This window comes from Aptenodytes patagonicus, chromosome 18, assembly GCF_965638725.1.
Source record: "Aptenodytes patagonicus chromosome 18, bAptPat1.pri.cur, whole genome shotgun sequence".
NCBI lineage: Eukaryota > Metazoa > Chordata > Aves > Sphenisciformes > Spheniscidae > Aptenodytes > Aptenodytes patagonicus.
Window position 1 is genome coordinate 5,128,186 of NC_134966.1, and position 144,179 is coordinate 5,272,364.

The 144,179-nt window shown below is 43.8% G+C and overlaps 1 protein-coding gene across 1 annotated transcript; it reads right to left on the reverse strand.

Moving 5' to 3' along the window:
- Positions 1–23,160: 23,160 nt before the first annotated feature.
- BRINP1 (BMP/retinoic acid inducible neural specific 1) lies at positions 23,161–112,589 on the reverse strand. Its single transcript, XM_076355370.1, has 8 exons — positions 112,177–112,589; positions 84,225–84,492; positions 50,620–50,810; positions 45,245–45,414; positions 43,835–43,940; positions 36,925–37,161; positions 31,270–31,492; positions 23,161–24,838 (listed from the first exon to the last, which is right to left on the reverse strand). Exons 2-8 carry the CDS (start codon positions 84,440–84,442, stop codon positions 23,698–23,700), a joined length of 2,286 nt encoding a protein of 761 aa, XP_076211485.1. The 5' UTR covers positions 84,443–84,492; positions 112,177–112,589; the 3' UTR covers positions 23,161–23,697.
- Positions 112,590–144,179: the final 31,590 nt, after the last annotated feature.

Here is a 144,179-nt window from a genome sequence, read left to right on the forward strand (position 1 = left end):
TCTGAAGTCAGAATTTTCAAAGCCTGTTAGGGGCAGGTGTGCTCCCATGTCCTTGTTAAATGGCCACACTCCTGGGAGATCCTAAAGAGCACAACCGAGCAGCATCACTGCATGTCCAGGGCTCAAACTCCTGGTGTTAGCTGCTGCACACCTCTTCCTTGGAGCTCAGGAGTGGGACAGCCTTGAAGCCAGGCAGAGAAAACCTGTGAGAGGCAGAGAGGAGGGGGAAGGACTGGAACAGACTCAAGAAGAAGGAATGAAAATAAGAGAATAACAGGAGAATGTGATTTGCCATGACAGATCAGGATGGAAAAAAGTAAGACAGAACAGGAGGATAAGATGGTGTTAACATAAAAAGGGCAGCGGAGGGAGATGGAGGTGGAAAAGCAAAGGTTTGTGGGAAGAAAGGAGAAAAGAGAGAAGACAAAAAGAAAGAAAATAATTGAAAAATGAGTCTGAGGAAGACAAAGAAAGAAGGAAAAGTATAGGAAAAAGAGTTTGTACTTATTCCTTCTGGAGCTGCTGGGTCCAGTTTGTTGATAAGCATTCTGGGACTGTGTTTTAGAGGCTTTTCTCATTCCATACGTGAGTGTCAACCTTTTGGGCTGTCCCTATTGATGGTGGCCTGGTAAGAGGACACTACAACAAAAACGGAGTGGTCCCCACCAAAAAGGTGCATTTCTTCCAAGGATGGGCTCTTCTTTTCCAGGGAAAGCCATGAGATTGCTCTGAGTGTGCATGAGACTCACCCCGGTCCTTTCTACACTGTCAATAACACTCCTGCCTCAGGGCAAATGCCCTGCGTCCAGCTTTGGGTCTTACCAGCCACAGCCATGTGATTCATCTTCATAAGGCTCAGCCCTGCAAACTGGTGATCCACTTGCCCTTGCTCAAGGCAAAGTGCTTCACAGTATATTCAGAGCTAAACAGATACTTAAGTACTGCACAGAATTGGGGCCAGCATGCCCAGTACCTCACAGGATCAATCCCTACCAAAGCAACGGCTTAATTTTTCATGTACTACTTGCGGTAGCTATTTTTAAGTTACAGATGTTGTGGATATCACAAATAAAACAAGAATGTAGTTGATGAAGCAGCAGGGATGGAGGGAGAATCTTTACAAATTTTTAGCTAAATTCTGCCATTATTACCCTATTACTGAGTCAAAACTCTCTTAGGAAGCAGAACTGGGTCCGTGAATACACCCATTGCTGGGCCTTGAGAGCTCAAAGCCAACTAGGGCTGGGCAGAGACTACAACCTTCTCCTGCTTCTTCACTTGAAATCGCTACCTGCCACCCTCAGAACATGAAATATGCTCTCCACACCTTCTTTAAGCTCCCCACTGTCAGAAGCCTCTTTGGATTTCCAATTTAACTCCTCCAGGGACAGCGTGAATCTCTTAATCACTGTCATTTTAGTCCTAAAAACCCCAGCCAAAACAATGGTATATTATTTGCAGACAAATGGAAGTCCAGAAGTTAATTCCCCCTTCATCTGATCACATCCCTCATGAGAAATCTTGCTTGTTGAGCTGATTATACTTTTTTTGTTTTATAAAGTATGTTTCCTTTGGTATTTTTCACATTCAGCAAGGTGAAAATGCTAGTCAAAAATGTTTTATTTCTGTGCAGAGAGAAAAATAATGTTCATACCAGGCTTTGAAGACTTTTTGAGTAAACATACCCATAGCATGCTCAGGAGGATCCAAGCCAAGGACATGTCTTGATAGCCCAGGCTGTAACCTGCTATCAGGTTATCTTTGGGCTAAGACTGAGAGGGCTTTTGCCTGTGACCAGTGGTGGGTGCAGACTAAGACTGAAGAGCAGTACCGACTCACGTTTCCAGTTCATGACTGATGCAGCCATACTCATGATGGCATTAGTGTTGCCCCTAGCTCCCAGTTGGTCAAAATTATGGTGCACACAATATGGAGTATCATAGTTAGATGAACCTGAATGGATAAAGTCTAGCCCACTCTCCGTGTTAAACTATCATAATACATTCAGCGTCCAGGGGGCAGAAGTAACCCATCTTTCTACTCACTGTGAAGCTCACAGGATTTAATGATGTTCATGTTTGGCCTGGTGATCCTACGCAGCTCTTCTGAGTGAACTGCCTGTAGATTTATTGTGGTTCACCTGGGATCGTGGACAAACAACTGGTATAGATATTTTCTCCTTGCTATTAATTGTCCTGGGGTAAGTCTCACCATGAGGACATAGCTCTGCCTAGGAGAAAGTGATCTTTGAAGAAAAGACTGAAATGAAATAACAGAAACTCAGTAACTGCAGTGACATTACCTGCATGCCACGCATAAGAAGGAAAGGTATGGATTGAATGCTGATCCCTACCTTTCATCCATGCAGTGTGCTTCCTACATCTGGGGAAGGTTATCCCCCATTTGTGAAACAAAAGAAATGCAAAGAAATCCCACCATCCTCTGCTTCCTCCCCCAGCTGGATTAAAATTGTGCATTCAGAATGCAAGCCAAAATGGATTCCGTTAATAAATTCTGTTTGAAAGCTGGAAGGAGGTTTGCAGCCAGCAGAGGAGGGAAGCTCTGGAACAGCCTTCAGCAGGAGTGGGTGGCAAGCAACAGCTTGACTAGTTTTATGATGAAGCTTGATCAGTTTACAAGTGGGATTATGTGGTGCGGTTGCCTGAGATAGCAGGGGACTGGATTCAACGACCTTTCAGATTTCTTTCCATCACATGTTCTTCAACTGCAATGAAATCACGGGATATAATAGACATAGTTCAGTTTTTTTCATGGAAGCTACTTTAGTTTGCACCAGCTGAGAATCTGCCCTAGTGTGGCCAAAGTCAAGGCTGGCAACCTTTAATCCTTGTAATGTGTGATAACACTTCAGTCCTCTCTGCCCACACCTGGCTTCCTGATAATACCAATGATGTCTTTATTCTGCAATGTCCTTTTCTATTGTAGAGATGTTAGCAATGGCCTACCTGGTGGCCACATTCAAATATATATTTTCCCCTTTGTCTGGCAATAAAAGATACCTTGAAAGAGCAAGGATGGTGGTGAGAGTGTCAGGTGGGGTCACGAGGCACAGGCGTTCCACAAAAGGGAACAAAATAACAATGAGAAAATACCTCGAAACACTTTCTAGAAATAACAGCCTAATTAACGCAGCTTTTGTTTGCTCTATGGCTGAACCTCCTTTTCCTATGCTTGGGAATGACTACTGGGGAATATTAGAGGGAACTCGACTTTGTTTCTAAGCTTTACCCCTAATAACCTGCTTTGATAGAGAAATGTGTATGAAATCAGGGGGACAGATACACAGCATGTGAACTCTGGGTTGTGTCAGAACTAACCAGCGCAACATGAATATGGGATACAGAGTACTAACAATGTACTACCTTTTTTTTATATATATATATTTATATATCTATCTCACAGAGGGACAGTGTGCCCCCAATCAAAGTGCTAGATGGACTACAAACACAGAACAAAAAAGACAACCTGCAGAAGCTTACAATTCAAGTAAGTTGTGACACAGAAAAATAATTCCAGGAAAAAATATTTGGCAAATAAATCCAAAGAATTAATGATCTCAGTTGTAGGAGGATAACTCACAGAAAGGCAAAATGAGTCTAATAAATTAGAAAGAAGCAAAATTAGCCTAATAAACCTTTGGCTAGAAGTTAATCATTGCAGTACACAGGTACAGTGTAACTTCCCGCTGGGTGACCTTGAGCATGGAGAGTGACTCAGTACGGATGTACCAGTCTGGACATGTCAGACTTGGGGAGGAAAGTGGGAACCAAGGGTTTGTTTCACTCCTTTATGAAACTCTCACAACCCATTGCTTATCAGATAACAGATGTCTCAGTGTGTACCCAGTCCATTCCTGATAGACACCATGTTTGTAGTTCTAGCTGTTAAGCTTTGTAAGACTTCCAGCTTTGTAGGGCTTTTTTCCCAGTTTCTGTGGTCAGCCAAAATGGCATCTGTTGTGCTGTTGTTTCTCTAGAGGTTTTCAGAGATCTGCTGTGCATGCACTGTTAGTATAAAGTGGCAGTGCTGGATTCATCCCTATATGTTTGAGGATACCAAAAGAAGGATCTAGTTTTATAACCCCATAAAATAAATTTGTCCAAGCTGCACAGAAAAGCAAACCCAGTTGCACATTTTTGGGATGAATTGATCCTATGGGCAACAGCTGAAGAGTACAAAAGTTCATGGTTTCTCTTACTGCCCCATATTACCGAGAAGCACCTCTACATTTGACATGGGAACGGCATCGAGATGTCCCTCCACCTGCTCCTCTGAAGGGGCAGGTTAGAATAGGGAACATGCCAGGTCAGGACTCTGCGGCCCCAAACTATAGCCATGGAGTAGGGAATGATGTCTCCAGACAGACGTCTTGCTCTTGCCAGCACGCACAATAGCATGTTTTCTGTGCATCCCCACTGCTAGTGAGGAAAGACTTGAAGTGCTGTCTAAAACTCCACTTTTAAGAAACCTCAGCAGCTGCCCAAGGACACTAGTTCGCTTAATTGCTGTATCAGTACATTCAAAGATACTCACTATCTCACTATCGGCCCTAGCGAAACATGTATTATCCATTTGTCCTTGAAACCAGCCATCCCCTTGCAAAGTGATTAAAGCAGTCTTGTGCCGGACGAACCATGCACATCTTTTTTTCTCCTGCTCCCTCCAAAAGATATCATCCCCCCTGCCTTGCTACTAGTCACGACAGAGCTTCTTCCTTGCAATTTATTATGTTTGCACTCATTTGTTTTCCTTCAGACAGGCTTTGAGACACTGCATCCAGTGACTTCTGGCAAAGGAATGGGAATAGCACACGCTTTTATCCTGGCACTAGGCAGCAGCAGTGACAAATTGGTTCACTTTTCTGCCTGACACTGGGGGTTGTGAGTAGGGAAAGGGGGGTTTTATTAGCCTGGACATACATATGCATCTGAAGTATGCTTTGTAATCTCTCCTCTCTGATGTTATTTAAAATATATATTTGGGCTTGTCTATTACTGTCTGGGAATGCAGAAAGTATTGCCCGAATGGATGGAACCTTCTGGTGGGAAATAAACTTGTTATCACGATATGCCAGAATTTTATTTATTTTTTTTTTTTTTAACAGCTAAGTATACATGTTCAGTTGTGTATGGATGTATTCAGCTATGCTAGGAAAAGGAACAACAGACACATCCACAACCACACTTCCCAGCACGAAAATATCCAGCCATTTACCAATGAAAAGAGATTAGGAGGTGTGCACAGCCACAAACACTTCTCAAAACCTATGGGAACAGTTTGGAAAGAAAGTACTTTTCCCACTTCACTCCTCCTAAACTGAGCAGAAATAGCCCAGCAGATGGGGGACTCTGGGTGATTCTTGAAAGTGCAAAATGATAATAGCGATGATTTTGGTTCCACTATTTCGTGTTTTGTTAGCACCCCTCCTGCCCCCCAGCTCACATACCCCCATGGGCACATCCACCTTTGGGAGTGCCCAGCAGAATGGCACAGGAACTAAAGCAATGGAGATAACTTGTGTGGAATTCAAAATACTGACCCCTTTTGCAAAGCCTAAAAGATCTACTGATGAAAAGCACTCTCTAACAGGTAGGAATTGTTGCCTTTATTATAATCCTCATTGATTTAAAAATGAAGGAAAGGTTATAACACTTGAGGACTTTTCCATAAGAGTCTGCATAACCATTTCTAAAAGGACACTTGTATATTCGACTATTCATCTCCCATTCTGGCTGTGCTAGCTGCTGTTGTTCTGAGGATGATTCATGCAACATACTGTTCATCTCAGTTTGGTGCACTATCAGAATAGCATTTTCACTGTTCCCATGTTGCTGCTATGTCCTGACCTCAAAGGGACAATCTCAATACGGCCTCCTCAGAAAACTGCATTTGTCTTCCCTCCTCCGCTTTCTTTTTTGTGGCTGATGTTATCTTGTGTTATCTTAATTACATGCTTTAAGGATGCCTGCTGCACAGATCATTGATGGAGTTTGATGTTTGTTAATATCACATTGCATTATGAAAATCTGGTACATTAAGACCTTGGTGTCTTTCCAAATTATTCTGAAGATATAAAAAACTTAATAAGCAACCCACTTTAACTAATACAGACTAATAGGTTGAGAAGGGAGGGGGCGAGTTTGGGAACATGTTTGTTTGAGGGGTTGTAAGTAAAATGATTTAAAGAGCCCTTGATCAGGACTTGCTATTCAAGGTCAGGATTTAGTGTCAAAATTAGGGTTAGTACTGGTGGGGATAGTGGATATCAATTTGTGGTCAAATCAAGTCAACCTTCATGCTTGTATTTAATTTTCCCTCAACCAGCAATTTGTCTTTAAATGCAAACACTTAGCGAAATCAGGTGCAGATGGTTGTTTTTATCAAATGAATGCTGTTTTATCACTTTAAAAGCTTTTGTTTTTAGTCAAGTGAAGGAAGTGGGCAGCACTCCCTTGTTTTTGAAAGAAGAAGAGCATATGCTTTTTAATTTGAAATGTAGCACTAATAGCATTATCCACAGGGGGATAGGCTGTGCTGTTGTGGATTGAGGATAATGCATTTATGCTCAAATATCCTTTATTCCCTCCTGAGTGAAAGAATTTAACAGCATATTGTATTACCTTAGTTTACTCTAAGAGTGAATTTTTTGACAGTATCAACTCTGGTTTTGTTTTTGTTTTGTTAATTTTTAGGGAAATTCTTGATGAATTTGCAATGTTCTTATAACATTCTGTTGAAAAAAAAAACCCTCAACCTACCATGAACAACAAAAAAATACTGTTGAGAGGAGATCTGGAGATAATGCAGACAAGAGCCAGAGACAGTTTCAAAAATAGCTTTACTGACACATCCTTTTTTTGCATTTCTCAGTCTCTGCTCTCTTCTCACCAGAAGCTGGTGCCCATGCTACAATGGTGCCAAGCTGGGGATGCGGCGAAATGGAGAGAAGCAAGCTTGAGGCAAGCAAACTCAGTCCATTTGTGACTTTCTGTAGCAAACTTCTTTTCCCCAGGGCTGTAAGACAAATGGTTTAATAACCCAGAATGCTGTGCTCTTTGCCTCAGCAAAGCTGACTCTCTGCATTCAGCCTTACTCACAGGTGTCTCCAACAACCTCCTGGGAAAATGCTGAACAAACAGAGATCGCGGCTTGGAGGCCCAGGACTGGCCTTGCATTGTTTGCTTTTTATTGTAAGGCTTATCTTGCTGTGTCATATGGTTAAAAACTGGAGCCTTGCCTCCAAGATAGCAGTGGGAAGGCAAGAAAAGCTTGTGTGCATTTGTCTTCGGGTCAGTTTTATAAATGAATGTACTGATGCAGCCCTCAACAAAAATGCAAGGGAGAAACTATGAGCAAGAGAGAGCAAGACAAGTCCTAACTTCTTTCCCATCATGTGGTTTTTCTGGAAGTGAAAAATGTGAACACTGCTCTCATGCTATATCACCAGAGAACTGGCTGCACTCCAATAATTGTGTGAAGTAGTGGACTGGGTACTGCCACTCTGAGACAACGAGCATGGCCATGGCTAGCCTAGCTGGAGGTACATTTGGAAAATGAAACCAGGTCTTGTATTCAGTTCCCATCTGCCTCAGGATCTTGGGATGGCCTAGTAGCATCAGGGTCTGTAAGCCAAGCCTGTTAGAGATATCAAAATAGAATCAGGTGACTAAGGATGAGAAGCTCAGTGGAAAGAAGGCACCACGGCACATGGGGTGCAATGTCCAAGTGGGGTGGCAAAGGAGAGGGAAGAGGTTTTTGAAATCAAGCTGGACTCTGAGTGCTCACTCACTACTTAGTAGCAGGAAACACAGAAAGAATTTCTGCTGTCTCCCAGGAGAATTCAGCTGAGGCCACAGCTTGAACCTGAGCTGACTCACTGATAGGCAGCAATTCAGACCTGTTTAGGACAAGACAGGAGGTCCATTCTGCAGCTCCGCTTGCAGGATCACAGAGCAACAGTGGTTTGGTGTTCATCACAATGCTTTATTGTGAAGCATGGTAATATCTGTGTCTTCTTCAGCAAAGTGAGGATTACTTTTACCCAGTTTTAGCCATGTAAAAGTTTAGATGTCTAAGACAGTGATCTAGTCCTCCTCTACAGGCTGTGAAGAGAAAGGGAGGCATCTCCAGAGAATGAGTCATCTCTTCCTATGTACAGTGTCTAAAGTGGGTGGGATGACTCATCCTCCAAAAGTAACAGTCTCTCTTTCTATGGCTTAAATGACTAGTTTCAACTGAAAGCCTAACCTTCTGGTGGCAGAAATTAGCCATCTTCACTGTTACCCTCATTTTTCTCAAGTTATTTTCAAAATTCAGAGCGAGGTAAGAAGGTTTACTTCTCAGTAGATGGACCCTTCAAAGGACCATTTTGTGCTTTCTCTGGGGATCTGCACATCTTTGTCCTTCAAAAATGGTGCTGAAATGGTTTGCTCAAGTTTCATGGAGTCAGAGAAACTAAACCCTGTTAGAAACATAAAGAGAAGTCACTTGACCCATCCCCAATCCACAGGCAGAAAGCTGCAGTTTTGTTATCCTTAATGTTTCCTCCTTACAACAATATCTTCCAACAGTCAGTAAGAAAATTTCAGTTGTCTTCAATGGGCTTTCATCCAAGCCTGCAGAGAGAGCAACAGAGAAAATTCAGTTGTAGAGGCAAATCAACAGAGGGGAAAGGTAATGACACGAGAGAGCTAAAAGACGTAATCGTGAGAGGGCGGAGAGAAGGAAACAAAGAGAGCTGCTTTAAAGATTGAGCAGTGGAGGAACACAAAGGCAATGCTCAGTGGAGAGGAGATCTAGGCAGGGGGAGAGAGACAAACTTATACCCTTGAAATACGCATCTCTCCAACGCTGCAACATCACTTCCATTTGAAAATGCCTAACTGCTCTTCAGTTTAATCATTGCTGTACTTTTGGGTATAAGATGAATAATTAAGCCTGGGAGTAGAATACAGCAAGTGTTAATAGGGCAGAAGGTACTGCAAAGTCCTTATAAAAAGCTGTGCTTGCAGCACAAAGTGGCTGCTGTTCTTTGCATCCCCAATCACGAAGTGAGGAGCATGAAAGTACTAAATTTAATGAAGTGCATCTGTAGCCATTCTGCTGGATTTTTTTTTTTCCTCCGCATTCGATACTGTTGCTTGCTAAATAATACCCCATCTCTAGCAAAGGATGAACAATGTAATTCTAAATCGTCCTTCCAAATCAAACCAGGACAGACATCCTGCACAGCCCTTCCTTCCATGCCTACATCTGCAGACTCCTGCAAGCACAGTCTTCTCCCTTGTGTAAGTTAATGTTTAAAGAAAATATCTGATGCCTTAAAGAGACAATTCAGTCTGAAATGGCAGTGTTATGGAGTTCATCCTCTTTGATGAGTTCAAGATTGCTTCCTGTCACTGTCAGAAGACCAAAAATGAAGAAACAAATGCCCAGTTCAAACCATGAGAGGCAACAATTAAACAATGTCCAAGAAGACACTGGGCCAGCTACACTGCCCAGGCACCTTGCAGTGCTGGCTCATGCATATAGCAAGAGAAGGCATAGCAAGGAAAAGCTGTAACTGGAATAAGATGCAGCCGTTAATCCACGTACAATGCAAGTTATTGCGGCTTGCTGCTCTGTCTACTGTTTTCCCCTTGATCTGAAGTGTCTCTCTTTCCCTGAGCACACTTCTTCCTCAGACTGTGGACCACCAGGACAACAAAGCGGTAGCTCAAAAGAGAGCAGTTCATATATGAATCACCCAAAACGTATTTAGGGACAGTGTGCGAGGAGTGTTGTTCATTCCTGTGAGAGATCAGACTGAGTGTCACACTAAACAGCAAATGCAAATCTCTTTTAGGTCTTCGTTTTCCGCATGCACCCAATTAGAGAGAGCTATATAAACTAATCAGATTAGGCTGGGAAGGAAGAAAGACAGATTGTTATTTTTAAATACTTGGGAGATGTTTGGGAATGGGAGGTCATAAAGGTAAAGAGGGAGGTCAATAAATAGAAAGGAGGAAATTATTTTTAACCATTGCAGATAAGGTATTTTTAGAGCAATTACCTGAAAGCTCCCTGAACTACACAGAACGATAAGCACTGCTCAACACAGCAGCAGTGATGGGAGCTGAGCTGCAGCCTGGCTCAGACCCATGTTCCCTTGCTTCTTTAAGTGAGTTTTCAGTGTAATGATATATTTTTTTTTTCTTTTCCTTTTTCTCCCACCTCCTGTCCTTACTGCTGTCACTGAGGGTATCTCAGAGAGTCTGGCTCTTGTATGGACATTTGAGGAGGATTTCAGTTATTGCTAAGTGGGTATTTTTCCCCCTCTTTGGTTTGCTTTTCATCCTTTTCTTTTTGACCGGTCTCCTCTCACCTCCACACTAAGTGGAAGAGATGAAGAGCTGAGCCTCCACAGGCAAGCATGTGTGAAAAGAAACCAGAGGTTGACTTCCAAAAGGGCTGGAGGACCTTGGGGCCAGGGGGATACACCTCTTGCTGAAACATCATCGAGGGATGCTACACAGGGGGCAGGGGTGCTGCCGGAGGAGCATTGCCCCCATCCATGAGTCTCCTGTGCAACAAATCTCCACGCTGGAGGTGGCAGACACAGGCAGAGTTGCCTGAGGAGTCGGTGTGTGTTTGTCTGTGGTGGGAGAGAGGGACATCACTGGATTTTTAATTTCACTTTTGGCCCTTTTTGCACACTATCTCACACAGTTTCACCAATTATCTATATCACACTTTTTCAGCAAGGGGACAGGATCAACACCTTCATTTTTCATAGTCTGGACAATGGTCCAGGCAAATTTAGGTGAAGGAAAACACCTTTGGATCAGGATAAACTTAGAACAGGCCTCCCACAGACATTCCGCACTAATGCTGCAGACAAAGCCATGGGACACACTGACCATACTGTGTAGAAAACACTTTTTTTTGTTTTTTGATCTCTAGTTTTCTTAGAAAGGGCCAGATCTTCAAGATGATTCAGCATAAATCAGGCTGTGCCATAATGTGTAAGCAAGCTGTGAATTTAAAACAGATGTTTTCAAAGGTAAAGGAAGATGTCTGAGTGTCTTCCTCAACCTGAATTAGTATTTTTCCCTCCTGGATGCCAAGCTTTTGAATGTGTCAGTATGTTGACATGTTGTCACAATTTGGGGAAAACAACTGTTTTGGAGCCATCTTCCTATTTGCTATCTTAAGTTGATTGTCTCACTGTAGTTTCCTGGCCACTCCATTGAAAATGATGGTGCCTCTGCCTTCATGGTTTTCCAGAGCGAGGACAATGAGAAGGGATTTTTCTTTCTTCCAAGGATCAAAGCAAAACATAGAAGATGCCCAATGATAAATATTTGACTTTGAAACATGAAAAAGAAGAGGAAGATCAGCATCAAGGGAATAAATCTCTCGGGATGTCCTGCAGTCTGAATGTACATTTTGTATTGCTAAGATAGGAGTTGTGGATGCAGTGTGCAAAGATGTGGGTTTTAAAAGAAAATAAAATCAGGCAGAAGACCTCTGGGAAATCACAGAATATGTGTACACTTTATGGTTTGTATAAAATTAAATGATCTTTTTTTCTTAGAGATATTGATCCTTGTTCTATTATTATTATTATTATTATTATTATTATTATTATTTAATTTTTCCAGTCTTATTTCATTGTCTATATCCCTGTCTTTCAGGTCCCTTGTTTGAATTGGTCCTATTTATATGAAACAGGTTGATAACTCTCATCTCTTCTCTCTTTTGCTCTCAATAATTATAGGTCTCCTAAGAAAGCTGGCCTTCAGTGGAAATTTTGTAAAGGTTTTGAAAGATTTTATTAGAAAAGATTTGGATCCTGCACAATTATCAGTTCTGAAAGGTGCTTTGCCCACCTCCTCCAGTGGCAGTGCTATTGATCATCTCACAAAAGGAAGGCATGTACTTACAGAGAGAAAAGTTGAGGTCTGGTTGCCTTTTCAACATCAATGATAAAATTGCATCTAATGTTCACTTCATTCACCTTAACTCCACTGGTCTGCACTAATTAAGGTGGAGCAAGCCGTGCCAGTTAATAAAGAACACTGTAATTCAACTTGTGCTGGCCAGTGATTGCAACAAGAGGAAAAACCCAATAACTGATTCAAAAGATGGGCTTTGATTAACAGAAATATCTGGGGCTTTTGTTCACTGATTGTACAGCACACACTGTAAAACCCTGCCACTATCAATGGCTCAGATGTAAGACTCAAAATACCTTCTATCCCTTTTAAGTTGGGCTCTAACTTGTAAAGTCCTGCTTTAAAATATTGCAGATAATCATCGTAATTCTGCCTTCTATTTTGCAAAAACACTGTTCTACTTGGCCATATGTGCCACGATCTTGCTCCAAGGTCTTATACCCAGGGCAGTCATGTCCCACATGATAGCTGACTCTTTTTGGAGTAATCACCTTGTTCCCTCTAAGTTAAACACTAGTGTATTTTACAGAATATTTTGCTCCTGGGTCTATTTTAGATATCCATATGTATACCAAGTTTGGTTCTCTCTATCCAGGACAGTTCTTCACCATCAGAACGGACTTTACTCCTTCACATCACTACCAGCCATCCTCAAGACGTGTCCTGCAGTAAGAAGCATGTCTTCTGTGCCATGCTAGCAGGGTTGCAACACAACTCCTTTGCTACCTCCACCAGTTTGAGGTGAAAAAATATACACACAAAATAATTTTCTGGGGTAGTAGGAAGTCACACAAGGGCAAGAGCCAATTTGGGTGCTGTGTGATGTCTTGCCATCATGACTAATTCCCTCTACAGAGCATTAGCCATGGAAAGTGTGACGGACACCAACTTTTGGCCTGAAGATCAGGGTGGGGGGTGTAAGCACATGGAGCAAACCCACGGGCTTCTCACACCCCAGCCCTGTCTGGGTCAGCACGTTACAGCTGTGTAGACAAGAGACAGTAATCAGGGATCACTCCTTCCTCTGAGGCCTCTCAGGAGCAGTAAGAAAGGTCCACATGTACTCAGCAAGGCCAACTTTTCACACGCCATTAGCCCAGATGTGATGAACTTCATTTCTCATAACCAGCTCTGCCAACAGAGCTGACCAATTTTTTTTTCCCCAGCTGAACAGTTTTCTCTTACAGAAATGCAAATTCAGCAAAATATAATTTTTGTTGACATTTTTAATGTGAAATTATTGAAACACTTCATTTCCATTTTAGCATTTGGCCAGTTCTGTCTCATCTGGCATGAAGTAATCAAAAGCCAGCAGAGAAGCCATTGCCTCTTTCAATCATTTACCAGAGTTTCCCTTCAAGAAGGCTGTCCTGAGATTCCTGAGCTGAAATATGATGGGATGTTGCCTTTCACCCTAAACTTTGAGAATGGCACTTTTCATTTAACTTTAGAACTTTCCACCTCAGAATGAAAACATTGTTCCAGAAAGCTGCATTTCTAGGGAGGAAAGATGTCTTGCACCAGCTGAATCATAGAAAGAATGGTTTGACTCAAGGCTTTTAAAGACTTAACAGTTGCCACAACAGGACTCCCTCTTATGCAGCCAAGGCGGTACAGGGAGGAGTTGGTACAGGGAGCCCTGCGTGGTTTAGGCTTTTTATGGTGACAGATTTCTTTGCATAATGCATTTTGGGTGAAGCTTCAGGTTTATTTTGTACTTATCTGATGTCAGAAAAGTATATATTAAGTCTTCAGAAAAAAAAGGAAGTTTTTTTAATCAGCTTATTACAGCCTTCCATGTATAATAAGGCAGTTATATGGCAGTAAACCTGGAATCCTACAGAAGTTTGTTGTAAAGTGACAGATTCAGGTCAGAGCTGTTAATGAACAGCCAGATTGATGTGTGATGCATAAAGATGGGAGAAATGGCATTACTGTTTTACAGAAGAGGGCAGAAAGGTAGGATATGCCAGGTCCGTTAGAACAGCTGGGTACCCTGGAGAGTTTAATACCTTGCCTCTGGCCAATACCTGATATTTCAGAGAAATTAGAGCTATTCCACAACTGGCGAATAAAGTAGTCACGCAGTAGAGATGTGGTTTTAGCTCCTCAGCTCCCTTCACCCTGGCAACAAACCCTAAATTTCCCAGTTGACTCTTGCTTCTGTAGGTACAGACTTTGAAGACCACTGACATGGGCTGGGTATGACCAGAGCAGTGCTGCAAGAGACCCATTTTTTTTTTTTCTTCCTTTGCTTCTGCCACTGACTAACTATGTGACCATAGGCAACTATTTCAACATCTACTTCTGCCTTCTTTCTTGTTTTAAACAAATATTTCTTGGAGCACGAGTTTCTCATGTCCATGTCATCCAGTTGGCTTTTATTCTATTTCCTGTTCTAAATTTGCTGGTCTTTATTTTCATTAATTGGATCCTATAATGAATGCACAAGTAATGCTGACCTGAAGGAAATGCTGCTCACCCTATAAAGAATATTAGAGAGGTAAAAAACCACTTTGCAAACGGGAATATATGCAGAGTGGCAAGAGCAACGGCTCCTGTTCAACATTTCCTGGGAAGAGAGGGCAGAAAAAAACCCACCCTAAAATACAGATGGAGGACTGGTCCACCTTTACGGGACTGACCCTTGAAAACACACTGGAAACTTCAGCTGGTGTCACATGCATCTTCCTCTTAATTAGTGCTCTTCTGAGAAGTTTCTTGAAACCAGATCTTCTTTTTCTTATATCTCAGTAAAATGCCAGCTACTCTGGGGTCTTGGTGCATGACTGAGGTCTCCTAGTGCTACATCAGAGATATTAATTCTCATTAAGAAGTGATGCAATGGCGTTCATTTGGACACTCGTGCATTTCACTGGCTGCTCCAGGGTGCAATGCAAGTGTTCATCTTGGTCTAAAAGGCTCTGTGTATGCTCCATCACAGCTGCCTAGGCTTACTGAACCCAACCCAGCCACTGAGACTAAAAAAGTAATTCAGGCTAGCAAGTTGTTTTTTGATCTTGAGACTCCCAGGCCTTTACAGCCCTGAGATCTGGGATTCCCCCAGAGCTCAACACACATTATCAGTTATTGAGAACTCCGAATTCGAGCCAGAAAAATATATGGGCATGACGTTAACTCATATGGTTTTGAACAGCCCTTTTGACTTTCATGTATCTGCCCGCACACATGCAGACACTCAGTATTGCAATCCATCGTGCTCAGCACCTTGCAGGACTGAGCCCTTCACTAATCCTTCTAAACCCAAGTCTATTGACTTTCAAAGCAACCCGCGAGGGTTTCTTATCTACATTTCCTGAACAAGCTGCTTGCTTAGGCTGAGCCTTTTTGCATTAGTCTTCAACCAGAGTTGATTTTGAGCAATGAACATAATTAGATTTTCATATCAAGAGAGACTGAAAGTATGGAGATAGTTCCCAAGTATCCTGGAGTAAGTCAGGAGTGAACTCCCTTCATTGAGTAGCTTGTAAAAACACAAAAAGATCAGAATTAGTGCCTAAATCCAACCCAGCCAATATCCAGGTTTTGCTTTCTCATCCTGGAATGAATCTTAATAGAACCCTGAGTCTAAATGTCTTAGGGAAGTTTGAAAACCAGATCTCAGCAATTAGATGCATGACATTTGTATAATATAATCCTGTCATCACATTGCAGAACAAGATTCAGTCCTAAACTACACCACAGCCCAACTCAGAGGGAGATGCTGCACGCTGTCAAGAAGCCTGCCCCAGAAAACAGACTGGAATAAGGATTGCTTCATCTCTAGAAAATTTCTGTTATTACAGGCTTCTCTTTGCACCAAAATCAGGCAAAGGCAGTTCTTTCAGGCTTGACCTAAGCATTTGGGATGTCACAAGTCTGAAACAAAATCCACATTGTGGTAGCACATTATTATACGTCTTTCTCAAGGTCACTATCAATGCATGAGAGGGTGAGACACTCAGACACCAGGAACTATCAGTGGGAATAAAAGCATACCTGGAATAACCATTCCTGCCCTGTCATCTCTCCTCCTTTTCATACAATGGTCAGTCTTAAGACTGAGACTCGAGACAGACTCTGGTCCCAGTTCTGTGCAGGTTTTGCCATAGCAAGCCAGCCTCTGTCAGTCTTGGGCTTCCCTTTCCCACCTGTAAAAATCAGGCTAGCCCTAAACTGATCATGTTTATTTAAGTTACAAGCTTGTATTAATTCTGTGTATATCCAGGACCAAACACAATGAGACTTGGATTGTAATCGAGACCTCAAAATATAGATTAATAGATAAATTAATAGAAATCTATTAATAAGTTAAAAGATATCTAATATAAATATATCAAAACTTAACTAAATATATACCTGTATATAGAAATACAAAAGGTGTAAGTTGTGTTTCTATCTTCGTGATGTCACATTAAGTTTCTTGGCTTCCTCACTTGAATTTAGTGGCACCGTAATCCAGGTTCTCTTTCCTCTGTTCCTGGCAGCATCTTTGAGAACTCTTGCCCTTCAGCTCCCCTTGGCATACCCTGTTCAAGATCTGTGAGCACCTTGGAAAATCATCCCAGTTGAACTTCTTTTTCCTATTTGGACAAATCTATGTTCTAGACAACATAAATGACAGTATTAATAAACAGGGATAGCTCAGATACTCAAAAAGTAGTATCCATCCCATGTCTTTCAATCAGAAAACTTTGATTTTAAATTTCTCTTTTTTAGACCTCCTTTAAAATTTCAGTCAGAATAATTCAGTTGGACATTTTTTACTGGAAGCTGTTGTGTTGTTAAAAACTAAGGCATCTCACAGCAATTTATCACTGGCAAAAGCATCCCTAATAAACAGAATGAGTCTGTGTGCTTTTCCCATTTCATTTTGTTTCTTTGTTCAGTTCAGTTTTGTTGACTTTTTGGTAACATTAAAATATTATTTTAAGATGCACTTACATGATGTGTGTCATATATAATATGTAACGGGCTGGTTTTGTTCATTGCTGAGCCAAAACTGAAAAGAGGAGATGATGAGAGACAGGATGGGTTTGGGGAGTGAAAGGAGTCCTCCCTGAACAGTGAGGTCAGTAATCCATTTTTTTTTGTGCCTGCCTATATCTGTTCAGGGTCACCTAACCAGATCTCGCTCCTCCACAGGTTCTACTGCTGTGATTATTTTTTCTAGCAATACCTTTTGTAGTTCTCCTGGGGAGGGACGCATGGCCTGTTTTTTCTAAGCCTCTACACAAGGTCAGATTTCCTCCTTGACTGAAAAGCAAGTACTGGAGGCCAACAGGAACCACCCAGTGATTGCACTGCTGTACAGATAAACACTAAAGATGGGGACACAAAATGGTGTACCTCGGGCTGTTCCTGCAGATGTCTTTAATAGCACTAAAATCCATCAAGATGTTTATCTAGCTACATCCCATCTCATGTGTCCTGCTAAACTTAATCCAGCTCAGACTGGAAAGACACTCCTATTGTGAGACCCACTCTCACCACAGTGCCTGGCAGTATATTTGTCCGTATTTATCTGAGAAGCCACAAAGTTGGTAGGCTGGGGAGTACCACTGCTCGTCTGTTTCTTGTGGTCAGGATTCATATGGACAGTCTGGTATGTGAGGAGGTTTGTCTTGCATATCCAAGGGGCATAGACTGGTACCATTTGGGTTTTTTTTTTTCTTGTTACACAAAAGGAAAGTCATTTTTGGTTGAACAATGTGTTTGTACAAAACACCCATCTTTTGTCAGTTGAAAATTCAGGAGGAAGGACTGAAATTTCCAACAAGGTTTTTATATAGCTTTTTAGTCATAGAATCATAGAATCATTAAGGTTGGAAAGGACCTCTAAGGTCATCGAGTCCAACCATCAACCCAACACCACCATGCCCACTAAACCATGTCCCTAAGTGCCTCATCTACATGTCTTTTAAATACCTCCAGGGATGGTGACTCAACCACTTCCCTGGGCAGCCTGTTCCAATGTTTAACCACTCTTTCAGTAAAGACATTTTTCATCATGTCCAATGAGTCCTCACTGTTTTCCATATTTATTTAATTTACAGAAGAATAATAATCCTGATGACATTAAGAGAAGGCAGTTTTAGATTATGGAAAGAAAGATTACTGGAAGAAGTCACAAAGAAAATGTGAGGGGGTGTTAATTGATGTGTGGATTAGAAAAAGTATCTTGGACAAGAAGGCCTATAATCTGACTGGGTCCAGCAGGTCTAATTTCAAACTTTCCAGGGTAGAAAGAACATGGGAATGTCTCCCTCATGACCTCCGTATGCCTTGTCTCATCTGTCTTCCTTCTGCCTTTCCCCTAATACACACCACTAACCATCCTCCTCTCTCTCTGCTTTCAGACAAGAAACTGCAGCACCTAATCCTTGTGCCCTTTTTGCCTTTCAATGAGCACCAGGGTAGATTCATCAAGGAAAGCGCTTTAGCTGGAGACAGGGGCACACAGTTTGGATTGCCACTCAGCATTTCTCCTTCAGCACTGGGAGCTGAGCAGCCAGGCTGGGAATCTTGCTACACTGTGGTGCAGGAGATGCCATCTGCCAAATGTCCTCCTGAGTGGTGTTTTAGCAAGTGGGCTAAAAAGAACAACCTGTACATGGCAGCTGAAGTCCATCACAGCTGTCACAGGAACATACACACAGCCTGGGCTGGAGGTGGATTCTGGCTCTGGAGGGAGGCTGGGCAAGTGGCCAATAAGCCTCTTTTACTTGCCCATGTTTCCCTTTGGGAAAAGGGATTCCTAGATTAGAACGGCCAGAGATGGCTCTAGGGATCAGGACGGCACCAGGGAGCATTGGCATTCGCTCATCCCAGGTGCAGCCCACCCAAGAAGATGCTAACTCCATTCATTGAGTTCACCAGGGCCTTGTGGCCAGTCTTGATTTCTTTGAGGTCACTGGTATAAGTCCCATCGGCTCAAAAAGCAGCAGATCTCTTTTATGCAAGAGCAAACAGGCTTCCTGGGAAGGGGGAAATAAAAGGGGAAATTTTCTCCATCCTTTATTAACTTCCCTGCCTTCTGCCCTTGTCACCCCTCCTCCTTACTTGTCCACCCACTTCTCATGCCTCCAAGAGGACATTTCTGCTCCAGGACATGGCTGTTCTTGGAGCTGTGGAGGGGGTCAGTGGGTCTGTGTCCTTTGCCTCTGAGGAGGGCAAAGCTGCTGAGGTCCAGATTCTTCCTGATGATTTCATGTGATAGCTAATTAATAGTCTCCCCACGTTTCCATGGCAACTCCATGCTGTGCTCTTAGCCCTGATCCAAATGGGCATTCTGTACACTTCTGAAGCAGTAGCATCAGCATGTTAATAAGACTTGCTGACGTCCTTTGCTTTCTGCCACGTAGGCTGGTAAGTCTAAATTTGAATAACTTAAAAACACCACATTTCTTAGTAAGCTCCCAGTACGTTCTCTCATGTGAGTTGAAGCAACTGATCCCAGAAGTCTTCTGCGTTTGAAGGGAAGAAGCAGGTAGATTCTGCTCTACCTGCTGCTTTTTGCCATGCTTTGCCTTTGGGACACCTGGCATCTGGCTTTTCTTTTTTTCTCTGGGTTATTTGGAAACTCCAGCTTTCACGCAGTCCCTAATTTAATTGCAGCAAGGGACAAGTATCTGCCATGATTTGGTAGGACCATCTCTGTATTAGCTGAGCTGGACAATCTTATGGATTGCTCCCTAACTCCTTCTTCTACAGAGGAAGGAAGCTGTTTCATTCTCATACAGTCAGAGAATGGTTACTCATATTTCTAAGTATGAATGTCCCTTTTATCATTAAACTTTATAACAATACCTACTGATCATGCAGTTTAGTGAATCTAGTTTTATGGGTGAAGGATTCTCTGGGCCCCACCTAATTCTCCTCTATTAATTACCCTCCATTCTAGTCATTGCCTTGTAAAACATCTTTTTCTGACCAAGTAGAGGACTTGGACATAATCTCCTCAGAAGCCCATTAGCACCATTGTAGCACCCGTGTGGCCTCTCTAGGGGGTTCTGAACTACTTTCTCTTATCAAGACAGAAGTATGCCAGATGCCTCCACATCTTGTATTGCCTGCAGAACAAATACCTTAAAACAAACCTGTGGGATCGGGTTCTGGATCTGGCTGTCACAGGCTGTCCCCTTACCTGGGGAAGGGCTTATGGGACTGAGCAGTGGAAGCAGAGCATGTGCTCTGTTTGTGGCAGACATTTTTTTTCTAGCATCAAAAGCAGAGTGCAGCATGGTTCAGGCCACATTTGATTGGGTTGTTTGGTTTTGTTTTCCGTTTTCTCTCTGACATAAACTTTGAGCCCACAACAATGGCTAAGCTGCCATATAGCTTCATTTTCCCCTACCCTGAATCATAGAAGGACTTGGAAGGCTCTTGCCTTCACCTCTTCCTTCACCTAGAAGGACAAGGGACAATTATTCTTGACATTTTGGCTTCATTCCATCATGAAATTTCATCTAGCCATGTTGCAACACGGCTCCAGATTGTTGTGCTGATGTATCATCATACCCTGGTGATACGTTGCACCATCAGGTACTCCCAAGGTAAGTTCCATATGCTGACAGCATATATATGCCAAACTTCCTTCCATCTCCCTATGCCGGTTTTCTACGCTCCAGCTTCACCACTCCCGGCCATAGTGGAAATGTTAGCTCATGGTAGACAATGCCTCTCTAACTCCACAGCTGTCTACCATTGCTTGGGTCTGAACTGGACAGCAGTGATTTAATGTTCTGTTGGCATCCGATGTCTTGCTTAAGATTCACGGTGTTGCCTCCCTTGCTGAAGCCCAGTAATGCTGGGGGCTGATCATCCCAAGGCATCATTAAAGATACATGAGAGCAATCGATTTCATCCCTAACAGTCCTACAAATATGGGGCAAGATTTAGCTAATGTATTGTTAGTTACCCATGACATCTGAGATTTATTTGCAAATTCTTTGGCTTCTAGTCACTACAACTGGATACTTATCTCATAGGAAAGCAATTTATCAAATTAATTTCACTTTGTGTTAGCACGTTCACTATTCCCAGCCATGAACAAATCCCATCATTGAATGCAGACAGCATTTCAGGCTATAGGTTGCTCATAAGCAGTATTCAGTATTTTTAGAGCAATAACTATAGTTCTTTTCAGTGTCAGCTCTTTGGGTCATACATGTAAATTAAACAGTACATTTCTATTCCCTGCTTGAATAGATGTAACTGTCAGGAACATTATTTCCACTGATAATTACAAATTTGACATTCATTTCCCATGAATACTCTCTCCTATTTGCTTAAAACTAACTTTCATGCGTACTATTGCTGGTGAATTTTCTCTTATCAGAAAGCTGACGCAGGAATGTCACAACTATAAAGAAACGTCTTTGAATGGTGGGGTCCATAAGCATGAACCTCTACTACACAGAGCAAAGACCGATCAAATGAAAAACAAACAAATGAACAAACTGGGAAAAGTAGACAATCTTGCAACCTCTTGCATGGACTGACCAGTAGAGACAGAAAGAGATCTCAATGCAAGTTAGGGAAAACACAAAGTTACTACCAACGGAAATCGATGGATGTCCCTAGAAACATCTTTGTTGTTTAATTCACCCAGCTCTTCTTCAGATGCATGCACTTCCCCGCCTTCTGGTAGACAGACAGGGACTGATGTGTGCTTTTGTTACTAGGACTGCTTTTTGTTTTCTTACTAACTACCCAGATAGTTTCTCTTATGCCCTCAATTGCTAGTTCAGCAGGAGAGTTCAGTGAATGTATATTTTCCTTAAGGTATCTAATTTCTTCTCAGTTTGGATGAGCATCAACCAAAACCACACAAATTGAACTAAACCTGAAGCCAAACTTAATTGCCTAAGTCCCTGGTGTCACATGAATAACATCACAATGCATTTAGCTCTTCCCAGAAGAACTGATGTTATTCTCGGAATCTGAGCCAAAGACTCCAAACAAGAAGGTCAAAATTCCTACAAGACTATTTTGAACTCACTTGAATCAACACGTTAAATCTCAAGCCAGATCTGAATCTTTTGGACTTTGGATCAGGACTGTCCCTCCTGCTCAGGCCTGTTTTTCCCCAGGATACTCCTCCAGCTCTAGAAGCGGGCAGGATCAGAGATTTATTTCTCTCTTCTAGGAGGGCAGAAATTCTAGTCTCTCACTAGTACTTCTCACAATCAACTTTAACTAAAAAACAGTGAGATTAAGAGAAACACCGCACTACTCACCTCCCATTGTGTTCAGGCTTCATCACCCAACTCAGTTGGTCCTACATTCATACACTCCATTCAATATATTATTTTTTTTAAAATCCAAACACACGTGAACACACACGCCACAAAATTTTACCCACCTTTTAGTTATTTTAATTATTTTTTTGATAACTCAACCCTTTTTAATTTGGCTTTATCTTTGCAAATTCAGGGTAGATTTAGTTATTGTGCTCTTCCCTCCCACCCCTCCCTTTTACTACTTTTGCAGATATTTTAATAAAATTTTCTCATCTGTTTTCTGTAGGGTTTTTTTGTGGACTAAGAAAGTGTAAGTGAAACAAAGATATTATTCACAGCCACAGAAACATAAGAAAGTAAAAGGGATTTTTCCTTCCCCAAAGAAAAAAAATGACATGTGTACCCTTCAGTGTCTCCAGGTTTCCTTGGAAATGTATTTTCTTGCATTGTGCTTTGGTTTTTGTGATGATGAGGGTTTCCCAGTGTTATTGGAAAACCCAGAACCTGAGGCAAAAAAAACAAACTCAGGTTTGCCTTTAAGTCTAGGTTTATCAAAGTGGCATATGATTTTGGCTTTCTGTTTTAGGGACTCTGTTGAAGTACCTTAAAGATGAGTGACTCTGAAGATCTACAGGTGCTGATCCTCAAGGGGTTAAGCTCTGACATCACTGAAGGCAACGGCAGTCTGATGCACAGTACGAACTCCAGTTCAGCAAAGTAGCCAAAGGGACCTGACATGTCCCATTCTTCAGCAAGTACTGAGACTCTACCTCTGATGAAAAGTCTTCCAAGATGGAAATCCCAAAGTGAAGACACCTGAGACCTGCACCCACCCTCAACCTCTTATGTGTCTTCTCACCAATGAGGCATTAGTTTTACTCTCAAAGGACTGCCATCACCTTCTGTCCTCCAGCAAAGCTCAGCACAGGCTGCGTGAATAACTCAACATAAAGCTGGCATAAATCTCAACAGAAGAAGTATCTTTTATCTTTAACCATTTACTCCCACTATAGGAATAATGGCAGTTCTTTTACATTTACATATAACTCTTGTTTGTTTGTTTGCTTTGATTTTTTTTTGTTTGTCTCTTTGTCTTGGCACCTGCATAGCAGAAAGCTTTACAGTTCGTTACAGAAGTTTGCCCCTCTCTCCGCTCCTCCCTTTATTTACTCTGCTGCCCCTGAGGACTAGCAAGCAACACCCCCAAGGTCAAGAGAGAGTAAGGTGTTACCCTTTTATGACGGATTATAGAAATAACAAACATGCCTGACAGTTTTATACAGCTGCTAGAACGGGTTTAGTTTTCAACAAATGAAGAATTTCCTCTTTTTTTTCCTCTTTCGTATATTAATTACATTTTACAAATCTTGCTTTTCCCCCCCTTTCTTTACTTTCCCCCCACTTTTCTTTCTTTTTACTTTTTTCTCTTTTTTTTTCTCTTTTATTTTTTTACAGCAAAAGGATCAATCACCAACATGTCCACTGAAAAGTCCAGGTTAGCAGAGTTTGGCTGTCATCTGGTCCGACTGTTTGAGGATCTCAGTGTTGTACAGGTCTAGAGCATGGTTCACACGGATGATCTCGCTGTTGGTGAGTTTCAGGCGGTGCTTGAGCATACAAGAGAACAGATCCAGCTGGGGCTTCCCTGGGGCCACGGGAGGCGCCAGTCTATTGATTCGGTCCCGAATATCCAGCAGCAAGAGCATGACAGAGGAGGAAGAATAGAACTGCCCGCCTTGCGTGTATGACTGGTTGACCTGCTGCACAGCACTGCGCAGTAGGTCAGCATTAAAACGCAGGCTGTAGCCATACACCTGCACATCTGAGATCTTGATGTAGAACTGACGCTTGGTGGGGTCAGAAAGGTCCACAGGCCCTTGGCCAGTCTCATTACGCAGCAGGGAGGGCAGCCGAGTCCGGCTGCGTAGGTAGATGTGGACGGTCTCGAAAAAGGTTTTCCACCGGTTGCCCAGTAGCAGGGTCCAGTTGTAGCACTGGCTGTTTTGGAGGCGGATTTTCTCCCAGCGTGGGTAGCCGTACTCCCCAAAGGGCATGTTCCAGCCCTCAGAGTGACTCCCGCTGAACGGGTTGACGTAGACAAAGAACATAGGGTCCAGGCTGCTGTTGCGCATCTGGCAGATTCGCATGGAGATCCCGATCACCATGTGGATGAAGTCCATCCGGTTCTTGTTGCTCTTCAAGGTGAGGGACATGCGTTTGCGCCACCTGGGGTCGAAGAAGGTGTCCAGGCGGATCTCATTGCTGATGAATGTGGTGTGCACATACAGGCGGGAGTCCATTTTCTGCAGCAGGTACTTCAGCTCTAGGTCCTGGAAGTCCAAGTCCGTCTCAAAGCTGATGAACTGCTCGCTCCGCTCCGAGTCTACGTTCTGAGGCTCGCAGCGACCCCGGTAAAGCTTATAGCCCTTGTTGCATGAGCCACAGAGAGAGATGTTGGCAAGGCTGCACATGGCACAGCTGTTGTTGCCCCCGATGATGCAGGGGATGGGGCGCTGGCACAGGCTGGTGCCACCATGGCAAACGCAGCTTCGTTGGCTTTCCAGAAAGGTCCCCCAGAAACCATTCTCATTGCAGTAGAGCAGGGACTGGACCCGAGTAAGCCATTCCTGTATTGTCCTGCAGGTACAAAGAAGAAAGCATTAGCATCGTTAGAGCCTCACAGTCTTTGGTGTTGGCATCTTACTGGAGCCACAGTGTTTTCAGGGATATATCTGAGGCAGAGCTCTCAGAACACTGATGTCCTGCCTTGGCATCTGGGAGCTATTCCAGCCTATTTCAAGACTGAATCTTTCATCTGCTATTTACTCTTTTGGTGGAGAACAAAAGCCCTCTAAGAAATAGCTAGAAGTTAGGATTGATCATTTGAAGCCTCTCTCTTCACACTGTTCTAGGAGCTGAGACTGGCAGAGTCTCCTGCCAAGGGTCCTATCAGTGCCACAGTGACAATGTTCAACCATGGGAATGGAGCTGATAAAGCCACACCAGAGACCAAGGAGCTATCGAACGTTGCAGGTCAGCATAACTTCTAGGCTAGCGGGAGAAAACTCCTCTCCACGTCATTGGTAATTCCCCCCACTCTCCAAAAACAGACCTGTAATGGGATGAGGCAAAGCCAGTAGTAACCTCTGCTTATGGTGCAGAGCTCAATAACAGCAGAAAAGAGGGTGGAAGTCAGGGTGCATAGGGATAAAGCTGCTAGAACAGCTTCTTCTTTAAAAAATCTGCTGCTAATTAACCTCTTCTTACAGCCTCTCCCCTTAACAAGCAGCTACACTTGCCCATTCCCAAGGCCCACCACTCCCATAATTGCTATATCAGCACCCTCACCTCCACGTCCTGCAGCCCTGGAACGACTCCTAATGAATGACACGGTAACCCACGTTTGGTTTTTGTATAACCCACTTGCAATGTTGCCTTGCTGCCCCCTCTCCCCCCCTCTCCACCACCTCAGGAAATCTCAGTACAGCGACTCCTTTCTCAGCAGCCTTCAGCAGAATGCCTTGTTCAGCCGCCTGCTCCCTCCCCTCCGCCTTCCCCCCATCTAATGAATACTTCATTGTCTCCTCTGGGCAAAAAGTTCTTGGTAGCACTGCAGTGAGAGGACTGGCTAATGACAAATTAGGATTCAGTCCCTGTAGAACGGGAGGAGTGATTATGGACAGAGGCTCTCAGAGCTGGATTAGTGAAATTCATGGCACCTGCATCGCCTGACCTCCGAATAATCATTAAGCTGTAGGCTGTATCAAAGAAGGCATTAAATGATACAGCAGCAAAGAACAGCAAGATGATTAGGGGGAGGGAGCAAGTGGAGGGATGAGAGTATAAAACAGAGGAAAGCGCTGGAAGGAAAGAAATAATCAAGGAGCAGAAGCAGAAAGAGTAGGGGAAGAAAGAGGGGGAAAACGTGCAGGTAAAAGGAAAAATGAGAGAGAAATGCAGTGGGAAGGAGGAATAGGGATGGAGAAAGGTGAAAACCAAAGCAACAGCAACAACTGAAAGACAGAGGACAGGCAGGAATGAAAAGAAACAGGAAGAAACTGAGTGAAAGGAAAAAAAATGAGATAGTGAGGAAAAAGGAAGTGTATTAGCAGGAAAATTCTGAAGCCTTGGATGTGGGAAGACACAATTTTCACATTCCTCCTGTAGTACAGGGCTGACAGGGTCTCTTTCCCTTATTCACAGCTAACAGGAGCTCTCCTGCTAGTGGAAAAGACAAGGTTGGCTGGGGAGCTTGGGAGCAAGGCAGTGACCTCTATAAATATCTGCCATAGAGGGAGACAGTGGCAGCCCTGGTCCCTAGAAAAAGTGCACAAGGCTCCTCCTGGTTTCTAGGACAGCTCTGCTTCGAAGGGGAGGGGACAGCACAGCACAGCACAGTGACTGCAAAACACGTTGCTGACAGCAACAAGCACTCTCAAAACCATCCCCTGGGGACTGAGTCTGCCTTCTGCTCAGAGGTGAATTTTTGCTCACTTTTTCAGCAATACAAATATTTTTTCACCCCGTCTGAAGCCTTGCAGTTCCTGTTTGGAAAGCCAGCCAAATGTACTTGAATTTAGCAAGGCACCCAGGCTCCAAGTTTCAGTCTCCCTAAGGTGCTGTGAGCCCACCTTGATTCCTCCATGCACCTCCTTGAAAGCTTCTTTCTTTGCTTCTAACCACTAATCTAAGCATGAAGCTGAGGGATGATGAGCAAGTGGAGGATGAACTAAAACCAAAGCAACCCTCCAATATACGCACACTGGCTGCCTGGGTTCACTGGGTTGGGGGAATTGCTTAAGCGAAGCACAAGGTTCCTGCATGCTGCCTCTTCCCGTGATTGGGCTTAATGACAACGATGAAAATCGGAGGTTGCTTTGAAGGGAGTATCTCCTGCAGCCCCAACCTTTGTCTCTAGCTCCCGCTGTAATTTCACCAAGACAAGGACAGCGAGAAACCCAGTAGCACAAAGAAAATAAGACCTGAGTCAGCAGGCTGCTTGGCAGATAGATGGTAAATGTCCAGCTCCATCAGGTACCCTCTCAGCATCCCTACCCCTGTCCATGAGGTGAGGACAGTATTTCCCTGATTGCCACAGCTCTCTCCATGGTTACATTTGTTGCTTTTTGTGGTACTGGGCTTCCAGATGAGGTAGTAATGGTTGCTCATAGGACTAAAGGTGGTTTCTTAGGTGGGTTTGATGGGGTATTCAGCACTGTCAGAGGTGTGCCTGTGTGCACATACTGCCACCGCTTTCATACAGCTGCCAATAGCCTTGTACAGCTGCATATGCAAATGACAGCCAAAGACACACTGAGCAACTACCATGCATAGATCTCAATTCCAGCTCTGTGCAAGTGAACGTGACTCTCCTGATTTCCTCATGCACTCGCTCATGCACAGGATTCCCAGTGTATTTGTGCAGTGCTGGCTCGATGCTTTACACAGGTTTTACATGTTGATAATGCCATTGAGTTCATGGGACAAGGACTGCCAAGCTATACAGCAGGGGACACGATAAAAATCAGTCAGATGACCACATTCTGTCTGTCTTAGGTGTGCTCTGTCTTAGAGGAAAAAAAAAATGTTATCCTTCCGTCTTCCTTTTACACTAACAGTCGGCAGAGCAAAACGAGAAAGGAGTCTCATCTGATATCTTGCAATCGAAACTAGTAATTTTCCTGTTCCCCAGACCAACTTTGTAGAGGAAGGATGGGAGGAGATCAGGAGAAAGAGGGTTGTTTGTTTTTTTTTTTTTTGGGGGGGGGCATGTATATGTCTTAGCATTCAGCAAAGACACAAGTAGGACAAAAAAAAAAAAAAAAAAAGGCGGCTACCCACCATCTGCTGATGGCAGCAATAAAGGATGTAATTAAATGAAAATGCAGAATCCAGGGCAGAGCTGGGCATTGGCTACAAACATGACAATGGGAAGTGTGATAGAGCGAGCAAGAGGAAAAGTGGTGTAAATTACCCCATTTTGTCTTGCAACTGGGACAGGATAAGAATATATGCAGGACCAGTCACAGCCCTTCAGCTGACTTCTTAAAACATACACTCGTGATAGCTCAGACTCATGTGAATATAACCAGGAGATGTCAGGGCACAAGGAAGCTGAAAAGAGCCACTGTTTAAAAGCTGAAAGCCAGTAGCAGAGTAGCCGTTGCTTTTCATCTTAATTATTTTCTCTTCCATTAAGGAGTCATCAGTTTATCTTTCTCTCTCTTAATATCATTGCAAAAGTTATTTTGCTTAATGTTTGCTACCTCTGCCAGTTCAAAGTATAAAGTACTAAAGTATGTGAAATTAAAAAAAGGAGAACTATGTCTTCAAAGGTCACTGTCAAGCAATTTTACATTCAACTTTAATATCTTACATTACAAACTAAAATGAAAAAAAAAAAAAAAAAGACATCCAGGCAAAGCTGTGAGTGAGAGTTATTTTGCAGTGTTTTCTTGCTGTTGCTCACTGGAGACATGCAGTCCCCTGGCAATGCTGGGAACTGGGAGCCAGGTAATCATGCAGAGATGTTTCACCATTTAAAACCTATCTCTTGTGACAAAAAAAAATGTTTTGCAGGACAGTGTTTGGCTTTCAGGTCAGAAGTGGAGGTCAGGTTATACAGAAAGGTGATGAATAATTTTCTTTCTCTTGACTTGTCATCTTTCAGGATTAATCAGGTCTGGGGAGGGGAAGAGGCTGATGGGTGTCCCTTGAGACAAAGATGCAACTTTGTTGTAGATGGTGTCTGAGCTGATTAAAAAAACAAACCATACCAAAACAAAAAAACAAAACCAAACAAACTCAACAAAAAACCACAAAAAAACCCAATCAAAAACCCGATCCAGCAAGACAAATTTTTTTTTTTTTTAATTGCAAGAAAAAAGGTAGGGATTTAACAAGTTTTCCTTTGCAAATTCACCTTTCACTTTCCAACCAGCACTAGCTGCTGTGGAGGTACTTTGGGGCTTTCTATACGGAACAGTGAAGTAGAAAATGCTATTTTTATTCTCAGCAGCTGTGAGATGTATTCTTAACTAATGACAATTTGGCTGGAGCCCAGAACATGTATCAACCCCCCCCTCCTTTGGATGTTATTTATATTTTACATCCAGAGTTTTAAAATGCAACTATAGGTATTCATTCAGTAGTGAACCTTTAACGACTGAGGAGTGGTTTCTTTTTTTAAACCAACAAACTTGCCTGCAAAGAAGTGTTTTTTAGCTATTGCAAAAGGTCATGAAGAATCAGCCTAATTGCCAAAATCCCTACTCTTTCTTTCTTTCGGAAACACCACCTCTTCCTTTCCCTGAGGACAATCAACAGCAATCCTATTTCTTTTTTACATTGCTTTTGATATATAAAGTAGGCTTACTATTATGTGTATTAAAGAGAGAGAAAGGCTTGCTCTTAATAGAACCTTTCCATCCTTTCAAAGCCACTGGCATGCTTGATAAGCATCTGTCGTTCTGTACAGTAACAATTAGAAAATTAGAGTATTTCCAAGCCCTGTGAAAAGAACGATGAAATGCGTACCTTTTCTGTTACACATCTGTCTACCGAACCCCTCCCCTGCCTAGCTACAAATGCAGAATGACAAATAGAAAAGAAATGATAATATGCTTGGTGGTGTTGACTTAAACAAATCAAGCACATCAGTCAGTTAAAAACTCAGCTGCCATCATCCATTTTGTCCTCCTTCCCCCAGATTTTATAGTATTAGTTGGAGGCTCCCTTTCTGTATGGCTGACTTTTTAAAATAGAAGAGAAATGCTAAAGACATATTTATCTGAATGCTTTGCAGCAAGATGGTTGGCTGGATGTTTGCTCACTGCTGCTTCACTTTGCTGTTGTTGTGGCACAACTCATAATAATGCCTGGACGTGCCTGTGACTCCTCCACCAGTTGGCTTGTTGATAGCAACTCAGCCAATTGGCAGGAATGGGCCAATTTTAGGAAGTTCTCCAGATTTTTTTTCATAATTTCTTAAACTTAACAGATATTTCTCCTTATCCCTAGTAAGTCCATCAAGTCTTTGTCCAGAAACATGAGATTTCTTGGTAATTAAAGAGTTGTTAAGCTCTGGAAGAGTTTCCTGACCTGCACAGTGATGAAATGAAAACTCAGTGTGCTTAGTGGCCAGGGGGCTGGGTGATAACAGGAGACAGCAGTCAATCAGTTTGTTTTCTCTTGAGATTTAATATTTAGGTAATGAAGGAGGTAAAAAAACCAGTTTCTCTGCAAATATTAACTTGGCCTGACCCTTCCAAGAGAAGCATGGAAGAAAAGGCACTTGGACTCATTTTTTTCCTAGCTTTTCAGCGTTACTTCACTCCAGACAACATAGAAAGAAACAGCAAGAAATGTTTATTAAAATCCATGGATGCAAGTCTCTAAAAATGATTGTAAGCTAACTTAAACTCAGCTATAGGTCAGGGCTGAAAGGAGCCAGCAGGAGGTGACTATTGGATATCAATAGTTGCTGTAGCTGTAATGGAAAATCTACTCTCTCCATCTGTAATAACATTGCTAGGCTTCTGGTCAGTGCAGGTTTGCAGGTTCACTCTGCATTTTGTAGAAGAAATGTGATCTATTCCAAGTGAGACTAAAGCTTCTCTTTCACTCTGGCTACATTTATTGAAGAGCACAGCTCAAAAATGGGCTGAAGCATCTTGTGCTCCATATGTCTACTTTAACAGCAAATGGAGGCCTAAAGCTTGGCTGTGGTACATGATGCAAGACTGCTTAAAAAGCAGCTTAGTCTGTTTGGTTGTCTGATGTCAGCCCTGTAATAGTCTTGCAGAACGCTACAGAATAAGTGGGTGCCCTTCACCTGGGTAGGTAAGACCACAGAGAAGGGATGTGAATATGCTTAGGTATGTGATAAAGGCTACTTACACCTCCAGAAATTTCAACCCACTCCCAGACTTTACCGTTTTCCCCCAAGCCTCCATGTTAGCATACCCTATATCCAAACACTTAGGCTGTTTGGTTTAGGTCCAAGCCCAGGTTCAGCTCCATCAGTCACCCATCACATCACACCCATCCCCAATGAAGGATGAAGGTACCTTTCTCTAGGCAGCTGGTGGTTAGGATTGTGCCGACACCGGACACTGAGGCCAAAGAGTTTGCGGGCAGTGCGCTGGATCTTCTGGCGCTGGGCTTCCAGGGAGCTCTGCAGCAGCTTGTAGCGGTTCTGCAGATCCCAGTCATTCCCCCAGTGCTGGTGGATGCTCCCAATGGTCAGGAAGTGGTTGCTAGGTAGCCTTTTCATGAAGGATTTAAACTCATCTGGAACACACAAAAATGTGGAGAAGTACAGAGGTTTCTGAACTACAACAAAGTTACAAAGCTTTTCATTAGCAGGATGGAGAAACAGCAATGATGTATGAGGCCCTCAGTGCTCTGCTAAAAGAAGGTGAAGTCCATTAACTCACTGGTCTGTCATTCTGCCCCAGGAAGCTCACTAATTCCATGGCTGTTGCTGCTCCCATATGGGAAATGAAACCCGGAGAGTATTAGGGTGAAACAATAAGGTTAATATGTACAGGGTGGAGGAAAAAAGAGAGCAAATTCCCTGGAGCATGGGATTATAGTCTAGGGGTTATGAACAAAAAGCAGGGAGTTGTAATCATTGTCAGTTAAAGAGTTCTCATTTAAATTGTTTCTCAGCTGCTCCTAAAATTCCGTTTGTTGTTGAAGTCAAATCACTTTGGCTGTGTTAAAAAAAAAAAAAAAAAAAGAGAAACAAAAGCTTTAAAAAATCCCCAGAGGAAGGGTTTGGATTGTGTTAAAATGTCCTGTTTTCTAATTTTTTAAAAAGAGCATCCTGATTCTTTTTTCTCATTTAACTTCATTTGAAGTTAAATGAGTTGCTTTATGTAACAATGAAAATAAAATAAAATAGTTTGCAGCGCTAAAGTCAGAACAAAATGTGTCAATTTTAGCCAAAGGAAAAAAAAATCTAATTGATCCAAAAATATGTTGTTAAATGTTGTTTTGTGATCACTTTATTTGCATTTGATTTTGTTTGATAACGAAAAAAACATTATGTAGGGTTTGAAGTTTTTTCATCACAAAACAGAAAATCTGGTCCTGTTCCTATTTACCACCCCTTTCTTCCTAACTGAGAGTTTGCTTAGACTCTGATTACCAGGCTGGGACATCCTCGAATGGAAAAAACAGATGGTTCCCACTTTCTCAGTAGAAAATAACCCAATTTTTGATACCAGAAAACTGTGTTTGACACACTGAGACCTTGAGAAACACAAGGCGTGAGCCAACAAAAACACCATAAAGTGCAATAAAGAACAAAGCTCTGCACCAGGGCAGAGCAACCCCACACATCAGCACATACTTGGAAACAACCAGTTGAGTAGCAGCTGCTAGAAAGGTCCTGGGGGTTATGGCTGGCACCATGCTGAAGGTGGGTCAACACTATGTTCTCACTGGAAGTAACACAAACTGCATACTGGGCTAAATCCAGTAGGTTGGGAAAGTTAATTCTTCTTGGCACTACTGAGGCTGCACCTGCATTTCTCTGCCCAGCTTTAGGGACACCCAATTAAAGATGAGTGTTGAGAAACTGGGGAGGGCACAGCTGAGGGCTACCAAGATGGTCAAGGGCCTGGAGCACAAGTCCTACAAGGTCAGGTGGAGGGAGCTGCACTTGTTTAATCTGGTGAAGAGGCGGCCAAGGGGCAATCTAATTACAGCCTACAACTGCTTAAAAGGTACTTACAAATATGAAGGAGAGAAACTCTTATTAGAGACAGATGATATAACAAGGAGTAATAGACAGTTTGCAGCTTGAGAAGTTCAAGTGATTTATTGAAAAACTTCTTCACTTGCAGGTAATGCAGCACTGAAACGTGCTGCCCAAAGATGTAGAAGAATCTCTCATTTTAGACTCTGCTAGACAAAAACATGGCTGACCTGATCTAGTGCTGGCGGTAGTCCTGCTTCTAGAGGGAGGTGGACTAGAGCCCTGCCATAAACCCCAGAAAGTATCCAACAAGAAATGCAGCCATCTTTTTCTGTAAGTTATCTACATATTTTTTCCTTTCCTAATTCTTTTTTTTTAAATTCCTTCATCCCATTTTCATAAGGAAAAGAGGACAATAACAAAAAAAAAGGCAAAAAATGAAAGCCTGTAAAGGCTGATATCTTTTCAGAAAAAGAAATAATCCATAGAATTATTGGAGAAAATCAGACCAGATAATTTACAACCTATTCTACACAGCTTATATATATTTGCATAACAGATTTCCTATTATTCAGGAACTTGCAGTTCATGCTTAACTGCCTAACAAAGAGTATCTATGCATTAGTCAGTACCATCATTATATAGATGGTAAATGGATGTTCATGTCCTACTCGTCACATGGTGAAACTGAGCACCTAATAAAAATAATTATCATCATTTCACTATCAAGATCCACGGGACATCTGCTTGTCTCCTTTCTTCCCCAAAGATAACTGAGAGATTTTTTTTTTTTTAATCATCTCTTAGGTTTTCACTCTATTTGTAATGCTGCTTTCAGTGCCCTTCTCCTCCCCAAAAATGATTCTCTCCTGTTCAGTGGTCCTCTGAAACTATCATCATGTATAATTGCTTCTGTTGACCATGCTGATTACTCCTGGTACCTTTCAGCAGTAAAAGCCTTGCATTTGCTTCCCGCCCCTTATAAATCAATTTCCTCAAAAGCCTGTTTGTGCAAAAGACCAAGCTCTTTTCCCTCTGATGATGAATGTGCTACATTTTTCATAGAGACGGGTAAGGGAGAAATTTCAGTGCAGTGTGCACATTTTGATACTGCAGTGCAACGTTGGGGGGAAAACAAATGAGCAAAATAAAAGCTGGATGGAGTTGTTTTTTTTTAAAAAGGGGGGGTGCAAAAAGAAAATACTTTCAAAAAATAATAGTTGCTTCATTACTTATTTATATTTATTTATAACTATCCCTGGAGGCCCCAGCCGAGACTATGGCTGCATTGTACTAAGCCTTGTACCTTTCTGGGAATAGTTCATTCTTCACCCTGAGAATTTCCAATTAACTAATAAGGCCGTTTGCATTTGGTTTTATTTTATTTATCTGCACAGAAAATGTTGATGATGGCTAGGACTACATCTCCCATAATGCAACATGGCCCCTCTTTTTGCAGAGTCACCCAGTCCCTGCAGGCAGTCCCATGGCAATGACTCATCATCACAGGTGGTACGGGGCAGAGGGTCCAGCCTCTGAAGAAGAATGGTGGCATCGTAGCAAAATGGTCATGTCAAACATCTCTTTCAAAGATGAAACTCTCATTTTTCCAGTGCTTGTCTTTTCAGTTAAAAAAAAAAAAAAAAAAAATCACATTTTCATCAGAAAGCAATAGTACTGAAAAAAAAAAAACAAACCACCATGACTTTTAATCAAAAGGCTGTTTTAAAATCCAGAATCGAAGTCCTGACGCAGAATTTTTTGGCCAGCCATACTAAAATGCCAAGAATAAGGCAGTATTATTTTTCTCAATTTACACATGAGCAATGAAGCACAGGACTAAGAGAGAGCTCCTGAGCTGATTTAAAGCAGCATCAGTTCACTGCAGCCTCCTTGACTTTGAAGATGCTATCCCAAATCACACCAACTCTTGATTTGCCCTGCACGATTTTTTCAGATTGACATAGGAATCTAACACAAATCAGAAACAGAATATAGATCTTTTAGGCTATCAGCAGCTTCCTGTGCAAATGGTATTTGCTTTCCAAACACTTATGTGGCTTTCAGCCCACTTTATTGGAAAAGTCTTCAGATGTCATTAAGAGATTTCTTTTCTGCTATTCATTATGAAGAAAATCCTCTAATTATTGGGGATATTTATTAAAACAAAGAAGCAAAATGCTAATTTTTTTTGTGATAGCAACTTTCATCTCAAACGATAAGTTCACACATGATGCAACAAAGTGATGAATGAGATGCAGCAGCTTTAAACATACAGATAATCACTCCACCTAGCCCTGAAAAGCCTCCAGTCCTGGGTGGAATATGGCTATAGCACAGTGGAGAATTGCACTGCAATGTGTCACTTTAACATGGCAAATGAAAAACACCTTCCCCTGTTGAAATCACAAGGGAAGGGAGACTGAATATAATTATCTACCACAGTCTTTGCTTAGATTAAGTGCAACAAGTACAGAATGTAACAGTAAAAGAGTCACTGTGGTATTGTAATTCTTCTCTCTCCACAGGGCTCTCACCTTCTAAGTGTCTGGGTGAGATCCCCTGGGAATGTAAAGGGGTTTGAGGAGTGGTGGCCAACACGTGGCTCTTGAGCATCTTGTGTGAAGATCTTGTGCCAGAACTAGCAACTAGTAACACTTAACTAGCGGCAGAGCTGTGCTGGCAGGCACTGCCAGTAATCCTAATTTGTGTGGTACTGAGCTAGCAGAAGCTTCTGAAATCCACATTTCAGGTTTGCCCTGGTGTACCCACCCCATCTATGAATCTATAGAAACTCCCAGAAAGCCACTGACCTCTTCAGCTAGCGACCTACTTCTGGAACTGCCCCAGCTTTGTGGCTCCCCACAGTATATGGGGTGCTCTTGTCAAGATGGTCATCAGCCTTGGGCCGTTAACTACTACTTTGATTCTGCTCAGCTGAGCACCAAGTTGACAGCGTGAGCTGGACATAAGAATCTGTGCAACAGCAGACACACCAGCAGGGTCCACATATTGAAGCATGAAGCAGTCCTCAACAGCCTGTTGAGGAAACATCATAGGCCGCTTCATTTCAACCATTAAAGGGATTAAGGTGACCTTCAACATGAAGAAAGAAATTGCTGCTGGGAAAACTTCTGAAGAAGAATTCTTCAATGCCTTGAATGGAGCTAGATGGTCCCTTCCTCACAGTCGTCTTTTCTAACATGGAGACCTGGACAGTTATGACAATAATCATTAAAGAAAACGTGTCGGAAAGTAACTGGCTAACACTAAGAGATGAGAGGCAACAGAGGGATAAGAAGTTCTTGATTAAGTTCTGCTTAGTGCCCGTGTGGCTGCAGGGTAGGCAGACCACTTGCTAAAGGAAAGGATGTCATTGCACTGATAACATTGCTCTCTTTCGTACCTCAAGCCCTTGAGACTGATGTTGCACACCTACTATGGGTGCTACCAGCATCAACATGGAATAAACTCCTCTGACACCCACAGTGTCACACTGAGAGAAAGTGAAGGGAGAAGAGAAATGTTCACACCAGCAGGCATCGTCACTGTAGGAGAGAGAAGTCATTTTCCCTTCTCCTCTCTATCTCAAATGAGGTGTCATCTGGCCTGTGCTCTCTCTCTGTGAATTGCCTTTCAGCAAAGCAGAATAAATCATTCATGCAAACCTGAAAAGCAATTTCTGCATCATTCATATTGTGGAAGTTTCTCTGTAGAACTATTAAAGAGAGATTCTGAGCTGGTTTAGTATGAAAAACCAGATTTTTAATCAAACAAACTCTTCCATGGAAAATAACCCATTCTATATAGAATTATGTGGTGTGTGTTTTTGTCTGTACGTGTAAAGAGAAAAAAAGACACTTCCTCTAAGACTAAGATCACATTTTTGGGTTCAATATCCTCTATTTTTTATCCAAACTGGAACATTATATTAAGGGAAGAAAGGATTCTTAACCGGTATAAACTGACAAGTTTTATTTGAAATAAATCAATCGGAAAATGTGTTTTGCTTTGTTACCTGAATTCTCCAGATCTTTATAGGCTTCTGTCCAGGTCTTGGCCATGTTTGCTAGTGTGTACTCCATGATCTGGATATCGGTGATGGGGCAGTTGCATTGCGGGAACTCCTCCGCACACTGGCAGCCGCACTGGCTGTTCCGGCAGATGTACTCCCCCTCGCCATTGCACATGATGTAACTCAAGGCAGACTGGACAAACTTCTCTTGTAAATACTGAGGGAAGATGATCTGGAGACCTGGCATAGAAACAAGAGGCAAGGATTGGGGGGGGGGGGGGAGTCATTTCAGGTATCTGTTCTTTTCAAAACCTGTTTCATTAACAGCTTGGGAAAGTGATGCTGAGGAATTAAAAGCTGCTGGGATATTTCTCTCGGAGCTGTCATGAGTAAGGAAGGTGGGGTACAAATTGCATGCCTCCAGTGCAAGCAATGAGTTAGCTGAGAGCAGAGCCCATCTGCTCTATGAGAGAAGGGTGACAAATATCTTCCCCCTTCTCAACACCCAGTGTACCCCCTTCATCCCAGTCCTGGATCCCAGTACAGCACAAAGCACCTGAAAGCAAAACCTGTGCGTTTTATACTTTGCAACAAAGCGCTAGTTCAGAAGCGATGATCATTATGCTGTTCTGACCTGTTTTGAGAGAGACTAAATAGGTTTGGTACCACAGAAACAAGGAAACTACACACTGAAAGAGAAAAGAAGAAAGAAAGAAAAACAGAAGAAAGGAAAATAATACAAGCAGGGATTTATAAAAGACCCTTGCAGAGTTAAGTGCCCAGCTCCCACAGTATAAATACAGGAGTTGGGTACCTGATTCTTTTCAGCTCGCTCCCTGCTAGGAAGGCTACTTGCCAAATCCTATAAAAGTGCAAATGGATTTAGTGCCAATGATTTCAATGGTGCTCTGAAGATTTACATTAGCCGAGAGATCTATCCCCATGTCTCTTTCTCCATAGCAAGTGTTTGTGTATCTATCCATCTGTGCAGGCATTAGTGTAGGTGTACGCTTGCTCAGGTACTAGAGGACATAACAGTTTAAATGTTTGCTCTGTGTACAGTGTACACATTTTTCCATCCTGTCCTTCTCCAGCCCCCATCTCCGGGCTCCCTACAGATGTCCCTGAGGATTCACATCTGTTTCCTTCTACCTGGCGAGTCCTGCTTGTCAGACTCGGTCAGCATCTGCGGTGCACGAGGCAGAGACAACAATAACTCTGAGAGCTCCCTTTTGCAGGAAGACTGGCCCGCTTTGCCTTCCTTGTAAAAGGCCCAGGGATTTCAGAGTGGCAGATAAAGGAGTTTATGGCTTGAACAGCAGTGCTGAACTCCAGTGTAATGAAGGCACGCGGGTCAATTACCCATCTGTTTGTGTTTCTATTGCACTGAATTACTTTATCTGTGGCTGACAGCTCATTGGAGTGGAATGAAAATAAGACAATAATTCAGAGGATGAGAGTGTGCAGGAAGGGCAGGAGGGGCTGTGACTCCTTTCAGGAGTTCAGGCCCATCTCTGTGATGGGTCATGTTCACCTCAGGCAAGAGAAAAGCAGCAGGCGGTGCCCCAAGGACCCCCATTACCCTTTTGCTTTTGGTTCCACAGAGACACCTCAGCCTTGACAAGGTCCCTCCGGAAGACCAAGTGTGGGGGGATCAGGAGAGTGTTGAAGGCACAGGGACCTCTGTTTCCTCTCCCCTCCTGCTACTGCCAGGGCACAGTCTCTGAGAGCACCATGCCCGGTGGCGGCAAGCTGCCCCATTGTCTGACCTAATTCGCAGTCGAGTGTGGAGCAATTGCAGCCGCCAAGCAGGATGAACGCAGAGCAACGTTCAGCTGGAGAAGATGTTTGTGACACTTGCACAAGGAAGGATTTCAATCCCAGCATTTGGAAGCACCGTGTCTGTGTAGATCCTGCTGCCTTTTCTGAGGTGCTGTTGCGGGGAAGGGAGGGAACATGCAAGGGGCTGACCACAGTCTACAGCATCCCTGCGAACACCTCAAAAGTAGTCTAAGGAGGATCAGCAATTTGAGGTCCTTTCGGTCTTTCCTGAGATGTTTCTTGACATCCTTCAGGAAGAACACTGAAGTCCAGTCTCTTTTAGGGATTTATCTGAAGCAACCACGACAGAGGAACGGTCCCTTTTCAAACCTTCACATTGACATTAGGGATGGTCCCACCTGCCAGACTCCAAAACTTTCGTTCAGGATGGAAAGAAAGTGCAGCACTATTGAAGAACTGAGATCTACAAAAGGGGCTTGGAGAGCCTGAAGGCTGCTGTACTCACTGAGCTTGCAAGCTCACAGGAGAGGCGGGCTGGACTTCTTGATGTGCATTGACCCTGTTTATTCATGGTCCAAGTCCCATGAATAAATCTTTCCACTCTCTGCTTCATGGAGGAGCAACCTGCCCTGGTTGCTCCTCCAACCTTTGAACATGAGGCCCAAATGCCTGCAGGCTCTTCAGCTCACCATATTTTCTCTTTGAATTTTAACTTGAGTAACAGCACTGACATGCTGTCTGGTCCCAGCTACAAATGATACTGGCTTTGGAGACTTTTTTCTGGAGGGGAGAGGGATAAAAAAAGCAACTAAAGTTTCAGGGAAAGCACATCCCATAGCAAGGAACATCTGTTGGTATCTCAGCACGTGCAGAAATATGAATACCTTGTAATCTCCAAATCATAACACGGTCCCATCCTACACTACAGAGTGCCTGATGTGGATGCTTTTATGAGTCCATAAAACTCATGGTTTCTAAAAAACATTTCCAGGATTACCTTCTCTTGTAAGAAATAATCTCATGTTTAAGACGTAATCAGACCCCTGTACACTTAACACCAATTTGACAAAACACTTGTATAAATACTTAACTTTAATCAGGTAAGCAGTTCTGCTGGAATCCATGCAGTTAATTGTAGCATTTAACAAGCAGCACATATTCAAATATGTGCTTAGACCAGGAACAAGTGACACACAAACCCAGCTACTCATCAAAACACGAGTGTGCATACACCAAATGCAAAGCCCTAACTTTAAAACTGCAAACATTTTGTAGGGATTACATGTGACTCAGATCTTCCAGCCAGGAATTTCCTTGTGGAAGAAATCAGCATTAGGGTTACTGAAATACAACCATGCCTGCTTTCACATTTGTACTTTGACATATATGCATAAACACCTACACATTTATCATCATACTCAGACACGGGCAGATTCATATCAATATTTTTGGTTTTGTATTGAGCTTCCTTGTGACCAGATTCTAGCAAGATGTTTTACAAGTACTGGGCCAGTAGCATCTCACCCAGTCCTGGTACTCTCCATCATTCGTATGTAGTTCTGTACCATGCCCTGTGACTAAATATTGCTGAAATTGAATTGATTACAGCTTTCAGTAAAGCACAGGTGTGATTAATCATTTTTAAGGTAAGCTTTATAAACATGAGATTGTAAGAAGGCCATACTGGTTGAGACCACTGTTCTGGGTGCTTCATTTGCCACCTTTAAAGCTGTAGTCCCAAGGACTGTAACAGCACACAAGCCCCACAGAGCAGCTTGCAGCCAGCCATGCTAGCAGGGAAAGCCCTGCTGCCAACCACGACCTTAATAAAACATCCCAAGATGCTGTTTTGTTCTCCAAGAATTTTCCTTGAATATTGCAAACAACAACAAAAAAATTAATCTTTCAGTGTTGTCTACTGATAAAGCGACCTCATCTCAGCAGCCGAGCAGGAGGGCAACCTGATCTCAAAGACTGAGATACTGGGCCAGTTTCACGGGGTGAACACCTCAATCCAAGCCAGGGTGCACAAAGAATGGGCTCGTCCTCCACAGCAGCCTCAGGAGCAGAAGGTAAGTTTGCTGGTGACAAATGTTAGGGAGAATAACTTAGTTTTGAAGGTAACTTAGTGATCAGAAGGAGGAATTCTGCCACTCTGTAAAGTTCCTCTTTGAAAATTAAGATGAGCACAGATTTGGTATGGGTTTGGCTTAGATAACTACAGGCAGAATATGAAACATCTGACAAGGGAACATGTCCTTAATTCACCTAGAAAAACTATTAGAGGGAGATGTTTGGCTTTGGACTGTATATAAAAGGCTTCCTGCATTAAAAAAAGGTAAATTTTCCCAGCTCTAAATTAGAGCTATTTGAAACATTTTCCACAGAAGAGTTCTCTGTTGAAAACACAGTTTCATTGAAGCATTTTGTGAGAGCATGTTGACTCCAAAAGCACTTTTGACAGGGAAAGGTCTAAATGTATTTTTCATACTTCCTCATTTTGTTTCGCTGAAAAGCTGAAATCTTTTGTGTTGTCACTACTGCTCTGCCCATCTTGGCAAAGACTTTAATATTAATTGTAATGTAAATTTTAATATTCTATTACCATATTTGACGTAACACTATGGTAACTACCTAATACGCAATATTTCCTGCTTAATGTCACAATGTTTAGAATAGCACAGAAGGATTTTATCTTATTGAAATAGTGCCATGTTGTAATATTGACATATACTGACACTGTCCAAGAGGATATGTCTCTGGAATTTTAATTTCCCAAAACTTTCAAAATGCTGCTTTTTTCCACTTAAATTTTCAAATTTCAGCCTAGGACACTTTTCCAGGGAACACAAATTCCCATTTCCCATCAGACTGCTGTAGAGCTGTTAAAATCTTCCCCTCCCATGCTCTGGTTTACTCCTTTTCCAGGCAGCGCAGGCAGCTCGTGCATCAGCCACACTATAGGTGGAGGCAGGTGAAGGGACAGTTTCGTGCCGGTGGCAGGGACAGGAGGATACGAAGTGCAAATAAGTGCAGTCACCTGTGAGATCCTGGCCCACAACAGGATCCCCCCAGTCCCATGAGGGGAGGCTGCATCACCACACAGCCCTCCCCATGCACAGGACGGGGAACCTGCCCCCAGATAGTGCTAGGAAAAAGGGAAACTTTCTGAGCTACTGTGATAAATGTACCTGTATATATACCCCAGTGCAGGCATCTGACACAGATGTACATGCATGCTGGGTCCACATGGATACCGGTTTATAAATTAGTGATGCTTTTCTGTCCATGTAACCACAGATGCAGAACCAGACACCCTGCACTCTGCATGCATCCAGGTCCTCCCCTAAATCTCCAGGCTGGCTGACCCTCCCGAACCCTACGTGCAGGCATGAAGGTAGCTTAGCTCTGGGCCTGGCCATTGCATCTCCTAAAGGGCACGTCTTTAAAGTGACGACTCTCAGGGCTGGGCAGCAGCAAGCAAGTTCAGAAACAGAAATTCTCCCTGTCACAAAGATGCTGCTCTTTTATTGAGTTGGCCTCGGAGGCAGAGTGACACGAAGGTAGTAACATGGATTTCTGTCAGCAGCTCATGCTCGGCTGCTAATCAGATCAGAGGAGACTCGGTCACAATCCATTACTTGCAGCCCTGTGACTAATTCCTAATGAGGCCTCTCAGAGCAGAATAAGGATCCTGGGTAATTATCCCAAGAACCGCACTCCAGATTAGGCAGAAAACACTCAGGTGTAGCATTAAAGGTCACTTTGTTCTATTAGGAAGAGCTCTCACCTTCATCCCTTCCCTCGTTGTCTCCTTTGGCTTGGGTCTGCCCTCTGTCTGCACTGGGTTATGCCATAAAGCTCCATGAAACCCATGTGTGGTTGACCCCTGAGGTCCTCTGTCTGCTCCCATCAGAAATCACAGCCTTATCCACCTTACATCCCCTCTTTCTCCTAAATTTTCCCTCTTTCTCTACCTCCTTCCCCCTCCCTAGCATCTTGCTTTTTCTCTTCTCTTGTAGGATCAGATAGCCAATAGTAAATCTGTTGATTTACCTACTTACCCATTTGTCTGCCTATAAACTGAGCTGTCTGCTTATTTAGCTGTTTACCTACTTATCTGATCTGTCATCCTTGAGTTTTCATTACCAGCAGCCATCATCACAGTATATAAAAAGCCTCAAATTGTTTATTGTTAATTAGGTACGGACCAGAACTCAGTGATTTAGATAATCAACGGAATAGTGAAAACAACCTGCCTATTATTTTTAAAGGCAAATAATAACAAAAATAATAATATATCCACAACACGACTCAGTAAATGAAACCCAGTTTCTGTGAAACCAAGATTAAAACAGCACTTGCCAAATTATACTCAAAGCAGAAGATGTAATGTAGCCCATTCATCTGAAAAATTAAAATTTGTGCAAGTACAAGGATTCCAGAAATAAAACCATCTGGGCAAATGAGCAATTAAATCCCACATTTCCTTATTTTGTCAAAAACCTGGGAATAACCTTAGTAAATTACACACCCAGTGAATTTCCTCCTTCTACTGAAGTTGACTTCTTGCTAACCAGCATGTATTTATTTATTAATTCAGTCACGACCTCTATCTGTTGACTTCTGGACTAGCTCCCCAACTGGGACTGAAGCCATGGCTTCTAGCATCCAAATAAAACCTCTGTGACTTTTCCCAAAGATTACAGTCATTAGAGAGTCCCAAAAGCTGATCTGCAAACCTCTTACGCAAATCAGCAATTTGGGAGGGACAAAGAGAGACGTGGACAGAATGCCCCTTAAATATTAATGGAAAAGGTCACATTTATTTATATTGGTGTATGTATAATACAAAGAAGTCCATCAAAATTCAATGGCAGGGGGCACCCAGAAACTTCACTGGGGTCCAGTCTGCAGTTCCTTGCACCTTTAGCTCAGTCCCTGTCAAGCCCTGCTCTGCTGTGTTGAGCATCATATGAAGCCACCGGTCCTGCTTCTGGGAACGTACAGTGAAGAAGGTGATCACGGCAAACAGAGGAGGGGAAAGGTCTAGAAAAAAGGCCACCCATCTCTCATTTCATCCCCCCACTCCATGCCCTGTATTACCATCTCCCTCATTCCTGTGTCCTACCTTGCAGGTGGAGTTTGCTCTCAGTGCTTTGCAGAAGGACAGAACTCACAGAGTCCAGATTGTCATAGCTGTTACAGCCCAGGGGGCCAGTCCGAGTTTCTGTTACCTATGGAGGATGTAGAAAAGAGAGAGTGTTCCCTTTGACTGCAGCAACACATCTTCCCCAGGCAGGTTCAGACCTTGTAATATAATGACCCCTTGTCACCAGCTGATGCAATCCAAAATGCATCTTCCCTAACTGGGAAAAAATATCCCACACTGAACAGACATGGCTAATGTTTGGCACACTCACAAGCTGAAAAAATAGAGTGAATTGTATCTGCTTTCTTTATGGTACTACATATTATCCTGGGCTTGGCAATGAGGTCCTGCAGACTGACGTTTCTCATAGAGGATCTCCACTGGAGAACATCAGAAGGCAGTAGAGGAATTATTCCCTGGCTTCTCTTACTGGAAAGCAAGATACAGAGATGGATTGCCAGCCCACAATGGTGCCTAGTGCTCCCACAACATATGTGCACACCATCCTTGTGCTGAGGATAGATGGAGGCACAGGTGACCTGCAGTGCTGTTGCTGTGGTTGTTGCTGTTGGTTTCCAGCCATAGAGGAGAGCTGCCCTTCCTGAATTCACAGAGGGTGATTATCTGCTGTCACTGTTTCAATATCTCAACTCAATTTCCCATCCAGAAGGGAACAGACTCAGCCATGAGACACCACAGAACAATAACAAGAGCTGAAACCTTTCAGAAATGGCTAACAATGATGACTCCATCCACATCGCCTTCCCTGGAGTGAACTCTGCAACAATAAAATCCCTCCCCAGTATAGGTTGATTGCTTGCAGAGAAGGCAGCCTTTGTCTGCAGAGCCATTTTCCCTATTTTGTATGCTCTGAGCAGCTCCTCTTCCTTCCTGCTGCACCCCTAAGCCGTCTCTCAGTCCGTTTCATTCCACATGCCTCAGTAATGCCACACTGAGTTTTTCACCTTTTCTTGTAGTAAATTAGAGAGAGATGTTTAGCAGTCTTACACCCACAAGAGGAAAATACTTCTGGGTTGCACAAGGTTGCCCATTTCACAGACCTGCCTTTCCCTTCCAACCTCCATCACTGATCTGGATTATCTGTTCCCTCTCTCCCTTCCACAGGTCACTGCCACTCATAGTGGAAGTCTCCTATCCTACATAACCATCACACTGAATGCTCGCCTCTTTCCAGATATTACTAGCCCTGGGGAAATTCTTCAGTAAGGTCCATAAGAGAACAATTTATCCTGGGAAGTCAGCGTGGGAACAAAACAACTTGTGATCAAAAAAGACATCACACTGGACTGGCAAAGTCTTGCCCCAAATACCTACAGTATTGGTATGGACACACAATCTTCTTTCTCTTCCCAATGCAAGATACAGTACCTTGATTGCTCCGGTAGAGATCTGGATCTCATGGAGTCTCCTCATGGTGCCATCACGGTCTACAAAGTAGGAGGAAGCAAGCTGGTGTAATGCTTCAACGCTCTGGGTAGCGTTTCCTGACTTTCTGTCGAGGTGGCTCTTGTCCATGTACATGGTCAAAGCCTCCTCTCCTGCAGCAGAAGGAAAAGGAGATTTCAGTAAGGCCCAGGAGGCTGCCAAGTAGGGTCATCTTAACAGGAACGCATGATGTCACATGTTGCACCTAAAGAAAGAAAAGTCCAACACCTAAAGTGCTCTTAAATGAACCCACCCTTCCTCACCAGTACCAGAATCTCAGTGTAGTATATGTGAGCCTCCTTCTCTATTCAGCCAGAAAGGCCAGGTCCACCATACTTATAGATCAGCTCCAGTGAATTGAGTAGATAACGTTTTGGACGTTTATTAGCCAGCATAGCTTTACCACAATGGTTGGAAAGGATTCAGACCATTTGTCCCATTTGAGGAACGCTTTTGTCTATGGGCAGTGCCTATGGAACGATGCACACCTGACTGGAGAAGATGCCACTTTTATGCAATTCTCTCTGACCTGATTTCTAGAAGGAATAAATGATGATTTAAGTTGCAAATAGGACATAGATACGTAGGTGGGTTCAGAGGACAAACAAATGCTAGTTGTACCTCTTTAGCTTCCAGTGACCATGCAAAAGGGTAAGGACAGGGGGCTGAGCGAAGGACAACAGTCAGAGGAAAGAATAAATGAGTAAGTTAAACCAACCACCCTTTCTGCTTTTTTTTTTCCTCTCCTAGAGTTTCATTCAGTGAATTGAAGTGGAGAGCGAAAAATATTGTGCAAGATAAGGGACAACAGGTGATTTTGAGCCAGTAATCACAGAGAATCTGGGAGTGAAGCAGTTAAGACCTGATAGCACCAAACATCCTAAGCATTAGCAAAAACCTGAATCTAACAAAAGATATATGAAAAGGACACGAAGCTGAGAAGTAATATTTACCTAAAAGTTCAATTTGTGCTGTATGAGCCAGATTAAAAACCAGTTCATTCTTAACGTAAGGCTGGCATTATAGAAGGAGTAAAAAGGTAGAATACCATCCTGCATTCTTAACATCTGAAGTTCTGATTTTAATAAATGAAGAGAATAGATACCTAGGGTAGGAATGTGCCATTTCTACATAGCTCTCTTAATGAGAAGAATGGTACTTGTTCTGATTTGATGGATGAACCACTGATGAATACATTGCCTCTGGCAATGATAGCATGGTCAAAAAAATGCACCACCACTTTTTAGGCCAAGAAATATTTTGCTCTTCAGCATTTTTGCCCCCCCCCCCTTTTTTTTTTTTAACGAGAACAAGCACTTACTTTTCTTAAAAATCATATTAGCTGAAATAGTTTGATTTGTCCAAATAATTTCTTTTATTGCATGTATAAAAAAAACCAAACAAACAGTAAGCCCTCCTCCTTGCTTTCCCTGGAACTTTTCCAGCTTTTATCTAGAAGCCAAATGCCTGAAAACAGACCAAAAATATTCTGGCTGAAAATCAAAATATTTTTTATTGGATTTCAGTTTTTCAAGCAATTGATATGTTGAGGATTGAGCCTTTGGCTTTGAGATGAAAGATGGAAATTTTTGGTAGAAAGAAGACACTTTTCATCAAAAGATTTGATCGGTTTAAATCTTTTAATTGGCTTCACGGGAACTAAGTGGAAAAGTTTGGCATGTAAAACTTTCTCTCTTTAATATTTTGTTAAAAATAACATACTATCCTTTGACCACGATCAAAGTTGTAGTAGTAACAGTATTATCAATGTTACTTCTCACAAAAACACTTTCCCTGGAAAATGACCAGCTTTGATCTCATTTATCACTGTTAACATTATTATGTGTTGAACGGTGCGAGCAGACCTTGGCAGGGATCAAGGCTCTGTCACATCAGGCTCTATCCACACAACAGCAGAAAGGTGGTTCCTGTCCCAGAAGATTTAAAACCCACATATCTGATGAAACACAACAGGTGTATACCACAAACAGCCGGCAAAGCACAAGGTAGTAAGATGACTGTGATTAGCGTGAGAAACAGCGGTCACCGCACACCAGATGCCTGGCCGCTGTCAATGCATTTTCAGGTTTCATCTTTGAGGTGACTTTTACAGGGGGATTTGAAGGAAGGTCAGACTTCGTGAATTTTCATGAGATAACTCGTTTGCCAGCAAAAAAAATGTCTGCATGGGAGTTAGTCAAGAGGCTTGGGAGAAGATAGCCTGGATTGGTGTGAAAGTGTTGTATTTTGAGCCAAAAGTTTTGTATCTCTCATGTAACAGAAGTATTTATCTGCATGGAGACACAGCAGACATAAATGATGCTTTGCCTCCATTTCATGAGGCTGTGAAAGGAGAGGGAAAACCTGGTATAATTCTCCCATTAGCTGCAATTCTCAGAGGAACCTATGGGATTCCAGGTATCAACTCTTCTTTAATTCCAGCAGTAACTGGAAAAAACAGCTTTTTGCGGAAAATATCATGCCTTCTTTTAATAGCCAAGGTGCAAAAATCAGGACCTTTTCAATCCAGACTAGTTCATTTTAGCAGAGAAATGCAGAGATTGGAGATCCCTTGGAGAAAGAGCAACCAGGAAGCGTGGGTTGAGTGGCATCAGGCAGTAACACTGGTTTCAGATCACCAGGAGATCCACTGTTAGCTTTCAGTCCCCAGACAACACGAAGCAGGCAATGAGCAGCTGATACAGCTCGTAGACATCAGAAGGGAGAAACCTGTGCTCTAGGGCAGTAGAGATCAGTGATTTCCCCACAAAAGCTGTCATTTTTCCTCCCTGAGGTGTTTGGACCCCTCCACTGAGAGGAAGAGGAAGAAAACAGGAAAGTAAAGCCCAAGATATTTGATGCTTCCCCTGAGGGAGAAATACTGTCCCTAAGAGTGAAGGGTGCTGAGCAGAAATAATGTTGCTGGAAACCTATTCTGTGTACATCTGTGCAGACCTGGAAAAGCACAGCATCCCCACGGAGAGTGCGCATGAGAAAGCAACCCTTAGTTCAAGAGAGGTTAATAGACTTTTGCTGCATTATTAAGTCTTAATTTCTCGTTTATTAAGCGGATGCTATGTTCAAAGTTGTCTTTCCTTCAGGGCTTTCCCTGCAAATTGGTTCTCAGCTCTGTGTTCTCTGTCCCAGAGCATGGATGCCCTCAAAATGACCCTTCACCAATCCCTTTGTCAGAACTAAACTGGGGCAGAGCTGTTTTTTTATTAGGCTCCAGGGGGACCTGGCTGCTCTGTAGGTTGAAATGCATCAGAGCTGTTCCTCATGGGGCCAGGTGTGAAAATAGCTGCTGTGTTCAGGTGGGCTGGCCTGATCCATCACCCAGCCTCCTGGGGTCCATGCAACAGCTGGCATTTAAAAGCAAAACAATTTCCTGTGTGCTTGTCACTTGTTTGCAACCTAATAAGGCATCAAGCTAAGTTTACAAACCACTGTAATCCAAAGCAGAATTCTTGTAACTTTTCTGAGGAGACCTGAGGCCTTGGGAGAGCAAGGGTGCCATGACATGTCTGCTTTTATATCCCAGTGGTCTTGTTTAGCCCACAGACTGTGATTAGAGTGTGTCCTCCTTGTATAATTCATGCTTCATCTACATTTTCTCTGGGACTGCCGTTGCCAAGATAAATCCTTCTTTTCTCTCCTACCATTGCTCACTATGCTCTGGGCTGATGGAGCATTTAACACTCCTCTCCAACACCAATTCTCGTTACAAGCCATATTTAAAATTTTGTGTTGTAAAATCAGGAGAAGAAACAAGCCACTGTGAATAATTCACATCCTCACCCAGGCAAAATTAAAAATATATTTTACCATCAAAGGTCTTTCTTATTTTGAATTTCCACAGATGTGAGCGGCAAGAAGAAAAAGGCATATCAATGGAAAGAAAATAAACCCACAAAAAACCTCTCAACACTTTACTGGATTCTTACTTGGCTGGCTTGGGTTCTGTAAAATATGGTCCTGAAAAGCAATTTCCTCAATAAAAAGGAGTTTATCTTTACGCAGACTTCATTAAGGCCTGATGCAGGCAGTCACTCATACTCTTCAGTGCATGGAAACCTTTCTCTCACATTTCTTGCCGATGGAGCAGACGGTTTCAATGCCTGGACTGGAAGAGCAGCCTGAGGTTCTTTGAAGGACATTTGCCACATGAGAGGCCATTTGACTTTAATGGAACCACGCCAATTTACCTACCACCTAATTTGTGCATGAATCATATGCACACATCTAATCTCATCTACGTCTCATCTGAGTGTCTGCAGAATGCTTTGGGAACAGACAGATGGCCAGAAATTCCTCAAAGTTCACTACAAACTTCGCAATGTGGCAAGGCTGGAGGTCAGGTACATTAGAAGAAGCAACAGCAACAAACTGTACTAAAATTAAGACCCTTTACCACTGCAGAATCCCTCTTACAGATAATAGTTCTCAAAAGAAAGGCATTTAAATGTGCACCCCAAAGGGGTAAAGAATGGTAAAAATAGTACAAGAGAGGAAAATAAAAAAAATCAGCAGCAAGTATCAAGAGGATTTGTTGATTTTCACCCCTCCTGTTTTCAAAACCCAGTACTTGAATTATTTATGCAGCACCACTAGCAGTGCATGCACATGGATTAATGGCACTACAGTACTCTGTCTTATGTCATCACTGACATATTCTGCTTGCACGCACAAGCCTCTCTGCAGTCCCTGCATATATACTTTGAACTTTACTTAACTGTTGGTTTTTTCAAAAGTCTACTTCGTGTTACTGCTTTCGCTTATGCATTCAGCACAGGCCTTTACGGCTGTCTCTTCCCCTGCTACACACACTCCCTGCCCAACTCCTTGAACTCCCTTTTCCTGGAGCTCTTTAAAATTCCTCCTGTTCCAGCAAGAAAGGATGTTTTTTCCTCCTGCATTTGGTTTCATTCTGAAAGAAAGAGTGATCAACACGCTCTATTGTCAGATTAAGGACAGGGGCACAGGAATGACAGACAGGCTCCCTGGCTAAATGAAGCATGTTTATCTTGACTCACACCAGTACACACACACCGTTGTCAGAGGAGCACAGGTGCACACGTATCACAGATGCCGAACTCACACGCATTGTGCTGTGAATTCATTTGCAAAGGCTATTCATACTCTGGGGATTTTCACACCATCTGACGATGAGACAGGCTTTGGCTGGGGGAGCTGCAGCCTGGCTCTGTGCTACCAGCCAGCCTCCATGCAACACGGCCAAGGTTTGCAGATGCTGTCCAGTGCCCTCATCACCCCATCACTGACACCCACGTAAGAAAACAGCCCAGGTTACCACCTACCTCCCAGGGTGGCAGAGATGAGGATGTGGGTGCCGTACTTTTTGATGATGGTATCAATGAACTGCTGCGTGGTGGGTCTCCTGCCCAGGAGGCGGATGCTTCTCTGAAACTCGGGCATCAGGGGCAGTGGGTTGTGGAGCAGGTCCCTCCGCTCGATGGCTGTGTTCCTCACCTTCCAACGGGCAAACTCCCTATACGACAACACAGGAACACAACAGGAGTGAGACTTTGAGTCCAGAGGGGCAGGGAGAGCCACCGAGGGCAGGGAAGGAGGATGGCAAAGGGGACAATCCTGTTGGACACCCCCACATGGATACACACGTGAGGCCACAAGGCTAGACAAGAAGGGGAGGAGAAGAGAGAAAGCGAGACATTACCGCACAATAACAACACACTTTGAGGATCAGGGTCCAGGCTGATGAGGAGGTAGTCTCAGAGTCTCCAGAGATGCCTGGCCGAGGGCTGCATTTCCCTGCAGAGAAAGCAGCCTGACCCTTTCACCCTCACACACTTTGGGGTCTTGCACGTCTCTATAAAGCAGCAAATTCTAGTTTCTGTCAGCAAAAGAGCTGGTCAGTTAGACAGACTGTAGATCCAGACCAGTCTGATCATTGCTGTGTCCCTGTGTCCACAAGCCTTCTTTGTAGCTACTGCTTTTGCAAAGCAAGGCAGAAGGAAACACTTTCTCCAAACATCTTAATCTTTCAGCACCAGGGAATACAGCAAAAGATCATTTTGAAAAACAATACGCTTGATAAATCATCTAAAAGGATCGATTCAGATATAAACAGAGGCCAGGTTGAAAATGGAGGCTTTGTTTGTTTTTCTTTTTTTTTTTTTTTAAAAACCTATAAAGTGATTTTCAAATCCCTTTAAACTGATAGCAACTGGGAAAAAAATAAAGTTAGTGTTTGCAAAAACAGTGCTTTATTGCAGGTATCCATTTTGAAACAACACAGAGGGAAATGCCTAGAGAAAACCTTGCACACTTGTGATCTAAAAATCAGACCTCTGAAATACATCACCAGCTGAGCACCTAAAAGATGAGAAACCTATTAACGTCCTTTGAAAAATATTGAGCAAGGCCTTCTTAAAAGGAAAGGATATTATTTATAACCACTGTCTTACAATGCATCTGCACTATCTTAAGCCATCTCCCAGATAATCAAGTCACAGGCATCTGTCACTTTTCATTCACTTATTCCTGTAATTCAGGTTTAAGACAAAAATTTCATTTAAATAATAGGAATGACAATACCTGGCACTGACACAGCACTTTCTATCAATGTGTGTCAACTAGCACCAGCAATCCCACTTCGCTGGTAGAGAACCTGACATGCAGGCAGATTTAGGAGATGCTGTAATTCAGTTGCAAAGCCAGGAACACAAAACAGAATTTTTTTCCCAGGTTGATTCTACACCCAGTCCACTTTATGTGTGTTACGTTATTTTACTTAATGCAATTATGCATGTACTTATTTTGATTACACCCCATCACAACACCCCAGGCTGCCTAACAGAAGTTACATTGATTAAAATAGCAAAGTGCCAGCTTTTTACTTCAAAATATCACCTTACACCTGAGCCAATGCCCCTTCTGTAGCTCCTAGGCTTTCACAAGCCAAGTAAAAATGCCAAAACAAAATACCCCTTTTACCACATCCAAAGAGTCATCAGTGTCAAACCTTGTGTGCTGGTTTTGGCTGGGGTAGAGTTAATTTTCTTCATAGTAGCTGGTATGGGGCTGTGTTTTGGATTTGTGCTGGAAACAGTGTTGATAACACAGGGATGTTTCTGTTATTGCTGAGCAGTGCTGACACAGAGTCAAGGCCTTTTCTGCCTCTCACCCCACCCCACCAGCGAGCAGGCTGGGGGGGGCACAAGAAGGTGGGAGGGGACACAGCCGGGACAGCTGACCCCAACTGACCCAAGGGACATCCCACACCATATGGCATCATGCCCAGCGTATAAAGCTGGGGGAAGAAGGAAGGGGGGGACGCTCGGAGTGATGGCGTTTGTCTTCCCAAGTAACCGTTACGCGTGATGGAGCCCGGCTGTCCTGGAGATGGCTGAACACCTGCCTGCCGACGGGGAGGAGTGAATGAACTCCTTGTTTTGCTTTGCTTGCATGCACGGCTTTTGCTTTCCCTATTAAACTGTCTTTATTTCAACCCACGAGTCTTCTCACTTTTACCCTTCTGATTCTCTCCCCCATCCCACCGGGGGGGCATGAGCGGGCAGCTGTGTGGTGCTTAGTTGCCAGCTGTGGTTAAACCACACCACCTTGTAATCCACAGAGACATCAGTCTTTCCTAGAAAAAACTGTCAAAAGGCTAAAAAAAACCCAAACCCAACCCCCAAAAACCCATAGACTAGGATCTTAATACCAGGAGGGGAGAAAACATAGACCATTGTCTCTAAAGTTGTCTGCAGATAACAAGTGCATTACCAATGTCCACATATTCACTGTATGGAGCAGAATATAGTTTTCCCTCTGCTGTCCAAGAATAGTGTAAAAGTCCAACACTTAGTACCTGTGGAAAAGATACATTTGGGGGTCCCACGGTTGCTTTTAATGACAGGTAAAACCTGCAAATACAAATAGCTTCTCTCTGACACTGCAGAGAGGTTGCTCTAATCATTCATGATTAGAGTGGTCATCCCAAACCTGACTATACAAGGAAATCCCCTTTGCATGAAGAAGTAATGGTCCCTTCAGGATACAGCAGTTACACTGTATGGGAAGACGCAGCTCTGGATGCTGAAATACAGGCAAGGTTTTATAATAAATTGGGGTTCTGATGTTCCTATCATAAAGATCATAACCAGCAAGCATAGGAAAAATGCCATCTGTGCTTCCTCTCCAAAGAGACAATTATTACTTCCTGTAAAACTCAAGCACGCTTTTGCTCTCAGATTACTGCTTTCTGCAAGCATTATCGATAGAGTCAGGAGGGACTAGAGCCCTCCAGAGCCAGCACATTTTCAGAAAGGGCTGGGGGAATGCTTCATGTTCCCAGACAAAGTACAGAGAGTTTGCTTTTGTTACTGTCAAGTTATCTCTTCCAAAGCAAAGACCGTGGAATTGAAACGTTCAGGTAGGGCCCTATTGATATATCAACACCCAAAGCCTAGGAGTGCCTCCATTCAGTGTGTGGAGATGGACAGGGCAAACAGTTACAATTAGGACCACGCACTGGAAAGCGGTGGGTAATAAAGATGGGAGAAGGTAGGAACAGAGAATGAAAATTTCATAAACAGTATGTTCAAAGGGGAAGTGGGTTCATTTTTTACATCAGGTCCAACATCATCTCATGACACCACTGGCAAGAGGCAAATGGAGGAGTTTAAAAGAAATCATTGCCATATCTTCAGCCTTGCCTGCTGCCAAGGGACGATTCCAGTCACCATTCATGCAGTAGACAAGCCCTTAGCAGAATCCACATCTAAAACCTCATAGTGAAGGAGACTTTTTCCACTCAGTTCTTATGCATACCATCCCTCCCCAGGGATTCCTACTCCTAGGGCTATCATTGAGGTGAAAGCCCAGTTCTATTATACTCTCCAAATGCTTGGATGTGTGGTTTTCATAGCTGATGAGAAAAGCTGAGCAAATACGTTATGATGAATAATTTATGCAACTAACTTAGATGTTTATCTTCTGCTCATAGAATATCCATGAGCCAGTTGCAGTTCCCTCTAATTTATGCATTATTTGAATTTACTTAGTGACATTTTTCAAGCTTTTTTTTTTTTTGAGGTTTTGCATAGTATTTGGCTGTATTCTCTTTGTGTGCTGTTGATTGGTTGGGATTGGTCAAGCAAATTATATGGTATTTTTAAGCTTCCTCATTAATGACCACAAATACATTTTAAACTTGGCTTCCCCAGTTCCAGAATATATTACATTGAAAGCAACCCTCTAAATACTAGCAGTCTTCCATGCAACCTATAGAACTCTGTGCTGTAAGATGCACCTGAGGCCAAGATTATGGTACAATTTTGGAAAATAGACTTAACATTAATGCATATGGCTAGTGAAATCACTTAGAATTGAGGTGATTAAAAAAAAAAAAAAAAAAGAGAGATTTGCAGGGAACAGTATAGCTCTAGCCTTAGGGAATGATCCAACCTGTAACTCCTGAAGTCTGTGAAGAAACACCTCCAAGAACAGGTTTTTTTTATTAGCTTTCAATTCTAGACTTAATTGCATTTTCTGCAGAAGCAGCTGCTTTTGGCCAAAACTGAATCGATGGCACTGGGCTAGGTAAGCATACTCTCATCTGTTTGTCACCACTGAATCCTCAAATCTGTGAATCTTCGGAGGATCTACCAAGGCCGTGGATTCATGGATGTGTGCAAAAGGACACTGAAATCTTTCCTCCCAGAAATCATTCTCGGATGCCATTTCAGTGATCATTGCTTCTCAGAACCATCAGAGACACCACAGTCTCAATGCCACTGCCTGGAAAACACAGGTGAGGCCTCTACAGGTCTCAAGGCACTTTATGAAAGAGAAATATTGCACTGTTACTTGTTCATTTTCCAGGTGAAGAAGTTGCAAAGACTTGACCAGGATTATGATGGCAACATACAGTTAGGATTAGTACAGTCTTCTGACCCTCAGGGGAAATCCCTAGCAAAGACCTGAACTTCTGCCAGTGGGGAAGCTTTTAAGGGTGTCGGAAAGACAATAAACCTCTTAGCAAGGAGGAGGAAGAGTCTGTATCCCTGATGCAGAGACGGGATAAGGAGAAACTATGACCTAACGTCTGAGTAGTGGGGGAGAGGCACTTGTGTATGCTCTAATGTCTCGCCAGCGTAGACAGCCCATGCTAATGTGGAGCGTACCCAGGAAAATGCCTGCCAGATCAGTGGAGGGGAGTTTGTTCTCTAATGTCTGGTGAAAGCACTGAAAAGCCTACTCTTCTTATGGCTGGAAGGGGTAGGAAGTGCTAATGCCTAAAGGGGGAAGAGAGGTGAGAGGAAATAGAGGGATGAAGTACTGCCTCATGGAGGTAGATATGCATATTTCAAGCCTTCCCCCCTGTCACAGTAAGAGGATACATTTTATTTGTATACAGCTATATCTGAGAAAATACTAGCCACTTCAGAGTTTGCATTAATGAACTTGTCATCAAGGCCATGCATGTCAGAGAGAGGGAGCCACTAGAGATGTCTCAGTGCTCATTAGCACTATGACCCCTCCAGGGAAACAGAAAAAAGGGGGAAAAAATGCTGAAGAGGGAGAAAAAGTCAAAAGCCTGGAATGGATACATCACCCAGACCCCCCACTGCACCAGAGAGACTAGGAGAATCCAAGGGCACGAGCATCTCTACCCAGGGAAAGAAGTCTGAAAGAGAGAGGCCGTCGGAGCAAATTAAATTCCCTATCTTCAAATGGTCAAGACAACCAAAGGACGTAAGTGAAGAAACAAGTTCAGTACAGACCTCGGGGGCTGGCGCTTGAAACCAAAATGAAATTAAATGCATTAAACAATGATTAAGACAGAGTCTGTTTGAAAAAGGAAAAAAAGCAGAGCAGGAAGACTGAACAAAGCCTATAACTGTCATGCTAACTAGAACACCCCAACACCTCCTGCTGCTGGGTATATTATCTTCAGGGCCTGCAGGGCAGTTAGCGCATCCCACTCACAATGCATATGCAGCAGACAGGACCAGCCCCACCACTCTCTGGGAACTGGGCAAGGAGAAGGCACCAGCTCCTTTCTGTTCAGCAGTTTTTTTATCTTTTTTATAGATCATAGCTCAAAAGCCATCAACTGCTCCCATAGGTGATAAGCAGACAGAACCTTTCCAAAGACAACACCCTCTTCAGTAACAGCAAGGTACAAACATTGCTTGATGTCCTCTACCTGGCATATTGCACACATTATTGACTCTGACATCAGCAGGATCCCCAGTCAGAGACAGAGAACTCCTAGAGCCTTCTTACTCTCTTGGATTTTGGTGTATATACAATGGAATCTGCCTAGACATGTCTCTGCCCCTTGTTTTCATCCAAGCACCTCACAATCATTAAGACAGACATTTTTGGACACCCCTATGTATGTTGCAGACAAGTGTTATTAGCTGTTAGAATGAGTGTGAACAGACAGATTTTAGGCCTTGCCCAGGTAAAAAACAAGTTTTGTGTTAGCATCAGGAACTTAGCCCAAAGTCCTCCAGAATCCTCCTAGATGCTCCTACAACAGAGCTGTTGGTTTGGGGTTTTTGTTTTGTCTTTCCTTTTCTCAGCCTAATTGTCCCCAGTCATGGGCTGCACAAAGTAATAGTTATCTTCAATCCTCAGGGTGATAGCTCTTCCAGGTTACTGTGAGCCCTTGACTCTGCAAATCATGCCACGGGGGCAGGATACGAGCATGACAACTGCATTATAATGCTTATCTTTTACTGCCAGATCTGACTTAACGTGAGTCTGTACGGGGTCTCTGTGATTATGGTGGGGTCAGTGATGTTTTATTTCTAGTCTGCGCCCTCAAAATGCCAGACAGGCCCCAGCTGAGCAGTGCAATATTCCTTCAGCAGTTTCTTCTGCAGCTTGGCCTCCTCTCTATCTAGGCAGCATGAAGAAGTCACTCTTCAAAGTTGAGCTTTTCAAAGGACCTACAAGAATTAGTTTCCTGTGAGGGTTTGGCACTCATCCCCCTTAATCTATTTAAGAAAACTCCAGTCTGTAGATTCAAACTAGTTCCAAATTAGACAGAGGATGAAGCTCTGCTGTAAGAAAGAAAAAAATATGCAGAAATCTAATTCCAGAGAAGTATGAAACAGAAATCACTTAAGCTGAAACTCTGACAGCATTTTGCATAACAACCAGGCAAGCAGACATGCTGACATATGACAGCTGGCAGGTGAATAAGATAAATAAATTGACTATTGATTATTGATAAATGCTGTGCTGTCTGCAGCAGTTTTATTCCTATAAGGGCATTTACCTGGATTGGACTAAACCCAAGGAGAAGACCATCAGTGTTTGGATCATTCAACAAAATCATATGGGCAGAAATAAAACAGCTCTGTTGGACTACTTACTCCTTCACCTGTCTCCACAGGACAGTGGAAGAATCTTCTGTTGTTTTTTTCCTTGGTCTATACTTTGGCCATGTGCTTGGTGTTGGCTGAGGTGTTTGAAACCTCAACTACTTCCCCTTTTCTGGGCAATCATTTCAGCCTGTTGGATTTTCCTGTTACAAACAGAGTTTTGTTTTCATCTCTCTGATATTTTTCTTAAAAATATTAAATTGTTCCAGGGTTGAAAACTTGGAGGGTTTTTTTTGTAAAAGGAGAGGGAGGTAAATAATAGGTCCAGAACAACATGAAGTTTGCAAGAAGCAAGAACAAAGTTACTTCAAAGTTAGGTGGATTTCATGCGACCTTGAAAGTGCCTTGGTAAACAGATTGTTCCAGCACTGAATTAAAAAACAATCAGACAGACATGACTCCGAGACTCGTGTTCTCTCTTAGGATGGGACTGCACTTGGGTCTTTTAGGAGGCAACATGTACTTGTTGGGTGCTGAAAAGATCGATTTGTTTAAAAAAAGATGAAGCTGGAATAAATTTATTACTAGAGAGTCAAAGCAGAATGATTCAGCATAGGTAAGTACAAGTTAAAAGATAGGTCATTGAATTTGGCCATTACTAAGTTTGCTTGTTATTAAATTTGCTCATGGCCAGGACGTGGCTATGATTCCTAGCTCTGACTTCAAATCCAAACATAGCTACCGTTGCAATTAGACAATCACAGGAAAACATGGCAGAGTAGGTTACTACCCCTTCAACTGAACGAGGTCACTTCCAAGTTATATACTTATGCATCCTCAGATAACACATAGTAACTTCTAAACTTCTTCAACAGAGTAAACTCACCAGCTACCATCATTTGTCATCTATTGATCTGTTCCCATGTTTCACCTGAGTCAGCTGCTACAATTCCCTTTCATGACACCCATCAGATTACACTGCAAACTGCCTGTGGGACATTTATTCCACTCAACTTTCCCCATAAAGTTCTTTGTGCAGATTTCATTGCAAACAGCACACACCTCGGGCACTAGAGATACCCTTTCCAACACCAGCCTACTTAAGCCTTGTCCACCCTGGAGACTTGCTTGTAAGTAGTTCCCATTACTGTTAACACCATTGCAGCTGTTTTCAGCATTGGGCTGACGGCACTTCTTCTAAGCCACTACAATTTACATAGTGGTTGATACTAGCTGCTAGAAGTCAGAGTGACATCTCTACAAGAGCTCCCAGCTTTGTTAGCACCGCTGCGGCTTAACAAACACTATCAAAAATAGGAAATGTTCTGTTGCTGTTTTCTTCCTAAAAGGTTACCTAAACCAGACATGGATTATTAAGGTACTGAGGAAGCTATTCTAATAGGCTGCAGGGTCCTGTGCTCCAAGCACTTGAACGGACAATACAGAGACACCCATTCCTTCACTGTGAGTTGTGATAAAAATCACAAGCCATGCAGCTAGAACAATTCTCCACTGAAATACCTGAGGTAGCCTAGAGAAACTCATCTATGAAACAGGCATTTTGAGTTCTACAGCTATGATTACAACACTGATATTATTTTTCTTAGCATGGTCTCCTGGATTTATGTTTCTATAAGTTTGACCCAGAATTCAGGATCAAGCAGATCCTGGGAAGTCAAGGAGCTGTCAAGAAGGTGCTTTCAAAGAACAGCACATTTGAGGCAACACATGGAAACATCCGAGTCATTGAAGGAATTTTAGATAGTCTGGAGGAAACCTGGGATAATTGGTACAATTTTAGGTTCTCTTCTCCACACTTCTTTCAATTCCCTTCTTGTATGCTCCTTTGCTCAACACATGATCCTTGTCCAAAGAGCTGATGGCATACATCAGCCAATTAGACTTAGCCAACAACAGGTTGGAAGGGAAGCTAAGACACAGGAAGGTGAGACAATTAACTAAGGCTGTATATGAGCACCGGGCAGAGGCAGGAGAAGGCCCCAGATTGCTTTTTTTTCCAGTTGCTACAGCACAAGACTGAACAACCAACAACAACAAAAAGACCTTTTCACATTGAAGTGTTTGTTTGGACTCTAGTAGGTTAGAGGATTAAACTCTTGATGAAGTCCCTCCTCATATGGTTAAATAGTACATGAAAGCATTTAAATCTATTACTTTTGAAAGCAAGTTTGAAATGGAAGACAGGGAGACAGATTTTAATTTATAGAGCAGATAACAAACCACCCAGGGGAAGATTGGCCCGCACTAAGTCATGACGAGCGCTCTTTACCCCATGGCAACCCTCAGCAAGCTAGGCCTGCCCTGCCCCAAAATTCACCATCTAGACTGGGTCACAATTGCCTACCAGTGTTCATATGAGCACAACAGCATGAATCAAAGGCTGTAACAAGAACATAGTTTGGAACAAGTCATTTCATTAAATTGCACTTGCTTCATTTCCTAAAGATATAGGTGTGTGGACTACAGGGGTTTTTTTTCCTAATTTTAGCTATAGCAAGCTGATAACCTCAGCCAGTGACATCACAGCCCCAAGCTTTGCTCTTTACTTATGATTCACAGTTAACTCAGATGAAAAAACTGTGAGAAATGTGGACTTGAACCTTAATTTCTCATGCTAAAGGCTCGGGTACCTGGCTACTGCACTACTGGCAACTGAAGCACAGCATTTGTCAATACTGGGAAAGTAAGTACCAGAAATTTAGCCTTGATTGCCCTTTTTCTCAAAAAGCACAAAATTTTCTCCAACACAGCATGCAACCATGTTTCAAAACTTGAGCTGTTGTTAGAAAATGGAGCCATCACCCCCCTCTGGTCAGTTGTGCTACACACTTGGCAAAGGCTCAAATTCAAAGGAGTAAAAAAAAAAAAGTGATGTTTAAATACAAAGCCCCTCCTGCCTCCTACACCCAGCTGTGCCCTCAAGGCAGTCCTGGCAGAGCCACCTGGGCACAGCTACTATACTTGTGGGGTCAGCAAGAGCAGGCACTGATGGGAAAGCTGTCCCCTCTCACCCACCCCCTCACCCCTGAGTCACTCAGCTGATGGAGACACTAACAATCACGTAAGGCAGGTGCTGGTGGGCAGCTTGGATGCCTAAAGACAGCCAGTTGGCAAAGCCACCTGTTTACATCAGGCATCTGTTGATCAGGGCCTGATGATCAGCCAGTTGAGGGGCTTTTGTCTGGGTTATGTGAAATGAAAGGGGTCCATACCCTTCCCCGCCAGCGAATATCCTTCAGATGGAAGAGCATGCTCCAGGCTGCACGTAGAGAATATGTAGGGAAATCATGACTTGCAGAGATGCAACATGACAGAGGGACCAATCGCTGTCTGCTCCTAAAGGCATTCCCAGATCCAACACGTGGTCACCAGCCTCAGAATAACCCAGGAGATGTGATGAGGACTGGCATCCTTCATTACCCATGCTGTTGCAAGGGATCTTGCAGAAAGCATTCGTGAGTACACGGAGGAGGTATGAGAGTGCAAGTGAACAAAATCTGTTTTGTCATTGTAAAATAAAACCACCCTCCCCTCCCACACTGATCTTTGCTACTTTATTCCTATAGTGTTGTGACACTATTTCCTCCAAGTTAGTTTAGGAGAAAATGGTGCTTCCTCCTCATGGTTTCTCAGGGCACCCATTTCTGTGCCTTCACCCTAAGAGCTGTGGTTCAACATCCCTTTGGTTTTCAAGCTGTGCCGTTATGCTCAGGCCACTCGCCAAGGGTTGCTTTTTTAACAGTGACATCCAGCAAGCAGGGATATACACAGTGGCTATATGCAGAGACTGTCCCCTCTCAGCATAGGAATCACATGGTATCTGGGCCTGAAATTACTAGCAAAAGACATAAGGTGAGAGGTGAAGGGCTAAAAAAATTAGGCTGCAGAGTATAGCTGCAGCAAAATTCAAGCCATCCATAATCAGAGACATTTGTGCTTTGTTCAAGATTAAAAAAAAAAACCCGTGACACATCAGAATTACAGTAAAATTGAAGAAATTTTCTCTAGGAAAAAGGTGACCCATTTCCTCAGACTACATCCCTCTTTAGCAAAAAAACTGAACATAAGCAGTGAGAAAGCTTTGAACATTCCCTGGTTGCTCCAAAAATCTCATTTCAACAAAAATCAGTTTTGATGTATTTAATTTTCATTCCTAGTCATGCCATTTCAAACTCAGACATGTTTTGATGGAGGAAATAAAAAGACTACAATAAAATAAAAATTCACAAACTCTTGAAGAAAGGCAATCTTTTTTGCATGCTGTGAAGTGGCCTGCAATAAAAAGACAACCATGCTTTTCATGCAACATTTCATAAAAGAAAAGCTTTATTTTTGTCCTGTCCTATCCAGAGAACAGAGACTAGTGAATGCAAATGCTTTTGTTTTCTGGGATCTGTTTGCGAAGCTTTGAAGCACTTGGTTATTCAGGCACGTGCTTAGCAATTTCCCAATCATGAGTCATGTTTCCTTTAGCTGTTATTTGTGACTTTGATACATGGCTCTCAAAGCACTTTTAAACAAATATGTCACTGTAGACAGAGAAGCTAAGGCAGCAAGAGATGAACAACTTTTCCAAAGAAGAGATCTAGCACACAGCACAGCCATGAACAAAATTAACCCAGATCTGGAGCCAGGACAAAGCAATTCACCAGCAAGGACTAAAGTAGATAGAATCATAAAATCATTTCAATTGGAAAAGACCCATGAGATCATCAAGTCCAACCATTAACATAACACTATCAGATAGGGGGGGTCATGGCCAAACTTGCTGCCCCAGGCAGCTGTCCATTTTGCCTGTGCCAATAAACACTCCTGCCCAGTGTCCTTGCTGCCTGTGCAGGGCTCAGTTTGGCAGGGTGCACTGCTTCCCATGGCATATTCAATAATGCTAAGGGTAGTAGCGGCAACATGCAAACGCAACCCCACATTGGCCACAGAGAAGAGAAGCAGGGGCAGAAGTACGTGTCTTAAAATCACCACTGCACATAAACTCCTGAATCCCAGCCCTTCGGGGAGGACACAAGAGCCACGTGCTTCAAAACATGGAGTGAGCTGCAGCCATACCACAAGGAGGGTGTTGGACCTGTTCTATAGCAAGAGGGAGAGGTATCAAATGCACACCCATGGCATTTCTCTTCTACAAAGTAATAGGACCCCAAAGGCTGTGAAATCAATCTACTGAAATGCAAATCACTTCCTTTGGGAAGGTTATGTTGATTGCCAACTCTGTTGTGTTCAAATCAGCAAAGAAGAATGTGCAGGATGGTCTGAAAGAGAAGGTTGAAGACCTCTGAGGCTTCCAGCAATGCTAGTCTGTACCACTTCAGGTTGTGCCTGTCTGAATTCCTGCAGTTTTATGAATATATCACAGCCAGATGATACAGGAGACTGTTTTAGTGTAAAAAGGACCACCAGAATGCTTCCTTAGCTCACTGAGCTTCAAGCACACCTAAAACAGCTGAGAGGGGTTGTTATACGCATACTGTGGGCATAAAATCTGCAGCATGGTGGAGGGAGGGAGTTCAGTGAAAGGGCAGTACGTGCAAACTGCTAACTGCCCCGCAATGCACACAGAGCCACATAAGCACCTGTCCGCACGAATTGCTTAATTCAGCTACAAAGCAAAATCCACTCACATGCTAAGGTCCAGATGTGAAATTCAGGTCCTGGAGAAGTTAAGAGCAAAACCTCCTCGACTTCAGTACAAGCAGCATCCGGCCCCATGTGCAAAGGCAGTCTCAATGCCCAGCAGGTCTCCGGGTTGTAAGCATCAAAATTCAGGGTTTGGGACAGAGGGCTGGAGCTGAGCCCTGCTGTTAAACAAAGGGCACAATCCCCTTCCCTGAAGGGCAGAATAGGGCCAGCTGCAAAGATTTATAGCCTCATCATTCAAGGTCTATTTAGGGGGAAAGAGGAGTCAGCTGTGTGGGGAGGGTTGGGTGTTTGTTTGTTTTTGCAAGGGGTTGTGGTGTTTGGGGTTTTTTTTAAGTTTGGTAGGGAGTGAAATAGAGGGTGAAGGGGTAGTTCTTTAGTAAGGGCTCTTGTGTCTCAGATTTTCATTTTGGCTTGGCAGGTATTTGCTTAGTGCTTTTATTGTGGCTCGGGACTCCTTTCTGAGTCTGGGTGGGAGCTTCTATGGGGTAGGTTCTTCCCCTTTCACCTGCTCTGCTTTCTTTCATGATAGGCTTTTTTGTTTGTACTAAGTTAAAGTCAGGATCTCTCTGAGGCAAGGTACTGGAAACTTAGTCTGGGGGGTTCAGATGCCACAGAAAAGCTAAGGAGAAGACCTCCCCTCATGGCTGTTTCAGGGGGTGAGGACTGGGCAAAGTAAAAACATCAGCTCCTATGCTAGCTAAACCTGAGTAAGGGATTATGTACTATTGCACATCTGAGCCTCTGCTCAGAAATAATGAACTGGACCCCAGAATTTTGAAGCACATGTGTATGTATATATTTATCTACTGAACAAAACAACATCTGCAATGTTTTTTATTTGCCTTCTGGGTTTTGAAATTTAAAGACTCATATTTTCTGGCTTTTCTTTGCAATCCTAAAAGGCAGCATATTCTTATTTTTTAAAGGAATTTGTGAGTTATACAATAATACGATTCAAGCCTGGAGTACTTAAAGAAGACAGGAAAAAAGCTGGTCTGAATCCCCCAGCTCTTACAAATACTGGAGGAAAAAAAATATCTGTGCAGCCTGGTAGAGAGCTGGTCCCGATGTTTCCTGCTACTGACTAGAAACCTCACAACTCCCAGTACCCGAGCAAGTGTCAGGAAGAAGGGGGACAGGTCAAAGTCTGCATCCTTGCCATGGGCTAGGTAGTTATCCCCTGGGGTACAGCCCTACCCTCTCCTGGACCAGGGTAAACTGCCAGATTAGCTGAGCTGCTGCTCAGGCCAGCAGGATGCTTTTTAGCACTATCTTCCAGGCTGAGGCGTTCAGGTTTTTTCTTTCTCCTGCTCTTTGGTGGAGTTGCTTCCCCTGTTCATGCTTCCCAACACCCCTTTCTTTTTTTCCCAACCCTCCTTTCTTTTTTTCTCTCCCCCAGCTGTGTTGAGCAGTACAGATTTAGGGTCCTACAGACCATATTCTTGCGGCAGGACGTAGAACCTAATCTAAACTTCAACTTGTTCAGGGCTGTTGCAAGCCGTACGAGGGGGGAGAGAGGCGTCCTAAAACTGCCTACAGTGGGAGGAATCAATTATATGGCCCTGTGCAAGAGCATCACCCAGAGGCCTCCACAATAAGTGCATGTTTATCTCAGTCAAATATTGTCTCTGTAGCAGACCTGTTTGTCCCTGTTCCTTGTACTGTTACTTACAAAGACCAGCTGCTGGCGAATTTGCTGATCTCCGGATGTACGAAGCAGCGACTCCATACTAAGGTGTCTTTTTGCAGCTCTGATGCGGCTCCTGTTTTAACTTACTCCCAGCAGGAGATGTACCGGGTATTCTCACTTCCCTGAGCCTCGTCCCCCTGCCTGCCTGTCTCCCCTTGTCCCGCTTATCCCCGTGTTTGGAAGGGCAGGTAGTGGCTGTATTTAAAGCCTTAATCTTCCTGGGCACTGAACCGTTACAAGCAGCGCGCTCATCAGCAGTGCTGAGTTTCACTGACTGATTGTTTTCTGATTCTGTTTGGCATTTTATCCTGGCTGCATAGAAAACTTATTATAAAATCATGTTTGTGTTCCATAGATTATATCTGTGGCTCACTGCGGCGGGAGTACGAAGCATGACAGACAGAGTCGGAGGGGCATGCCTGATGAAAGCCCCTGCCAAGGTGACAGGGGCCAAACTGCAGTGCAGTCACAGTGTTTGCAGAGATGAAAATTGGAGCCCCTTGATCAGCCCCAGGTTATCCTGGGGGCAGTTTAGCTGTTGCAATTCTCCTGACCAGATCCGTGCCACACACCACAAATAAATGTTCTAAACACAGATTAGTTTTATATTAGATGACTGCAACAGTCCCTGCTGCTATTAAAAATCTGTTCATCTTTCCCCCGGATAGCCCCAGGCTAGAGCCTGCCATCCAGTCACACCTGTATCAAGTCCAACAGCCTGTGGTAGAACTAGAGAGAATTATTATTTAGGTTTTCAGTTGTTACTTGGGTTCTGGGAGCAGCCAAGGCCTGGGAGATGCAGTCTGCAAAGAGACCACCCATACTGCCCTAGAGGCTTAGGACTATAGTTCTTCAAATGGCAAAACGCTGTGCGTGGCAGGGTGGGAGATGCGATACTGTGGCCCTGGAGGGTCCTTTTAGTCCCATGTTCTTTGGGTTGTGATACCAGATGCTAAAGCCTCTCTGTCCTTCCGTCGTCTTCCACGTGAGCCAGAAAAATGGTGTCCTGCAAGATCAGCTAGGCATAGCAGCAGCAGAAGAGACACTGTGTTGTGTATGCCACAAAAATAAAGCCAACTCTTTTCTAACCATGCTTTTTCTACCTTCCTCCTAGCTACATTTCCTGAATGCCTCCCAGCAATGCGCAGAGCAATATGACTAGGATCTGACTGGTGGCATTCACCTTCCTTCCCTTGGCCTCTCTCCTGGGGAGAGCTAAACCTGTGGACTAGCGTTTTGTCCACTGCTTGAAACAAACATTCCCAAAACAGGGAAGGTGTTCACAGGAAAAGGTCAAGTAGGAAAACAAAGTATCACTTCTAGAGAAACAACTAAACATGGCTTGTTGGAGAGGTGGAAAAATGTTACAGCCTCCCTCCCTCCAGAGTTGTTTCTGGTCTCTAAAACATGCGTTTCAGGAGGGGGCTCCTCTATTTCCTCCATCCCTGAGCACAGACAGATCTGCCGGATTCTCCTGCCCACTTCCACTGCTCGTCTAAGAGCAAGCGGTCCCCCCTCGTTCACACATTGCGGATGCTGGTGGTGCAAGAGGCTTCGCGCCAGTGGGGCTGGCCACCTGGAACAACCTTCATGTATCTCTCCGTCTCATCGACTCTGTTCCATTTCAGTCTCAGCTGAAATTGTATCTTTTTTCTCTCCTCCCTTGCCTGTGACTCTCTTATTTTCTCCCTCATACTGTCTCTGCTGCTATTTATGATTTATTCTCTGTAACTGTCCTATTTAATGCTGCAAAATGGTTGGGAACATGGTTTCTGGGGACGATGTTGTGGAAAGCAAAGGGGTCCTGTCACTTACCCATCACAATGGGACTGACTAAACACATCCCAGCATCGTGGGAGATGGAAATCTCACACCAGCACCCTGGACTCTTTGCTGCCCAATACAGTCAGGAGCACAGTGTGAAACGGCCACAGCACCTTGGAGAAACTGTCAAGGAGATGCTTACGGGGACTTCTGGCTAAAGCAAACAGCCTTCAGGAACAGACTAGGGGCTTCTCTCCTCGCAGTGAGCCCAGGGCATCACCTTACTCCAAAAGGACTGAATGCCTTTTCCTGGAGGAGCAGCTTGGGATGTTACACATGCCATCATACAGTCTTCATCCAGGGTGGAGCACGCTCTCGAGAGCTCATGGGTCCTATGGTCTCACCATTTCTGGAAACCCTGGGATCTGCAGGAGTCAGATCAGCAAAACGCGATGAGTCTGTGAGGCTTCTTCCTACATTGGGATTTTTTATCACGCGAATGCCATGCTGCAGCTGGTTCTGGGAAGGCCTCTGCCCACACACTAAATAAATTCTGGTGCGGTGCGCTGCTTCTCTATGGAAACCGTACCCTGCATTTCTCTCTATAGGATTTTTCTCATTTCAGGCTCCATAATAAATTAACGAGAAGATGTTTTTGTTACACCAACCATAGGAGAGACTCTTTTCTGTACTCGATTAATCTTTAGTGATCTATATTAAATATTTATCTGAAGAAACGAGGCCTGTATTGCAGCAACATTTTCTATTATGAGACTTTATCATATCAAAAGATATTTTCCTGGCACTGACTCCTTCATATATACCCAGCCAGAATTTCCGATGGAAGGGCATCCTTTTTTTTTTTTTTCTTTCTCTCCCAGTGACCTTTTCCCTCCATAACAAGCTGCTGATATGTTAGAATTTACTGGGTTATAAACATTTTTTATCGAGTAGGAGGAAGCTGGGTGATTTGGCATCAGCTTCCCTAATAAAACCCAGGGGAGAGGCTGTGATGTTTGACACCAATAAAGGCATGGAAGAAGCTGCAGCCTTCTGGGATGCTGGTCACAAATGACAAGGGGAGTCAGTGAGTGTCAGTCACGTAGCTTCGCTCTGCTGAGGCACTTTTGGAAGGAGGCCAGCTTGCTGGCACGGGAGAAGGAGCTGGGAGGGACCTGGTGAAGGGCTCCTCTGTTCTTTCCCAGCGTTACCAAAATTGTGTGATCTATCACACGGAGCAGTGAGTTGGGATTCCTAAACCGTCTTTTCCTGTAACTGGGAGGTGGAGAGACACTAAACAGTTGAGATATCTAAGAAGGGATGAAGACCTTGGTATTGGGTTCAGGCACGGGTCCTACAAGAACATGGAGAACTCAGATCATAGTTTGATCTTGAATCAGTGGTTGAATTTTCCTACCTGAGACAGACCTGGCATTGGCTATAGATAAACAGAATTATAACTATTTTTACTGAGGTAGTGTCAAAAAGAAACCCAGGCACAGGACTCAGCTTGTGGTGCCAGGTGCTGAACAACAATGCAGCAAAAAAGATGGTGCAAGTTCACCAAGAGCTCACAACCTAATACGACTCTGCATCCCAAGGGAGCGGTGATTTAAACTGGTCAATAACTAACTCATTCCACAAAAGCCTGAATAAATCATCTGATGTCTGGATATACACACATTATAAATGTTTAGTTCTGATAATATATGACTGAGCTGTTATTTTGACAAATAGCTAGTGAATAATGTATTTGATGAACTGCATAATATTTTACTAATGATTAATTTATTCATTCGAAACAAACAAACAAAACCCAGCCTTTTCCTCAGCTATCATAAGGAACCCTAAGTAATGGCTACAAAGAGCTTTGAGATCCCTGGATGAGCTGTGTCTGTTACTCCTCCTTTTATCATTGTGTATTTCTAGTGATTTATTACCAGGGATAATAAATCCATGGCTTATGTTATGGATGGCCTTATTTAAGATTGTGACAGATCCTGTTCAACAGCTCCTGATTTGATAATGCCCACTAAAGTCTACAGGAATTTGGCACTTAGGCAGTTAAGTACCCACACAAAGTGCTTAAATACCTTTTTTAAGTCTGGGCCAAGCTTATCTGAAACATCATCTGCTGCTTCTGACTGGAGACAAGAGTATTGTGGTTGGGGATAGTTTCGGTAGGGCTAGTTACTACAAGATGGCAGTCTATAAGGTTTACTCGAGGATTGCCCTGGCTATAGTTCTCCCTCTCCCTCGCTCTTAATCCCATTCAGAAATATAATTTCTGTGAGTTCACAGAGAAGATAAAAGACCAAAGAGCAAGAGCGCTTCCTCAGAGCTTTTCTGCAAAGGAGGACTGATTGATTACAGATTGGATGCTGCTCCAAGTTCCTTTCCTAAATGAAAAATTGAGAGCTCTTAAAAATTGAATAAAATATGCTGTTCTAAGAAGGATTTCCACTGGCATGAGCACAATAGGAGGTAGTAGTGAGTTGCTCAATATTTCTGTGTGCACTGGCTAATCCTTTACTACTCAGTCCCTTTGCACTGTCCCTGTGGCACCTGATGATAACTCATTTGTAATTGGTAAGGGCTTCAGTTTTGTGTCCCCAGACAAAGCTTAAATCGTTCACATTTGGGAGAGCTCTGACTTCAGTTGTGGCTGGAGCTGTCCAGGAGATTATTCCTTTTTGTAGCTACTTTCAGGGCTGCAGAATCTGGCTTTGTTCCATGCTGGAAGAATCTGGAATAGCTTGTAATGTTTTCACTAGACAAAATTTTGTCAAAATAGCTCATTTCTTAGATCTCTCTCTTTCGGCATAGTCACTAGTGACCAGAGAGGCTGGGACTTCAAAAATATGTTGAATCCAATTCATCACCCTGAAACACTATACTACTAACAAAATAAAGCATTTTGACAAAACCTTACTTTGGAGAAAATACTTTTCTACCTCACTGAGACAATTTTATTACACCTAAAAAGCAAAGGCTTTGCCATCTGTCATTTGCCTTCCACCATCCTTGTAGAACTACCCGAGGTCTGCTCCCCTTTCGGTGCACAATCCCCACCACTATGAGTGAAAATCCCACCCCGGTGGTACAAACACTTGCAAGACTCTGACAGAGAGCTGAGCTACTTCTATTCCAGCTAGCAGACAGCAGCTGTGCATATAAAGGTATGCATCTTTACCATCGGATGCTCACCCACAATAGTACAGGAGACAATCACCAATGGAGTTCATATGTTCAAGTGAGGAGATAAAGCACTGTCTTTTTTAAAAGACATGATGCAAATATCTCAGTCCCCAGGACTGAAAAAATAAACTTATTTTTATGACTCTTCTGCAGAAGAAACTTAAGTCCAAATACAGTTGGCAATTATCCTGTAAGCTTATTATATAGTAGCATTCAGCCTCTTCCACACTCCTGGTTCCTCCTTTGTTATGTGCTAGAAGAGCTGGTAGGACTTCTTCTGTCCCCTATTATAGTGCCATTTCACAGGAAAGTATTCTCACATTTCCTTTAATGCCCCATAGGCCATGCAAGATGTTTCAGCCACCCCAATATCTGCGGGCACCTCAAACATCAATGCTCACGTCTGCACAGAGGCAGGTGGGAGGCTCTGGAACAGCTACAAGCATGATAAGCTCTGCTACCTCCCTACCTCTTCAGTATGCATGACTCAAACTGAATGTGGACAGCCTGAGTGAACCTGTACGTTGAAGGCAAGCACACTACTTAAGGGTAACAGTGACAATCTCCCTTCATCTTATCACAGGAGCACCCCTGTCTTGGTGTGTGTGCAAATATTCCAGGAATAAAGTGCCCCTGGGTAGTGCATATACCTCATAGAAACATTGGAACAAGTTGTTTCAACATTCGAAGGCTTTTCTCCCCTTTCAGATCAATTAAGTTCATCTGAGATTATCAACCAATTAGCAAAACGTCAGTTCTGGCTTCGTTAACTTATTCACACGTGTCTGTTCAGTGTGCAGTCTTGTGGTAGGATGGAAGACTCTAGAATATATTTCTTTTTGGGTTTGCAATGCTATTGCTCTGTGGCTTGTTTTCCCTGCTTATGCATGCTGACGAGATTTACTATTATGAATTGCCCCACAAAACTACCTTCAAACTTAAATTTAATAACCTAAGTATTATCAAGATCAATACTATGGCTATTCTCATTCATATGATTAGCACTAATATAATTTTGGGAAATATTTATGCTACAGTAGTGACTAGAGACCTGGATTAAGAGGAGATCCTCAGCATCTATACAGAAGAAAAGACACTATTCTCTCCAGCTGTGTACTGAAGTGCAATACTCAATCTCTGAGTCTCCACAGGTTTGGATATTTTATGTAAGTTATCTAATAAGATAACAAACCAGCCTTACAATCCCTACAGCCATATTGCTAACTGTTTGAAAATCATGAGTCAGGCTCCAAAAAAGAATTAAGAGATTGGTTTTAAAATTCATGAGACTTTTTAAATCTGATAAACTTCAGGGGTTTTTTTTTTCTTCTTTTTTGCCTTCTGCTTTCTGAGTATGTAGGAGTCGTATTATCAAGTTTTCCTCTGCAATTATGAGGGCCGTAAACTTACTTTAAAAATTGAGTTGAGACTCTTACATAATCACAGGACTCCAAAAGTGTGGGCTTTGAAGACACTAAATAGTCTTGAGATACAGTTCATCATGTGACTTGGCAACACTCGCCTGCTGAATCGGTACGGCACAGATTGCAAATATCAAATACTCCCAAGAAACAATCGGGAGTCTTTTATGGGTGGGAGGGGGGAATCTGAGACTTTCACAGTCTGTGCATGAATGGGGGTTAAGGGGAGGAAAACAGGGGGACGGAAGACAAAATGCAAGGAGAACATATTAGTCTGGTGGGGACTATTCATTTAGCTTTAACCAGAGGTGAAGCTAGCAACCTTCTTTTCTTATTCCTGTCTCTCCTGCTTGCTCTTAACCATGCAACACGCAGCTCTCCCTGTGTATCAAGCTCTCTTATTAGCCTTACCCAGGCTCTGTGCCTGCACTCCCCGGGGAGAGCCCCAGACATTTGGAAGGGACTAAAAAGTAATGTTCTTTCTGGGTTTTTGCTCAAGAGCTGGAAGCTAACACTGAAATATTTAATGCTGAATACTCAATAGGCAGGTTTCCCTTTGCTGAGAGGGAGGTATGAAAGAAAGGGGGGGAAAGCAAAATGATGTTGGGCAGGGACACACGGATAATGAAAACACCTTTGCCCTCCCAACATAATGCTAGGTTTCACCTCGTCCTTTCTTCCACCTCCAGGTAGCTGTGGGGAGGCAGTGTCCCTCACTGGTCAGTGTTTGCATCCTCATCCAAGCTGAAACCCCTGAGTGCACTGCGACGGTCAGCTACCGAAATCAGTGCTTAAACCCAGTCTGTGCTCCAGCAGACCTGCCAGTCCATGGAAACTTTGTTTGCAGCTTGCAAAGGAGCACTTTTATTGCAGAAACGACAAGATCTCTAGCCACATCAGCAGGGGGATCAGTGTCAGGATGATTGCAAGAGCTATCACTAAGTCAATCAGAGCCCAGAGACAGGTCCCAGCTACAAGTTATAGGGGAACAGCTCTTGCACTGGCTTTTCATGACACTCATTCATGGGAATGAGAGGCTCTTGCAATATCAGGCATATTTGAGCCTCCAGACCCCAGTGTGCTGGCTGAGAGCATAGCCATCAAACAAGGTTCTTCTTCAATGAACCTTGCCAAAGGTGTATTCCTGGGAGATGGAGAGCATCCAGAGGCTTCTCCTTAACTGGTATCTAAAACATCTAGTTGCTCCCTGCCCTGGCTAAAACTGATGGCAGGAGAAGGCACAGCATGGATTTTCGGGCCAGCGGGTGTTGAAGGCTTGCATGCCATATAGGTATAACAAAGAAGTCCCTTCAATTTGGGCTAAGGAACTCCAGGAGGCAAAAAACCTCCTGCCATAATCTCAGAGCAAAGAATTTCCATGTTGCTGCTTAAAAAGTGCTGCGCACCATTGGCACAATTCAGCCTGCAGGAACACAGTGGCAGTTAGCTGGGTCTTGCCACCTCTAGATGATGGCTGTGCACAAGCAGAGGCTGTGTTGGTGTAAAATTTGGCCCTGTAAGGCTGCATGAGAGCCATATACAGCAAGGGAGGGCACGCTGGTGTAATTCTGCCATAGCACAGCTTTTATGAAAGCTCCTCTTTCTCCAAGCAAGTGCTTTCATTGCAAGCAGAAGCACAAGCAGGCCTGACCTGACTGGGAATTTGATGTAATGGTTTCCTCTCCTGGCTGCTTACCCCTCTGCTGGGAGCCGCCTGCACATTAAAGCAGATGTTGGTTGCACCCAGGTCATGTTTCCAAGCTTTCTTTTGCAGTCATAAGGGCTAGAGACTCTTCCCTCCCTCCCTGCACTCGTTTCTTAATTAAAGCTTAAATGTTGATGTCGTCACATGACTGTAGGAGCAGAGCCCCAGGCAGGCATTTAGTGCTCTGTGTTGTCAGCGGGACTTTGATTTAGAAGCATAGCAGATACTTTAGAGAATCCCATCCCTCCGCTATGCCCCAGCCTGGCCCTGCTCGCAGCTGCCGGTGTCAGACCTCAAGGCTTGCCTTTCAGGGCAGGTGCTGGAGCAGGTCAGAGGCTTTCCCACACCGCAGAATATGGGTACAATGGGGAGGATCTCTGTCCTTTTGAAACAGAGTGGTTGGAGGGCTAGGCAGCTGCGAGGAGTCTGGCAGGGAGGGAGGAGGAGGCAGCACCTGCCTGCAGCCTGCGCTGCAGAGTGCCTCCAGCCCAGACAGCTCGATGAATGCAAATACCACTGTGACCTGCAGCTCCCGTCTCTACCCCTCTCCTCATAGAATCATAGAATCTTTAAGGTTGGAAAAGACCTCTAAGATTGTCGAGTCCAACTGTCGACCCAACACCACCATGCCCACTAAACCATGTCCCTAAGCGCCTCATCTACACATCTTTTAAATACTTCCAGGGATGGTGACTCAACCACTTCCCTGGGCAGCCTCTTCCAATGTTTAACCACTCTTTCAGTAAAGAAATTTTTCCTCATGTCTAATCTAAACCTCTCCTGGTGCAACTTGAGGCCGTTTCCTCTCATCCTCGTCCTCCCCTCCCTCTCGGTATTTCTCACCTGATGGGATGTATTTAACCAGCAAAAATTACTCCCTGCTGAAGGAATCCTCACTGCAGCTTCCTGTAAATCCTTCGTGGTCACTGTGTCAGTGGTGGAAGGCTGCAAAGTGCTGCGGATGTGAAACTGGGTCTGATCACCCTAGACACACAGCTTCCAGGCTTGGTCACCAGCGAACAGCATCCCTAGTGCACACACCTGGCAGCCTAAATACTGCCTCCACCCCCTTCCCCAGGAGCAGACCAGGTACCACCTGCCAGGGCTCTCTGCAGGGGAAGCCGAGACTGCACCAAGCCACCTGCGTGCTGTGTCAGCTCCTTCGCCGGCCGCATGTGTGCTGCAGCACACAGAGGAACCTCTAGCTCCGCACAGGCATATTTGATTTCACGCTGCCTGGAGAGGAAATCCTATCACAAAGGGCCAACCCAAACCCTTCTCCTTCCCTGCTGCAGGCAAAGCTGATTCCTGGGTTTCTTTTCAGATGTGTGCTTGGGTTCTGTACCTGAGCTTAGTAGTTTAACACGGGAAATCAGCCTGGATGGCTCCGACTGCCCCAGTGGGACGTATCTTGTTCCATTTACAGAGGCTGGTGGGTGGCAATCAGCAAAAAAGAAAAGAAAAAAAAAAAACTTTCTGGAACCCAAGGGAACATTAGAGGGATCCAGAAATAGAAAAACCCCTATAATAGGTACAGTCATGCCATCTCCCAGTGCTACTGGTGCCAGAACAAAATTATTCCATGCATCTAACAGGATGACTTTTTTTTTTTTTAATGTAACAACTTCTCTGCTGAAATAAGCATCTGCCTGATTTAAAAGCAGAATTAATAATATGCTCACCAAAAAAAAAAAAAAGTGAAGGCTTCTCCGTGGCTTGTTAGCCTTTAAAATATGCTCCCAAGCCACTGGACCATAGTCTGCTGGTCTGAAGAAACCTGAGATGAACGTGCAGATTCATTGCTGTCGCAGCATGCTGGGGAGCAGCCCTGGGAGGCCTGCTGGGCAAAGCCCTCTACTTTTCATGCAGAGGGGAAAAGATCCTGCCACCAAGAAAGGTCTCAGAGGGGACTATGTAGACAGCTCCCTCCTAGCCCAGCAGGATGCAGATCTCTTTGGAAAGGTTCAGCGACTAAAAATATTTGTCTGTGCTGCTTCTGAGATTCATTTGGAGCATGGTTAAAATATTTCATTCTGGATTCAGAAAGGGAATTTTTGTGCTTGAGCATGCAACTCTGCAGAACTGTGCTAACGCTCAGCCGATCCAGCTAAGAGCTTACCCGGGTCAGCAGGCAGAGCAACCAGTTAGTGATATGCCTTTCTAGGCATACAGCTCACGTGCATGCTTTTCTCCAGAGGAACTGGCGTGTCCTAACCACAAGCACCCTATCAGAATATGAACTTATCAACTGCGTTGCTTCTGCACCATTCCCTGTGGCCTGGGCGTGCACTGCCACGTTGAGAAGAGGCCACGTCTGCCCTTCCCCAAAGCTTGACCAGATGTTCTGTTCCCATATCCTAGCAGCTCTGAGCATATCAAAGGCTGGTGCCATTTATCCTTCCATTTGCCCTCTGTTCTCAAGAATATCAAAGGGAAGGAGAGGTGTGTCCTTCTGTCAAGTCCTGCAGCTGCCAGTGATGTTCTCAAGCCCTCGTCATCTGAATCCAAATGCAGCCAGAGCAGCTGCTCCTCCAGCCCCGAAGAGAGCCAAGCTCCTTGTCCGCTCAGCCCAACACCCCAGGACTAAGCTCAGCCCAAGACACTCCCTGCCATCCCCCACTCCTGCCTTTATTCTGCTTATGCAAATCTATTAAAAACTTCCCAAACACAGGGAGACGCATTATGCAGGGAATGTAACAACACTGATCCCTGAACTGCATGAAGAATGAAGGTTGTGGCTAAAGGAGAGGCTACGTGATGGAATTGGTTGGTTTACGCCCATCACTGAATGGCTCGTGTTTGCCAAGCTGCTGTGTTAGATCTGGTGAGACAGGAATGTAAATTGTGGCTCTCTCGTAAAGTTGCATAAACTTGTAGTAATGTCATTTTTAGATTAACATTTACATTGAAGAGAACACTAGAAGGCTTCATTGTTTGCATGCACTATGGAAATAGATTTAAATTTTTGGTTTACACACATTTATTTACAAGGCATTTACTGATTACAAACCAATATACATCACTCGTTTACATGCATAATGTAAACTATGGAGATTTTGTATTTTTTGCCATGCAATGCTGTACGGATTTCCATTGCTCATTCCACACAGAGGCAAGAGCCTCCTTTCATCTCAGCTCCCTCTGTCCTTCAATTGCTGCGTTGCCTCTCCTAAAAAAGCCTTGCCTCTGACTGGAAGACATAAAAGTTGATGTCCCCTTTAAACAGATAGCATAAAATCCTAATAGGAAAACCTTGTCAGCAGAACTTCAGCATGACTAAAAAAGCCAAAGCAAAGATTAAAAAGCCTAACACTGCCTATCAACTTGTACCAGTGCAAAGCATCACCTTAATCCTGTTTGAGAAGAACCTTCATGGTGCTTTTTTGGATGCTTCAGGCATCCAAACAACTGGAACAGGACTGAAAACTTGCCAGGGTATGTGTGTAAGAGAGGAACTATGACTGCACCCGTGTTTTACAGTTTGTCTCAGTCAGTAGCACCCAGGTCTCAGCATCCACCTTAGTTTTGAACAAGCATGAGCCTTCCCCCAGGAAAGCTGCAATCCTACTGCTCGTCTTGGCTGTGCCTCCCTTGCCCAGTGGTGCTGGGGAATTTTTTTTTTTTTTTTTTCTTTATCCTAAGATGCTAAAAGCTGAGCCCAGGGGAAGTCAAACCTGAACCCTGGGGAATTTTAAGATTTCAGAGTCTCAGAGTGAACAATAAGGACAGCCAGGTTTTTTTGGTTTTTTCCTCCTTCCCAAGGACATAAAAACTGCTTGCAAGTTCAACACAAATTGAATGAGCAAGTTGAAGAGCAAACAGCTAAACAAAATACACTCAAAATCAAGACGTTCCCCTTTTGACATTTTTTAAGTGGCATTGGTTGACTTTGTGTTTTGAGATGAACTTTTATGCCTTAAAAATTGAAAAAAAAAAATGTATTTCACTGGATTAATAAAATTAAAACAAACAGCAAAGCTTAAATCTTTCACTGAGCCTAAAATGAAATGTTTTGATTTTTTCATTTTCCTGAAAAGTTGAACAAACGTCCATTTCAGATCAACCCATTTTTAATGTTACTTTTGTTCCGTACAACCAGTGAACCACAAAATCAATTATTTGTACAGCTCTAGTGACCAGTAGATTAAATTCAATGCAATAGAGAGACAGCAAAAGGAGTCAATGAGGAGTGGAGAGATGGGAGAAGAAGAATGGACTGAAAAAATGGTGGAAGCAGCTCTAATAGATCTTGTCTCTGCAAAAACTTAGCATGCATTTTCACAGCCACTTTAATACAACTTTAATCCAAATTGCTGCTGAAAACAGGAGTCTCACCAGTCCCCTTAGTCTCATTCCTGCCTCCATCCACACAGTCCTGTCTGTCCTTTACTATCATCTGACCACGCAATGAATGAGACCAGAAAAGTGATCTTGTTGAAGCTTTTTTTTTTTGTTTTCTTTTTTTCTTGCAAGATTACTTTTCTGCCAGATCAGTTCTTCAATTGTGGAAATCACAGATTTGCATGAAACCTGCCTGGAACGTCTGGTGAGGAAAGGCAAAACTTCCATAATAGAAGCTGCTAAAAACAATCATAAAAACTTCACATTCCCTAGCCAGGTTGTCCAAGTCCAGTGCCTGAATGCAGGAGTTGCATTCTGCTTTCACTTAGAAATAGTAAAAGCCCATAATGGTCCCAGACAGACAGACAGGGCAAGCAGCCTTATAAACCGTGGTGCTGTGTATGCAGGTCCTGGGGCAGCGGGCAATGCTGGATATGTTACAACAGATTCTCCAGCCAATAAATCGGTGAACATTCCTTGAAGTCAACAGCTTCACATATTTATGTCACAGAGAATCTGGCTCATCATTTTTAATTTGTGGTGCCATAGAACTTTGAAAGTTTTGTGAGACCAAGGTTTTTTTTCTCCTTTTTCTATTTTTTTTTCCTCTAAGGGAAAATGTAAGCAGCAGAACAGCATATACATTTCTAAGTCAATTGTAGCCCGTACTACGTGCACAGCAAAGATCCTCGTTTCATGATAATTCTCTTCGTCTTTGTCGAGGGAATGACACATTTAGAGAGCAAGTAGCTGCTGAAATTTGTGGGTTTTCTAGGACTAAATAAAAATCTCTGGTGTGGCCAAATGCATTCACTAGTGCAAATCCCTTTATGAGCACCCAGTTTAGTGTCCACTCTGAACAGGAGAAACAGGGAAATCACAGAAATGTTCATTAGATGGGACCCTGGGAGTCCCTAATCCAACCTCCTACTTGAAGCAGGACTATCACCAGCTCTTGAGCACATCAGCTGTGGCTTTGTTCAGTCAAGCCTTGAAAACCACCAAGGATGGAGGTACTCCTGACCTCTGCGTTGACCTGTCCCAGATTGGCACCACCTTCCCGATGAAACAATTTTTTTTTTTGGGGGGGGGGGGAATCAGCTTTCTTCCCGCAGGCACCATCCCAACCAGTTTATAGCTAGCTTGTGCAGCCAGTTACTCACAACCTTTCCCGTCCCAGGAGCTGTATTTCCTTTTTATATATTCAGGGACCTTACTGTAACGAGTGCACGTAAGCAATCAGTTTTGTCCCGTCACTCTGCAGGCGGAGGGATGGGACAGGACTGGCCGGTTTGTTGTCACATCCCCCACTAAGTTTTGAATCTGTTGGTGCATTTTAACCAGACTTGGCAGATGTCTCAGAAATATTCTGTATTTGCAGGCTTCATGAAATTAGGCAGCCTCTAAATGGTCCTGCTGCAGGAGAAGTTGCAAGGTGAGCAGATCTCCCTTTTATACCCCAGGGTTTCCCTGCTCTCTTACATAGAAAGCCAGATTTCCCTGTCCTCACTGTCATTTCGGAAAATGGAATTAAACCCCCACATGTGGAAAATCCACATTTCTTCTTGCACATGCACATTCCCCTTCCAGCTCCATGTGATCATCCACTTTATATTGCTGTCGTCCCTTATGTCCAAACATCTTGCAGCATTTAATTAAGTCTGCCCAGCAATGCAGAGCAGACAAATGCTGTCATCTCCCATTCTCGGGGGGGGTGGGGAGGGAACTGAGGCACAGAGAAGTAGGCTTACCCACAGGCACACCATGAGCCTGGGGCAAAAATATAGATACTGCCTGCATTACCTCTCTGCCAGTCTAACTGTGAGTCCCTCTTTCCAAGGAGGTATGTCCTGTCCCTGCTTTGCTGTAGGAAAACCAGCAGTGGCAGCCTGTCTACCCGGCTGGATGAGACCGTCTCACCGCTTCCCTCTTTGCCTCCCGTGTCTCACCTCTGGCACTGAACAACAAAGCCTCATTTTTTCTAGAAAAGACTCTTTTTTCTAGAACTTGCTTAAACTGAGCAGCATCATTAGTGAAATGCCTCTGTTTCAGTGCTTCTGCCTGGCTATTTGCATAGTGTATTCAAGTGCTCAGTCTACTGTTTCTTTTGCTTTGCCTTACAGCTAAATAATCAGTCTCTAGGAGAAGAAAAGAGGACAACACAACAATATACTTCAAAGAAGTGGACTGAGGCTGTTAACTACTGTCTTGTGGTAACGGGAATGTTTTCGGGTCTGAGCAGTGCCCTAGTCCCACAGCCAAGCTGAGCTTCATCTGTTTTCCAGCCTTCATGCAGTACCTAGTACCCAAGGCTCTCATGACTAGGAACAACAACAAGGATAGTGATAATGAATATTCAGACATCCCACAAACCACTCTCAGCATCTGCCATCCTATCTGCATTAGCATCAGAGTGCACAGATAATGATCAAAGCAGCATTTTCCTGCCAGAGGCCCCCCTAAACCAGCCTTATTAGTATGAATAGATGCTGATTAATGTGCTCCCTTAATGCAATTGTATCTACCCCTACTGTCCATGATTTAATATAAAACATCTCTCCCTTTGCTTGCCTTCCTACTACCGCGTGCAAGGTGCAAACCTTGACTGAGGGTACCAGGAAAATCAGTGGCTCAAGTTTTGCGAGAGAGAGGCCTAAAATCTGCTAAAATGCAATACACAGAAGAAGGGAATGAGCCTTTGGAGACTGTAACAGCGAACTGCCTTTCTGTGCTAGGATGGCAGATTGGGATTCAGGCATCCTACGAAGAGGTATAGGCAGCTATGCTATTCTACAGCAACTGTGTTTACGCAGTGTATAAAACAGCCTTGCTCACTAAAACAGGCTCTGTGCTTGCTGCTGACGGACTTCTGGACTTCAGCTGTGATGGAAGGAGGAGTGTTGCATGTTTTAGTTTGGTGCTGCTTCCTTTTTAACACCACCTGTAAAAATGAGAAAATGCTTTTTGCCTTACGCTGCTGTGTAGCACTGACAGTGGCTTTATCTCTGTGGGTTTTCAATGTAAATGGTTCTAATTCGCTGTGTCCATGCTCCCACACAGCAAGACGCTGGGGAAATCACCACTAAACGGGCAACAGCGTTTCAATTAAGGACGGGTGAGGTCCTCTCGCCTGATTTCACATTCTACTCCAAATCCTTGGTTGCTGTGGCTGGTTTGAGGTCTGCTGCCATTGGCCTTAGGAGAAGAGCAGTGGTCAGGTCAAACCTCATTCAACAAAATCACAAGTGCCCCAAGGAACTGTCTGACTGAGGGACAAAGAACAAACCAGCCAACCGAAAAAAGTGTGGGAGAAAAGGAACATTGAAAGAGAAGACTACACAGAAAATTCCCATGCTCCAACTCAGCTGCTTTTCTAAGGAAAGGAGTGATATCCTTAATGTAGAATATGTGCCTCCCTTGGGCTAGTCTAGTACAAAGAGCAATTGAGAGACATCATCTGGGAGGAAAGAGGCTTCAATGTTGGAATTAAACAGTCGACAAAATCCCAACAGTTTCACAGATTCTCAAAGTCAATTTAAGGACCCCACAAAATGAGATTTTACCCCTGTGGGTTTCAGTAAAATGATATGTTCTGGAGGGTGTGTGTGTTCAGAGTCCGCCTCTTAGCTGCTAGAATTGGCTGTGGCTCCACTAATTCACTATAGCTAGACTGATTTTTACACTCCTTAAAAAATGCATGGGTCCAATTTTTAAGTGACCAGTTCTGCCAACAGGGCCAGATATTAAAAATAAACAACCCTCCAACGTCTAGCCAGCCTCCTTCCTAATGGCTCCATCTGCTCTGCTGAAGCACATGAGTTTTTCCCCTCCTCCTCAGCTGACCGCAGCTGGAGCAGAAGTTAGTCCCAGAGAGCATGTTTCCGAAGCACTCAACTCCCAGCAACTCAAACCATGACACGCACGGCTGGATTTCTGCAAGCCCTCAGCTCCCTCCTTCAGCTTAGTGCATGGTATTTGTCCATGAGATGCATCCCTACGTCCCCTTGCAGTCTTCCCACGTCTCTCTGAACTCTCTACCTATTTCTACTGGAATCTGTCTCACCTCCAGTTTCTTTTCTGAATAATGACTTCTCCAGCATTGTGACCAGCTGCAAGACCCTTCTCAGACACCCACACACACCCATGAGCCTCTTGTGCATGCAGAATGCTGCTGCCCATTTCTGCCCATGTTGGAAGGAGGACATTGTTCTCCCCATGCTAGAAGTGTCTTTCATAAGTGCTTTGGCAATATCCATCAAATATCCATGGAGATAAACAGATCCCTTTCCACTTCTTGTGTATAGAATTAATCCTCAACCAAGAAAAGCCTTCAAATTCTTAGCAGTCTCCTACAAACCAAAGGGGAATTTGTTCCTCACCCCTTAGCATATTGTCCTGTTTCGGTAGGGATAGAGTTAATTTCCTTTCTAGTAGCTGGTACAGTGTTTTGGATTTAGGATGAGAACAAAGTTGATAACGCACCGATGTTTTAGTTGTTGCTAGGTAATGCTTACACTAGCCAAGGACTTTTCAGCTTCCCATGTTCTATCGACTGAGAAGGCTGGAGGTGCACAAGAAGCTGGGAGGGGGCACAGCCAAACTGGCCAAAGGGACATTCCATACCATGGGACGTCATGCTCAGTACATAAACTGGGGAAAGCTGGCCGGAGGGGCCGCTGCTCGGGGACTGGCTGGGCATCGGTTGGCGGGTGGTGAGCAATTGTACTGTGCATCACTTGCTTTGTGTATTATTATTATTATCATATTATTATTATTATCATTTTATTTCAATTATTAAACTGTTTTTTATCTCAACCCACGAGTTTTTTCTAACTTGTGCTCTTCCAATTCTCTCCCCCATCCCACGGGATGGGGGGGAGTGAGCGAGTGGCTGCGTGGTGCTTAGTTGCCGACTGAGATTAAACCACGACACAGATAAAACAAGAAATTGCAGGCTTCCCATACAAGGAAGGTTTTAGCTCCTTTATAAAGGTTGGGACAGCAAAGCCGTGGTGCAGGCTGCCTGCTCTGGGTGTGAATTCCCCATCACGGGAAACCTTGCAGGAGAGGTTGCCCACAAACCTCTGTCAGCTGTGACACAGGTATGTCTGAGTCTGCCTTGGGGAAGAGGCATGGATTAAATGACCTCTCAAGGTCCTTCCAGACCTGTTTCTCCATGATTCTTAGAGACAGGATCCCAGGCTTGATGGATCTCTGGCCTGACCTACAGTGACAGTTCTTAGATGTGTCTGAATACATACATTGCATGCATTTCTCTCCCACTACAGCCCCTGTAGACTGCTGCAGTAGCATTCAGGGCTGAATAGCTCTTTAGCAAAGGGCAGAGCCACTGCCAGGGGCATTGAGTGAGGCAGAGATTTGCAGTCTCGATCAGAGTGTATGTTGTCAGGCAGGGCAGACAGAGAGCTGGGGAAATCTGCAACCAGGAAGAAAGTCTTTTTGAAAAAGACATGTTTTCTCTGCTCCTCTGTGCAAGCAAAGATGGCGAGACATCCTTAGTGGAAGCGTGGCAGCATAATTTCTAGTTTTTGGGGTTGTCTTCCCCCCTGAGCTGTTTTGAATGAAGAGGACAAGCCAGGACAATATCTACAACCCATGCTAACCTGCCCTTGCTCTGAGGGCTGGTGCGAAGGGAGGGGATGCTGCACTCCCTGGAGGCCATGGGACAGACACAACTCATTTTTCTTCCCCACACATAGATAGATGATGTCTCACACGTCGCTGTTACTCTGCAAGTGCTTTTGGCTCTCTGCTCATGGGCGAACACTGCCTGCACACATGCGGTTTCTCTGCTCCCCCCATCCCCCAGTCATCGTGTATGTTATCTGCGTGCATGTTGCCAGTAGGCTATTCACTAGTACTTTCCTACCTACTAGTTTACATGGTTGTGTTCACAAGAGTCTTTCTGAAATACAACAGGACTATATAATTATGTAAATGCACACATGGCTATGAGAGTTTTTCAGTCTCTTTGGGTTTTAGCGCAAATCTCATGACACTTGCTGGCTTATTCCCCTTCACTCTGAAGTGCTTGCTGCTTTAACAGGAGGCTCATATGAGCACCCCAGCTTTTCACGTTAAAATGAAAAAAGAAAAGTGTGTTTCTGGATATCACAGCTGGCAAGAAGAGCTTGAAACAGGCAACAACAAAGGCTTCGAAACCTAGAAGGTAAAGGAAAATCCAAATGCTGCCTATTCTCTGTAGTTTTTTACTTGGAAGACTTTTACACCAAGATCACAGTTCTGGGGCCAAGTCCGACTCAGACATGGAGATAATCTGTGGAAGGCAGTACACAGCTAAGGCTTATGTATAGCAGTGTGAGAACTGCCATACCGATGTGTGTCTTGACATCTTTATGTCTGTTCTTGCCCATGTGAACGTTAAGCTATTGGCAGTTCACATGTCTGACTTTGATACAGAGGCTTGGTCTGCTCATAGGTACATTGAGTTGAAAAACATGCTTGTGAACCTGCTTATGAACTTATCTGTCGCTGCAAATGAAGTACACCCAGACCCTTGGTCCCTTTTTATCTCGATCTAAGTTGTGCACATTGCCATGGTACCTCAGTGCCTTCATCTCACTATCAGAGCATTACATCTGAGTCTGTAGCAATTTGCATTGCCAGCTGAGGACCATGAAGAACCAAAGAAGCGTTTCCAGGTGGAACGGGAACAATGATGCATCACCCCATTGACTACAAGCCTTGAGCCCATGGGAACTGCCTGAGTTCCCAGCACCTAACAACTTATGCAAGCTACAGGTGCTGTAGGAAACCAACATACCTGTATATTTTATATCTGGTTGTAAATCCTTGACGATGTCTTTCCACAAAGGATAAGTAGCTCCGCGAGTGGTGGAAAGGCCCCCTGTCTGAAATAAGCCAATCAAATTCCTTGGAGACATGTTGGTTGGTAGCAGCTGGGTCCTGGTGGGAGGGCTGTACTAGTATATGGTCCCATATAAACAGGAGGTAGAGGAACTCAACAAGCCTCCAGTTCATGCTTTTCTGTCTGCCTTTTTCCTCTCATTCTTGCTCCATTCTGTGGAGTCCTGTTGAAAAAGAGAGGGAAGAGGAAGAAGGAAAGAGAGAGAGAGAAATGGAGGAGAAAAGAGAGAGGAGGGAGAGAAAGATAAAGTTTTAAAATGGGAATTGTTTTGATCCTTTGACAACTGTCTCTCAGGGTGAAAATATACATGGAAAATCAAGTTTTAAAAGACTTCAGTCTGCCTGTGTTACAGCTTAGAGTATTTGGCAGTGTTTTATTCATGTACCTAAGTGGTGCCTTTAATGTTCTGAGCATATATCACCTTTGAAATAACCAGGTCCTGACCTGAGACATCTCACCCCAGCTTTTCCACCATTTTCCTCATGAAGCTCTCCACAGTGCCACAAAGGTGAGTGAAGGCTGGGCGCAGAAGGTGGCCACACCCTAGGCTACAATTACCCCATTATTGTCCCTTTAATGCTGTGCCAGAGAAATGTGTCTTCTGCTTTCATGTCTCCCTGATGATCTGTAATCCATACTCCATGCAACCTGAGCAATCTATAAAGACCCAGCTCTTACTTTAAAGTGTTGCCAAAAAAGAAATAAAACAAAATAATTATCCAGGCGTCAGTGATGAGCACATGCAGACACACGGACACACGGACACACACACACGACTCTGAAATCCTGCCAAACTTTGAAAGATAAAAATCACCTCAACCTGCTTTCCTGCCTGGGTGTTTGGGAGGTGTGTGTCTGGTGGAGGGGGTGAGGTTCTGTTGCTATTTTGATTACAGTAGGACCTCAAGGCTCTTTCCAAGATCAAGGCTCTGCAGGGCGACATACTGAACATGCATATTCAGTGTCACAGATTTACTAGGGAGCTTAAGGGGATGCTTCACACCACCTGGTGCAGGGCATGCTGTTGCTCACATGATGTGAGAGTGGCTGTCCTGCCGCACCCCCTCATCAAACGATGGCTGTGGACAGCCCTGCTATGAGCCAGGTCCTCTCCCCAATGTGTTTAACGGCTAAACAGGCAAGACATATGATGAGTGGGAAGGGAAACAGAGAGGTGAAATGCCTTGCCAAAGGTTACACAGCAAGCCACAGATACAGCTGGAAGAGAGCCCTCGCCTCCTGACTCCCATTTCCAGTGTTTCAGCCATTAGATCATCCGCCTCCGCAGTCATGCTGTTGGCGCGATGCCTCTCTCCGAACGAAGCCATGTGCTCCGTTGGTGGAAGGTGAGCGGCTTGCTTAGCTGGCACCCTGCGCCTGGCATGGAACCCCTCCCCTTCTGCTTCCTAAGCACAACGTGGCTGCAACAGCAGCCCAGCGTGCAACGGTTGTGCTCCTCATCGCTGGGAGTTGCTGATGCTGCTCTGAAAAAATCCTCTCCATACGCAGGACGTGTTCCTCCTCCTGCCCACCTCCTGTCCATCTGGCTGCCTTGCTGAGTTTTGGGGGGGATGTGCCAAAACGGAGGGCATGCCCAGGTAGGCAGAGGAAACTTGAGGCTGCATCCCCCGCTCTGGGAGCACAAACCTGGCCAAAAGTTGTCCTCAGGACAGGCAATACCCACCTACGTCTGCAGAACATAGAGCAGAGAGACTGTAGCTACTCTTTAAAGGAGGAGAAATTAGACTATGCAGAGGTCTGCTACTGTGAGATTTAGTGTCAGGCTTATTTGTACATCTCCAGAAACCCTTCTGGTTTTGAGTTTGAGTCCACCATAAGTACTGTGAAAGTCCGTAATTCCCAGAGAGTAAAGGTTTTGCTAAGAGTGTAGGAGAGGCCAAGCCGAGGTGTGCTAGGGGTGCCATGCACATTGGCAGCACTGTGTGTGAACGTGAGACCTTGGCTGGTGTGAGCAGCATAGCATAGACCAGAGGGCATCAGCATTTGTGGCCAGTGTGGCCATCTCCTCAGCTCCAGGAGCCTTCACCGGAAGCATGACAAAGCTGCAGCCCGTGGCAGCAAGTGTGCATGGCTTCTGCGCGGGCGGATTGAACCCTGGAGTGCGACGGGGAGCACAAGTGCCAAGTGTGTGTGCACGCTGGAGTGTGTGGGAGTCTGCACGTGTGCACAGCATGTGCTTGTGGAGCTGCAGTGAGCTCAGCAGCACTTGACAAAACAGAGTTGTGTAAGTCTGGTTAAAAATGACAGTTAGCTGTTGTATTACATGAAGAAATGAAAAAAAAATAAGTATGGGAAAGTCAACGAATGTTCGCTTTTTCTGTTGGGCACATACAAACTTCTTTCCAATTGCAGATAGAATATTACTGTTATTAAACCTAATGGTACCTGTAGCTCCTGACTGAGGAGGTTGTTCCTGTTCTGGAGGCATGTGTTTAATATTAGCCTTCAGCACTGACTCCTACTTCATCCATAAATGTGGCAGTTCTTGGTGCTTTAGTCCCTCGCCTCTCAGAAAGGAGTGTTTCTATTTTACCTTACAAAACTGGGCTTTGGGGAGTTTCTAGCCCCACATTGAGGGGAATACAGTATATTCCAAGTGGGCTACAGTACAGCTTTGTACTGTACACAGTGTTCATTAACTCCAGGTGATTACTGGGAAATGCTCCCAGCTACATCCCACCCTCGGCATTTCCAAATTCCAGTTCAGGAGTTCATTTCTCCTGCTTCTCCATCCAGGTTGCTTCTCTGCCTTGCTGCTCTTTGCATATCTACACCGTCCCATCACAGTAAGCAGCTGCAAACTCAGCATATTTGCCATTAGATGGGTATGCAGATTTGCTGATGATAACGATCAGTTGTTCTGTACACATTGTCCAAACTCGCTTGGTTGCCTGTTCATTAAACTCATCCATAACTGCTTCCTTCATCAGCCAGCCTGGATCAGTTTTCCTTTAAACGTTTCACTTTCTATTGTATTTCTATTGCAAAGAGAGGAAGGGAGCTTTTACATACCAAAGTGGAGTGATAGCTCACCTCCAGTTCCCAGCACATTGCAAGTGTGAACTTAAATATGAGAAGAACCAAAAGAAATGGGTTTCAAAGAAATCCCAGTGTGTCCTCCCACATGCAAGCATCATACATTGGGGAAATATCAGCTTATAAATTCCCCCCACGCACCTCTTCATCTTCCCTTCCTTTTCTTTCCGGTCAAAGTTAGAGTCAGGATGATTAGAGTTGTGATGGGTCTTAACCAAGGGTTAAGACATGGGGAGAACATGCCTTGAGATCACTAGAAGAAATGGACACTTCTCCAGCCTGGTAGCTGGCTGTGAGTATCAGTGCTGAGAGCAGGGAATGGTGCCTGAGGCAATGGAAGATGGCAGAGTGCAATTGGGTCTAGACAACTATCACACCATCAACTTTAATTTTTTAGTAGTATCTTTTTCCTCCCTGTAGCTGCTGTAGAGATGTTGTTTTGCATTAAAGATTAATACACACCACGGGGCTGGTCCCCATGGAAGCTATAAAGCTTACTAAAGTGGGATTATTTTGTGTCTAAGGCAATATTGTGAGGTGCATTCAATCTAACTCCTAACAAGTTTGAATCTGAAATTAATTTGTTAGGTGTCTTTATGGGGCTCCACTGATGTAAGATATGTTCTGGGGATTTTGCAAAAGGGACAGGGGAAGAAGGGGCAGGCAGGCCATGTCTCCAAGTATGTAGCCCTTGGGTAGGAGACCCAAGACTAACTAAAAGCTAAATCTGGCACAGAAGCAATCTCTGCGCTAAAGGGGAGGCTTGGGGGAGTCAGACTCTGGGTTTTGATCCAGGAATCCCACATTCTGCTCAACTCGGCCCCAGACACCCTCTATGATCTTGGGCAGTGCCCTTACATGCTTTTTTGCCTCACTTTCCAATTATCAGCATGGAGACACATTAGTATTTGTTTGACTACTTGGACCATGAACTTGTTGGAGATAGCACCTAGCAAAACGCAGTCCTGCTGCCACATGGCTCACTAGATGTTCCTGTCCTATAAGCAATGAATGACAACCATCTCATGGTGTCAGCAAGCTCTGTAATGCAACAGTTAAAAAAAAAAATCCAAGCTACAAAGCCCATTTCCACTCAGGAGCACTACAGAGCAACACAGTGATCTGGGTCCTTCTGATTCATCTCAACAAACATGATCATGCAGTTGACACATCTGTTAATAAACATGATCGGTGGGTGAGCTAGGACATAGGCTAGAGTACAGTAAATAAGTACTGGGAGAAGAAAATATTAGATGTACTGATTCTGAGTCACGTTACAGTCAGTTTCCAGCATTGTCCGTCATGAAGGCACATCCATCAGTGCAAATGGAGATTTCTGTTACAACCCCTTTTAGTTTGTTAGGCGGTTTAAGATGGCCTTATTCTAAGCTGAATTCAGCCTGGAACATTAAATGTTCCTTGTCTTATGACTCTTCAGGATTCTTGGAGGAAAAATGGGCAAGTACTTTCTGTAAAGTGCAAGTTGTATTTGAATGTACACTTAATTTCATCGTGATTGATATCTGTGTGTTAATTATATTCTATTTTAGGCAATACCTTTGCTGTCACAAGGCAGTGCCTTTTATCCAAGGAGTTCAAATTGAATTAGAGACATTAATTAAAGCTCTCAGCACTCTAGTAAGGCAGGCAAGTGCTGTTACTCCCATTGTTTCTTGAAATAAGAAGAAAGGAATAAAGCTGGGTGTCTACTTAGCCACTTAAAAGGTAATTTTTATACAGTGGGATAGCTCAGAATGATAGATTTTGCACAAAATGATACTGCAAGGTCTGTTTCATATGACGGAGGCTGTGTAGCCCCAGATCACTGCTATAAACGTGAAGGCAGAATGCAGGAAATCTGATGCTCCATCGCTTGCTGTAAACACTCCACTACTCCTCTGCCTCCTGGGATTTTCTACCTTTCTTCTAACCCCTGTACCTTTCATTTATCCCTTCTATTAGATTCAAATTGGTCTTGCACACATCCCTTCTGTTTTCTCATGCTCATTGTTGTAAACTATTTCCATCAGAAATGCAGACTCAGGAAAGAGAAATGACTGAACACGTTATTTGCAGTAAAGAAATAAGTCCCCTATCTCTTTAAGCTTCATGCACCAATAATTTTTTGTTGTGTCCCACATTTGGTTCTTGGCAGGTTGAGAGAGGTTTCTGCCTGCTGCCATTTACCAGAGGGAAGAGGCTAACAATTGCTATTTGTATCTGAAACACTTCTGTTCTGCAGCAACTTCACACGCTGCTTTAGGATGCTGATAAATTAGAAAAAGACTAAAGTGTCAAGGGAGAGATGAAACAACTTATGTTAGTTTAGAGCTCGACCCTGTAAAGTGACGAACATCTGACCTCATTTTAGCAAACAGCTTAAGAGTATCCTTAATTTTAAGTATGGGAGACACTCTCCTAGATTTTATTCAACTATCCCTGCTTTAAGTTAACTGTACACTCACATTCCTGCTAGACAGGTAACTACTGCCCTACACCTTCAGGATTTAACTCGTGTTAAGTTGCTGGGTGCAACTGGAGCAATAACATTTATGTCCTGCACCTAATTCAGAGATGGCTCATGAAAGTGCTGGAAGGTAGTTACTGCCCGTGAAGCAGCTTTAGCTGTCCTTTGGAAACGCTGGCCAGCAATCTAACCAAGCTGAGGACATCTTTTGTGTATCAGTGCCAGGGGAAAACAGGGAACATGGATGGAAAGGGATGGGGAATCCAATCTGTTGGGGTTTGTTAAGTCATATGAACTTCTGTGGATAAACCTGAGCCCTGGGAAAACAGAATTTGGCCATTTCTGCCCTAGATGTCTTTATAGCTCAAACTACAGAGGCTGATGTCTGACTAGAGTCAGGGATGGAGCTGCAATTCAACAGTGGCTCTGCCTTTCTGGATGACTGTGGCATGCAACGTCCTAAAATCCCAAATAGTTGCAAAGCTATTGCTTTATGGAAGTAGGATTTCTCCATTTCAGGCAGTGATGGGTGAATCCCTCCCCAAACCTGGGTAATTCTGCACTATCAGTGTCTAAATTTGCGCTTATTCTTTAACCATTTCAGTTTAAAACAGGCATCAGTGGTTAGACCTGGGGGATATTCATCAGCTGAAACATTTTTGGCTGAAGAAAGGCAAGGAAGGAGGATGAGAAATACCTCTCAAAAAATACCAACACAGTCCACGAATTCACTTCACTTTTGCCAAATTGTTCATGCTGAAAAAAATAATGATTGGGAGATGTCAGTGTTTTGGTTGTGAGAGCACCAAGGGGAAACATTTCCAAATCTCTATCTGAAACTACTAGAGCTTTTTCTTTTTCTCCTTTTGATTTGTCTTTCCAGCCTCTTAAGAAAGAATAGTGATAAAAATATTTCTTTTGACCCCAAATGACTTAGAGGAGAAAAGGTGTTTTTCTTTTCAGTTTGTCAGCGCTTTGCTTACAACTTGTCAGAATATTCAGTGAACCAAAAACACACTACAAATCCTTCGTTATTAATGCAGTTCAACCAGCAGCCTAAAGGGAGCAGGTTTTTTGCAGAAACTCTAATTACTCCCTATCTATAGCGAGGCGAGAATCACACTGGTAACAACTAGGTACCTGTTTTCAGCTTGTTTGTCCCTGCATTTCAGCTAATTATAAACTACTGGTGTTGTTATGATGTGGATGAGAGGCGGCTTGAAACTGAAGAACTGTGGCAGGTGTGCAACCTCCATCAAGTCACAACATCAGGCGGTGCTGGACAGAGGGAATTAAAATCCATTAGTCCTCATCATAAATCTACTAGCCAAGGTGCAAATGCCACCGCTCTGAAATCCGGGATCCACAGACACTTTGTTCAGGGCTCTACTTAGAAACGGGGATCCATCTCACAGCGCTCAGTAGATTGGGAACTGAATTAAAAGGTTCTTCTGCATATGCACACAGGTATGTGGTGAAGACTCACATTTTGAAGACAGTCCTGCCAAATCTGAGACTGGAACGGTATCGTGCTAGGTGCTGTACAAACGGAAACCAGAAAGGCAGTCCATGCCCCAAAAAGCTTACAATCTAATTAGAAGACCAAGGACACCAGATGGCCAGGGACAGATGGGGGAACGCAAGGGAACAGTGAGATAATACCACTCAGCAGGCCGTGGAGCAGTGGTGTCAGCACACCAGCAGCCCTACTGTTGGCAAGATTTTGATAGCTATTGTCATAAATGAGAGTTATAAATAGGGAGGCTGGATAATGAGCTAGCTTTGTAGATGTTTGTGAGGAACTCCTCTCATTTGTGAAATGGCAGAGATAGAATGAATATAGATGATAATAACAATGATAAATTGCACTTTTCTGAGCTGCTTATTAAAAAAAAGATCTGGTGGGTAGTGAGCAGTGATTTCTATTAAACACTGCCTTGAACTTGAAATTATTCCTACTATTATTAAATTATTGTCCAAGCTAGTCCACTTCCCCATAATTTCGTTCTAAGTTACACAAAAATGCAGCTCTACCTTCTGTCTTCCTCAGTATTTATACACCTCATATCAAAGTCCAGTAATCTCTTAAGTGTTAATAGGTTTTTATCATTGCAGTAGCTTTAGGAGATTAGGAAATGCTGTTTTTCCCATTTTGCAGAATGGGAATTGAGGCATGGGGTAGATTAATGGCTTGTCCCAGATCATTTTATAACAGCTTCAGGAATTCAACCCAAATCTCTTAAGTCTCAGCTCAATGCTATGTCTCCTTGCAGTACCCTTCCTACGCACCTTCATGCTACTATTCCAGAATTAGCCAAGACTTGCCACAGAGCTGCTTTGAATTTTTTTGGATTGCTCATTTTATGTCAGAAAAATGCCAATTCATCAGAGGCAAAACAGTTTGTAGAAATTTGTTGATTTAAAGGAAAAAAAAAGCATTTTGATAAAGTCAGCTTTTCTTTGGAACAGAATGTGTCGAGTGCTCTGTTTGGAAAGGATTTGTTCAAGATTGTGTTTTGTTTTTCATTACATGTTGAGTAATATACATTAAAAATCAAAATGAAGTGTTTTCTTAAACAGTATGTTTTGACTGAGCTAAAATAGATTTTGTAATTTATGCATAAAAGGAAATGTTCAAATTCATTTAATACTTTTCTTGTGTTTTGGAACAAGAAACACCTGCAAACCATACACAATAAACGGAACAAAAATCATAGTATTCCCTACAATTTTTACTGGAAATTTGAGAAATTTGAGTAATCTGAAAACTAAGTTCAGAGAGGCCTGTGTCAGAGTCCAGAAACCCTGGTTTTTGCTTTCATGCTTGTTCCATTCTGTGTGCCATCCTTGCCTTTCTAATATATTCCCTTGCAAGAATTTGGACCTGTAAGCAGAGAGCTTGAAGAAAAAAAAATCGATGCCAAAACTGCCCTGAAGAGCAATAATGTAATGTTCAATCCAAAAGGTCAACTGTTATCCCACACCTGACATTCTTTGCAATATTTTTGTTGTTCTGAAGTTCATTCCTGGGCAGGGACTTTACCACCACAGCCACGTGGAGTGATCCCATTCCACAGAGTTTGGGAAATGCAAGCTAACACTGCTTATTCTGGTATGCTAGGAAGCTGAGGTTACCTAACGATCCTTGCAAATGATGTATCATCCTGTTTTTCTTGTCCCTCAGAAAGGAGCTTAGCTCTTGACCTCGGTCTTTTGTGTTTCTCAGCCCTTACTGGAAGGGCGGAAGGAGTTAAAATCCACAGGCCATTGCTTCTTCTGGTAAAGCTCCTGCTGCTTGGATAATGACAGCCCTGCCTGCCAGGATGAAAAGCACCATTTAACTCAGCGCTTCCTATGGGCACCAGGTTCTGCCACCATTCATGCTGAATGAAGCCAAGGGAACCAGGGGCAGCTGAAGAGGGGAGGGAAAAGGGACCCAGAGTTGTTGAGGGCTGCAAATTCTGGCCCCGGGCAGATCCGCCTCTCTTATCACACTGAGCAGATGGAGAATTTGCTGTGGCCGTAAAAATCTCCCTGTGAATTTAGCCACACCGGCTCCTGCAGCCACTGCCTTAGAACCCTGTGCAACAGTCCTGCCAGGCCACTCCAGAGACAAGGTGAGACCTGAAGCATGGCTCAGACTTCTGCAGAGGAACAGAGCTGTAACCAGAACCAGGGTGAGGATAACTGGTCACTGGCGTGGGCTTGATACCCCTACAACTACCTGATGAATGCTGCCTGGTGACTGAGAGGTGTGTTAAACCGCTGATTTAAGTATTTAGGACAGATTCCTTTAGTGCATAGGACACTGGTCTGAGACTGAAAACACTCAGGTTCAGCTCCTTCTACTGCCCTGCCTCCCTGTATAGGGGAAGTTATATGCACATTAATGCACAGGAGCTTAAATTCAGGCTAGAAATGTGAGCTAGAATGTGTAATAACCCCAAATAACACAATTTTATTGGCAGCTTCTGAAACAGAAGCCAGAAATCTTGAGTGTAGGTCTCCTGCTCTAAGCATGCATCTACGCAGGCTCTGCAGTCGCAGGTTCTGCTGGAAGGTCTATTGAAGTCAATGAGCCTTGGGTTGGATCTCATTGCAAAAAGATAATCAAATATCATATTAACTCTTAATTCGGAACAGTATATTAAATTAGAAGCTCAAATTAACCTGAAACTGCATTTATATAAGAAGAAGATTTAAAATCTGTGTATCATGAAGGTAGGAGAACTCCTAGCCAAAGCCATTCTCACCATCCTTGAATCCCAGAGCCAACCTACCTGGAGCACTGCATTTCAGCCTACTCCCTAAACCCTAAGCCTGGGATTTCCACTGAGACAGAAGGATGTGTGGAAAATAAAGCCATGTCATACTTACCAGCATTAATCTGTCAAACACAGAGGGCTGTCACTAGCTAGACCCCAACCAATGCCAAGAACTGAAAAATCTCAGAGGATATTGAGAATCTGCACTGGCATCTCACCATCACAAATAGCCTCTTCCATCAGCGCACCAATCCTGCAACACAGATGTGCTAAAAACTGAAGGAACTCAGTCCTTGCTAGGATTAAAGTCCAAAACCACTCAGGTCTGAGCATCTCAAACATTAAAGCAGTTTGGTACCCAAGTTTAAGGCCACCTCTAAGCTGTGAATTTTATTTATTTCCTTCTTTGAGACTGTTCTGCTCTGTGCTAAATCCATCTTCTGACCACCTGGAGCGTTTGAGAGTCTTGGCTGTGATGCTTCTCTGTTTAGATAGACTGTAAGTAGAGCTGGTCAAAAAATTTTGACAGAACAGTTTTTCACAGGAAAACGCAGTTCTCTTGAAATCGAAACGTTGCATGGGAACATGTCAATTTTGACAAACTTTTTTATGTTTAAAATGTCAAAACAAATCATTTTGATTTTCCCTCTTCATTTCAGTTATACTGTAATGTTTCATTTTGAGGAGATAAACACATTATTTTTATGATGTTTCAATTAATTTGTTTTGACATTTTTATGTATTTTGTATTGTATTGATACATGTTTAAAATATACTATATATTGCATAAAATGTTTGATGGTGTTTTATTTATTATATGTGTTATCGTTATACAATGCTAAATGTTTCCTATAGCATTTCAGTGCTTCAGCACCACAGAAACAGAAGCTATTGATGGTCTCAATTTATTATTGCCTTTGAATTTTTAGGCCATAAGAGCTTTGTGGGAGCATGGTTCTCATTCAAACTGGAGCTTAAAAAAAACAACCACAAATCGAAAGGCGAGAATTTCCCAAGGAAATAGCACGTCCATTTTCCAAGCAGCTCTGTCAGCTCAATGACTGTATAGCACGGCTCCAGTCCCCTCTGCACATCAGAAAACCAAATTCTCTGCTTGTTGGGGAAAAAAAAAAAAAAAAGGAAAATGCAGATTTTCCCAGAGTGGAATTTGTGTGTAATGTTTTCATGAGCACCAGGGATTTAAAAGTCTGAATACCATTGACATCCTGGGGCCTTTGGCTTCCAAACCATTTATGTACTTTTAAAAGATATATTCCACCTCCTTCTTGGAAGTCTACCTGATTTTTTTTTTTTTTTTCTTCTTTTAAACCATATTTTTGCTCCTCCGTGCGTAGCAGAGGGGAATTGCTACCCATGAATTTGCACCATCAAGTCTGTGCAGGTGGTGGTAAAAGTAGGTTGAAAAAAAGGGCAAGGCGAGTGGCAAAAGGGAAGGAGAGAATGGCAGCACGGAGCAGAGCCTGTAATGAGGCAACTCTATTGATTCTTCATTTCATGGATGAAAATGTCCCCAACGGCTCCTGTGCATTCACTGCAGTTCGATAAGAGATTGAGGGCAGCGGGTCTCGGTACCGAGGTCTGCACACTGTAGTGCTGCCAGCGCCTGTTTGCAGGGCTGAATGGCAAGAGGACAGAGAGTCCATTTTAAATGTACGTGCAGAGAACAATATATACAAAGGCAGGGCCATAATACAAAGCTGTGCGTGATGGTGGATGGAGCAGGAGGCAGAGCATGGCTAAGCGTGACCACCTTCGTTTCCCTTCTCCTCCATTTCATCAGGCTAAAAGAAAGTTTAAATAGGTAGCAAGGGCTGCTCCTTCCCATTGCAAGGCTGCCAGCACCCCTCGGAGAGAGGGGTTAGTCCCAAACACCACGTGGGCTTTGCAAGGGTGAGCATGGTGTTTTGTGCAATGGGAATAAAAAGGAGAAGCATCCCCAGTCTTTGGAGGTTTATTTAAAGTAGCGGGGGCCTTTTCTGTCTTCTTTTCCTCTTAAAGGGACATGCCTCTACCGCCAGGCACTGCAGTTTGAAATCTGAATTCCCCCACGCAGCTGCTCAAAGTGCACCTCTGCATGCAGATTCGCCTGGTTAGCTACTGTTGCTCCAGCTGGCCTGTCACTACAGATTACAGCTTTTTGCTAATAGTGAGTACTGCTGTAGTCTGAGACTTCCATTAAAAGCTGATATTTCCACCTTCCCGCCCCACAAATGGCTCCATCCCAGCCGACATTTCTGTACGCGTGGCCTCATCTCTGGGGTGGGAAAGGAGCAAAGTGCCTCAATTTGTTTCTGTGTTAGGCAACAATGGAACAAGTTGAAGGCAGATAAAGATGTTTGAGGATGATAAATTTTGAAAACTGTGGATTATTTACTTGAAAGTTGATCTTATTCCTTGTCATCAGCACATCCGTAATGTTGTAGCCCCATCCCTCTGTCAGCAACAGTACAACTGAGCACTGAATTAACCCCCTGGAAGAGTCCTTGGGGGAAATGCTTCATTACTCCAAGCCACACTGTGGAGTCTCTTTGGAAAGGAGGAATGCTCCTGCAGGGAGAGATTGCCCATCCATGCCAGACACTGCAAATCATTAGCCCTTCATTGCCAGAGGCTTTGAAGGCTGCTGACAGATCAAAAAGAATTGGCGTGGACACTTGACCTTTCTCCATTGCCAGGAGGAAATCACTGACCAGGAAGGATAGCACATGCTCTACTAGGCTCTACAAAGGGAGGGAAGAGGGACTGGAAGAATTCAGAGCTATTTGTAAAACAAACATTGCTGCTTCAGCACAACCTGTGCAGTTGGCCAGCATTGCCATCACTCGTGGGCATGCTGAAGGGGTGAATTCCAGTTTGGCATGTGCCAGGCACCATCACAACTCCTCCTGCTCCAAAGGGAACATTCAGAATGAGGCACTGCCCAGAAAGCTTTCTTGTGGATGCTGAAAGATTCACACCTTTGCAGGCTGGGAACAGAACAGGACACGCAAAACTGTAGTTTACAGTTTCATTGGCACAGTGTCCTGAAGGGAGAGAGCAGTCCCCGCTACCAACATGCGCACAGCTGACTTCTGCTAGATTTTCCCCACTGCTTGATAGATCCCACATGCCTGTGCAGCCTTCCAAAGTAACTCTGTCTGAAAGCAATCCAGAGCAGGCGTCACATTTGTTTCTTCAACAGCGTGACTCCCAGAAAGATCCTGTGCAATCAGCTCGCCAAATCCAAATCTGAAAAACACCTCCATCACTGGTCATGATTAATTAATTCTGCTTCGACATTCCCCAGGGCACCTAGCAGCTAGTCAGAGCTGCCAGAGAAAGAGACACTGCTGTGAAAAAGGAATAAACAGACTTTCCTCAACTGCAGCCATGGAATTAGATAATAAATAGCTAGCTAGATAAATAATTTTCTGTGAGTGGTAAATCAAATGCAGAACAGGAATACAACTAGCTGGCTTATCCCTGTGAAATCAAAGGTGTTTGGAAGGAGTTTCCAAAGAAAGAAGGGAACTTAGAGTCTACTGTGCTCATGAAGACATAGCCTGAAGTTATCTATCATGTCTAATGTGACTGTTTACAATGACAGACAGCTATTCCTGGACATTTTATTCTTGGTATAATATTCTTGGACCAAAGCAGCTCAAGGAAGCTTCCTCCTAATTTACATTTATGTTTTCTCCCTCCTCCTGCCTGGATTGCAGGCTAGACAACATCTTTGCTCCCCCAGCATCAATGCAGTTTCCCGTGTGTCTTCAGCCACTTCTCCTATCGTACCCTTAAATGCATCTCCTCCCTAAATTCATATGCTCTGTCCAGATTTGTCCATTAACCACACAACAGAGGCTCCAGTGACAAAAATGTTATTCCGCAGGACTTGAGGAAGTCAGCAGGAGTTCCAGCAACATCCCGGATTCAGGTACCAACCCTGTGATGTGCATTGTACCAAGCAGATGGCGATCTAATCCCTGCCAGCATGCAATGCCCAGTGCGCAGAGAGCACCCGTAACCCCTGTCTGATTGAATATGCATATTCGCATCTGATTTTGCTCGAGCACTAGAAGTTCCTGTGCACAAACTCATCCAGATGAATCAAGTGCGAGACACCCAGGTTTGAGGTTCTGTCACAGCAAAGAGGAGAAATCTGTTGGTTCCCCTTTGCCTACACATCTCCCAGTCCTGTAAGTCTTTGCTCTCCTTTTGACCCCTGTATCCCTGAGGATACAGGTCCCGCCTTTCAGATACCCTTATGCTCTCCTCCTTAGAGGTTCGGTTTGGACTCTGCTCCCATTGCAGTGAGGTTTCTGAGCTTGCAGCTGGGTCCTCTGCCTTCCTGCACACCTTCACCTGGAGTCTGAAATCAGTTCAGATCACTCCCTTCCCTCCCTTTTCGCTACCCTTCTCCTTCACCCACCTTGCTCCTTTATACATCGCAGCGGGCACAGCCAAGACACATTATTAACACTTGCCACTTTGTTAGTAATCTTCTACAGGAGGAGCAGAGGAGGAGAAAAGAGGAAAGCATGCAAAAATGGAGATGAAGGAAAAGTCAAATTAAAAGAAGAGTAACAAAGAATTGAAGGTGTGAATGAGAAAGTGCAGGAATAGAAAAAGTATGAGAAAAATCTAATGGGTGAAAAAGAGATTTATAATTAATCCGCAGTCTAGTGAGAGAGCAGGGGAATGGAAGTCAAGACTGTAGGCTTCCCTATATGCTTCTGCTACTGATTTACTCTGTGACTTCAGACAAATCTTTTTATTTTCTCCTTTTATCTCCCACTGCTCTGTACCCTTTGAGTATATGTTATTTGAGGTATGAATTGTCTTTAACTGTGTGTCTTTAAATGTGTGTAGCATAAAGGGAACTGCAATCATAGGCACTGAAGATGCGAGACATTATTTTTAACACATACTAAAATTAGGCACAAAAAAGTGCTTGGGGATTGACTGACAATGTTTACTAATTCAGGTTGAATCCATTAGATAGTTCTTGTCAAAAAATGGGATGGGAAAAAATTAAAAGAATCAAAGTACATGACTGCATTATTTCTTAACTTAAATGTTTCATATGCATGTTTACAAAGTGGATGTAGAAGGAAATGAAAAAAATACCAAACAAAAGTAAAATAATGCAGTTGTGAAAAAAAGCTATGCATTTCTGCAAAATTTAAAGTTTTGAAATTATTTTCTATTCTCCTTTCCTTCTAGTCCCACTTGTAAAAAAAAGTCTTTTCATTCTTCCCCCACCCAATTATGTTTGAATTGCTAAAATTAATTTTTTCCCTGAATTTTTTGTTCCAGAAACAAACTGACAAAAAAAAAAAGAAAAAAGAAAAATCATTGTTCACCTATCCCTACTAGGAATGACAATGGTTGTCTGTCAGATCTTCATAACAACATGAGGGATCTCAGCAAGGCTGAATTTCTGTGAGTTTCTTAAGCTGATGACTTTCATAGTCCTTTGCTCTCTTCTAGTCTAAACCTGCATTCAACAGAGAACTTAAAATAATTAGATTTACAGAAAAATAAATGAGCAAATCCTTGTATCAAAAATGAGAGAAAAGTTCCCAGAAAATAATCTGAGAGAGACTAGATTTACTTTTTTCCATTAGAAATTGCCATCTACTGCTGTTTTATTTTAAGACAGTCACAGCATCCCTTTTTTCCCTCTATTTCTCTGAATTCTTTCTTTTTGCTTCTCTTGTTTCTCCTTTTTTTTTTTTAAGCACCACTATCTCTAACATGTAACCAAATAGGCATGAGGTCCCTACAGAAAATTGGAATGTGTGATGTCCAAGTGCATCTGACATTAAGCAAAAAAAAAGTACAGCTCCCTGCAATCAGCCATCCCTAATTCAAACCACTGAAGTGTGCTCTGAATGAGATGCAGACACGCAGGGATGGGAACATCATGTACTGGGGTTCCTGCTCCTCAGGCATCGTCTGGCATCAGTTTCTGTCTGATCTCTCGAGCATAGGACCCTGCTCACAGCCACCCACTGGCAATCTCAGTCCCGAAGGTATTTAGGGAAGCATCACCTGCTTAGCTTCCTGCATCCAGTGGATTTAAAGAAAATTAGGCACATATATAGGAGTTAGCCATCTAAATATCTCTGGGTGTTTCTACATTGTCAAAGAACTTGGCTCCTGGGTTCCTTAGCCATAGGCACTGCATTTGTATTAGTTTGCTTTTGGGGTTTCTTCAGGAGGAAAAAAGCTTCCACTAAGAAGAAACCCAGTTCTGGGTATATTTTGCTTTATTAACATCAGTTGCGGTCAATATGAGCAAGCACAAACCCTCCAATGGCTTATCATCATCTTCCACAGTCCTTCAGCACTGTCCCAGAAGACACTGCATGCTCAAACACTGTGCACATGCACATGGGGCACGCAAAATGCATCCTGAGCATCTTACTACAAAAATACTGCAATATTGAGCTGGAAATCAGCCTTCATATCCTTTCAAGAGCTTGGAATTTTAAAATTACACCTAAAAATAAAATCCAGAGTGTATCTCAGCTCTCCTGTTGATTTTCCCCAGCTCCAAATCCTATTTATGGAGGTCTGCAGACAAGCAGTAATGCTGTGCAAGGGCAGCAGAGTGTGTATTTGTCCCCAGCCCTTCTGTCCACCTCTATTATGGCACCTGGGGGAGGGTCACGCCCCCAGCATCAAAGGAGTGTCGCTGTTATCAGAGACATGAAAGTTTTGGGGACTGTACTTCGCTGGTCTCAAGGCTCTACGGAAGAGCTCCCTTGGAGGAGCAGCAGTGAGAAAAAAAAAATGCCATGGACAAAATTTATGTCTTCAGACTTGAAAGCAAACAAAGTAATGAGAAGCACTGCAGGAGAATCCACTGGTAGGAAGGACTTATCAGCCTCTTTTGCTCTTCTTTTTAATGTAAGCAGCTTTATCATTAATTGCTATTTACTGCAAATGCTGAAGTTGGTAAAAAGACTAATATGCTGCACTGAAACAGCAGTCTTTATTCAGGCTTCTTAAAGCACAATGCATGTATGTGTGTGTGCGTACGTGTGTGTGCACATGCATGCTTGCACACTTCATTGTGCGTGTTGTGTAAGTAAAAGCCCCATATATGTGTGCAAGGGAGGGAAAGAGATACAATTAGCATATTCTTCCTTTATATATTCCAGTAAAAGGCCAACTTCATTAGTGGTCTTCGGCAATGAGAAAAAAAAATAATTCAGGCCAGACTTCTAAACATCGAGCCGCTTTGCCGGGGTGGAGGGGAATTAGATGTAAACCAGTGCTGCTTTTGCCCAGCACTGGAAATGTAAAGACTCAGTACTGCTGAATATCAGTCTTGGGGGCACTACATTTCCTGAGGACACGGATTGCTGAATTCTTAAAAAAATCCAGATTTTTCCTCATGCCAAACTTGGAGCCAAGTTCCCTGAGCGGTTCACATACACTGTGTGAGCTGGAGGGCTCAGAACCACAGCACTGACTGTAAGAAATTCAGCTCCTATGCATGGGAACACATGCATTTAAAAAGCTCTTCTGAAAGATATCAGCCTAGGTGACCTGCCCAAGGTCATATATAACATGTCGGTGACAGCATCGGGGTTGAACTATCTTGCTACAGTGCTGATTTATTCACACAGTGCCACTGCACCCCAAAACAGCCACCGCTCCCAGTCCACTGCTATCTTCCACTCCTTATCACAGTCTCCTTAGAGACACATCTGTCCTGTGCTCCGTAAACCATAATATACCTATAGTCTTTTATTCACTATCCGTCACTATGCAGTTTTATTACAGATTCCTGAATTATCCAACCTAGTCTACAGTCTGATTATTCCTGCCAGCCATTCTCCCTTTCGACCCTCGCCTCACCTTTCAGCCTTGTCAGTGTTTTAAGTCTTCCAGGTACTTGAAATGCAGGGACAATTCTGATTCCCGGGGGGAAATCCAGCAGAATTTCACTGAGGCCAGTCTGCTGGTCTCTCTCTCTCTCTCTCTCTCTGTTTTTTTAAATGTGGATGGTTGGAAATCAGAAACTAGCACTGGTCTCTGCAGTCACATTTGAACCAATCCGTCAAGAATACTAACTCACAACTGCCATTTTAAAACTCTGATCCCCATTCTTGCCATCTATAAAATTTTATTCCCCTCCCTTCTCTGCTCCTTTCATCAGAAATCAATCTTCCCATAATGCAGGTAAGCTGCAATCCTACCTCATAGGTTGTTTTTTTTTTTTTGCATGCATCTTTCTCATGCATTTTGTAGAACGAAAGCTCCCTTGCCCATCTTTCCCCTTTCCAGCCAAGCCTATAAGCACAGTAATCATCACACCTACACAACACCTCGGCAGATTTGCACCCCCCTGTCACATCTCTCTCTTGTTTGCAATCCAGGAATCAAAGGAATCATTCGTCCCAGTGTGGCGATTTGTCTCAGCATTCACACACTTGCCTTGCCAGTGAACTTTGTGTTCCTACCGGCCAGGTCTCCTCTCCCTCCCTCCCTCCCAGCCCCAGTCATGCATCTCTCTCAGAGCTTTATTCCATCTAGAGTATGTGCTTTCCTCACAGCCATCAGCTTTTCATCCTTCCCACCTTTCTCAAGGAAATACAGTTTTATTACCTGTCTCAGCCCCAGCGCAGCTGACTGTGGAAAAGTAGTCTCCTCTCTGCTCACCTGGTGATGCTTTTAGCCACTGGGCAAGTGGCCCTCAGAAAGTTTCACCTGCCAAAGCTGAACACCCCTGTCTGTTTGTATACGACAGCCTGTTCTCTCTTCACCCGACCGTCTGTCTACGGCAACAGGAAAAAAATGGCTGATATGAGAGGAAGAGTATGGAGAAAGGCAGGTTCCTCTTTCCTCCCACCAACATGGTCCCAGTGATGGTGGGAGACCGCAGGCATGATGCAGGATTGTGCCCAGCACATGGCAAACAGGGTAGACCTCTGTCTGGGGAGGGCATCTTGGGACCCTTTGGTGCATGGGGCTGTGGCACTGGAGAGAAAACATGGGGAGAGGAGATGGGACACTAATCAGCTCCTTACCTGATCTCTCTCCACTCTGTCACTCCTACCAGGCTTGTTCGGTTAAATCTCTAGATGCACTCAGGCATTTATCTCTGCCGCAGTCTTCCTGCGTAAGCTTGGGCAAATTCTTTAAGGTGACTTTTTACAAACACCTTGCAGGCTGATTTTCCAAGTGTTCAGCATATCTGATATATCTGCGATATTTAAGGCCCTGTTTTCTAAAATGTTCCATTACCTTGCCACCAACTACTTTCAAAATCTGTCAAGGCCAAGCCCGATCTCCTCTTCCTGCAAAATGAAATGCTTCCACTGGCTCTAATAGGCTTTGAATTGATCCTCAAGCCTCGTGCTGCACTTCCTCTGGTACAGAGCAGAGGTGACGGCATTCCCTGTTTCTTTTTCTCCTCCTCTGTCTGGACTGCAGGCCGTCTAGGACAGGGAGCTTGCATCTGTACAGTACCTAGCACTGGGAGACTCCAGGCTCATCTGAGCTCTGCACCATCCTGCAGATAACGGTGGTGATAGAGGAAACTGAAATGTGCAGCTCAGGGTCATTGCAGCTGCTTATAACCACCTGTTTTATGTCCTACTTCAATATCTACTGTAATCAGTGAAATTACTTTTGTGGGAGTTGATACAGAAGAAGAGATTGTTGGATTGATATTCTGTCTGGCATTGATGAAAACCTTTTTATAATATCTTAATCCAGCACCCACAGAAGCAATTTGCTAATCTCTTGCTGACTTAGCTTCTAGCGGGATCGAGCATATCCAGTCATATTACCTGGCCAACCATATTATGTTCTTTCTATGCAAAGAGAAAATGTCCTTCCTGACCCCAGAAGATGGTCAGCTTTTGCTTTGAAGTATGAGATCTGATTACCATTGTCCTAGATTGCAGAGCTGCAAATGCTATTAATTGCTACAAAGTTATGTAGCCTTTTACATTTCAAATCCATCCAGACTTTCATCTCAGCGACATCCTGCAGCAGGGAATTGTGTAGCTTCACTCTACACTGAAGAAAGGACTATTTCCTTTTAATTTGCTTTAAAAGTTGTGCCCTTTAATTTTGATGTGTGCCCTTGTTCTTGTATCATCAAAGCGTTAAAATGTTCTGATCACTTTTCATTCTAACCTTCAGATACTTTTGTACTGGAACCCAAATGTCCCTTCTTACTCTTAGCTTTCCCAAACTAAATAAACTATTATTTCCAGGCTTTCCTTATTTAACTTGTTAATATTTGTAAAGCAATTTAAAATACATTAATATGGTTCAACTATAATATCACCTCTATTTTCCATCCTTCCTTTTAATGTCTCAAGCATCCATCTAATTTGCTATCAATCTCCATTGACTCTCCCTCTGATGATATGTTAGTCTTTATAATATCCTGGGGAATATTTCTTCTGCCTTCCTGACCAGCATTTTGGAACAAAGAAGCTGAACTGCGGCAAATCATAAACACGATTCACTCTGCACTCAGCATGTGTATGGGTTTGCTGTTGCTTAGACTTTGATCCTGGAAACAGGTTTAATTATGTCCATGGGACTGTAATTAAAAATTTGTCTATGTGATGCAGATTGCAGGATCAGGTCCTTGCAGTCATGATTGCACTGGGTCAGCGACACTTGAGCACATGTTTGAACGCAAGCCTATATTTGATATTCTTTGAGCAATATCTAAGCACTCGACTACATATCCTGCAGAAGTGGGGCCTGCATGCCATTTAGACAAGGGGTATGACTCAAAGTCTATCCAGTCACAAATAGGGCAGAGATGGACAGTAAGAAATGGTTATTCACTCCTCCTCATCCTACAGAAAGTTGGGAGACACCCAAGGAAATTATGTGGTACCAGATCTAAAAAATCCCAAACAAAACACTTTTGCTCACAACTCATAACTAATTCCATTACTACAGAATATTATGAAAACCAAAAGCATAAAAAGACTCAATAAAGAAATAGCCATACCCACAAGAGCTAGGCTTCCTGGTGACACTGCACATGACAGTCCTGAGACAACTGCTGACTTTGCATGTCCCCAAACAGCTGAAAGGTTATCCCAGGATTGATAGCACTCATCCATGCCTTTCTGATCCTTTCAGTGTCCTACTGTTTTGGTTACACCCTTTTCGGTTTTTCCCAGTCTTAACAAGGCCCGATCCAGCTCCATCACCAAAACATATCACTCCTTCCTCCATGTCACTAGCAAATACTCCGAGCAACACATCCAGTTCCATCACTGTATTTATCATTAACTCTTGTCCCCCAAAAAGCAAATAAGAGGATTGATATACGTGTATCTCTAAATGCACAAAAAGAATTTTATCAAAATACTTACGAGAACTCAAATTGCTGCTATTAGGTTACCTTAAGCCAGCACCATACAAATGTTGTGGGAGAATCCTAACTGGTGGCTTTTCTCTGGCTGATTAGATTTGTCTATTCACTGGCCTAAAATATGGCACAGCAACACACCATCGTTTTCAAATACTTTATAGTTCTCTTTTAGGAGAGTGGAAATGGCAGATAAACACATTATCAGCATTCTCAGGCATAAAACAGCGAAGCCTGGAGTTGTTTTGCAGAAGCAACTCCGAATTTGGACGACATGACATAAGTGATTCTAGAAATAGCTGCTGGTCTTAAGGCTGCGTTACATGTATCCTCATTGCTGCTTTTTTATCTCTGTTCACAATTTTAACACAAACATTATGCTGTCTTTGTTAGTTCTTTCCTTTGACTTTCTCAGCATTTCTCAAGCATTCTTCAGTCTCACCTTGTACCTCTTAAGCTCTCCCTGCTCCCTCAAAACACACCCTTGATTTTGACTGCAAATATCCCCCAGCACAGAGCAGTGCAAAAAATGCCTGGAATAACTCTAGCATCCTCATATTCTAGGCAAGGAGGTGGTCTGAGCCAGGAGGGACCCATAGCCAAATATGTACCCCAGCATATGTCTGAGGGCTTCGCTTACCCGCTCACCATCTGTACCTGCTTGAAGCACAGTCACGTGCTGAAAGTAGCCAGGCTGCTCTGGCACTTGTAGCCTGCCTCACTGCTATTTATTCCACTGATCCCAGAAGTCCAGCTAAAGATTCACACTTGCTCATCCTGATTCTCCTGCCTGCCCTGAATCGTCAGCCTCCTCCCTAGGGTCACAGTTCATTTCCTTCCATCCTTCCTTGGTTAGTTTTAGTTTCTTTGTACTTTTCTAATTATTGCTCTGAACTATTGAACAAACTTCTTCTATTTATTCTTCTGATCCTGGCAGCCACACCTGGAATGTACTGCCTGCACAAGGCAATGGTTTTAAAGATCACCCTCCCCGTCTTCCACCCTGCTTAACAAGTCAGCATCCACAACTGCAAGGATAAATTACCACAAAGGTCTCCAATGTTAGCAATGTATCTGACAACCTCATAAGCAGCTCCAGCAGGGTAAAGAGATGGCTAAATGGGATCAGTTGTGCCAACTCAGGACTTCTAGCCAAAACTGCATCCAAAATCATGATGGACACAGCAGAGTCTAGAGCACAGGCCAGGTTCTAAATCATGCTCTAAGTCAAACCCTAAGAAAGAGATCCTCACTCACCATGAAGCCAGTTAACTCCCCTGGCTTTGACAGGCTGTGATGATTTACAGCAAACAGTTCCGAGCTTTTCATAGGTACTTGCTGTACAATATATTTCAGCTGTAATATGCATAGATATAAAAGTCCAAGCTATAAGAAGACCTGTCGTAAGGCTCCAGGCTTTATCTTCCATAAACACAAGGTGAAAGAGCGCACTTTCTATCAGGACAGCCATGAGACAGGTCCCAAGCATGAAGACACTGCAAGAACCAGAGCTACTCTGCTGGAAATCGGGTGGTACGGGAGAAAGGATGGGGGTGTGAGAGCTCCCTCTGTTCCTATATTCTGTTTTGATTTCCAACAAAAAGCCCTGGAGCAAATTGTTTTTTCTGGAGCTTCTCCTATGTGTGAGAACCTCTCACAGCTTGGTTTGCAAGCTTTTGTGTCATTGCTTGGTATGTGTCAGCCCAGAGCTGGCTTTGTTGTAATTTGTGAACCTCTGGGAGGAAAGATGTCACTGTGATGGCAATACTCCATTGAACAGTGCCCACTGCTAACACACAGAGAGAATTTGTTCTAGGGCTTGAAAGCCATACTGGTGCTCCTGGCACCTGAGTTTCTACCTCTGCCCAGCGTTTCTACCACCAATATAAACAGTGAACAACAACAGTATGTGCCTGGCAAAGGCTATTCACTCTGTCCTCCTCTGGAGGCCACCATTTGAAGCTGGTTTAGATTATTTGCTCTGATCAGCTGCTGCTGCTCTGACTTACTGTTATTTCTATTGCCAGTGTAAGAGGTGATCCATCAGCAGTGCAACTAGTTGTTTTTCTGAAATAGGAGCAGGGAATCGTGTGTATGAGAGTTCAAGCATTGGGGAATGCTATGTCAACACCTAGAGACATGCCATCACCAGAGCCATGGGGGCATTGATGCCGCCATGGGCACGACTCTCACCCAGCATTGAGCTCTGAACGGGCCTGTCAGCAGACACAGCAACAGCGTTTTGCATAGCTGAGCTCTGTCAGCTGCGCCTTGTAGGCAACAATAAAATGGATGTAGAGCACATGACTTCAGAAGAACAAACAGCAAAAATAAATAAGTGTCTTTCTCTCTCCCCTGTGATGCTGCTTGCAGGTCCTGCCTCAAGGCTGCAAGAAAACAGCTCACTGAGCCGGGAGCTGCAAAGGTTTAGACATGATGTGTTAAACTCCCCAACCACAGAGGGATTCCTGGTCCTGACTCTTAGCTCCTTTTCAAAATGACATGATTATGCCCAATTTATGCCACCTTCACTTAGGATCTGATCCAGCATCCCTGAAGTGAACTGGAGTCCTTCAATTGTCTTCAGCCCAGTCTAAATCAGCTGCTCCTCTGATTTCTGCTCTTTCTCCCGTTCCTCCCTCCCACTAGTCCTAGCACTTTTTCTTCCCTGAAACAGTACAGCTTAGCCCGTCAAGTCAGCAACAGCTATCCTACGCCTACAGTCGAACGCTGGTGAATGTCACCTCATTTGTCTAGTCCAGCTCTGCCCATATTTGACTCTCTCCAGACAGAAGAAGCCAGTGGATATATCCAGTTTCCTTCCCCAGGCCTCTCTGCTTGATAATGTTTCCCTTTTCCACACTGATTACAAGCCGCAGCCTGCTGCAGCCCTGTCCAGCCTGTCCAGCCCAGCAGGTCGGCTGGACATGGCAGTACAGAGGGACAGTGAGCAGGGAAAAACCTCCCCTGGCATCCGAGAACAGTCTGAGGTATCGCATATAGCTGGGAGGAGATGCTCTGCCCTGACTCAGCTCAGCACCATTTGGTAACTCAGCATCCTGCTCCAGGCAGCAGCCATCTTCCAGGCAAGAGGAAGAACCGCAGGATCAGACCACGGTCCCTGGGTCTATTTAGCAGCCAGATCTCTCTGTGCATGGATATTCTCCCTTTCTGGGAAGCTGCTCTGTGTGGCCTGGAAGGAAATGGGCCAAGGTCCTTATGGTTGTTAACAATCTCGTGATACTTTTGCAAGAGGGATGGTGTAAATCAAACCACAGGGCACAAGCTACCTAACTCCGGGTAATTTATATTCTGCCTCACTAAGTTCATCTCTGCACTTTCAATGCATGAAGTGATTTTTCACTTCCCCTGTAGTATTTGCTGGCACGGAAAAGCTGCTGGGCTCTGTCCCAGAAGTAGCTGCATTTCATCACCGGGTAAAAGATTCCTGCATGTATCGGGCCGGATCCTCAGCAGAACTCCCGTACGCACCAGCGGGTTTGCAGCGGGAAGGGATCCGGCCCAAACCCATTCAGCTGCACCTGGGCTCCTTGGAGAAGAGAGCCCTGTTGTTATTTATCGTTCACCCCCCTCCCGACCCCATATTATTATTAGCGCTTGGCTCCAGCCCCGCGAGGCCGGGGCAGGCAGGGGGGGAGGCGGGCCAGCCCCGCCGCTCCGCGCCGCTCCGCGCCCCGCCGCGCCCGGCCGCTGCGTGGAGCCACAGCGCCCCCTCCTGGGGCACGGCGGCGCCGCCCGCCCCGCGGCCGCGGAGGGGCTCCGCGCTGGCGCAGCGGGGCGCGGAGCTGGGCGGCGGCGGAGGGGGGGGGGGAAGTCCCTCCCGCCGGGGGATCTGTGGCGGAGCGCTCCCCCCCCGCCGGTCCCTCCCTGGTTTTCCGTCTACGAATGCCATGCCTCGGGGTGCTTTTGGGGCTCTTCACCCTCATTTATGGTCGTTCGCGATTTTTTTCCAATTATTTTTTCCTGCCCTCTTAACGTCTCTGCATCAGCTGTAAATACCGTGTCGACAGAGAGCCCTGGATAAACTCTAGAAATCCACATCCACTCCTGGAGGTGGGCAGGGAGACGGGTACGGATGCGCCGGTTCTCGACTGGAGTCAGGTTCTGCAGTGCTTTCCCGAGCAATGCACTCAAAGCAGGCAGTGGGACTTCTGCCTGAGCAAAGGCAGGAGGGTTTGGCTTTGAACTATTTCTGTTACGCAGACAACAATCATTATTGTCTGCTGGCAGACCCATTCCCACGTAGCGTTTAGCATCAGCCTTACACATACTTCCAACGTAGTAAACAGTGGCGGTGAGGAGGGAACACAGATACACTCTCCGTCATCTCTTTTGGAACACCTTTTACCTATAGCAAGCCAATTCACCATACGTTCCTCCTCTCCAAAGTTTTAACATGGACTTTAGTCAGCCTCATTATATTCCTGCTCTTGGAGGGTTGCACAGCCTCCTCACTAGGCCCTATGGAAAGAGGGGAAGGGGAGGAAGGTCAGAGGGGGATGTTGATTAAATACATCTAACACCAGTGACATCATCTCCCCTGCGCTACTATGCTGTTTCTGATCGAAGGGGCTTCCAAAGGCACGGGAGTATTTGTGGTCTAAAGATGAGAGGGTTTTGCTCTGAACCAGGGTAAGACCGAAGTGGAGCCTTGCACCGTGTGTGTTTTGGCTATAGATGCATATGTGGTTTTGCTCACAGGCACACTCACACGTGGAAAAAACCAACGTAACTCTAGCAGAGCACTTCCCATACTCACAGACTCCAGCTCTTGACCAGAGAGGGCATGATGGGTATGGGATTGCCACTGCTCCCCCCAGCCATTCCCCGGGTCCCCTGTCTGCTGCTTGTCTGCCTTTTCCAGTAGTGAAATCATTACTGAGTCCTGGGAACACACAAAGAGCGGTAAAACAAACGTAGACACACAAAACATAGCGAGCTTTTTCCGCCGGGTCCCAAAGGGCTTTGGAGTCAGACCCAAATCAATGCCTGGAACTAACTAGAAGGGAGAAGACTACGCTGGAGGAACAAACCACCTACTGAGAGACCTGCAAAGAAGACAGCGTGTGTGAATGTCTGAATGTTTGATTCGCATAATGAGAATATCAATGCAGTTATTTCTGCACATTACGGTGTGTGTTCATGTGTAGATCAAGTCTGTGTGTCTGAGTGCGGGGGAACTGCGGAGCTTCATAGCTTGAAAAGGCGCCTGCATCCATGTGAGAGTGAGACCAAGATGCTGTATTTAAGCATGGGGTGGACTCTGCGAGTTCAACAGCATGTGTTTTGTGTGCTTAGCGTGTACATGCATGCAAGGGAGACCACGACTGCTTGTCTGTGTGGTGTGTGGGAGGGAGAGAGCCCGGGTTTGTCTGTCTGTCACTCACAGGCAGACCTGATCAATCTCTTTCCTTTATAAGGAATTAAAAAAAAAAAATTCTTTCATATTTCTTACACCAAAGCCTCATCTCCTCTTTACTCACTACCTCCTCCTCTCACCATCCCCCAAATACTTCTCTACAACTCTTGAGAAAGCAGCTTTACTGCCATTAACAAATTATTATTATGCACCCAGATGAGCAGCCAGAGTAAAGCATGAAGGACCCTTCTGTCCTACCTAGTGCAGACGTCAGTCAGAAGACTAAATTCATACGTGAAGACTGCCAGCATTTCATCTGCTGCTTGTTTCTCTCCATGAAGAGGAAACTGCATCTAAGAAGTGACACCCCCTCCCCTTCCCCACTCCCAGGTAAAAGCACAGGGCGACTTTCCAAAGCCAAAACACACTCACACCTACAGCCTTCCTCTCTTTGGATCACCGTTGGGTCTTTAGACCCAGGCTGTGCTGGACCTCGGCGATGATGTAATGGCGTGGAGATGCCCTCTGTCCCCCTATTCCCCATGGACTGGAAAAGGCAAAGTTATGCTCCACACCAGCCTCGCAAGCAGCGCTGAGAGCTGAGCCAGGGAAAACCAATCTCCTGCGCTGTGGGATGCAGCCCCCCCTCCATCGCTGCCCTCCCCCGGCTCTGCCGCTGTCTCCCAGTCCCCACCAGAAGTAGAGGCAATCAGCCCAGTGTGGGATTCAAGGCGACAGACTTTCCTTTTCCTCCGCGATTTGCTTGTCACTTGCGAAAACGGAGCACTGGATTAAGTAGAGATGACACCATCTCCTTGGGGACGGTCCCCCCCCCCCCCCCCCCCCCGGGATGTATCGATACTCCGGAATACAGATGGAGCCTGGCTATCTCCCACCCCCACCTCCTCCTCGCCGCCAGCCCAGCCGAGTCGGGGGCTGAACCCCTATTGCCGGGCATCCTCCAGGGGCTGCGTCTTTCCCCAGTAGGATCCAGTGTTCCCGGTCTTCCCAGTCCTCCCGCTGCCGGCGAGCCTCGGCCCCATGCTCACCGCACACACAATCGCTAACCGGGCTGCAGGACTTCTGCCATCCAGCCCCCCTACCCCCCCGCCCCCCGGCCCCCCATAACTCTGTGCTGCCCAGGGCGGGGGTGCAACGCAGAGGCAAACGTGTGCGCGGCTGGGGGCGGAGAGGTGCCGCGGGGCGCGTTACACAACGCGGCCGAGGCAGGACGGGGGAGCCCGATCGGCGCCCGCAGCCGGCGCCGGGGCAGGGGCATCGCTGCAGCCGCAGCGCAGCGCTCGCCTTACCTGATGCTAATGTCCCTCTCTGGCGGAGATCGGGTCGCCCGTGGGTTTTATTCGGCTCGGTAGGAACTTGTGGGAGAGCTTCTCTGTCCAGCTCGCATACTGGGTGCTGGGCTGATAATGCAGGCGTGAAAATCCTGGGGCTCTAGCAGTCCTTTTCATGCTCAGACAGAAAATCCCCTTCCTTGATCCAGATCGCGGGCATTAAGGGCAGAGGCAAAAAAAAAAAAAAAAAAATAAAAAAAAGAATCCTTTTTTTCCCCCCTCTTTCTTTTTTCTTGTTTTTTTCCCCCCTTCCCTTATTCCTGTGCCCTCCCCTCTCTTCTGCTGCTCAGTTCGTAGCCATCGGGGGAAGGAGCAGAGGCAGCAGGGAGAATGGAGAGGGGGTTAGAAATAAAAATGAAAAGGGCTCCAGGAGGGAAGCGAGAGGCTGGGCTTGCCACCGGGGGAGGGGCTTGGAGCGGTCTGGAGAGGATGAATGGGGAAGAGGAAAGCAGGGAGGAGCCCAGCCTGGCCATTTTATTCTAAGAAGTGTTTTGTACATAATTAGGGAAGGGGGAGGGGCGGAGGGGGGCAAAAAGGAGGGACTTAAGCTCCGGCCAGACGGAGCCTGGGCCGTGGGAAGGGAGGATGAGACCGGGAAGGGCCGCCGGACGGGGCTGTGGGGAGATCTAAGCTTGTCTGCCCCTCGGATTTGGGGAGGAGGCTGCAGAGGGACTGGTTGCGATTCCAGGCAGCCCCCATCCATTTATACCCCCCCCCCCCCCCCATTTTCTCCTCACCGGAGCCAGGCAGCACAGGGCTCCATCCGCCGAGCAGGGAGCTGCTGGGGCGGGGGGGGGGAGTGTGAGGCGGGGGGGTGCAGGCTGTCCCCCAGTCTGACTCCACACTGGGGGGTTCCCATCTCCCTTAGGGGAGGGGGGGGGAAGGAGCCGCTCTCCCCCAGCCCCGCCGTGCGGGCACAAGTTCAGCACCGCGGACAGCGCCGGCCCGGCGGGCGGGGGCGCAGCGGGCCCGGGGCCCGGGGCCCGGCCGCGGCGGCCGCCCCCCGCCGGTGCCTCCGTCGGCTCAGCCCTGCCTCCACGGGCAGCGCCCGGCAGCAGCCGGCAGCCGGCTGGGCTGGCGGCGGGCGAGCCGGGACGAGCCGCCCCGAGAGGCAGCGGGCAGCCGGCTGCGCTCCCGGCGCCTTCCTGGCCCGGCTGCTCGGCTGGGTCCGCCCGGGAGGGCGGGCGAAAGTCCCACCGCTGGGCTGAGGGAAGGTTTGGGGTGGGGAACGGAGACGGAGGTGCCTGAAGGGCATGACCCACCCAGACAAATCTCGGCAGCTCAGCAAAGGCAACCCAGCGTAGGAAGAGCATTTAACAATTGCTGCCATTGTGTGAGGTTTCTGGCCAGCGACCCCTCAGACAAGTAAGTCACGAGCTGTGCTGTCTGACAGAAGGAAAAAATATCAGCCTCCTTGTGCAGGGTATACGGGGCAAAGAGGGCAATGGGAGTCACCCTCCTTCCATCTCCCTTCTCTGGCCTGCAAGGACACTCTGTCCTTCTCTCACCCCATCCCCTGTGGCTTCAGAACATTGTCTTAAGCTAAATCTTCAGCAAATCTTTCCTAAGCAGAATTAGAAGCTGTTTGGTTAAACTCCAAACTGTTACAATAGGGCTGAAGCTTAGCTTATCTCAGTTACTCGGTACCCAAAGCTCCTGAGTTTTACTTTTTTCCAAGTGATTGTTCAGCCACAAAGCAGACTTCCTGGTAAGCCACCCCTGATTCTGTCACATTGGCTCAAATAAAAGGCTGAAATGATTCTCACAGATTCCCCTGGTACAAGGTCACAGAGGAATGGCTTACACCACAGCAGAGAAGACTGAGGGATCAGGTCTTATACAGAACATATAAACAAGTGCAAAGCACTTGTTTAAACAAATAAATGGTGTTTGCGGTTATCACTAGCGTGTTCTTTCATTGGTGCTCTTGGCATTTACCAGAAGCGGAAGAGGAATCCTTCTGTCCTACATGAGGTTGTTTGAAGTCAAAGCAAAGGCTCCATGAACAAGCACTGTAGTCACACGGGATTTACCAATTCAACTAGTGCAACAGTACCAGCTATCTTTCCTCACTACATCTGGGAAGGCTATTGTGTGATTTGGTCTAGCAGGACCTGGCACTACCAAGCCTGATATTTCGTATTCCTGTGAAGGGGAAGTGAGAGAAAACAGGTGAGATTATGCTCTTCAGGTACCCAAAGGTCTCATGGACCTAGCGAACAACTCAAATTTTCTCTACAAAGTAACACCTTCTTCCAGAAAGTCAGAGTCAACAAACTCTTGGGACCGGTGTCCTGCCTGGAAATAAGAACTGCTATCAATATCATAAAAATGTAGTAAGAGGAAAACATAAAACAAAGCAAAGAGAGTAGTTTTGCTCACCATTTTTCTGTCCCAGAATGTTTTCTCTCTTTTCCCCCCAATTCATACATACACTATTGCTGCCTCTTTCCCAAAAGCTTTTACTGTCTCTGTATCAAAAGAGGATTATTTGGTGCATTGAGTATTCAACATGTTCTCTTACAGTATTGTTGTGTTCAATGAGCTTTGCTCATCTGAATGGACACTCACTGCATAGTCCACTGGTTTAATTTGCTGCTTTGGAAACCTAAGCAGGTTACAGCATATTTAGCTATGTGTCTGTTCTTATGTGTCAAAGATAAGGTTTCTGAATGCCATTTTTAAAAACAAAATTATTTCACTTCAGTAGCTTTCTCTTTTCAGTGGTCTCTTCTTTTTAGTCTTGGATATTTCAACTCACCTTCTCCTTGCAATGAACAAAGCCTGGATCTTCACCCCAAATCAGCAAAGCTCCATTGAACAAGAATTTCTATTTCTTCTTCCAGTAAGGACTTTTTTTAAGCTGTTAACAATTTTAGCATGTTCGATCCTCACTTTTTTTTTTTTGCCCCTTTCAAGAGTTGTCTTAAAAGCAATATTTAGATTTTTGTAAACTATAATATTCTTCCCATGAAGAAAATAGAAACTAGTCAATCAAGGGAGGATATGAAGGAGAACAGAAATTCACAACACACATGGTGTAAAAAGACAGTCTCCCATTTGCAAGCACTAGGCAAAAAAAAAAAAAATATGGTGGCGGCAAGGATGGGGAAACAGTAATTTGAACTGTATATTAGAAGCTGAGGAAGGCATCACATGAAAATGAGAGATCTAGAAAGCAGAGAGAAGTGTCCATGTTATTCACAGAACAGCTGCCACAAAAATGAGCAAATGGTTTTTGTCATGGTTTAACCCGTCAGGCAGCAAAACACCACACAGCTGTTCGCTCACTCCCCCCACCCCCAGTGGGATGGGGGAGAGAATCAGGGGGGGTGGGAAGTAAGATTCATGGGTTGAGGTAAAGGCAGCTTAATAGGACAGAAAAGGAAGGGAAAGTAATAATAATGATAAAAGAATATACAAAATAAGTGATGCACAACACAATTGCTCACCACTTGCTGACCGATGCCCAGCCAGTCCCCGAGCAGCGGCCCCCTCCAGGCCAACTCCCCCCAGTTTCTGCACTGAGCATGACGTCCCATGGTATGGAATGTCCCTTTGGCCAGTTGGGGGCAGCTGTCCTGGCTGTGCCCCCTCCCAGCTTCTTGTGCACCTCCAGCCTGCTCAGTCGGTAGAGCATGGGAAGCTGAAAAGTCCTTGACTAGTGTAAGCACTGCTCAGCAACAACTAAACATCGGTGTGTTATCAACATTGTTCTCATCCTAAATCCAAAACACAGCACTGTACCAGCTACTCGGAAGAAAATTAACTCTATCCCAGCCAAAACCAGGACAGGTTTCCACTCTGTGCTCCAAGTGTGTAATAGGTGTGGGTTAACTACTGTATTCCACTAAACACTGCACAGCCGCTTGCTCACTCCCTCCACCCCCCACTCCAGTGGGATGGGGGAAGAGGAAAGGACAAGTAAAAGCAAGAAAACTTGGGGGTCGAGAGAAAAATAGTTAATAACTGAAGGAGCAGTGTATGATGAGAAAAAGAAAACAAAACAAAGCACGTGATGCAGAGGCAATCATTCACCACCTCCCACGAGTAGACAAATACCCAGCTGGTTCCCAAGCAAAAGATGGCTAACCTAACAAAAATCCCCCTTTTTCCCTTTTTGTTCCTGAGCATGATGTTATATGGCATGGAATATCTCTTTGGTTAGCTCAGGTCATCCCCTTGGTTGTGTCTCCTCCCAACCTCCTCTGCACCCCCCAATCTATGTACTGGGGGAGCAGAGTGAGAAACAGAGGCGGCCTTGATGCTGTGCAAACACTGTTCAGCAATAGCTAAAACATCGGCGTGTTAACAGCATTGTTCTGGTCACAAATCTAAAACACAGAACCATATGAGCGACTGTAAAGGAAATTAACTCTATCCCAGACAGGCCAATACAAAGTGCCATTATCTAGTGCAAAAGGAGCTGTATGTGCCAACTGCATAAGGTGAATACTTCATTTCTATTTGTGATTCTACAGCAAAAACTCACTTCAGAGTCCCATGAGCTGGTGAAGATAATCAGACCCTACTCTGAGTTCTTATCATGGTACCAGCAAACTTTTTCTTTCCATATATCCTGTTGTGTTGCCCTCCTTGAGGATGCAGAATGTATTCTTGTCAAGGTTTTGCAGACTTCATTGTTTATTACAGGCTAAAAATGGATTAAACTTGTTTTGTGAGCATTGTATTGATATTCTGGTGCTCTCCCAGTCTCTTGTGAAATGTATTTCCTCTTTCTCCTCTGCAAACAATATCACAGTAAGTAGTGATCTTATTTAGTCTGTGCTTTGTGTTGGTTGCAGAGATATCCAACTCCTAAGTACCAACCATATTCATTTGCTGTTGGTATCCCTTAATTTGTGGGTGGGTGTCTCATTGTTCATAAAGCAGGATGGGTGACACGAAGGGCTGTGTAGCCAGACAAATACCAGGCTGTTTTGATGGATGGTGGGAAGAAGTCTGGGAGTGGGCTCAAGGGCCAGGGCTAAGAGGCAAGGAGCTAGCAGAGACTGTTTCCATCATCCCCAATGCAGAATTAAAGGTTTACAATCAAGGCTTGAGCAGAGGTTGGAGGGGAAGGCTGGAACCCCCTGCCAAGCTAAGCAAAAATGTTGGCAGGTCCCAGCAGAGGGGGAAGAAACAGTTGGGAATTGGTTTTTTTCTGAAAGGAATTTCTGATAGCTAGTTCCTCTGTATTAAACTGAATCATCCTCAGTGCAGCTCTAGAAGCCTGAAAGACTCTGAACTCACTAAACTTTCCAAGTAGGTGCTTCTCTGTCTTTGCACTGCTCCTAAATTAACATATCCCAGATTTATCTTTTGAGATAAATCCCTTTCCAGCATCAAACTACCAAAGGAAGAAATGCCACAGCTTTGAAATTGAACTTCAGCTGTCCTAGGCACTCACCTTTCAGGATACTTGTTCTGAGCACTGTGAGATTCTGGGGGTTGCAGAATGAGATTTTCAATCTCCTGAGATCTAGCTTTCTGATTAGCTTTTTTAGTATTTTTCCAACTGGTCTTGGGTAGGAAGCAGATGTCTTGTGAAAAAGAAATGAGTGGTTTGTCTCTCATTGAAGATTAAAATAAGGCAGCGACCACTATAAGCTCAGTTCTAGGAAAATGTAGTGGGCAGAAAGAACAGTGAGAACTGATTGTTTCCCAGCTCAGAAGATTGTTTGCCAGCTGTCATTGATATGAAGGTTCCTGGCCAAGGCTAACTGATGCAAAATTAATGATTTGATCCATTGAATTCATGGGGAATTAGAACAGGCCAGGCATTTGGCTTCAGGTATTTGTCTAAAAATTCTCTCCAGTTAACAGAAAGGGGTAAGTTTAACTCTACAGGTGTAATATTCCTGTTATCTTAGACACTATCTTTGACATGGGATGAAATTCCTTCTGAAATTAGTGTTCTCCGAGTTGACTCTAAAGGAACCAAATCAGCAGCTTAGACTGAATTCCTAAATTTTAGAGGGATGGAGCTAGAGAGGCTGAATACTTTCCTCTGGAGCTTGCTGAGGTGCATGGAAGAGCAAGCAAATGAACCCATATCTGCTGATTTTCCCATCTTAGTCACAAATCCATCCTCTTTATTAGCAGTCTTTCATATTCACTATTGTTACTATTGTCTGGTACCAAGTACAAGTCATCAGTATTCATCACCTGCAGTTTAGTTTCCTTCTGAACTTGGACTAAGGCTTTCAAAAAGGAACTACTTGTAACTCCCAACCCATCATGAGCTGTACACTGCACAGAAGGCTTCAAGCCTCACTCTGCCTCTGCAATCACTCAGCACTTCAGACCACTCAAAAAAATGTTGGTAGATGAAACCCGCGTGCAGTCAAATGCAGGGACTAGAATGCTCAATTGAACTTTTTTCCCTCATTTCTCACTCCAACATATCTATGTTCTTCCATCTGTTTCATATCTCTCAGAGCCCCAAAAATGTTCATTGCAAAGGAGATGGCAAAGCAAGAGGCACTGGTATCTCTCGATGTTTATGAAGCAGGCATGAGAAAGAGATATCTTAGCTTGATGAACAGGGGTTGCTGGAGGAAGTGGACATCCACTGTCATCTGTAGTCTTTCTAAGCTAATTCTGTAGTACGTCAATGAGAGTTAGAGGGTCAGCGCTTCTTTTCTGATTTACCCAAGAGAAGCCAATGCATGTCTGGCAGGGCTGTGCTAAGGTCATATGACGGGATGTTAATACAGAATAACGGTACCACCCACAGGATAAAATCAAGTCATAACATGTATACACTTCCGACTGCATGACTGTTCAATTGATGCTGATCTATTGTAACAGTATGGGCAATTTTTTTCAGCTTCTGGAAGGGGTGGCACAAGTCTGTTTCATCTTTGTCTTTTTATCTCTGGATTATAAATAATGACCAAACCACCTGGCTATCTGCCACAAAACAAAGGGGGTAAATTCCGTCTTCTGGAGCCCCAGGATCCATATCACCAGGGCAGGGAGTCCAGCACTTTACAAGATTCATGCAACCAAATTGCAATTTTTTATCGGCAGTAGTCTAGGTCAGAATGGACTATCACCATTATCTTTGCCCAAATACCTGGCAAGTATTGAATATAGGAAGAGAAGTATGAAGTATTTTTTTTTTTCCCCTGGGTATCATTTATTATGTATTTGGGAGAAAATTTGAATTTGAATCACTGAGGAATGACATGTTTTAGAGCATGCTGCTACTCTGAGATAACTGCACTTTGCCTCAGATATGCAGTGAGTCACAAGGTTGATAGCTGGTGCATAGTGGCATCCTAAGAAGTGGGGTTATTGTTCCCATACAGTAACCACATGCCTTGAGCAGCGTTATTTCTCATATACAATAAGAACTTTTCATCTTGTTGAGAAAAAGTTGATGCGATCGATTTTCAGGAACTATATTGAAAGGCATATGCCTAAGTGCTTTACAAAACCTCCCTGCATAAACACAGCCTCTCAGGCTATTCTGGTTAGTGGTCAGAGCAGGAAAGGACAAATCAAAATATTCAGGAATCTGTTTCCAGAAACACGGTCAAGTAAACCAAGAACCTGTCCCCTGTCCAGGTCTCTAGGACCAAGATCTTAGTGTGTAGTGTGAAACACAGCTGCCAGACTGTTTAGATGTAGCTTTTATGCTACAGTTTCCCAAGCAGCATGTTAAAGAGTATGTATAAAAACTGCACCTTGTTTATTTTATTTGGATGCTTCCCAAAGCAAAGACTGCTACTTACTCTGTGTATGCACACCTCTCCCTGAGCAGTCCTGAACTCAGCTGCTACCTTTCCCTGCTAATAGTAATATTACTAACAATGAACTTTACCTACATGGTAAAGATTGGACACGAGGAAAAATTTCTTTACTGAAAGAGTGGTTAAACATTGGAACAGGCTGCCCAGGGAAGTGGTTGAGTCCCCATCCCTGGAGGTATTTAAAAGACGTGTAGATGAGGCGCTTAGGGACATGGTTTAGTGGACATGGTGGTGTTGGGTCGATGGTTGGACTCGATGATCTTAGAGGTCTTTTCCAACCTTAATGATTCTATGCTTCTTCACCTCCTGCTGGCCAGACACGCTCTGGTACCAGCATGTTTCAGCTTTCCATACCAAACACTTCATTCACTGCATTTCTTCAGGAGTGGGTTGAACATTAGGCAGAAATTCAGTCTAGGGCATCCTGGAGGTTCTTATTTCCTATCTTTTCCCCTCTTGGTATCCATTTGTCCATGGCAGCTCTGAACCAGCCCAGATGTCTCCCCTAGAGCACTGTCATCCCCAATGCCCCAGTGCTGTTAGAGTAGATTCATACCTTAGGTTCAGTCTCTAGAGCCAACACTACTTTTTGGTTACCAGCAATGAATTCTGCACACAGACACTCAAGGCAACTTAAAGGGCTGTGGCTGTCAAGTGTTTCTTTATGTAGTGTTCAGTTTTGTTTCCAAGCTTTTCTTTTGCTTGTGACACCTTCTCCAGAAATAAACATTTCTTTCCCTGCTAGTTTTAGATCATTTTCCTCCAAGCCAGTTAGCATTTAACTCCTCACATGTTTCTTGAGGAAAATCACCCAGTTCACCTCTGGAGGGAGTGATCTGTTGCATAAAATGTGCAGGACCAACTCGGACACCTGGGTTCTATTTTTGGCTCTGCTGCTGGATGGCCACATAATCTCAAGGGGATCATTTTACTCTCCTTCATTTCTGTTTCCATCTGTGTAATACAAGTGATAATACACCAATCTAATGCTCTCGTCTTGTCAGGATTATTGTTGTTTGTATAACTTTCACTTAGAAGCCAGAACTGTGCTAACTGCAGTTACCTACCCCAGCTTTTTGTCTACACAACAGCGTGAAGGCACGATGGCAGCAACACATTAAGGTATTTGTGGGAAATGTTAGTACTAAGAGCATCATGGTTTGCACCTGCATCTCCACTCCTGCACTTACCCACACTAGCAAGACTAAGCCATCATGGGAATGTTAACACACTCTACCAAAGCCTCATTTGGCTTTGTAGATTATCCTGAGGGAAGTTATAAGACTTGCCTCACAGACCTCAGTATCGCAACAGGTGAAATCAAAAGGAAGCAGTAGTCACCCTGTTGTTTATGAGGGATGTAGAAAGAGTATGTTTTACACAAAACCAGAGGCAGAACTGCGACAAGCCCAGATATTCCAAGCCTCAGTTGTGTCTTTAATCTCCAAATCATCCATCCTTACACACGCACTGACAAAACCCACTATATAGGGGCAAAGTAGTTATTTTTATTCTCTTTCTTTCCTTGCTGCTTCACCAATAATCGATCAATATTGTCATTAAAGCTCTGAGAATAGGTTCAGTTGGTTAATCTGCACCTTGAGTACAGCACAGAGAGAAAGGAAAACAAAAACCCCTCAATCACGTAGTTCTACAGCCATCACCAGTCCCTTTGTTTGGAAAAAGGGGTGCATCCATGGATGTCTCTCACAAACAAGGCACACAGGCCTGGGTTTTCAATAGGCATTTAGAGCCTAGAAGATATTTCTCACCACTGACAATTTGTAGGTAGGTCAGATTTAGAGGATGAACTGACTGAGGTATCCTTTAAATAGCTGGCTTATTGTATACTTAGTGTATTCCTTTAACAGGCTTATGCTATCATTAAGTCTTCTATGGAAGAAGGGAGCCATTGTGCCAGTGTAACACCAACCTAATTAGCTTTGCTGAGGATTTATTTAACAGGTTTATTTTAACAAGTTTATTCTTTAAACCTCTGATAACTGATTTGTTATAACTCTTTTTAATGAGTCTCTGTCTTCCTCTGTTGCATTTAATTCTTTTTGCTGCTGTTCAGTAGGGTTTTGCATCTACATAGAAGGCTGATTGTACTGTGTTTAGGCTTTGATAAGCTTTATTCTTATAGCAGGTATTCATTCCAGCGTACTGAAGTAAGTGGATGTACCTATATTCACGTGAATAGGAATGTGTGGAATAAGGAACTTTTTTGTATTACATTTCAGTACAGCACCTTTCATCCCAGTGAGGCCCAAGCAGTCTTACAAACTATCTCGTTCAAATCCTGCTTGCTGAAAGGAAAGACTCCTATTGATTTCAAGTGGATTTCTAATCAGACCCATAGACAAAACTCCCAATTGGTGCACTCACCAATGAAATGCTAGGTGGAGAATTGTGTACAAGATAATCCCAGATATGTTATGATCCTGCTTATATATCCACAGCACCCTGAGATTCCCTTGGGTGACGGGGTGAGATGTTCCCTAGTCTTTTAGAAGAGCAATATATTAGGACATAGGGTTGTTCTGACCCTGATGCTGAAGGTGACATAGATTCAAATCCTGTGACTGGGCAAAGTACTCTATTACAGCCTCTTTTCCTGAGAAAGGGTAGTGTATGTCAGAACGTGCATAGATGCACACTTAGTTGCTTTGTATAGCTCCAAACACCTCTGTTTTGACGGTACTTAAACATAAATTTAGCTTCACCCTAACAAGATGCTGTTTCTATATTACTTCTGCAGGTAGGGAAACTCAAGCAAGAGCTGTCAGAGCATTAATCAGAATTGCCCCATGGATCACTGGAATAGATTTTAGCTTTCCCAGCCCAGTTCCGTAATCTCAGGCTTTGTGTTCTCCACAGAGAAAGAAACATCAGCTTGTTATAGACTAAAAGAGGAGGGGAAAAAAAGTGCCTGTTTAAGCCAAAATATATTATCATTCTTCAGACTCAAATAATAGGAATTATAATTAATAATACATAATTTGATTAATATTTGAGCATTATTTATGTATTATACATAACTATAACTAGGAAATATGGTTAATGGGTTTTGACCCACATTGTTATACTATGTACCACTTGATTCAGATCTTAGTGGACAGACAAACTTGTCTTTTGATGAACTTATTCACAGTCGCATTCAACTAGGATGTGCCTCAGCTATAGAGAGCACCGTGAAATTGATGTCTGGTGGCAGAATTTTGTGTCATTTTTAGAATGTTATTTTGCACAGCAAAGAGGAAAGAAGGTTCAGGGACAAGCCAACGCTTTTGCCTCTTAAAAGCTATGAATCTGCTGTAAGAATGAAGTAACGTCTCTGCAGAAAGGGAGGGAATGTAGGTATATGTCTGTGTGCACACAGGGAGACAGAGAGCCTCAATCTTCTAGATTTATTTCATAACACATTTAGGATAAGGTGGAAATATTCTTATCATTTTTATAGATGAGAACCTGACAGACTTATCTGTAAAGTAACATAGAAAAAGATGTGTCCAGACAGCAAATTTAACTGTTGCTTCCAAAATAGCAAACCTGTTTCCTAACCCCTGGATCAACCGTCTTCTAATGGAAGCTTTCAGTCCATAGTGCCTCAAAACCCATGACTTCATATCATCAGAAATAAGTGAAGAATTAACTAACATGGCTTTGTGTACAAAGGAAGTCTAGAAGCCCTGGAGATAATTGGTTGTTCCCGTTTTCACCACCTCAGCTCTGCCAGTGTTTCTTTTGAGGGTCTGCTAGCAAAAATTTTACAATTTAAGGAAAAAGGAAAAATTCAAAATTATTCTCCACTGTAATTTTACTAAAGAGTTCTCAACATGGAGGGAAATATTTCCACCACATGATGATATATCTGCTTCCTGCTATTAAAGATAAACTTTTCCACCCTTTGGAGTCCAAAAAGGGAAACATCTCTAATAACAGAGGGCTCTGAGAACAACCCATTAAAAACACAGTTTCCCCAAACAGGCCATGTTCACAGAGGACAAAATGTTCCTTCTCAGCACTCGTTATAAATGTACAAACCAACCAATACCTACAGAATAGAGACGGTTGTTCATTCCCTGATGAAATGTTTTTTTCATTCAAAAAATATCAGTCTTTTAACGCCAAACTTTGCAGGGAAAAGGTTTTTGTTTCAACAAAACTCCTCAGTCACAGGATTTTACTTACAGTAAAAATGAAGAGAAAGAAACTTTCAGTCTGGCACCATGGGATGTGCAGATGAGTCCAGGAGGTCAGAGTCTGGGACTCTGACTTGGGTCTTACTTAGTCCTCACATGATCTCCCTGGGGTCTTTGCCCGAGTACTGAGCAGAGTACTCCTTGAAGCAGTTTGTAGGAAGACATTGCGGATCAGCCTTATGAGTTTCTCATTCCTCCCATCCCCTGTGCTCAACCCTCTGTCCTACCAAGTGATATTGAAGGTAGGTATAATGGGGGGGGGGAGGGGAATCACAGTCCCTGTGCTCTTTGACACACAAAGAGCAACGCAGATAGTGGGACTGCAGTGTGATTTCTGTCCATCTCCTCTCTGTAAACCCCAGGTAGAGGCTGGCATTGAGGAATGACCACGTTTTGCTTCTGGAGCACATCCATACCTACAGTCATAGCCCCTTCCCTTGCAGACAACATATTACAGAAGTAACTTGAGACAGGACAAGGAGAGGGGCTCTGAGAACAATAGTCCCACCCCATCATCACCAGCCCACTCAGTGCTCTCCAGGTCTGTGACTCAGCTGTGATGATAAAAAGTCATTTCAGTTTTAGCCAAAGCCTGACCTTAGTTAGTAACAGTACAGATTGTGCAGAGACTGTTGACTGAGGATTTGTTTTAACATTTCTGATTAAGAAGCTCATCCCCAGGGCTCTCCAGTTTGACTTGTAGTCTACAAGTATAAATCTGTACCACAAAAAAAAAAGCCCCTTCCACCACTATGGGTCCCCAAATGTCACTATTTATTTCCATCCCTCCACCTGCAGTTTTGTGTGACCATAGGACAGTGCCTTTGAGTGGTAAATGATGACTGTCCGAGCTGACCTCCATAGGCTTAGATCTTATCTATCCATGGCAGCAAGACCAGTTTCTACCAATGAGTTTCTGTTCTGTTTGCAAGGATAATAAAGAAAGATATACCTTTGCTCCCCACCAGTTTAACATTGTTGTTTAATACAGTAATTCTGTGAGAGTGTGCATGTTGTGAATGACTTACTGTTATTACATGCATTTAGGGCAGGCTGAAGACTCAAAAACAGAGATAAAAGTGTTATTATCCAAAGGACCCCTTTGCCCACAATGTTTATGAAAATCATTTTGTTCTCTTGCAATTTGATTTTCCATTTTATTAAACTGTAAAGCATTTTAAAAGGAGAGTGGAAGCACATTTGCTTGCTAGAGCCACCTCAATCAGATCAGGAGAGGGCATGGGATAATCTCACCAATTTCTCTGCTGCCTTCTGAGAAGAACCATGGTCTTGGAAACTGATGCAGCTATTTTCTGCCAACTGGTGGTAGGGTACTAGAGAGGCTTAGAAACCAGGCTGTGAAGGTTGAGAACTACTCTGACAGGTGTTTGAACACAGGTACCAATTTCAATTATCACAACTCCACCATTTGAGCAACCCCCAGCATGACTCTAAATAGTTACCTTCAATTTTGCAGAGCAGGGGACTGGGAAAAACTCCTTTCTCCCTTCCCCCCCCGCCCCCACCCCGTTTCAGAGAAAGGCTTTTATTATGGTCTAAGTTGTCATTATAAGCTCCATATATATGGAGCTTCAGCTTACTGAAGCTCCATAATGTCAAGGCTTTGTCTATTTGCTTCATTGCCTCATTTTGATTACATGAGAATTGCTTCCTTCATTTGGCAAAAAAAAAAATAGTCCATTCATACCTCCTTACACCAGTAGAAAAAAAAATACAAATCTTACTTGGCAAAAGAGAGGGTATAGTCCACTGCTCCAAATCCCTTTGTTATTGTTGACTTTAAAAGCCTTGTATTCTCCAAGGTAACAATAATGACTTAAGAACAGACTCTTCATTTTAGAATATTCTGGATTCCAAAAACTCTTTTGAATATTCAGACATGAAGCTCCTCAGACCAGGTATGTCTCTACTTACGTGTCTGAACATCTCCTGGTACAACTGAGCCCTGATCTTTGCAAGAATTCTGAGTTGCTCTCATATTGCGGGCAATGGTAATGTTTTCCTGATTTTTCACTGGAAAAATTTCATCAGTTGCTACATGAAACAAGGAGAATTTTCCTAAGGCTTCTTAATGGGTGTTCTTTCTGCCTTTTGAAGGTTAGTCAGAGTGGGCAAAAACATCAATATGACCCCATGTGGAGAAGTGGATCTTGTCAAGCTTACCAGCTTTGGAAGGCTGAGGTGTGCAGGAATGCTTACAAAAGTGTAGAAGTAACATTTTTGCCATTATTCTTTTAATTAATGGTTGGTTAATGCTGGACCCCAACTTTTGCATAATTTCTCTGACTACTGCACTTCCAGTGACAAAAGCAAAGGAGTTGAAAGGGAAATGCTGTGTACTTAGATTAGAAAATAGTATAGATAGCTGGAAAATACTATAACCTGCTAGAAAAAGAATAGTGATATAACAGGTCTGTTCAGCCTTCAGAAGGGAAAGCTCCAGGAGAAAATCCATTCATTGACACCAGTTCCATGTTGCTCAGTACTGATAAGTTTAAGAGTTTAAAAAAATTACAACATTTTTCTCTACAATCTGTGTAAGGTACTTTCTGCAAAATACAAAACTAACTTAAACAGAAAAGGATATTTTGACTTCTATTTTCTGATCCTTCAGAATGGTCACAAAAGATATTTTCTAACTTTTCTGCTGTGAAAGCTTGATTCTTCAAGTAAGTAAAGGTGAACTATCCAAATTATGACACCTGGATCTGGGTCTTTCAGGAAGTAATTGATATTATGAGATTTATAATAACCCAGTTAAAATTTTATCAGCACACATTACTGATAAAGTCCTTTTTTTTCCCCATATTTTGTCAGGATGCTTTTTAATAAGACTTGCACTTCTCATCATTTTGTAAATAATACAAATTCTCAGATTTCCCCTTGCAGATATTCCATCCTCCTTTCTGACTCCATTCTCAGGCTCCAGCAAACACTGCTAACATTCCCAGGGGTTGCCTCGTTTCAGAGGTGGTGACTTCCTTTTCTGTAAAGTTTGTTGAAGGTCCTTTAAGAACTACTGCCATGAGATAACTTTGCATTGCTTTCTTGGGGATATGGAATTACCAATATCCAGAGATCTTTAGTTACTTTAAAATGTTGCCAGAGACTCCTTTTGTGACATGCAAACCTTTCACCCAGAGCCAAATCCAAGTATCTTCATAATATTATTATGTTCACAGTTCTATGTCATTTCAGTAGTGGGTGAGCAAATTTGTGCTCCTTGTATTAAAACGCCATAAAAGGACAGGATTACTTGTCAGCTAAGAAACAAGGCATCTGATAGTAAAGGTTGTCCTCCCGCCAAGCTGTAAAAGGGAAAGTGGCATTAACCTCTGTCCCAGAAGATGCACGGTTCCTGGAGAGACCCCTCCCACAGAGCCAGATGTAGAACAATCCAGCCCGACTGGCTTTTCCACCCACTGTATTTTCTAAGCATTGATTAGATTCTGCAATCATAGATCAATTGATAATTTCATAAAACTAAGCAAGTGGTTGTCAACACTGTAATCAGCCCAGTATGATGTGTATGCATTGACCTTCAATCTTCTGCCCAGGAGCGTGTGTCAAAGATAAAATGCCTCTTCGAAATGCCTCTCCCTCCCACACTCCCCAGGCTATTGCTCTTTATGGACTGAGTAAGCTTTTGTTTAATTGGTTACAGCAAACAGAGAAATAAATAACCATACTCAGCCTGCCTCTAGTGACTCCTAGGTGGCTGCTGTGAGGAGGCTTTGCTCTACAGGCGGCCCTCAGGAAAAGTTTAAGTCTGCTACAAAGGAAAGTTTAGCTCCACAGCTGAGGACTATTTTTCCTGTGCTTTAGTAATGGGAGTGAAATGAGAATCATGGGAAAGTTCCTCCATGTCTTTTCCACCCATACTCGAACTGGCTGTCCTCTCTCCTCCAGTTCCTCAGTGTGCACTATGATGACATGACATAGACACAAGGCTATTTCTCTTCTCTGTTCTTCCTCTTTTCCCATTCCATCCCTCTGGACCTATGTACATCTTTGAATGAGTATCAATATTAGTCAAGACACGGGAAGTGAGGCAGAGAAGTAAGTTACTAACAGCCACACAGAAGAACTAACTTAAAGTCTTTTGAAAGCATCAGTGTATTTCTTATCTGCTTCCACTTGCTCACCATTTCATCCCAAATAAATGCAGTGATTCCTATTTACTCATGTTTCTATGTGTGCATCCCCAATTTTTTCTGCAAGCAGTTTGTTATTCTTAGAGCTTGGGGAAGAATTTACAAGCCATATATAAACTCTTTTGCTGCTGCCAGAGTATTCCATGAACAGATTTTAATTTTCTGAAGCATCTTTGCTGTGCAAAACCATTAGTATCACAACCCAGACTCCTCTTCTAACAGATGCTCAGAAGTGTTCACAAACTAATCATTACTGTGCAGCAACTGGTCACCTAAATCATAAGGTCCTGATGAAGCTATTTCCATATTAGATGATGGCTCCCAAACATTTGCAACTAGAGGCTCATAGAAAGCGTATGCAAGTCCTCATGCAACATTGCATTCAGCAAAACATGACTATTCAGCTTCACATAGCCTGGAAGTGAACACAAGGAGAGCTGGCTACTTAGAAATTCCAGCTGAGGTTCCCAGGAACCTTGTGTTGAACAACTGTTCCACAATCGCCTCTCTACACTGCTCTCTAATAATGAAAAAATATAAGCCTTTTTGACTTTGGCATAAACATGGCATGAAGTGTGAAATTAACCCATGTTGTACATAATTTGAAATGACCAGTCACATGCAGAGTCTAAATAATTAGCAAAATAATTAATAACCTGCTAAATAATTAGCACACATAATCAGGTATGGACAAAAACAAGAGCCTAAGTATGTGTGCTCCTTGAGTTTGGGTTCTAGTGAACAAGATCGGAATGTAAACAATGTTTTAAGCCCATCATTGCATAACCTGGCTGCTGTGGCTTTGGGGTAACTGCTGTAATGATGTAATGTGGGTCTTGATATTATTCAGATAAAATGACATATCTCTCTTTCTTCTGCCATCCCCCGTTGATTAATATCAGGGGCAATCTCCTCTAACTTTGTTTTATAGCACCTCCATCCCCAACAACTTCTTCAGAAGAGGTAGGATTTATTGTTCTTTAAACTCACCTCCAGAATCCAAGAGTGGGCAGCCAGGACCATGTGTACAGAGGACATGCCCTATTGTTTTGATCATAATATTCCCACACACACCTCTAGAATCACATATTCAGGCCTGGATTTCCCTAGTTGAGTTGTCTTTCTCTGGATGCGTCATCATTCAAACAGCTTCGAGTGACACTTCACCTCAAGGTTGACATGCGAGTGGACAGAGGAAGAGTTGTTGTTACTAGATGACCTGGGGCTTTCTACAGCAGAAAGGAACATACTCATGAAGAAAGTTTCTGACTTCCTTCCACTTCTGAGAAAGTTGCATAAGAAAATGCTCATTCACCAAAATCAGAGGAAGCTGTTCATCTCCATGACCAAGACCAGCAGTACTAGCTATGCAACATAAAGCTATAAGAATCCAGAGGCCTTCTTCAAGAAGTCAGTGGCTGGCCGCCTGGTAGAAGGACATTTGGTATACAAGCCTCACCTCAAAAATTGCAGTGGGCAAACAGGAGCCTTGCATGATTCCTTCAAGCCTTCCAATGAACCATTCATCACTGGAGGCATGGCAGTAGACAGGCTGGCTAAGTGGCACAATCAGCAAATCCTGTCTTTCTCTCAAGAGGGGTGTTCTGTGCAATTTCCAGCACACATGCAGGTCTCCAACTGTGGTTGTGCTGAGCCAAGCCTCCCCTGGGTGGGTGTGGGGAGGGAAGTTTTGGCTGCATTTTTTCCCCCTGAGGCTGATGTGATATATTAGGTGCAGGTGACACTTGGGTCAAGTGAGCACCTGTTCTCCTGAGGCCTCAGGGGAGTCTTACTAACATGGGAAGAATTTATTTTAACAGCTAGAAACTGGGCGAGATTATCACAATACATTCTCTCCCTGGGAGTTGTAAACTGCTGGAATTCACTTCTCCCCTTTGGGATGCTGCAAAGAAAAGTGGAAGGGTGTCTCTGCAAAGGCAGGAGGAAGGGCTTTATACTATAAAGCTGGTCTCTGTGTTAGCTTTCAATTTGGATTGTAATAGTCAATAGATATCCTTGGTCTGCTAACGATAAGAACCCCACCTCTCCACCACAGAAGCTGGAGTACAGGGCTGAGCCTATTTTATTTTGTCCAGAGGGTTTGTGATTTTTGTTAAGACAAGGGACAGCTTCCATACAGAGACCTTTTGGAAAGCAGGGGCTAGAACCATAGTCATGCATATACATATTGAACATCTCATCTCAGTACATTTGCCTGCTGCAAGATTAAAATAAAGGATTATTATCCTTTTTTGAAGGTGAAGGTATCCTTTTTTGAAGGTAATTGAAAAGGTGAAACCCCTGTACCTATTTCATCTGAGCCTACTAAGTCAGAATCCCTACACCATTGCCTATCCCCACCAGTCAAGAAAAATACCCCACATTATATGGAGCAGTCTAGGAAAGAGTCCTACAGCTCATCAGTCTGGATTCTAAGGGAAGCTGTGGCCTGTGTTTGTGACAAGCTGATGGTGTTTTAATAGTTCACATAAAATAAATTGTCTTGTCCAGTCACTGGAAGCTGGGCTATGTAGTGCACAAACCCAGCCTGGGATTAGCATCCTTACAAAGAGTGTCACATCTAGGCTTAAGTAGTCTTGGAGATGGGAGAAGTGTGTTGGACATAAGTCCCAGGAAGGAGGCTAAAATGGCATATTTGGTCACATCAGAACACCACACAATTTCTGATCTCTTTGTAGGAAGAGGGAGCAAGGGGAAAGGGAAGCAATGGGGAAAAAAATTAACAGTTTTTTCCCCCCACTTGCCTTTAAAATGTTGATTTTGGCTCTAGATTGAAAATTACTTTCTTTTGAAATTCCTTTAATGTCATTGTCTTACTCTAGTTTTAATGGTAAAAAAAAAAAAATCAAAATGCAATAACTCTCTGACCCTAAATGGAAGTAATTTTGTTGTTCTGGTTTGGTTTTTTACTTTCCAATTTGCTAAAAAAGCTGTTATTCACCAACCCTGCTGGAATCACTGCTCTTCTCTCATTTCTAGTGCTGGTACTACTGGCATCAATTCAGTAGATGAACAGAGGATTTCAGTCTTTAAAGCTGCCAATCCTGCACCTTTCAAAAATGCCAACTGCACTTTCTATGACAGCAACGAATTACTGCACTAGTGCCAACAAAGCCTACAAGCCCACGGACAGAGCCAGAAGCAGAATCCAGGGTGAGAAGCTTGAGCAGCTCCATGGAAATCAATCATGCACATCTTGTTTTCCACAGGGGTCAGCTGAACACATCCCAGTCTCTCCTGATCCCTAGATGTAAGCAAGAACCACAAAAACAGCTCTTCCTCCTCAACAAGAGAATTCAGGATTTGGCCAAAGGACTTTGCTAAACAGGTGACTAGCTTATTCAGCTATTAAAGAGAACTTGCAGCAGCATGCCCCTCCTCTGTGCGCTCAAAGACAGGGAAAGGGAAGGAGCAATGTTTCTCACAGTGTGACTTCTGCCAGATGAACCTCTGCCTTCCTTGCCAAGTGTGTCCAGTTCAAAGGAGCAGTACGCTTATATCACCTGTGGCTGCCATTTATTCAGCAGAGTGCCACTCTCTTGAAAATGGCTGGCTTCCACTATGGAAAACAAATCACTTCCAGTGACAGAGACTCCTCCAAGAAGAGTCACTGTAAGCAGGAAGACTACTTTCTATCCCTGGAATTCCCTCACTGGCCAACCAGCACTGGTCCTCCTATCTCATGTGGTCCTGACTTGTCAGAAAAAAAAAAATCCCTACACCCCCCCCAAAGACTTTCCTCAAGGCCATATCCCCCTACACTCCCGTGCACACACCCAACCATTCAGTTGCTGCTGAGAAGGGATAGCCGTGGTAATTAAAAGGTAGCAAAGCTCCTCGTCTGCATGAATAAGGGACAAGTCAATACAGTTCAATCTGCTGCTGAATTGATTGCAATCAATTTCTTTTTCTGCCCGTCCAAGGCTGCAGCTGTAAAGTACTCACAATCTGATCAATGGTGACCTTGAGACCAATGAAGAGAGACAAAGCCACGCTGCAAACAGAGGGAGAGATGGAGAGGAGCCTTCAGAGCAAGCAGAAATGAAAGGGAAGGCAGAGCTTAACCTTCTTCTAAAGCAAGGCAGAGGTGCAGTTCGGACAGCTGATGTCAGCCAGCAGGAGTGCCACATGTGGGCATATGTTCTATTTCATCAGCCCTCCAGAAAGTGCAGTAATCATCCATCCCACTGATTGGCTGCATCATGAGGAAGGGGGGGATTAACCAAGGAGTAGGATAGTTCTTGCCCAAAAAATTTTAGAAGCGATACTGATGAGATATTACCACTCCCTATCTACCATCTCTATCCTGCAGGGAGGTCAGGGTGAGGAAATACTCAGAAGCAGGCAGTGCCAGGCATCCAAGGCAGCCCAGCATCTCTGCTTGGCTTTAGGATGAGTCTGTCCACCTCAGGTAGCTCCTGCAAAGTTGTTCGAAGAAATAAGACAAGATTGTGTCTCGGTACTTTCCTCTCTCTCTCACACTCCTGACCAGCTGCAACCCAACTCAATCACCAGTAATGAATTAATAATTAATCAATCACTACCTGATTTCATTTTCAGCTTGCAAGATGAGAAAAAAGAAATGAGATCTTAAAATAATACTCTGCAATGGGTTGTGTCTGTCTCTGGCAAATGCAATTTAACTGCCATAATGAAATGTTAATTGGTAGAAAATATATATAAAAACCATCCTGAATACTACTCTAATTAAATTTCCTTTTTCCAGATCTACAAGGCAAAATGCTTAGTGCAGAAAAAACAGCAGACTCAAAGGCTGTCCTTTTCAAGATGGGGTAAAATTACAGAGAACTGCACGAGGGTTCATTGGGAATAACACCATTGTTGTTCTTAATTGTGTGTGTGTGTTGTGTGTGCATGTGGCATAGCTAAATAAAAAATGATGTTTATAAAGAGCTGCCTGCTCCTTTGCTGATGGACTGGAGGCGCTGATCCGACAATTAAAGCATCGTCTCAGTAATAGCCATAAATAAACAGGCAGCATTAGAACAGACTTGCAATAAAGATGATATTAAAAGCAGAACAAAATGAGAGGCAGCACTGAATGGGAAAGGGCGAAGTGTAAGTCACATTGATCTGCTCTGTCTTTCTCACCGAGGATAAGGAAACAACGAGTTGTCCTTACTGTGGACCCCCAATACTCAGCAAAGCTGTTACAAAGGAAGAGAAGGACAGGTCTCTAACAAGGGTCTTAGGTTTGTAAATGGCTTTTAGTTAGAAAAAGGGAAAAAAGGAAGTAAAGTGGGCACAACCAGAGCTGATTAGAAGTTTCTCATGGGGACTTGTACAGGGAAGCTTTGATTTGTCAAAATCCCAGCTTCTTGCAAGCCAGGGTCAGTTCTGACCCATCTTCTACAATTCATGAAAGTTTTGAATTGTCAGAAGTGTGACACTGTCAAAATGCCAAGTTCCCAATTTCAAGTTGTAATGGCTTTTCATATAGAAGTTGTAGATCACTACACTAAAAAGTTTAAGAAAAAAAACACTAGACAAAACCACTCAATTACAAACACAAAATGCCAGCTGACCTGACACAGATACTGGCCACTCCCCACAAATTACTGACCTGGGAACATTTCTGAAGTTAAAAGTCTTTGTCCTCTTTTGGAAAGAAAAAAGTGCTGACACTCTGAAAACTCCCCTGAGCTGGGAGAGCAGTGTCCTCTCCATAATGGACATGCTTCAGCACAAACCCATCCTTGACATTGCCATCGGCAAAGCATTACCTACCTCTCTTACGTAGCACCAGGTTTCTCAAGCAAGACACTAGCAATGTTGGTAGCTTGAGTCCAGTGGTCCACATAGGCAGTAGGCTTCACCTACTCCATCAGTATTACTATCTTCAAACCCAGCTTGTCAGCACAGTGCTTTCCTAGAGACTTTAAATGCCTTTGCAAATAGGCTTTCCAGCTGAGTATAATTACCTTAATTAAAACCCCACCTCATCCTTCTGACTGGAAAGGTTCATGTAATCGCTGTGTTTGTCTTAATGATCTCGTTAGCAGCAGGCTCAGAAAGTCCTTCAGCTCCTCTGCCAGTCAGCTGAGACCTGAATACTTATGATGGGAGAAGTCACACAGGTGTTTCTCCTCCTCTGGTGGGTGGGTGTTTGGGCTGAGGTCTCGAGGGGAGGAATGGGTGACAGAGGTCTCTTTGTGTTCTCTTCTCTGTAAGCACCATTAATTTCTGGCTACTTCTTTCCTCAATGGGATAGGAACCTCCCAAACCTCCAAAGACTGGGCTTGGGTGTGTCCTGATGCCATGCCAAGGCAAGGGGATCTCTTGGCAGGTCTATACCTGTCTGAGGAACAGATAACAAGATAGCAATGTCCATAAGGTAGCAGAAAATACCTTTGCTACATGGTCTAGAGCAGCCAGGGATGTTTCTTCAACTCTGGTCTAAATACAGCAATTCAGTTTTACCTCTGCTTCCCAAGGAACCCCTTATGGTTCATAGAAAGCAGAGAATAACCACTTTTGATATGCATCCTACTTACCTTCTGTCCACTTCCCATGGCTATGTCTATGCAAAGCTAACCACTCCCTTCCTCTAACCATTGTCACCAGCCTCATGAAGTCCAGAAATAGGTTTGATCATTTATATTTGCTCTGTGTTGGTTAGTGTGACTCCTGGGCAGCAGATTATGCTAAAAAGGCCATTTCTGCTCTCCACTCCCTAATCCTTGTTCCACTATTGGAGAAAATTTAATTGTCAAGCAGAAAGGGTACCTCGGTTTTTGGGCTGTAGGCTGTTAGGAGCTAAAATGAGGTAGCAGCTTGAGTGGGTCTGGGAGGCAAGATCCTGGCTGCTTCTTCCTCCTTACTGGGTGTGCAGACACCAGCGCTGCTTCTTTTTCCTTGCTGCCATGAAAATTGCCTTATTGAATTTTTAAATAAACTGTGCTGGTTGGAATATCTAAAGAGCCTTTGCACAGACCCTGACAGGATTTTTTTTTTTAAATTAAAAATCTTGGCCTCAGGCGAAATGGAAATGTCTTCAGATTTGCAATCAGTGCTCATGTAACATATCTGAAATGCAGTTTATGAACTGGTGATTTGATGGGATTTGTTCCTGGGGCCGTAATGAATGGATTTGTGGAATCTCAGAGCCCAGGATGGCATGACACAAATTGCTACCGATGACCATTACAAGGCACGAGGGGGGAATGGGAAAGAACAAGAAAAGAGCAATCCAGTTCTAATTGCTGAGTTGCGCATGGGAGTCACGTTGTCCTCTCCTTCCAACCTCCTCCTCATCTTTGTGTTTAACCCACCATGATGTCCAGTTTGTGCCAAGGGCAACACCTTAAAAAAAAATTGTTCCCAAGTGAAAAACTTCTATGAGCCCCAAGACCAGCCATCCCTGTGCACCATCCACCTGATGGAGATGGGAAATTAATAACTAAATACCTGCTGCTAAAGGCTGAATGGGAACTGTCACAAAGAACCTCTTGAGGAGAAAAAGGCTTGAACTTTGTCCTGAGGCAGCTCTCCCCACTCACCGAACTGGATCATTTGATTAGCTAATGCCAAAGGGAAATCTTCCTAGAGGAAGGCCTAGGGAAGGAGCAAAAGTAGTGAGAAAAATACCTTGCATCCTCTTTCCTCTCTCATGGACACAACTCCAATGACCTTATCTAAGGATTAAATAGATGACCAAGTCACTAATGTTCTTGGGTTAAATAGGGAGAGAATACTAGTGGAAGGAGCCAGTGAGTTAAGACTGGGGACTGCATGTTGAACAGAAGAGGGGAAGAGGTGACAGGAGACATGCAGTGAGGCTAGAACTGTGTGTAGGAGAAGCAGATGATTAAGGTAATTTGCTAAGGCCTCATCCAGATCATGCAAAGACAAGTGGTGCAGAGATTCATCAGTCATTGCTAATGCAGGGCTAATGCAAGCTGGGAAAGCCATACATCATTGTGCACAGCTGGGTCAGAATCAGATGCTTCAGGGATATTAGCTCTGAGATGGAGTCCCCTGACTGCACGTCTTCCTCCTCTGCACGTCCACACCAGACTCAGTTGTCTCCTTATCCTGGTGGTATCATCTCACCTGGAACAAGCATGGAAGGAACATTCACCGTCCCCATGGGCCACACAGGTCCCAAGTCCTGAAGCACTTGGGAATCTCACCATGCTACAAACAATGTGTTGCCCTCACAGCCTTGTAATTCACACACAGATATGTCCTAAACACATTACCTTATTTTTTTCTCAATGTGGCTAATCCAAAGGTACCGCTGATCTCTCCCAGCCCACATTCTTCTGTGCCACTCTTCTTTCCTCATCCCACTATGTTATGATGATTTTACATATCACCTTATGACACATAGCAGCATCCAGTAGGATGTGTGCTAGGAACCATGCAGAAGGAATGCATCACACCTGAAACCAGGAAGAGCAAGAGAAGTGGAGCAAGTAGGTAAAAGTGCCTGTTGGAGCTGGTAGAGTCTGCATGCATATCTCAAAAGGTTTGCAGCCTCAAGGCATAGTCATTTCTTCACAGTTGAGTTTGCCTAAGGCTGATGCTGCATCACTGGTATGAAGCAGAAGGAGGAACAGTCTCATAGGCAGACTGTGCAATGCTTGTGAGGTCAAAAGTATACGAGCTGATGGGGTATCAGAGCTAAGCTGTAAGGCAGGGAGAGGAATGTGCTGTCAGGCTGAGAAGTTGCACGCTGCTCTGGGAAAGGGGGCAGGTCGGTGCAGAGCCAGGCTCCACGGTTTGGGACAGGCCTGAGAAACATTGTTTTTGCTCTGCCTCTCCCCCAAAACGGTAAATGATTCTTATCCATCATTATTATGTCACTGTGCATGGAGATGGCCTAAGGGCTCTGCAGAGGTCAGTGGGATGATCCATAAAAAGGCACCCAAAGATGAGCTGACTTCTTTCACACAGAAAAGGAGTAGGTGAGATCTTTAAATCTCTGGAGTCAGAAAGTTTGGAGTCTTGGTAGCCTGAAACTTCAGTTTTCAGTATCCATCATTCTTCTAAATGCTTCTCAGGTTCTATTTGATGTGACTGTCTCAGGACTGTCTCAACCCAAACTGAAAATTCATTGAAAACCTTTTTAAATGGAGATAGGGCCAGTTTTAATATCTTCTTCACTCAAAAATTTGGGAGGGCGGGCAGTGATGGAAACCGTCCAAAGGATATCTCCTGTGCAATGCCGAAAATGACAGTTCACAATGTCTTTCTTATTTTGTAGCTTAGCAAATTATGGGATCAAAGGGCTTTTTGTTTGCTTTGTCAATACATGACAAAATGAAAGAAAAAGCTTTATACCCTATTGAAAGAGAAAGTTTCACTTGACCAAAAAAGATTGGGTTTATATATTTATTTTACTCATTTTGACTTTACAGAGGCCTTGAAATTTTAGTTTTGCAACTTGCTTCAGCATATGAACATTTTTCAAACTTACAAAAATATTCGCAGACAGATAACCCAGCACAGCTGTACGACCCTAGAAAATCTAGGCTCTTTCTGTTGCCTTAGAACTCCCAAAAATATTGTGACAAACTGGGAAAAGGTCCCTACGGGCCTTTGCCACTGTGTCTCAAAGCCTCTTTTGCTCTGGCTAAAGTGCTTGTGCAGTGGCCTGCTGTGGGAGCATGCAACTAGCTTCATCTCACACTGGCAAGTGGTATTTCAGGGCAGTTTAATGCCTTCCTGTGACATGTCATTAGGAAATATTTTTTCTCTTTGTTGAATCCAGAAACAGGTTGTGTCTGATTGGCAACCCAGTGGCAAAATCCCTTGTGACTCATTTAAAGATACCATAAACTGAAGAATCCCTTTACCTCGCGATAAAATTACCTTAAAGCCTCAACATCATTCACAACTGGAGAAGATCCCATGACCCTATGGCTGCAGAACCATCCTAAAGATCAACCCCATGAGATGCTGAATGGCAGACACCTCTCTGACTTCCATGAGAAGTGAGGGTACCCAGCACCAGCCTGGATAGGACTTTTTCTGGAGGGAGGAAGAGAGGAAAGGTAAATACATGTGTGTGAGAGAGAGACAGTGCAAATGAAAGGGAGAGAGACTATTGGAGGGCTTCATCATTCCCCTGTCTAGAAGATATTTCTCCATTGACTCTATTTAAAGTCAGCCTCAGGCTTGTGGGCTTGGAGAGCTTTTAGCAGATGAAAGAACTCACTCATCAGGCAGAGGTTTTTTGATTATTTTTTTTTCTCTCCCCAGCTCTCACAGGTCTGTTTTAAAGCCATTTCAGCAATTGTTGAAAACTGTCAGATGCCTTTGACAGATCAGTACTTTACAGAATTTGCATGGCCGGTTAGCCAATCAAAATGCAAATTGGGGATACATTTAAAACACAAGCCCCCAATTTGTCTTCGAAACACTGCTGGAAAGTCATGAAAGCAATTTAGCTGTTCCTGGGACTGCACCTTGTCTTCAGTCTCAATTCTGGCAAAGCTGCTGGTTTTTGCCGGGTGGGAATGTGTGTGCGTGTAAGTGTGTGTGCATGTGTGCGTATGCTACAGGCGTTGTTTCCAAGCTGTGAGTATAAATCTTCCTCTCTGACTGAGTGAGATTTATAGCTCAGCCACGGGGCTCCTGGCACCTCCCAGCACAGCATCTCTCTTTCAGATCAGGGCAAGCTCAGGGATGGGGTGTGGAAAGAGGGATGGACGCTCAGGCTCTTCTTCTGCCCTGCTTCCCTTCTCTTCCTTTTCCAGATGGCATTAGGGTTTAGTGACAGAGCAGAGGCTTGTGCCAACAGCTCACACTGTGGCAATAATGAGAGCCATTTAATGAAGGTTGAGTCAACAAAAACATGCTTCCCTTTCAACAAATAAACACTTTTATTCCCCCTCCTTGTTTTTCCCACTAGGAGCTTTCTGCTAAGGGAAATTGCCAGATCAACATCACAACAGATGAGCATTTTTGATTTATCTCCAGAATAGGCAGAGTCGGCATCATGGCAACCATTGTGTCGCTGGCTGTTCCTGTCCCTCAACCTGGGCAAGCAAGCCTGTCTCTGCGCACCTACTCCCAGTCAGAGGGTTATCCATCCATCCCAGTCTGAGAGCCCAGTCTGAGCCTGCTTAACTGCTTTTCTTTATTTTTCTAGTAGAAAACTTTTTTTTCCACTCCTTTTAAACTTTCTGAAAGAAAAGTTCTACTTTGTCTGAAAATAATTTATTTCCCCTGAAAATACCCCTTCCCCCCATAATAATTCTCCAGTTCTGATTTAAAGCCACCTTGCAAAGGTGGTGTGAAGGGTTTTGTTTTTAATGAGAACTTGAAATGCTGTACACAAGACAAAAAGCCTGACCAGCCCATTCTTTAGCTGGAAATGACATTGTTTCATGCAGACTCATGCATGAAAATTTACCAATACTCTTTTTTAAATGAGTCTGGGGGAAAAAGACCCTGTCATCTGTCATCTACCCGTGGAGTTATCTATTTGTATCAGTTGTATTGAACCCTCTGGCATCCCATTATGAACCATTTCTTACCCCCAGAGGTCCAGACCTGGGAATCTGCAGATTCTGCCGCACAGGACATTTCCTGGCATTACTCAAAGCATGAAGGTTAAGCTGGAGATGATCTTCCTGTGGACTGAGTTCACTCCAAAGAAAATTTTTTCACACTTATCAGATTTGGTTAATAAAATGAAATGGGTAAACCTTTACTGAAAGATTATTTAGAGTGATTTTTAAGTGTTCCTCCTCTGCAAATGGTTAGTTTTACACTCCCCTCCTTCCTTTGATGCCTGGATTCTCCCTTTCTCTGTAGTCTGCCTCTTGTCTGGCTCACTGAGGCAGCCAGATGGTGTAATTTGCAGGTAACTCCACAGCACTTACTTGTCTGACATGCCTGAACTGATTGAAACATGCACAGAAACATTTGAAACCTCATTGAAGGGGTCTGGATAAAGTCCTGGAATGTGATAGATCTGGGAGACAGACCAGGCACATTCATCCCTAAAGACTGCACAGCACAAAAATCCAGGGGAAAGAGTTTGTGCATGCATGTCTGCGCATGGAGAGGAGATTGCATGTATGCGATTACTGTAGATCTTTACAGGACTACTTTCCAGTAAATAAATATAGTGTGGTTGCTCATGTAGTGTGTCTCACTGCATTTGTACGTGGGTGTGTGTACTAGTAAGTATACATGACTCCACCCATTCTTGTGTGTCTCCATGCTATGTGTGTGTGTTTTACATATATATATTTCCTATACAAATGTCCAGTTGATGCAGCAGGTATAGCAGGATGTGTCTGACATTCATGGACCATGCTTATTTTTGAAGCCAGTGAGCCTGCAGAGAGCAAGTAAGCAGCAAAAAACAGATGCCATGTGTGTAGAGGAAGTTTCTGATTGCACGTACATCATTGTTTACCACACATAGCCTATGGGTAACCGTAGGGAGCCGAGCTGTACGACTGATGACCAAAATACCTGATGTTGGTTAGTTCCTCCAGTTTGAAGACAGGCACTTGCAAGAAAAGACACGTTTCAGCCCTCTCAGAGAGTGCACACAGGTGCCCGTGGGAGGAACGTGACTCACACACCTTGAGGTCAACAGCATTCAAATAGTGTGATTCAACAATTTCCCTTATGCCTTCGTGCCCTCAGTGACATCTGAGCACCATGGAAGTGTGTGGAGAGAGGTGTGCATAGAAAATGCACCTCTACCAATGAAGGTTTGAAAATATTTTCTCTCTTCTTGGGCTTCTCCTGCTTCTTTCTTTAGGAGTATGTTGTCAGATGTCACACAACTCTGGTAAAGGGGTCAGTGTGCATGACGCTGGATCAGCATCAAGGAGACTGGGATCAGTGGGTGATGAGGTTTCTGGGAAGAGCTGCAGCAGAAACTGGGAGTGGAGCTTGCTGGAGATACTTATGAAGAGCAGGTTGTAGAGAACTGGGCTAAAATGCCTCCTAACACACGAGGACAGTTGGCACTCAACATCTGCATCAGTACTTTCCAGGAGAAGACGTCTGCTGCCACTGAATAAAATCTCCCCTGGAAATATGTCTGTGAACAACAATATCTTTGCAGTCAGAGATATGAGAAAATAAACAAACACCTGGCTAGAACAGAACTGAATAAAACACCGATTTAAATACGATAAGACAACCACCAGGAAAAAAAATCTACATTTTATTGCTGGACAAAAAAATAAAAAGAACAAAACAAAAAACCTTCTCATGCTTCAGCTGGGGACAGGAAGAGCTGAGCAAGGGGGCAAGACTCTTGTGAGGAAAGAGAAGTGGGTGGCTCGTGCACAGTGCCCTGTTGTTGTGCTGGTACGTGGCAGCACCCTGTCAGCACTTTGCAAGAAGGCTTTCCATCTTTCTTTCTTACATGGCCTGACAGCTTTTCAGAAGAGATTTATAGAGGGACAGATAGGAATATCTGTCATAGCAAACCACCATGATCAAGAGAGATGAGGCACTGTGAGCCTCCGAGCTGTGACCTCCCACTTCTTAGGGCAGAGGAGATCTTGTTTCAGGAGAGGGCACAACCATGGGTGTTGCTCTACTCCCCAGAGTGGAGGGTCCCTGGGCTACATCAGTACAAGGCATGTACTCTGGGATTTATTTGGCTGTGTACAGATATCTAGAGCTTGCTGGTCTGCATCCCTGCAGGTTGGCGAGCCTCCCTTTACGATCAAGGCAGAGAAACTGTCACTTCTAGGGCCCAATTCATCTATTTCTAAGGCAGACGTTTAAAACAAGTCAGATGAATTGTGCTGTGGAATTGCTTATTTCTCTTTCCCAGCTATAGGGGGAGTCTAGACAGCTAGCTCGGCTGAAGACAGTTGTGCCGGAGCTACTGAAAGTCAGAAGAGACGAATCTCAGCCCTAGTGTGCGGATGGGCCATCCCATAGCATCTGCCCTAAGCCCTGCAAGCCCGTGGCTGGCTCCGTATCCACAGCATCCCTCAGCTAAGGCACGGGGGGCAGCGGTGCCCCAGGAGCAGCAGAGCATGCATCTCACGGGAAGCAGGTGATAGAAAGGCCTGCAAGGGGCTGGGATACAGCCATGTTATGAATAGTTTTAAACATGCTCAGAGCAACAAAATTTAGAATTTTTCCCTGAAAGGTTTAAAGGAAAAAGTTGGGGAACAAATCACCATTAGCATTAGGCAGCAAGTCTGCTTGGCTCGCCCCCTGAGCCACTCTGCTGTGACAAAGCCATGGAAGCATTTTACAAGGGCAAAGGTTGTTGGCTGGTGAACATCAGTGTATTAACATGGAAATGACAGCAACCCATGTCAGAGCACAGTGCCCATGCAAATCTTTCTTAGGCTATTAGCAGTATGTAGAATGAGTCCTCAGATGTGGGACACTTCTTTGCAGGCACCAGGTGACTGGTTCGCAGCCTCATAGTGCTGTATTACCGGTCTCACTGGAGCATATCTACTATGCCGAATAACTGGGAGAAAAAAGAGGGGAAAAAAAAGCAGATTGTGATTCAGGCCCCTGGTTTCTCAGTGAAGCTCCTCCAGACCCCAGCTGCGGTGTAAATTGAGATTCTGCATGAATGCTGTTGCCTGCTTTCACTGCTCGTTGGGTGCAATTTACTTGTCTTATCCGATTTACACTATGCACTCAGGTTTGGAGCATAAATATACAAGCTCCTGTAACTACGTGAAGATCTTTATTCTGTCTCCCATCTCTCACACCGGCTCAGATCCATCAAATTCAGATGAAGTGATTTTAATTTCAGTGACCTTCCTTTTCTCACCCAAAGCCCCACTGATTTCTACACTGAGGTCTCCTAACCACATCAGTAGAGTTTTCCATTGGATTTCATTTTATCCTCTGATTTGAAGGGTTTAAGCGTGAATTAAGTGATACCTAGGCTTTGAGCACAGCTCCCCTTCCTAGGGGTGAATTTCAGCCTAAATGAAAAGTGCGTGCATTAGGAATGCACTCCCCAAGCATGAATAAATGTTCTCAGGGAGCTCCTTAACAACATACAATCTTCCAAGCAACAGGTTGCTTTACTAGGATTAACAACCTGGAGGAGAAGGATTAATATAATTGCTACTCCTAACCAGAGCTGCAGAGAATAATCATAATGAAGTTAAGTAAAACCTTTGAAACCTGTCAGGGCTTTTTTTTTTTTTTGCTTTTAAAAATTTATTTATTTATTTGTGCAAGTCTTTTAGGAAGTTCCTTGATGTCAAACAGGATGTGCAAGCATTCACCTTCTCCTCCTTATTTTTCAGAAAGGTTTTTAAGCTCAAGTCAAAACACAGGGTATTTTTAGAAAGCAACATCCTAACTCACCTTCCCCCAGCTCTGTTTCACATTTCATTCCATAAGAATAAAAGAAGAGCTTTGTCAGATGAAAGGAAAAGTCCACCTAGCCCGGTATCGTATGTTCAACAATGGCCAAAAATTTTCACTAGGAAAGACTATATAAACAGGGCAAGTAAGTGGCAGTATTTCTTTCCTATTCTTTCTCAGCCCGCAGTGATCAGCAGCTCAGGGAGTCCCTGAGCCAGAGGTGTTATCTTTGGGTTTAATGCCCTTGATGGATTTTTTTTCTTCCATGAAGTATCTAATAGCTTCACAAAATGCATAGTTAAGCTGTAGAACTCTGTTTTTTGTAAATGCCAGAAGTTTACATGGGTTCAAAAAGTAAAGTGTGAAACCACATTACTTTTCCACCTTCTGGATGTGCTATCAAACAAACACACCTTGACAAGGAAATGTCTTCACAGGAGATGTCATGACTTTGATACGTCCTATATATATATTTTTTTTTTAAATCCATTTCTGGAATA

Bases quoted from the DNA above. Each gene is read 5' to 3' on its own strand.
- BRINP1 (XM_076355370.1), bottom strand. From the start codon at position 84,442: ATGAACTGGAGGCTTGTTGAGTTCCTCTACCTCCTGTTTATATGGGAC. The intron at 43,941-45,244 runs GTACTGTATCTT...CATCCTCCATAG, and splicing joins TCTCTACCGGAGCAATCAAG to GTAACAGAAACTCGGACTGG. The intron at 31,493-36,924 runs GTAACAAAGCAA...TGTGTGTTCCAG, and splicing joins TAAAGATCTGGAGAATTCAG to ATGAGTTTAAATCCTTCATG.